The sequence below is a fragment of the Myotis nattereri genome (genome assembly GCF_964212035.1).
Source record: "Myotis nattereri genome assembly, chromosome: 4".
In the NCBI taxonomy this organism is placed as follows: domain Eukaryota; kingdom Metazoa; phylum Chordata; class Mammalia; order Chiroptera; family Vespertilionidae; genus Myotis; species Myotis nattereri.
Genome location: NC_138079.1, coordinates 10,023,149 through 10,167,327, shown reverse-complemented (window position 1 = coordinate 10,167,327; position 144,179 = coordinate 10,023,149). Strand labels below are relative to the sequence as shown.

Below are 144,179 nucleotides of genomic sequence, written 5' to 3'. Positions count from 1 at the left end.
ATATAATAATTGGACACAATATATAAAAGCCATTGTGTTGAGCTCTGTCCAACATGTAGACCTTTATCAGAATTGCTTTTATTTTTCATTTGGCAAAGGTCTCTAAATAAATCAGACCCTCACACTCAACTTTAAACGCAGCTTCCCAAGAAAAATATCTCACTATTTCATCTTTCAGGAAAAAATGCTACACATGAGAATTTTGAAATTCTTTGTATTTCAACAAACTAAACATTTCAAAAGCAAACATTTCATGGGTTTCTCCATTGGAAGGGGAAGTGTACTCTTTTTATAACTGGATGTCGGCATTCCCAGATCTCTCTGAATTTTATGGTGACAAAGAGCACACCTTTTAGGTGTGTGAGTATGCTTCTGCTGGCCCTCTGATCAGTTATGTTCTTGTTGGCTAAGATTGAGAAAGAACAGTTAGATTGGGTGGAAGGAGATGGGTATTTAGAGACGAAGTAACTGAAGAGTGGACCGGCCAGACCAAGCCTACACTGCAAGGTACCTACCCAGTTTGCCTTGGAGCCCTGTCTTCAGCCTGGTCAAACACAGAACCCAGAAGATTGTTATTCCTCTTTCTTATTCCTGGATACCATCGAGGAAGATGCTCTGACCATTTAAAACCCAACAGCCACATACCATCTCCAAAGGAGGAAAAGAAAACACTCAGGTCCCCACATCTCCTAGAGTTAAAAATTTTTGAAATACATATTTTGAGTTCTTCAAAAAAAAGTTTAGTTCTCAAAAACACTGTTTATAATAAATCATATGTCTCTGTTTTTAAATTGTAATCAACTATATGGTGAGAGCAGCTCTTTTATAAAAACTCTAAAATTAAAACAACCACTTAACACTCCAACCTAATGCCTGCAGTAAATCAAATGTCTTCGTTGTTTAGATTTTAGCTGCACAGGTCCATATAAAAAAGGAGTTTTAGCACTATTTATAAGAAGAATTGTCTCTCCAAACCCATCCAACGATTTCTTCATTCTTTAGGTAAAAACTTCAGCAGGAGCTTAAGTGGGGTATAGGCAGGCTACCAATAACTTTTTGTGCCAGAAGTTATATAGCAAGGTCAAATTTTAATGTACACACAAATGTACAGCAGCTTAAAAGAAGCAGTTGTTCAAAAAGGTATCTGATAAATCATTGCCAAGGGGCTGGGAGGTGAGGGAGGGTAGTTGTGTTAAACCACAGCTCTGTCACTAGTATGCTGTGTGACCTTGGACATATTACTTAACCCCTCTGCCTCTCAGCTTCCTCCTATACGATTGCTCTACTACTCACCCTACAGATCCGACTCTTCATAAAACAGTCCATGTGCTCCTTTCCATTCTCCCAAAGAACTCTGTCTCATGAGTCAACAAATCTCTTCTAAGAAGAGCAGAATCCCATGGCTGTTCTTCTATAGACAATGCAGTTCAAGTTCACTATAACACAAGAAATACAAACTAAAACTACACTGATATCCTATTTTTCTCTCATCAGATTGATACATATTTGAAATCTTGATAATATATTTTGCTGGCCAGGCTACACATGAAAAAAAGCCTGGAAGCGATAGGCTCTAGTCAGTAGCAATGAGCAGCATAGCTAGTGCTCCATCTTGTTTGCTAAATACTGTTCCTTACTTAATGAAAACGGAGCTGCTAAAGAAATTGCTGGCTTCAGGGCTGTCTGGGAAAGTAGAATATGAGCCTGAAATATCTTATTAGGTGAAAAAATAAATGCTCAAAAAACTAATGAGAACATATCAAAAGGACACTAGAACCATTTTGAAGGGGTTCCAACTAGCCAAATTCATAATGATTTAGCTGCTATAGTCTATATAGTCTATATAAGGCTAAATAATAAATTATAGTCTATATATGGCTAAATAATAAATTCCAACCTCTTAAATAAAATAGGAATTCATGAGTCAATACTGATAATAAATGGATAAATAGGGGAGTAAAGAGGGTTCTTTCTCACAGTAAAATTCCAACTGATAAATGTGAAAGGAATGGAGGATTTTGAAAGTCAGCACTTGGCAATCATCAAAAGTAATAACTGGTATAGGTAAGAATCATCAATGGTTGATAAATTTTGAGTAGAAGGATATTTGCATGGCCTCAACATGTCTCCTTGATTGCTTATTAGTTTTATGAGAGAAAATAGTAACTGTAAAGTGGAGAAACCATAGGTACCTTGACCAGGTTATCAAAATTGAAATCACCAGTGAAAAGCAGACTGAACCTCATGTACTTCCTGATATGATGGCCTCATGTTGCATTCTGGCTGAGAATGCATAACCTGAATGAAATTGGGATGAAATATTCAGAAAAATCCAAATAATCACACATTCTATAAAATGCTTGGCTCGTTTTCCTCAAGAATGTCAGTGTTCTAAAAGGGGGGGGTGGGGGGGGGAAAGGCTGCCTGTTTGATGTGGCTCAGTGGGAGCGTCAACCTATGAACCAGAAGGTCACAATTCGATTCTCGGTCAGGGTACATGCCCAGGGTGCAGGCTCAATCCTCACTGTGGGGTGTGCAGGAGGCAGCCAATCAATGGTGCTCTCTCATCACTGATGTTTCTCTCTCTCCCTCTCCCTTCCTCCCTGAAATCAATAAAAAAATTTTTTTTTTTAATGCTGAAGAAAAAACTGTCTCAGAATAAAGGAAGCTAAAGGATCACTACAATTAAATACAAGATGTGATCTTACACTGGATCCTCTATTAAAAGGAGGAAAATAGTTTTTAAAGGGCATGATTGGGCAGTGGAAAAAGTTGAAGTATAAACTGCAAATTAAAGTATCATCTCAATGTTTGATTTCCTAAATTTGACATCTGTACTATGCTTATATAAGAGAATATCCTTTTCCTTAGGATATACACAAGAAGATTATGGGAAATAAAAGAACATGATGCTTGTAACCTATTCTCAAATCATTTATGATAAAAAATAAATTATAATATTTTTTAAATGTACAATTTATCACATACTGGAACGGGTAGAGTATGAGATTTAAACACAGACTTTGGTACAAATCCTCTCCTCTCCACTAACAATAACTTTTGACTTCGGGGCAAGTTTTAACTGTTCATAGCCTTAGCTACCTCACTTGTTAAACTGGAGTAAAAGGATTTGTCTTATAGTAGGTTGTGAGTATGAATAACATTATTATGTCTTAACAAGTACCTAGCAAAGTAGAAAATACTGAATAAACCACTAGCTTCCTCTTTCATCCACCTCTTTGTTCTAACTAAATGCTAGGACATTTTAGAAACTCATTAAGTTTTAGGCTGCTAGCATACAATAAAGCAGGTCCAAGTATTGTCATCCAATGAATAGAAGCAGCCTCAAACAGTTAACACCCATGTGGCAATCCAATGTTCTGTGTCACTTTCTGTGTAGAACAGTTTCATGAGGCCTGGACATTCTGTGATGAACTTGGGTGATCTGGATTTGAACACCAGATCCACCACTTACTAACTGTTGACTTTCCAAACCTTGATATTTTCTCGCCTATAAATCATTCATAGTATTACCTTGCATGATTGTTATAAGAACTAGGAAGAATATATGGAAAATACTTAGTTCCAAAAAGGTGACACAGGAAATGGTAGATATTACTATTATGGATATCAATGAATGTCTGCTGATTCAGTTTTACAGTCCCTGACAAAAGTACCTGTTTGTTTGTTTGTTTGTTTGTTTGTTTTCTATCATAAATGAATACATCGATGAGAAGAAAACAGTAGGTTACAGAGCTTATTAGAGTTTTGGTGCTCAATCCTTCACATTTCCTCTTTAAAGTTTCCAATCAAGGGCAGTACAATAGTTGCCCTTATCTGCAGTTTTGTTTTCCTCTGTTTCAGTTATCCACCATCAGCTACATCTGAAAATATCTAAGTCATTCACCTCATTTCATCTCACGCAGGCATTGTATCATCTCACATCATCACATGAAGGGTGAATACAGTACAATATGATAGTTTGAGAGAAACCACATTCCTATAACTTTTATTATAATATACTGTTATAATTGCTGTATTTTATTATTAGTTATTTTTGTTAATCTGTTACTGTGCCTAATTTATAAATTCAACTTTATCATAGGTAGGTATGTATAGGAGAAAAAATCTAGTATACATGGGTTCGGATCAATCACAGATTCAGGCATCCATTGGGGATCTTCAAACAAACCCCCCATGGATAAGGGAGACTACTGTGATTGCTATTCAAGGAAATAACAACCAAGTGGAACTTGCATCCTGATTTATTAATTTCTGGGAGAGAACCCAATAATCTATGATTCCAGAAACTGTGCTGATAAGTAGGGATAAAAAGGTAGCTAGTGAGATAACTAAGAACTAAAGAGAGAGGAAGGATTGGGAACAAAAAACTTCTAATTTCTTTCCTGACTTCAGAGAAAGTGGATAGTAACGGATAAAAATGGAACAATGGCCACTCAGATAAAAGTCATGAAAAATGACCAAATGACTTGGAAGAGCATTCTCCTGAGAAAATGAGAGGGGGGATCTCTGGGGAAGAGTCAGACATCACCAAAGGCTTCAGGGTTTTCAAGACTGGAAAATTTCTTGGCTTCGTTTAGTGGCCTGAACGACCACAGATACCACTCTAAGATGGACTCTCAGTTCCCATGTGTACTTCAGAGGTTCACTTTTCGGAATGGTAAGCAGGAGTCAAGGGCTTTCTGCTAGCTTCTAAAGCACTATTTATAGAGCTACAGTACTGGGCCTACCTCTCGGGTCGATTTTTCCCAGATGGGTTGTGTGGGGACTCAGCCAATAATGTGTGATTTTCCCATCCACTAATCTATTATCGCCCCTTGGTCTGAGGATAAAAGTAATTAAGAAAGTTTACAAAGTAGAAGATCAAATTCCATGGAACATTGAAATCCCTTGAACCAACCATGTAATTATAGGTTCAGAACAACTAAAGAAATCAAATGATTGAAACTGGACCCCAGAATCTTTGAAATATCATGTCCAGAGATATCACTCCTATGGATGCAGACAGTAGCACCATAATAAAGCAAGTCAAGTGTGATAGGAACCCAACGTTGAAATTTTGAAAGTACATCCACTTTCCAAGTGTCAGTATAAACATCAGAATATTGCTGAGTCCCTCTTCCAATCCACACTCAGGAGAGGCCCAAACCCACCAGACTTCTTGGACTGCCCCAATCTCAGCCAGTCTAGAGGAGACTTTAGGAGAACAGACTTTTGCCTTTTTCTACACTATAAAGCTGTTTATTTCAAGCAGTAATGCCAATTAGAAAAATAGCTGGAGCAATATTATGGCATTATCTATTAATATTGTGTCAGTCAGCAGGAGAAGCAAGAATTTTTTGATAGCGTAGGCATGGTTGCATATATTTCTATATAATTGCCTCACCTCTTTCTCCTGGACTTTTTTTTTTTTTTACTTGATCTACATTCCTTCCTTGTACTTCCTTTGGGAAGGTTATATAGTCACTCAACTTGGACATAACTAGCCCAGTTCTTCCAATTACTTCTTTATATTATCATTGTAATATAGAAAGAGGTTTGGAGTCCCATTTAGTTAGGCACATATGTAGGCCTTCCTTGGTAACAACACAACACTTAACAAATAACCTTTTTAAAAAAAATCTTTATTGTTGAAAGTATTACATCTGTCCCCCTATATCCCCCATTGACCTCTTCTAGCCCGCCCCCACCCCACGCCCCAGGCCCCAGGCCTTCACCACACTGTTGTTTGTGTGTATGGGTTATGCACATAAGCATACAAGTTCTTTGATTGATCTTCCCACTCACCCGCTCCTGCCTTCCCTCTGATATTTAAGCATGACAGTCTGTTCCATGCTTCTATATCTCTGGATCTATTCTGTTCATCAGTTTATTCTGTCCATTAGATTCCACTCATTCCATTAGTATGAGTGTGATCATGTGATACTTGTTTTTCCCTGACTGGCTTATTTAGCTTAGCATAAAAAGGATGTTTATGGACACAAAAAGTAGATTAGTGGTTGCTTGGGCAGGAGGGATCCTTACTGGATGAAAATATTGTTAAACTGATTTATGGTCATGTTTAATGTTACTAAAAATCATTGAATTGCATATTTGAAGTGGGTGAATCATGTATATGTAAAATAGACCTCAGTATATGTAAAGCAAAAATAAATAAATAAATAAATAAATAAATAAATAAATAAATAAATAACCTTAAAGCCTTTTTCTCCCAAATATTATAAGCCTTTGGTCAAAACTTTATAAGAGCTGGGTAGTTCTTGCATTATATCTTGAGATGCCGATTGGTATTAAGCTGTTTCTCACTGCCCTGTACTTTTGTTTTGGTTTCTTGGCAAAGGTCTCTTTTCTTAACTTATCCTTATACCTTATGCACTGATTTCTAACATACTATGAGAACTGCTTTTACATTTGATCTTACTCCCTGTCACATGGGACTCTCCCAATACCTTTGATCTGTTCACACTGGACCCTGGGTACACCAGACATTCTGTCCACGTTGGGCCAGTTAGAGAAACTAAAGAAGTTTGAAATCAGAGACAAGCTTCCAGGAGAGACTGGAAAAGGTAGAAACAGGTCATACTGACAAAGCATTGCTAAGCAGGACCGTGATCTAGGTGCCCACTGCTTCACATACTCAAATTAGGCCTCAAGTAAACCACGGTCATCTTTGTTTCCAACCAAGACAGCTGTGTTATCAGAGATTCTAAAGATAAGAATTCCTTGACTTGCTGGACCAAGTGATCATCATTCAAATAATGCTATATAGAACAAAGAAATGTCAGTGTAACAGTCATAAAATTCAGAGCCAAGAGAGGAAAAATTCATGTTAATGAAAAAAAATTGAGCCATCTGAAAAGAAAAGATACAAAAAAGTTACCTTATATGTAATACTTTCAACAAGGAAGATTTTTTTAATAAGAAGATACCTGTTAAGATGTTTAATATAGCTGCTAAGCCATGAAAAATACAACCTTCAGAGGAAGCACATACAAGAAAATAAAAGGAGGCTCTCAGGTTCCAAGTTTCCAGCCAAGATCAGTAAGATAAGTACATGAAATATTATGGCTGTGAAATTTTAACCTTTTAACAGTTCAGCTGAAATATCTTGTGCTAGAAAGTGAATGATTCTGGAGCAGAAAACCTTGGGTCTGCAGCTCATGTATTTGTTCCCACCTATGTACAAGGTGTTGTCAGTTCCCTGGGAAACCATTTACTTTAATTGTCAAATGTTTTCCTGTAGTTCTTTGAGAATATCATCACTACCCATGATTTTCAAGCAGATTTTTTCAAAAATAAAACTGTTCTAAATTCAGTTTTGGTAAAACATACTGCTTTCTAATAGAAATTCTTTCAAGACCTCCACCCTCACCCTTGTAATTCACAGGTTCTCCTTATTCTTCCAGAACTTACTATTCATCAACCCAAAGTCAACAGTAAACAAAATAAGTGAAAGAAAAGTGAAAGCATGGACTACATTAGTGCCTAAGATACTTCCTAGGATGCTAACCATCAAAATCATAACCTCTAGCTTTCTTCCCACAACTCCATTCCACACAAACTTATCCTCAATTATCTCTTTTTTTTTTAAGAGTTAAACAACTTTATTAAGACCAGAAGGGTTAGGAGAAAAGGAAGTAAAGCATAGAGTTTCTCAATATTTACTTAAATGTCGGTATTCCTTCCATTTTACCACGGTGTGCTCGAACTTCTTGCTTGGGTTTAAGACTCTGAGGCGGGAGAACATTGCCATATGTAGGATATTTTTCCAAACATTCGGTTGTTGGGCAAAACATGCCAGAATTTCCGTAAATCCTTGTGGTTCTATGTGGACAATGATGTCACCCGCACATGCAGATCTAACACAGGCACCAGCTCCTCATGCTCTCCACCCGCAGGGTCCCCTGCATGGCGCCTGGGAGCAGCCACGGCCCTAGTTCCAACGCACCTGCCATCATCGTCCAGGCAACGAGGACTCCAGGGAGACCTCCTCCATAATCTCTTATTCTTGAACCAGTTTTCTCTACAAAACCTATGCTATCAGACCCCAGCCCTTATTTGATTCCTTCATCACTCACTATATAGCAAACAGTGTGAAGATCCATTTTATGTTGGTTTTTAAGTTGAAGAAAATAAATCAAGTTTCTATTGTCCATGCCAAGAATTACTGTTGAGTATAACAGAGTTTTCTGTGGGGTGAAAGAAGGTTTAACTGTGTCCAGAAAATTTTCTCATCTATTAATCTCTCTGCCTATACCACAGATCTTTTGTTATTATTCAAAAACACATATGGTAGCAAAGCTTACCCTCAATATTCAACCCGTCTTCCATGCCTCTTCTTTGAGTTCTACCTTTTCAAGCAGGGTCATATCGCACTAACAGAGAATCAGAAAAGAGAAAGCAGGACTTGAGCTCCAGGTGATTCAGGAACACCTCTTCTCCCTGGCAAAATGAGGGCTGAATACCAGAAGAGAAAGCTTGGGTCCTGTGTAACAAACCCATTCTTCTCCCAGTACCCCCAAACCTTGATCTGGCTTAAGTTTTTCATGAAAAAATTGCAGCAACCTGTGATATTGTGATGTATAATAAGAAAAAATATATTTGGTCTTCATCCTTTTTTTTTTCTGGCAAAGAGCTCCTAAAACCCTGGAATTTTCTAAGTGATGAAAGTCATACAGGTGTCTTTCGTTATATTAATGAAGTAGCTTTGGGATCTCCCTTAAAGATGGGGGCAGGTTGCCAAGAGACCCAAGGTATTATAGAGTTAAAACTTGCAGTCCCACCTCCATACCACCACCTCCTGGGAGGGGAGAGGGGCTGGAAGTTGAATCAATTATCAGTGGTCAATCATTACTATGTAAGGAAGCCTCCACAAAACCCCAAAAGGACAGGGTTCAGAGAGCTTCAGGGTTAGTAAGAATTGAGTCAAATTCTTGGACATCCTGCAGGTGTCTGGGATTGCTCGGTGTTGAGCTGGAAGCCCCCATCCACCCTCACCCTACCAAAACCCTGCTGGTTGGAAATTGCATCTCAGAACACCAAAAGGAACCTATACCCTTTATTCTTCTTTTCCCTCTTATAGAAAAAAAGAGAAATTTATAAAACTGAAAGATCCAAAATAAAGGATTTAGTTAAGCTCACTCTAAGAAAAAAAAAACTTTTTTAAGTACAAAAGAGAGATTAACCCTGTCTTGAGGTTAATGTGATGTTGCATGAGCTCACCCAATGGCTTGAGGTTGGATAAATTTTTCCTCATCTCCTGGACCTGTCTTTTTTTCTTATTCCTGGATTGTGTCCTAAATTGTTGCTGTCATAATTAGCTAGCTAATGTTAATAACTAGAGGCCCGATGCACAAATTCATGCACAGGTGGGGGTCCCTCCATCTGGCCGGCGATCGAGGCCTATGATGGGGCAGGGGAGGGGGGGCACCTTGCTGGGGGGAAGGACCCGGGAGGTTGGCTATGGGAGTACACTGACCATCAGGGGCAGCTCCTGCATGAGCATCTGCCCCCTGGTGGTCAGTGCACATCATAGCAACTGGTCAACTGGTCGTTCTGGTCTATCGGTCATAACAGTTGCTTAGGCTTTTATATATATAACTAGAGGCCCAGTGCACAAAAATTTGTGCACTCGGGGGGGAGGGGGGTACCTCAGCCCGGCCTGTGCCCTCTCGCAGTCTGGGACCCCTCAGGAGATAATGACCTGCTGGCTTAGGCCTGCTCCCAGGTGGCAGAGGGCAGGCCCAATCCCTAGGTGCAGCCCCTGGTTGGGCTCAGAGCAGGGCCGACTGGGGAGTTGGGGCACCGCCCCCTGTCATGCACAGAGCAGAGCGGATTGGGAGATTGCGATGCCACCCTCAGTCACACTCAGGGTAGGGCCGATTGGGGGGTTGGGGCACCGCCCCCTGTCACACTCAAGGCAGGGTCAATGGGGAGGTTGTGGCGCCACCCCCTGTCACGCACCGAGCAGGGCCAATCAGGGGGTTGGGGAGCTCCCCCCTGTCACGCACAGAGCAGGGCCGATCAGGGGGTTGGGGCACCACCACTCTCACACTCAGGGCAGGGCCGATGGGGAGGTTATGGCTCTACCCCGTCACACACAGAGCAGGGCCCATGGGGGGAGAGGGGGTTGGGGCGCCGCACCCTGTCACACACAGAGCCGCAGGGCGATCAGGGGGTTTGGGCGCTGCCCCCTGTCATGCTGATCCCGGTGCCAGGAGGCCTCGCAGCTCTGCTGATCCCGGTGCTGGGAGGCATATTACCCTTTTACTATATAGAATAGAGGCCTGGTGCATGAGTGGGGCTGGCTGGTTTGCCCTGAAGGGTGTCCTGGATCAGGGTGGGAGTCCCCACTGGGGTGCCTGGCCAGGCTGGATGAGGGGATGATGGCTGTTTGCAGCTGGTAACACACCCTTCAGGGTGGGGGTCCCCACTGGGGTGCCTGGCCAGCCTGGGTGAGGGACTGAGGGCTGTTTTCAGGCTGGGACTGAAGCTCCCAACTGCTCCTTTTTTTCTTTTTTTCTTTTTTTATTCTGGGCCAGCTTTAGCTCTGGCTCCAACTCTGAGGCCTCAGCTGCTGAAAGAAGGTATCTGGTTTGTTTAGGTTCTTTAATCGAAACTCTGTATCAACTCCAGCTCTGAGATCCCAGCTCGCTGAAAGCTGGTTTCTGGGGTTTTGTTTAGCTTCTATTTTTGTAACTATGTTTCAAACTGCAGGCTCAGAGGCCGGCAAGAGGCGGGGAACGTTGGAGTCCTCCATCACTGAAGCAAGCAAGCCTCATGTTTAGTTTAAGCTGCCTGGCTGCCGGCCACCATCTTGGCTGGCAGTTAATTTGCATATTGTCCTGATTAGCCAATGGGAAGGGAAGCAGTCGTACGTCAATTACCATGTTTCTCTTTTATTAGATAGGATAGGAAGAAAGCAAAGGAGAGGCCAGTCATTACAGACATGGTCATCTGGGCAGCTTTACAAGGAAGCTGCAACTTCACACTCCCCAGGGAACCAGTCCATTCCCTGCAGATCACTGGGGGAAGGAATCGAATAAAAAAGGAAATGGGCACATATGCAGTGAAGTTGGGGTGACACAGGGAAGGTACTTGCCTGTCAGTCTAAGGTGGGAAAAAGATCATTGGCTAGAGGGAGGGTGCTACTGCAAGTGCACAAAATCCTGAAGGGCCAATTGGCTAAGCTCCTAGGTATAATCCCCAAAGAGTTCTCTCTCTCTGGCACACCTGTTTCTCACTTGCTCCATGGCCTGCACTCGCCCCTGCGCTAGCCTACCATGTGGCCTTAACCACCAGCATGGCCCATGGGTACACGGACCCCACACACAACTGACTGCATCTGGGAACACAAGCCAAGCAAGCCAAATGCTGGACTGGACTGTGCTTTAGTATGGAGTGGAGACTCTGGGCAGCGGCCTTAATTCTAGCCCAATTGAGGACAAGGCTAGACTTTTTGCATGGCCAGACAGAGGGAGATGGGGCCTTGGAAGAGAATCCCCTTAATGTTACATCATCAGTAAAGCTTTCCATGATACCTCATCCTTCCCGGAGGGCCTCAGGAAATTCTTTTCCCAGCAGAACCCTAATAACTCCATTTCCACCAGTAACAAGTGGGGACCCAGAGGGCTCTCCACTGAAACAAAGTTAAAATTATATTCTTGCCTATGTTCAGCTGCCACACCTAAACCTCTGTACTAATCCCTATGTGGGACTTCTGAATACCAACCCATTTTCTCCACTCCACAAGGCTACAGCAGACACTGAGTTCTGCCACCTCAATCATGGATTTGCCTATAACCTCTGCTCCTTTTGAACCTCTGAATGTCCACCCCAAACTGTCTTCTCAAAATCAAAAAAAAAAAAAAAGCCCAGCCTGCCCAACCTCTGAGGCTCTAACCTCCAGTGTATCCCTAAGACTCTCCTTAGTCCCTCTACCCTCAGCCTTGCCTTCTTCTGGCCCTCCTCCTCCTCACCTGACAACGTTGACTGCTTACCACCAAGTCCAGATGCTAACTTAGAACATACAATGGAACTCTTCAGCCAATTCTTCAACTTAATAAAAGAAATGATGAGAGGGCTAGGGATAGTTTCCATCGATTCCTACATCAAGCTGATCGGTTCAGACAAGAGTTATAGTCAACATGATTTGAGGACAGAATTGACAGAACTATATTTTTTTGCCAAACAAATTTACCAGTTTGTAAAGTTGTTTTCTTAATGATTCAAGGAGGGTAACTTAGCCACATGTGTCTATACTTGTGAGAATCAGGTTTTAATTATTGTTGCATTTTAAAGTGTCATTTTCACACACCAAAAAAAAATGTTAATTCTGTTTAGGGAATTGGCATTACATAATCACCAAATATTTCACCCTCGTAGATCATTTAAGACAGTTTTTAAATCTTGCTACATTCTTCCACAGTTTTCTACATGCCGATCTTAACATCAAAGGTGAAATTCCTGAATGTGTAAGACTTAGGTCTTTACATTAAGTTTTAGTAAGACCTCTACACAACATCATTAAATCATTTCTTCCTCAGGGTTCACCCCTGGTCATTGACTGTGTGAATAGTGAAATATGTGGTGTTTTTGCAAATGGCACAATACTCCAGTGGAAGACATAATTCCTGGGCCCCTCATTCCATCTGCCTCTGGTTTGTGTCAAGCTGACACGCTGTAGGTCAGTTCACTCATCCTTAATACATTGTTTAAATATACAGTAAGAGCAATATTCATAGAGTGGTATAAATATCATATCCCCAAATTACAACAGTTTTATTTAAATACTTCCATCTTCTACAGAACTCCTGGAGACTTCAATGTTTCCATAGCTTGAGATTAAAACAGACCAATAGAAATGCTCTGAGATGGATGATACAAAAGCCAAATATGACAAGAGACATAAGTGCTTTTCTTTTAAGTCTCCTTTGCAGGCACCATTGCTTTGCAACTTTTGGGGGCATTGCTGGTGAATATATGGATCATTATAAAGGGTAAAGATCTTGTTCTAGAAGCTATTTCTGCCGAAACCGGTTTGGCTCAGTGGATGGAGCGTCAGCCTGTGGACTGAAAGGTCCCAGGTTCGATTCCGGTCAGGGGCATGTGCCTTGGTTGCGGGCACATCCCCAGTGGGAGATGTGCAGGAGGCAGCTGATTGATGTTTCTCTCTCATCGATGTTTCTGACTCTCTATCTCTCTCCCTTCCTCTCTGTAAAAAATCAATAAAATATATTAAAAAAAAAAAAAGAAGCTATTTCTACTTATAAAACCCTTCTCCATCCCCACTGAGGAAATCAGGGGAATGAAAACAAATAGATGTTGTTGTCAGCAATACCAGACTACATTCATCATGAAGGCAACAAAACTAAGATTTAAACCTCTCCGTGTAGCATGAAGCTGCAAAGACTATTAATTTGCTGTGCTGACTTCATACAAGGTGAATTATTATAAACAACCAGAAAGTAATATATATGATTAATTACTAGCCTCACTAGTGAAAAGGACTCCCAATTTCAAGGTCCCTGCTGTCTGCCTTTGCTGGTATTTAGACAATAGGAAGTTGACTCTGGATCGAGGGAGTGCTCTGAAAGGGGAAAAAACAATCTTCATTTTTATCACAAATAATTGCTAAATAAGTGTATAACTTAGCTCAGAAATTATAGAATGATTTTTAAGACTTTTCTTTTAAATGTTTATTGAAAATAACCCCCCAAATCCAGAAAGAATAAGGTGTTTTCTATAATATGAGAATTTCTGAAGCCAATACCTGTACTTCTGTTTCAAAAAATTGCTATAACATTTATCATTATGCATAAAGAAAGAGAGATCTCAGTTGGAGAAAAATGTAACCAAAATCAATATAAATGTGAATCTCAATATTTCATTTAATTATTAGTGCTACATACATCACCCCTTGCTTATGATCATTTAAACAAAGATGCTAAAATAAATAGCTGGATTGAAACAAGGCGTACTAAATAATGTTTTATTTTGACAGGAATGCATGGCATATCTTCACAGATGGTTTCAGTAGATGAAGTTTCCTGACATGAGAAATGGCAACAAAGCCAATAACACCAGGTAATACTGAGTCATAAACCAAAACTCTAGCTGAAAGCTTCAAAGCCCCAAAGAATTACTGGTGAATAACATTTAAATCCATTGATATGAGAAGAATTTCAAGTATTTTTCCAATGCAGAAGTCTGTAGAATAATGAATTCAGTGAATACTTGACTTTTATTGAGAACTTTTTAAAAGAAAACCCATCTCCCGATGGCTCAACAGCAAAATCAACTGAAATTCAATTGTTGTCCAGGGGGCTCCCTTCCTCTGCTTTTTGTAATTGTGGGCAACCTAGACACAACATTTTCCTGAAGTGTAAGCCAAAGCCTCAGATGCCTGCCAGGATTCTATCCTTTCCAATTTACTTTGACGTCCTCAGTTCCTTCCAGAGGAAATGAACATTAGCCTCTTGTGCCTCTCAACTCCTCGGTGATGTCCCATCTGAAAGACCATCGTCAGAAGCCAGCCAGTTCTTCCCTGACCCAGACACATCATGGAAGTACGGTGCTACAGGTGTTTGGCAGATGAACGGAGAGAAGCATCTGCAATTTCCATTGTCATTCTATAACCCTACTGTTTGGTTCTTCAATCATTTTTCCCTTCCTCTTCTTGAATGTAAGCGAATGTTAAAATAATTAATAAAAGAACACATTGTAATTCTTGCCATTTATTGAAATCTGCCAAGTTGATGTGTTGTTTTCGTCATTTTGCGACCTATGCCACACTCTGGTAAGGGCTTACTCCCAGTCTGACATGATGAGCTGGGCCCTCATTCACGAAGGATGAAGAACTTGTGTAACAATCAGTTCCCTTATAAGATGTAACACCCTGTAAGATTTGGCCTGACAGCTTCTGGAAAGCCAGTGAAAGAAAAAAGTTATATTTTTGCTCCTTATGCACCAGTTACCTCTGATACAATTTCCTTAGGAGCTTGCTGGCAGTTCTCGAGGCAAAGGGACTATTTGTTCTTCTGTGGAAATTTTCATAGCCACAGGATAATGGTTTCAAAGGAAGGAACGGGAAATGATGAAATAGCAACAATGCTATTACCCTTTCAAGGAGAAAACTACCAGTATACTTCAACTGGGTGGTCTAATTATTACAAATGAATATGTATTGTTTATTTGTTTGTTGGTAGTATGACTTATCCCAGAAAGAATTTAAAACAGTTTCCAAATAGACTTATGATGCAGCAAGATAAAATAACTTTAAAACACATATGGAAATAAATAAATAGATAAATAAATAAATAAAAGTTCAGAGGATAGAAAATCAGTGGGAAAAAGAAATTCAGTAAATAAAATTCACGTATATCCTTTGTCTTGCTAAAATATGCCACATATTATTACTATTACTAATTGTTGATTAACTATAAATTACTAAATCCACAAGTAACAGAAGCACTGCTTGTAGAATGAGGATATGGGATTGAAAACCTCTAAAAGTTGCTCTTGAAATGAAGGTTGTAGAATTCTTTGTAGGAGAGGCATCAGTGTCACTAACAGGTGGATTTATGTTACATTGGAAGCAAAGATGCATATGCTATGACTGATATGTACTTTTAGTCCCTAAGTTCCTAAATATTAAAGTTAATCTAAGAAAAAAAAAGTTAATCAGAAAGAGTACCTTTGTTATAAGTTTATATTTACCTGTTAAGGACCATGGCTTGAAAATTTCCTACACATGGAAAACATATGCGCCCTTATGTTCATTGCAGCATTATTCACGGTAGCCAAGGCATGGAAATAACCAAAGTGTCCTTTTATAGATGATTAGATAAAGAAGACATTAGATATATGGTACATATATCCAATGGCATACTACTAAGCCATAAGAAAAGACGAAATACTGACATTTGCAACAACATGGATGGACCTGAAGAATATCATGCTAAGTGAAATAGTTAGAAAAAGTTAAGAACCATATGATTTCACTCATACATGGAATATAAAACTAAAAGCAATAAATGAACAAACAAGAAAAACAATCAAACAAAAACTCATGGACACAGACAACAGTATGGTGGTTACCAGGGGGAAGGGGGTAGTAAAGGGAAAAAGGGGTCAAATACATGGTGACGGAAGAAGATATGACTTTGGGTGGTGGGCACACAATGCACTATACAGATGATGTGTCATAGAATTGTACACTTGAAACCTATATAATCTTATTAACCAACTAGGGGCCCGGTGCACGAAATTCGTGCACTGGGTGTGGGGGGAGAGGGGGAAGAGTGTCCCTCAGCCCAGCCTGCCCCCTCTCACATACTGGGAGCCCTCAGGTGTTGACCCCCATCACCCTCCAATCGCCTGATCGGCCCCTTGCCCAGGCCTGATGCCTCCGCCAGAGGTGTCAGGCTTGGACAGGGGACCCCCATCTCCCCCCAATCACTGGCTCTGGACCCCGCCCAGGCCTGAGGCCTCTGACCCAGGAATCATGCCTGGGCAGGGGACCCCCATCTCCCCCCGATCACTGGCTCTGGCCCCCATCCAGGCCTGATGCCTCGGCCAGAGGAGTTGACCCTCATCACCCTCCGATCACCAATCACTGGATCGGCCCCTTGACCAGGCCTGAGGCCTCCGGCAGAGGTGTCAGACCTGGGCAGGGGATCCCCAGATCCCCGTGGTTGCAGGCTCCGCCCCTGCCCAGGCCTAACGCCTCTGGCCTAGGCGTCCGGCTCGGGCAGCGGGGATCCGCAGCTGCAGCGGGGGGCGCCGCGATCGTGGGCTTCGCTTTAGGCCCAGGCAAGGGACCCCTAGCTCCTGGGACTGCCAGCTTCGACCGTGCCCAGCTCCCATCGCTGGCTCCACCCCTACTTCCTGCTATCACTGGCCAGGGCGGCAAAGGCGCCTGATTCTCCGATCATGGCTGGGGGGCAGCCTTTGCCTTGCCCCCCAGCTCTTAGCTCCCCCCTGGGTTTCCGATCACTGTCAGTGGCAGGGGGCTTCTTCCTGCTTTCCCTTTCGCCTCCCTGCATTGTGCCTACATATGCAAATTAGCCGCCATTTTGTTGGCAGTTAACTGCCAATCTTAGTTGGCAGTTCATTTGCATATAGCCCTGATTAGCCAATGAAAACGGTATCGCCGTACGCCAATTACCATTTTTCTCTTTTATTAGTGTAGATGTCATCCTGATGAAGTTAATTTTTTTTAAAGTATTCTCAGTTTGCATCCTAGTATTTCATGACAATCACAGATGAGCAGTGGCACCATCCAACACTTGTAATCTGGACCCAGCTCTCAGTTTCTTGCACACCTGTGGGAGAAAATTCATGACTGGATGAAGCAGTGGGGGGAAATTACTCCTTTTCCAAAATGAGCACTCAACACCCCATGGAGCTGGATGATTTATTACTCTGCACTGTGAAGTTGGCATTAAGGAAACTGACTCACTATTCACGGAAGTCTTCTAGTCGGGAATCCTGTGTGTGATGTGTTCTGACAAGCAGGGTGATTTTTCAGAATCGCTGGTGGCTGTCTTTCACTTTCCCCTGAGTGGCAAAGAGTTTAGAATTGTATTGGCTTCATTCCCATTGCTGCTTTCTTCATTGCCAAACTGGGCATGTACAAAACTGGACATAGGGAGAAGTTTAACTGATTTTACATGCCTGTGGAGGTCTTTTATGCTACTCTATCCGTCACTGACACCGTGGACCTTTCTATACTGGCCAAAACACTGGCAACGTTTTAGGCTAAGGTTAAAATTTTCATCTTAAGGCATTGGTGGTTTGCACTGGCCTTTTTCTGGGCCCCAGTGGGGTGGGGTGTCATCATGCTCCAGTGAACATCAACATGCTGAGCAGTGTCCCTGGAAACAATGCTTCATTTCACAGGGTCGGACTGAGAGTTCCAAAACTGCTTCACAATTGATTCCAGCCCAGAGTTAGACTATGTCACAGAAGATGGCCAAATTCTCTTTGCTATGAATGAAACTCTGGTTATTGGAAGTGAAGAAGTTTGTCTCCAGAACCTCTCACTTTCACTTCCTGAGGCCTCTTTGGTGTGTCAATGACCAGAATAACAATCTACATACAGGCTCTTTCACCCTTATCCAAATTCCCTCATCTATCCCTTGTATCCATGGAAGTAGAAATACCTTGCATCAACCTAGCCAAAGCTACTCAAAACACCAATAACAACAGCAGCAGGTCCTATTTACGGAGGACCCTCTTGTATGCCCGGCACCATACTGGATGTGTGACTGTGTTATTCCATTTGATTTTATCACCCTCATTTTACAGAGGAGGAAATCAGAAGTTAGAGAAATGAAATAATTTGTTCAAGATCACCCAACTAGCAACCTGCTTAAGTTTAACAAGTGTGAGGCTAGTTGAAAATTTCTTTCAACTCCTTGGAGAAATGCACCATATAAATTATAAATTTTTTGAACCTTCTGAAAAATTTTTCCCACACCAACCATGAAATTACGAGGCAACATGACTAATAAAACACAGAAAGCCACATGGACAGCATAAGCATGGTCTCCAGTGCTCTAGACGAGCTGCCAGCCTGGGACTAAGTGTGTGGATCTGTTCTAGCTTGCTATTTGTTAGTCTACACCAGCGATTTGCAACCTTTTTCATCTCATGGCACACATAAAACTAATTACTGAAATTCTGCTGCATCCCAAAAAAAATATATGTTTTGCCTATCTGACAAAAAAAAAAATAGGTTTAATTTTGATTCATTCAAACCAGATGGCTGTTGTTATTGTTTTAAATATACTTTTATTGATTTCAGAGAGGAAGGAAGGAGGAAGAGATAGAAACATCAATGATGAGAGAGAATTATTGATTGGCTCCCTCCTGCACACTCCACATTGGGGATTGAGCCCACAATCTGGGCATGTGCCCGGACTGAGAATCAGACCATGACTTCCTAATTCATAGGTCGATGCTCAACCACTGAGCCATGCCGGCCAGGCTGTTCTCATTTTTTTTCTTTGACAATCGAAGGGGAAAGAGATCAGTGCCCCTGACTAAATAGGCAGGTATTACATGTTTAAAAATTATTGCAGCACACCAGTTGAAAATCTCTGGTCTACACAGATTAAATAATGACCAGCTAAGTTTCAGCGAGCTTCAGGTCTTCCCAGGAAGGTGGGGCCCCTGGGCATAATCCACAGTCATTTGTTCACTCACAATCCACCCAGATATTCAAACCAGCTCAAGCTGCCTGAAAACACCTTGTTTGTTTCAAGGAACCCAGCAAAACTCTCTCCAGCTGAAGGCTTAGCAAAATGCCTACAAGTAATCCAAGGCCTGCGGGTTCATTGGGAGCTAGTTTGAGAGGTCAGAGCTTACACACAAGGGAAAACAAAACATGTGCGAACGTGGCTGAATCTTTCCTTCCAAAGCAGTGCTGGACAACTCATGTAAATATACAAATACGCTGAGCTGTGTTGTGAAAGGAGCCATTTGTTTTACTAACACAAGTTGGTATGGTGCAAGATTTTTCTTGGCAAGTAAACAGAACACAATGAAAAAATTTGTAAACAATGGAGTTTTCTGGCAATTTTTTGAAAACTGAATGGGCAGCCTTTCCAGAAGGTATAAACCTTTCCCTTTTCCTCAATCCCCCATGAGTTACTACTCACATATAATCACTTTAAAAGTCAAAGCAGATGAAGAAATACAGCTCAGTGATCCACGGAGCTCGTTAAAAGGACCATTTGGTCCCTAATGAGCTAACCTGCCAAATGCTCAACTTGGGGACTTACGTAGGCCAAGGCAGCCTGGCCAGAATGAGAAGGCTTTCGATGATGGTCGCATGCTACAGTTCAGGAGGTGAAGAAACCACTCCTGTTCCCGGAATTCCTCTGAAGTGTAGTCATCATCACAGTGACGGAGGTTCGAATACAGAGACTACTTTAATTACCGAATGTTACTACAGAGACCAAATGTTCTGGCATAAACATGGGTTTCATTGGGGAAGTATTGGCTGATGGTCAAAAACACAGAAAAGTTCCCCACAGATAAGGTATGTGGTATTGGCTTAAGACATCTCAGCCTATATATCCTGAGCAGATTCCAGACCAAATGGGTCATGTGTGTCTTCAGCATCCTGTGCATCTTTCTTTCTACTTGGTCATTCAAATGGTTAAACACACTATTTTGGAGTTACTGTCTGACTCATGTCATTATTTAACGTGATCAGAAAGTACATTTACATCATCCACGTGTTAAAGATACAAAGGACTATGAATTAAATCTTTTCTTAGATCAATTTATATCCAAACATTTTTCAGTGAGAACTTTCTACACTTCCTCATACATAATTGTAAAAAACTACACATAACAGATATACATTAGGTTTTGCTATCCAACTCCAATTCCCCTGCCCTAACGCACTGGTTGATAATAGCCCTTCGTTATGATGATAAGGAACTAATTCTGGTATAGTTCTAGATCCTCTTCTCTCTATTCCACACTAGGCTTATTCCACCTGCTTTGTCCTAAGATATATCCTTATTTCAGGGTTTCCGCCATCAAAGTTCATAGATGCTATTTAAGTCTATCTGCTCTCAACCAACTAAGCAATATTGACAGTCTGTTAACCTGTCTATATATTTTATACTTTTCTGCATGCTCATATATTCACATATAAGCACATATACAATATATGTATGTTTATGTGCATAATTTGATATATATACTAATATAGGTGTGGGGAATTTTCTTTGATTTTTAAGAATGAGGCTACATACAAACATACAGACATATTTTTTTCTCGCATAAGAGTATATCATGGAAATCCCTCCACGTATTAATTTAGTTCATTCCTGTAATGGTTGTTTATAAGTTCATAGTACTAGTATTTGCCACAATTTAATTAATCATTCCTCTATTGACAGTGCTGCACTTCGTTGCCTGTCTATAAAGCAGTTCTATCCCATGAGAAGCACAGCACAATGGGATATACGTAAAAGATTACCCTGCATCGCTGGGGTGCGTGAGGCCAACTACAAATAGAACACAAAAGAGAGATTATTCATACACACTTTCTATTCTTCTGCCCTCCCCATTACAATAGTCCCCACCTGATCTCTCTGTTTCCACTCCTGCCCTTCTACGTTCCATTCTTCACACAGCAACCAATGAATTGTGAAGACAATAAATCATCTTATTTCATGACTTTGTTGAGCACTTTCCAACAGTTTCCATTCACACAAAGAATTAAGTCCACAGCCAACCAAGTCCTACATCATCTGGTCCTTGGCAACCTCTCCAACCTCATCACCAGACACTCTCCCCACACTCACCCCACTTGTTGTTCCTTAACTGCACCAGGAACCTTCCAAATACTGACATTTGTCCCTGATGTTATTTATGCCTGTACACTCTTCCCCGGGAGTCCTGGGCTCCCTTCTCCAATTTACCCAAGCCTCTGCTTCAATGTCTTCTCCTCAGGGAAGCCTTTTCCAATTATCTATATAATAAAAGCCTAAGTGAGCATTATGGCAGAAGGAACAAAATGATTGGTTGCTATGATGCGCACTGACCACCAGGGGGCAGAAGCTCAACGCAGGAGCTGCCCCCTGGTGGTCAGTGCACTCCCACAGGGGGAGGGCTGCTCAGACAGAGGCTGGGCTCAAGGCTGGCGAGTGCAGCGGCAGTGATGGGAGCCTCTTCTGCCTCTGCAGAAGGCGCTAAGGAGCAGTGAGCCAAGCAGTAAGGAGCAGCAAGCAGGTGGATGGTAAGGAGGGAGGGGTCCTGGACTGAGAGAGGGTGCAGGCCAGGCTGAGGAACCCAGCCCCCCTCCAGTACATGAATTTCGTGCACCAGGCCTCTAGTCATATAGAAAATAGCCACTTGCCTTACTTTGATATCCCTGCTTGCTAGCTGATATTACATTATGTAATTACATCTTTTCCTCCATTGGAATACAAGCTCCATACCCTGTCCTCCACAGTATCCCCAGGCCTTAGAATAGTGCATAGCATGTAGTAAGTGCTAAATAAATACTTGTTAAAAACAATTAATGAATCAGCACATGAATGAACGCAAAAGGTTAAAGGGGGAACACTATGATATAGATAAAATACCCATAGACTGAGTCTTTTAGGAAGACTGTAGTTGAAGGCATTTTGGTTGTATTGGCTCTGGCATGCATCATGCATTAGTAACTTTTTGTTACTAAATCTTCTCCACAAGCATCGACAGTTAAAATTTCCTCTGAAAGCCGACAATTGGGCAATGGCCCTAAAGATTCATTATGCCACTTGAACTATTGCACACAGTTGCCTGAGCTGCCATTTACTTTCACCCTTTGCGGTCTCCCCAAGCATGAGCGATAGTTATTAGTGGAGGCCCATGACAACACTGGAGAGAAAAACATCCCTACATGTGAAGGGCCTTCTGTTTCCCTTTTGGAAGTGATGTGAAAGGAATGATGGAAAATGGATGCTGACTTGTACTGTTTCTCATTTTCCTTTGAGTAGATATAATTCAATAGATAGATACTCCCATTATCTCCTATTTACACATATGCATTTGAGCTTCAGTCAAAAGAGCTACTTAACTAGTAAGGAACAAACTTTCTATGAAATGGGAAGCAGCTGAAGATTCCACGAAGCAACATACGAGTAGACAGGGCTAGCTCTAACTATCTGCCTTGGACCAGCCTATCTGCTGACTTGCCATGATTTGATTGCTGTCTCTGCTTCCAGGGCCTCCCTTCAGAGGCAGCAAACTGAGCCGGCCTCCTCCACCACAGGCTCTGTGGGTCCCACCCCTTCTGCTGGGAAGACTCATAGAAATTTTCCAGCCGATGGATACAAGTAGGTTCACCAGATGTTGGAGAAACATGGGATTCGCATGAGAACAACCGCCTGTGAATCGCTCCACCGTTTACAAGTGCAGAGGGGCCGGGAGCTGTGCCTTTCCTGGCGTGGGTTGCCTCCATCCCTACCCCTACCTGAGGCATCTTTGGTGATGATATTGATTTAACTTCATCTGAACTAAGATACTGACAGAGAGAGTAAAGTGGAACACATACATTTCCTTTTTAACTTATCAGAGTTATATAGCTTACCATTGTCAGGCAATTTAAAATGATACCTCATTTCATCTTCATGTCAACTCTGTTAGGTCAAAGGTATGATTAACTGGTCAATTGACGTGTCCAAGTCACACAGCCAGAGACTAGCAGACCCAGGAGTGGACCCTAGCAGTGTGACTCCAGGGTCCATGCTTACACCTACGACTGCACTGCCTTGCACACCACTTGCCTCTGAGCAAAATCTCATCCACGACTTTTTTTTTAATCAAAAAAGCTATATGTGAGAACTGTCCGTTTAAAAATGGAATAGCAACCAAAAGCAACCACTGTTTTCTGTTTTAAAGCGTATCTACTACTTTAGCAAAACCCTGCTTGAGGAGGAAACTCTGTATTTGAAGGGGAAAAGAGGGGTAAAGTATCCATACTTAATGCCCTGGCTTGAGGCTCCACCACAACTACTTGCCAATGGTAATTTCACTTCCACTGATCCTTTAAAAGCCTGTTCCAGAAAGAAGTTCGATTTCACAGGAACGCCCACTGATAAGCCTTGTAATCTGTGGCTAATTCTTCTAGGTTGCATTTTCCCCCAATTTGTACAAACAAAATTAGGCTAGGTTTGTGATGTACATGCATTTGAATTGCATGTAATTGACAATATATAAGTTCGGTTTTACTATTATATCTAATATTATTTTGTAGCAATTTTTCAAAACATTCTGTGCTGTGGGGCATTTGTCTCATGGCATGTGATATGAGGCAGGAATTGAAACAGAGATTATGTGATTTGAGAGAGGAAAATGTTAAGGAGAAACTGTTTAGAAAAATGTAAACTAAAAATGATGAGTTCAAGAATATCATCCCCCTAGCTTGCATGTTATAGTTCCTCTCATCCCACAGTCTGTGATTTCAAACAAAACCTGCTCTCTTTATTCCAACTGGGAAAATTTGGCCACAGATGAATCGGTGGAGAGTCTAGGGTGTTGTGACCAGCTTGTGACAGAGGAAGATCTCAGAATTTCCACTAATTTAAAAAAAATATTGTAAGAAATATTTTCTGCCTTATCAAAGCAGCAATAGTCCAAAGCATACTTTTAAAGCAGGTTAGAAGAATGTTCAAAACCTACTTGAGAAAAATTATAAAATTCTCTGAAACTCACAAAAGCAGAACAAATGGAAGACATACCATGTTCTTGAAGAGAACATCACATCATATACATGTCATTTCTCCCTATATTTATTTGTAAAGTATGAAATCCAAATAAACATCGCTCTCAGAAATTTTTTTAAAAACTAGACAAGTATGTTATAAACTTTGGAAGAAGAGCTACAACAGTAAGCATTAATCTTAAAACAAGGGCAATGAGAACAAGCGTCTTACATAAATTAAATATATTTTAAACCCCTATAATTAAAACTGTGTGATATTGGTTCATGAATAAACAGACCAGTGAAATAGAAAATCCAGAAATAGGCCAACATACGTATAAAAATTTAATATATCACAAATAGTCTGGGGAAATGAGTTCTTAATAAGTGTTGTTTGGGGGGAAAACATACCCAGCTCTCACACCAAGTGAGTTAGGGATATAAATGTAAAACAAAAACATAAAAGTACTAGATGAAAGCATGGCTGACTTTCTGCATAAACTGGGAGTGAGGAAACCTTTCCTAACCATGACTGAAACCCCAGAAGCAATAAGGGAAAAGACAGAGAGATTTGAGTTTTACAAATTTAAAAATAATAATACAATTGTCTGCCTTTCCCTGAGGGAGACATTCCAGTACCCCCAATGGATGCCTGAAACCTCAGAGTTATGTTCTTTCCCATCCATGCATGCCTGTGATGAAGTTTAACTTCTAGATGAGGCACGGAAAGAGAGTAACAGTATCTAATACACGTGAATGAGCTGTCTCAGCAAACCAGGGCGGCTTTCTTTTTCCTTCTTCACAATTCAAAGATAGAAGATTGGTTCTTACCGGTTTTTAGCAGCTGCAGCATATAGTTGATTTTCTTTCTTATCAAGCCGAGAACGTTCACCTTGTCACGTGAAGGAAGCACTCACAGCTTGTCTGTGGCTTATGGGAGCGGCCAGCATCACTACTCTGGTGCTCTGGAGTGATTATCAAGTAAAATGAGGGGGACTTGACCGCCAGCACCCAGACGGCAGCGTCTGAGCGCGCACCGTGGCCATGCAGAGGAAGGGATGTCTCGTGGACCAGGAGGACTCGCGAGATTTCATCACGCGACTCAGAACAGCCTATATTTAAAACATATGAGTTGTGTGTGTTTGTTTGTTTGTTTTAATCCTCACTCCAGGATATTTTTCCATTGAATTTTAGAGAGAGAGGGAAAGGCAGAGAGAAACATCGATGAGAGAGAAACACACAATTGGTTGCCTCCTGCATGAGCCCCGACCAGGGCCCAGGCCAGGGAGGAGCCTGCCACCGAGGTACATGCCCTTGACTGGAATCAAACCCGGGACGCTTTGTTCTTCAGGTTGATGCTCCACTGAGCCAAACCGGCTAGGGTCGTTTGAGTTGTTTATCTCTGGAATGTTCCAGCTAATATTTTTGGACCACAGTTGATGGCAGATGACTGAGACCTCCGAAAGTGAAACCATGGGTAAGGAGGATCTACTGTAACTTTTGCATGCCAACACAATCCATAAGCAAAGTAAACCACAACCAATAAACTGGGAAGATTATTTGAAATTTCTATCACAAAGGGTTAACATCTTTTTTTAATATATTTTATTAATTTTTTACAGAGGGGAAGGGAGAGGGATAGAGAGTTAGAAACATCGATGAGAGAGGAACATCGATCAGCTGCCTCCTGCACACTCCCTACTGGGGATGTGCTTGCAACCAAGGTACATGCCCTTGACTGGAATCCAACCTGCGACCCTTGAGTTCACAGGCCAACGCTCTATCCACTGAGCCAAACTGGTTAGGGCAAAGGGTTAACATCTTTAATATAAAAGAAGTATAGCCCTGGCTAGTGTGGCTCAGTTGGTTGAGCATCATCCCATGCACCAAAAGGTGACTGGCCAGACTCCCAGTAGAGCTTGATCCCCTGTAAGGGTGCAGAAGGCAGCATCTCAAATCTATCCTGAGATCTGGGCAACTCTATCCTCCAGTGGTGACAATCAAAAATGTGTCCAGATGCTGCCAAATGTTGTCTGGGAGTGAAATCACCTGCAATTGAGGACCAATGGTTTCAGAAAATGAAATGCAATTGACCTTTGAACATAAGGTCATCTGCTCAATCCACCCATAGTATGAGGAAATGTAAACCAAAACTACAACCTCCCACTCTAGCCGGTTTTGCCCAGTGGATAGAGCATTGGCCCTCAGATTGAAGGGGCCCGGGTTTGATTCCCATCAAGGGCACATACTTCGGTTGCAGGCTTGATCCCTGGCCCCAGGAACCAATCCATGTGTCTCTCTCACATCAATGTTTCTCTCTCTCTGTCTCTCCCCCTCCCTTCCACTCTCTCTAAAAATCAATGGAAAAATATCCTCTGGTAAGGATTAAAAAAAAAACTACAGCATACCATTTACCATGTCTAATATTGAATACAATCTAAAACTTGACTGGAAAAAAAATCTTTTCACAAGGCTATGGGGAAATTGGTACAGAAAGTGTTTAAAGTATGCTACCTTTTATCCCGAAAAGGAGGGAATACAAATGTATATTTGTATGTATTTACATTTTTTAAAGAAACAATAGAATAACAAACTAAAAACTGAAAAGAAAAAAAATTACCAGTGGGGGGTGGGGAGGAGAAGGGAAAGGGTACAGGATGAACGCCAGGCTTACCTACATGTACCTTGTTTTAGGGTTTGATTTTTGACATGTTAATATTTCACATAATTAAGAAACAACAATTCTTTAAAAGCAATCCCCCAAATTTAAAAATAAATAAGCCTAACTGAATATAAAGTTGAAGGCATAACCACGTAGAAAATTATTTCAATATTTTTAAATACAGTATTTGTATTATAGATCAGTAGTGGAATTTATCCTAAGGACACAAAGAAACACAAATAAAACAAACTTCATTTAAATGTCTTATTGTTAGTAGTGATCATATCATTGTTATTTTGAAATTATTATCTATAACTCCAATGCTATATATAACTCCAATATTATATATGTAATATGCAACTCCAGTATTATATATAACTTCAATAATATATATAATACATAACTCCACATTATATATAGTAAATAAATAATATGTTAATGTCATCAGGAGTCAAGATTCAGTGTAAGAGGCATACCTGTAAAATTACAGTGATTAAATAAAAAACTTTTAATCTTATATTTGAATATGAAACATCACAGTATCTTCATGATTTCATTTTCTAGATAAAACGCAGATACCTATTAAGTTTCTCTGACCACTAAAAGGGCTTGGGAACAAATACAACTCAGTTCACATGAGCACACCTAACACTCAGGTCTTCAAACACCACTTGCTGGGCAAGTAATAAACAAAATGAGCTGGATAACTTGTCATGCAGAAATCAAGAGAATGTCCTAAGACTACCGCAGTCATGCTGTAAGGACACAGAAGCTAACTTACCTGAGCTTGCTGGCTGAAGAGGGCTCTCACAGAGCAAAGAAATTCTTAACATTAAAAAAAACTCAATAAATAAATAACACATCAAATATATAAAAGTCCATGAGTTTATCAATACTGAAAACACCCACAATCACCACTTTTTTGTTCACCACTGAACATCTAGAGTACCAACTTATTATTCTGAAATAATAAACTGATAATAAAGGGAAATAATTAACTATCTATCCTTGTTTTTCTGCACAAACTACTTGAGGGCAACAAGATTATTGATGAGGGTAAGAGGAATTGTAACTCTAAAATGGAAGGCATAAGAGAACTATACAGTCATTAATGGCTGCTAACACCATTAGGTAAAGGTTGTTGGGAAGCTTTATAATAGGGATCAAGCTGAAAACCCCTGAACCCACTAATCAGTGTCAACATCATCAAGTGTGAACCAGCTTGACGTCAGATGCCTCCTATGTGAATCAAATAGAAGTACACACAGCCATGAGGGAGTCTCAAAAAAATTAAATTTTAATATAATTGTCTCTAAATTTAACAATGAATTTAGGGGAAGGGTGTGAGATAAAGGAACAATTAAATGATGCCATGAAGATGCAGTCAGCCAAATCCAGAGTGAGGGGCATTCAATAGCACCAATGACTTGGTTTCTTCAACAAAGTAATTCCATTAAGGAAAAAGGGGGAAAAACCTGTTACAGACTGATGAAAATTTGAGACATCAATTAAATACAAATCTAGTCCTTATTTGAATCTTGCTTCCAATAAGCCAACTGGAAAAAAATTGGGAAATTTTTAAATGGCCTTAAATTTTAGATTATATTAAGGAATTGGTGTTATTTTTATTGGGTATAACAATAGTATTGTGATTGTATTTGTAAGCCCTTATCTGTAAGCAATACCTAATGAAGTGCTTATAAATAAAATAATATATAGTCTGGGGTTTTCTCCCAGTGGAAAAGGGAAGCAAGCTGAGGCATGAGGCAGATATCAAATAAAACTGCTGACCATCTGAAGGATGGATATACTGGAGTTCAGTATACTAATTACCTTTGCTTTTATGGGTGTTTGAAAAGTTCCTTCATAAAAAGATTTTTAAAACATTTGATCAAGTTCAAGTATGACACTGTCAATTATCAACAGCTCCTCCCAGAACCTAACTGGTCTTCCCTGATATGTCTAAGAAACATACCTCATGTACTGACACACTCATGTGATCCTCCTTACTCATTGAATGTCCCCATTCTACATCACCTGCAGTCCAAAATATAAGGGATTTAATACATTCCTAAAAAATATCAGACAACGTGCATCAGCTGGTTCCACAAGCTAGTGACATCGCAAAAGCACCTGGTAAGGCCAGCCTGGTTTAGGTAATATTGGGTTCCACTTTGTCGTATGAGAAGGTGTATTTGTCAGGGCCCTTAATGCAGATGTTCCAGAACAAGGACAATATTCAGATCTCAAAGGTAAATGGAAAATGAAACATTCCCAAGATTCATAAACTGGACTTACAACCCCCTTCTGACACCACTGCTTTCTCTATGGACCACATCACAGAAGGATCGCATTAGAAATACAGTACACAGACAGGGTCATGTGATGACTTTGCTGTCCTCTGATGCTGCGGGGCTAGTGGGCTACATGTGCAAGCAGCACTACCAAATAACCCTCAAATGACATCTTAAACCCTTTATGAAATACTTGGTGCTGTAGAAAAAATAAAATTGCGACACTAAGGTTATTTGTAAGAACACTGTTTTACCATATTAAATGATAAAAATTAAACATCCAAAAATATACTGCCATAGAAAACACAGATCTGGGACTCAGGACAGCTGCATTCGAATCCTAGTTCCATCACTCGCCCAAGTGTGTATCCCATGGGCAGGCTGCTTAAGTTCTCTGAGCTTTATCTTCTTCATTTGTCAACTGGGTATGAAAATGACTATTTAACAAGGCTGTTGTAAGGAGTAAAGAAAGTTTACACACACACAAATGTTTAGTAAAATACGTAATGAGGACTAAATAATAAGTATTACAGTTAAACTAGAGGCTCTGTGCACGAGATTTGTGCACAGGTAGGGTCCCTTCCCCCAGCTTCCTGCTGTCGATGCCAGCCAGGGCAGGGCCGGCCAGGGGGAGGGGCGACGGGTGGTTGACTGGCTGGCCCCGCCTCCTGGTCAAACTCCCAGTCAAAATCCCAATCAAGGGAACAATTTTCATATTAGGCTTTTATTATATAGGATATGTATACACATATAGATTTATCCACCATATTTATAAGTTACATATATGCCAAATAATATTCCATTGTCTGGATATACCATAGTTTGCCCACTTACTTGGTTGCTTCCAAGTTTTGATAATTATAAATATACTATAGGCCCAGTGCACGAATTCATGCACATTGAAAGGAAATTAGAAGAAATATGTTAATATTGTTATTGCCTTTTCTCTATAATAGAAGTGTCAACCAAATTCACAATTGACAATGACAGATGGAAACACATGTGCGATTGGCACCAGCGAGAGCTTTATATACATATATATATAGATGAGTTGGATTGACAAAATGTTCTAGTCATTTGAGATGAGAGGCTCTAAAACTACCTTGCTACAAAATTAGAAAAAATCAACAAAGCATTTTAAAGACTACTTCAGATGCATAACAAAACATGAGTACCTTATGAATCACTTAACAATTCTGAATACACATCTCCTCCCTCCCTCTCCCCCATCCTCCCCAATGTGGTAGGAACAGATCTCTAACTCTACATTCAGAGGCCAAGATTGCGTGACTGAAATGCCTTAGGTGAGGAGGACAGTTGGTCAGTGGAAATGCCAGTCCTATTTCCTGCTGCCTCTCAGGAAAAGTCCACGGGTCCATTTGCCACGTCACTTGATTCTGGCTCAGCCTGGTGTACAATTCCTGTGGCTATGCCACCCTGAGTGCTCACCCATTATCTCGTCTCTGAAAGGCATTTACCATTTTCTTTGCAAATACTTGCCCATCCATTCTTTATAGTATAACTTTTCTTTTTCTTGAAACATTTCCTTCTCTTGCTTATGAGACATCACTCCCTCTTCGTTCTTTTCCTACTTCAGGGACTGCTCTTACTCAGTCTCCTTTCCTGATTTCTCCTTATCTTCCCAAACTTTAAATGTTGCAGTATTAAGACCTCTTCTGTTCTCTATCTCTGATTCTGCCAAGTGATCTCAAGTATATGATTAACAGGGAGCTAGTGAGTGTTAGGCATTAAAGACAGGCTACTTGCCTGGGCAGTGTGCTCAGTGGTTGAACACTGACCTAAGAACCAGGAGGTCACGGTTCGATTCCAGGTCAGGGAACATTCCTGGTTACAGGCTAGATCCCCAGTGTGGGGTGTGCAGGAGGCAGTCAATCAATGATTCTCTCATTATTTGTTCTTTCTATCTCCCTCTCCCTTCCTCTCTGAAATGAATAAAAATATTTTTAAATAATAAATTAATAAAGACATACTAGCTCCGAAATGGAATTTTCTGCTTGATGTATGAGAACGTCTTCTAGAAGGTTGTAAGTACATCACATCCTCACTATGAGTTAACATTACTTAATGATGTGTATGTATCATCTTCATCATCTTGTTTATGCTCTGTGGTATATGCTCCATCCTTTACGGCTGGTACGGCTGGGATGGTCAAACACCTAAACAAAATCAGCTACTGCCCTGGTGTCTTTTTTTTTAATTTATATTTATATTTTATATTTATTTCTTTTTAAATATATCTTTATTGATTTCAGAGAGGAAGGGAGAGGGATATAGAGATAGAAACATCAATGAGAGAGAATCATTGATTGGCTGCCTCCTGCATGCCCCCTATTGGGGGGGGATCGAATCCACAACCTAGGCATGTGCCCTTGGCCGAAATTGAACCTGGAACCCTTCAGTCCACAGGCCAACACCCTATCCACTGAGCCAAACCAGCTAGGGCTGCCGTGGTGTCTTAATCTCATCAGTATATGTAACCAGCAGACTAGCTGGACACTTCCATGGACCAGACAGGATCCACTTTATGCCTGGACAGGGCCAGGATGGATATCATCAACGGTTATTTCTCATATTATTTCTATGCTCCCAAGCCCTTTTCTAATGGTCAAATCTTTTTTCTTTCACTATGGAAATCCTTTCATGAAGAAATAGTCAAATCTTTTCAACCAGGAAACAATTTGGTATCTTCAAAGTAATTTTATAAATCTCTAATCTGGTACAGTCCGTATTTATTACACATTTTACCTCTCAGAATACAATGTTATTTCTTTCTTTTTCATATCTTTAGAAGGTCATTCACTGTTCTGGCTATAAATTCACAATACTATGGAAACCTGTTGGAGCAGGAGTGGGTAGGTATATGAGCAGTGGCTGGGTCTAGTGCCGTGGAAGTAGCAGTGTGAGAATTCAGATGCATTGGCTTTCTCCATACGGACCGATAAGCAAAGTTCATCTAGGCAGAAGGAACAGCATGTGCAATGGTGTAGAATCATGAAAAAATAAAACATATTCAGGTACTGAAACTACTTAACTACAGTCTGGGAAGTGATGATTTCAATTTAAAAAGTAGTTTATCAGAGGACACAGCTCCTGCATAAATAACAGAACCCAAAACTCACACCGTAATAAACAGTATGGCATAGAGGTCAAAGACATCAGAATTTGGAGTCAGGTTTGTGCTATTACCTCAGCTTCAAAAATTATTCTTTGTATGACCCAGGGCAAATGACTTAACATCATACACCTTCACTTCCCAACTTGTCAAATGGGAAATAGAACATAATTCTACCTATTTCATAGAGTTATTACGAGGGTTAAATTAGACAGTATCCTTGACCAGTGGTTCTTGACTGTGGGTCATTTGGCCCCCTGGGGACATTTAGTAATGTCTGGAGATATTGTCGATTGTCATGACTCAAGTCGGGGAAAGAGGTTGCTACTGGCAATAGCAGATAAAGGTCAGGGATACTGCCTAATACCCTACAATGCACAGCACAACCCCCCACAACAAGGTTATTTATCAAAGGTGCTGAGCTTGAGAAACTCTAACTTAGCCTAATGCTTAGCTATAAGTGTTCAGTCAAAAAATGCTACCCAGAAAGAGAGGAGGAGGAAGAGGCAGGGGATGGAGGATGGATGCTGCCGGACAAAGGAGATGAGCTCATTGCAGCTACTTCATGTTATGGGGAATGTCAAGCCATCAAGACCTCCTGTCATCGGTGCATCCTCTACTCCCAGAGCCAGCTGTCTTTCTACGTGGACAATTGGTCATAGGGTGCCAAGATGAGAATTACAGAGTAACGGGCCTAGAAGAGCAGTCAAGCACCTGCCCACAATGAAGTTCTTTAACACAAGGAGTCACACCTCCTGGTACCTCTAACACACAGCCACCATCTCCCGTCCCGTAAACAAGTCTCTCAGGCCTGAGAACAAACAATAGCAAGATCTGGTAACTATGGTTGGCAGTTCACTCGATCCACTAGCCTTGATATAGTGAATCATCACAGCTTAGGTCTCATGGGCCAGATCTGTATTTTAAAAAGGATCACAGCACACTGTCCAAACAGTTCTTGCCTATAAAACCTGAGAAGCCCAAATACTTCTGATGCTCCCCCAATCCAAGGGCTAGGAATGGCTGCGACGAGAACGGAGGGCGCCCGATGAGTGCAGGGTTAGCGCCAGCTAACCACACTTTGGCAGAACAAAATACAGAAGCGAGTCTGTGCCCACAGAGGCTTGAGCCACAAACCCAGAAGCAATCTGCATGTATACATGATGTGGAAAGAACTGCTTGTCAGATGTTGGTTTTTCTCAGCCACAGCTTCGCATGCAGTGGTATCATCTTCAAATTATGAAAGACAGTTTGAGTCTTTAACTACCCAGGCGTGAGAGAAACTAATGAAGGAGAATGCCCGATGTTGACAAGTTAATGTCTCAGCAGGGAGGACCAATTAGGAAATGTGTCATCTAGGGTGCTGCCTATACTACCAGCATCCACTCAAACAGCGTCTCTGTTTGAACTGACGTCTTCGGGTAACGGATAGATATTGAGGCTCTGGAGCCAGACAGAACAGGGTTTGAAGACCAGCTCCGCAGTTCATGGGCCGTGTAATATTTTCTCGATGCTAAAAAGAGGATGATAGTAATGGCTATTTCATTGTGAAGATTAAATGTGATATTTCAGAATTCCAACCACCGCACCCAGCGCAGGGTTACTCTTTGTTAAATTGTGCTATTGGTGTCCATCAAAGAAATCACTTACCTTATTTTCACATATCATCTTCTCCATTTGAGAGCAGAGGGCGGAAGTCCTGTCAATCATATCCCATGTAGATAACTGTGGATTGGGGCACAGGGGCACATGTAGAGAGAACTGTAAACTAGAACTGTGACTCATGAATTTATGATTCTTCCTAGACGTGGACATAGCCCTTCTTACGTTTTGATATGTCTTCTCGAACATTTCTCCTTCTATGTTCTTTTTCACATCCATATTGCCACCATTTTGAGAAGAAAAGAATGTTTATTTTGAATCATTTCTTCCTCGTACACTTTTCTTTCTTTGCCATGATATTGGGCAACCATTGTGGCACCTGCAGATATGTGTTGGCAACTGAAGTTCCACTGGGAGAAGTTTGTATCCGTCAGCGCAATGGTTCAATGTCAGTGACTATCATGAGAAAACAAAACCATCTTTTCCTAAAATTCAGAAGAAGCTAAACTACTATCTCAAACACCACACCTCAACTGAACTTTAAGGGAAAGTTTGCTCCTTAAAGAAATGCTTCGGCCCTAGCTGGTTTGGCTCAGTGGCGACAGAGTCAGCCTGTAGACTGAAGGGTCCCAGGTTCAATTCCAGACAAGGCATATGCCGAGGTTGTGGCTCAATCCCCAAGAGGGAACCAATCAATGATTCTCTCTCATCATTGATGTTTCTCTCTCCCTCTCCCTTCCTCTCTGAAATCAATAAATATATATATATATTTTAAAGAAATGCTTGGTAAAATATTAGTCAGTTTCATAGATGAGGCACTGAGGGGAATAGGTTCAAATATTACAGTGAGAGGAAGGCAAGAAGCATGAATTTAATTAAATAGGCATTTCTTGGGACTGATCTGTGACTATGAATGTATCAGAGTTCATTAGTAAGTGAAACCTAATAAGAAATGACATGAAAGTTAACATATTTTTGAAGGCTCAATATGTGCCCGGCACTGTTTTAATCTTTTATATATATATTGTCACAACAATCTTATGAGATGGAAACTATGGCACCCATATATGGCAAGCAAAGAAAAAGGGTTAGAGAGATGTATCAAGATAAGATGGCCAGTAAGTGGCAGACCCGGGGTTTCAAGTCAAATGGTATGAGTCCAAAGCATTCCCTTTGAATTTCCACACTTTAATACCTCTGAATAAAAGTAAGAAAACATTGCCTATCGGACACCATTCAAAATCTATAGAGCAATCCATTTCAGCAAATAACATTATGAAATGAAATGATGGTATCCTCATAAAACAATTTAAATGGCTTTGCTTCCTGCCAAAGACTAATACTGTATTTTAAGGAGAAGAAAGAGATTTGTTAATTCACTGGGCTTACACAGTGACTCTACAAAACATTCAGGATTTGGTAACTGTAATGATCTTAATGAGGTGTTTTTTATTCCAAGTGTCTAACATTTTTACTGGAAAGAAAGATGAAATTTTCTCCAAGTAGTCTAACAACTATAAAGGGCTGTCTTAAAGTCTTCTGATTTTTCATTGCCTTATTCTATTTAATTCACAAATTTCCCTTGCTTCCCCTGAAGTGAATAAAGCATAAATTCAATCTGTTTTCTAATTGGTTCACAAGCACCATCTAGTGAAGAAACAGAATAATTACAGAACAATTCCTACTGGTGATCACGATTTAATCTGTACCAAATACAAGCCTAGACATGCCCCATTGTACCACTGTTCTAAAACAGAATGAGATTTGTTAAATGCAACCAATGTGAACATGGTTAAAAATAGAATGTACTTGAAGTTCTGTTATTGTTTTAAATTTTTAGAAATTGAGAATTAGCTTGCTTTCTTTTTCCCACTCCATTGGCCTTTCTACTACCAATGATTGTGGGTGCACAGAAAGTATTTCATTTATTTTTTTTAAAATATGTTTTTATTGATTTTTAAAGAGAGGAAGGGAGAGGGAGAAAATCATCGACCAGCTGCCTCCTGCATGCCCCCTACTGGGGAACAAGCCCACAACCTGGGCATGTGCCCTGACCAGAAATTGAACCGGTGACCATTTGGTGCACAGAGGACACTCAACCAACTGAGCCATACTGGACAGGGCCACAGACAGCATTTTAAATGGCACATTTCACTGTACCAATATCTAGAGTGTGCGTTTTTTTAATTTGTTTTTCTGTATCAGCCCAAACTCTGCTTTCTTTCTCCTCCTTTTCATTTATCACACTAAATTTTTAAAATATATTCACCTAATCATTGATCAAAGACAATCTCTTCCCTCAAGAAGCGCACAATCTCTGCTGGTGGGAATGCAGACTGGTGCAGCCACTATGGAAGACAGTATGGAGTTTCCTTAAAAAACTGAAAATGGAACTCCCATTTGACCCTGTGATCCCACTTCTAGGAATATATCCCAAGAAACCAGAAACACCAATCAGAAAAGATATATGCACCCCTATGTTCATAGCAGCACAATTCACCATAGCTAAGATCTGGAAACAGCCTAAGTGTCCATCAGTAGATGAATGGATTAGAAAACTGTGGTACATCTACACGATGGAATACTATGCTGCTCTAAAAAGGAAGAAACTCTTACCATTTACAACGTCATGGATGGAACTGGAGAGCATTATGCTAAGTGAAATAAGCCAGTCAATGAAGGAAACATACCACATGATCTCACTCATTCATGGATAATAGAGACCATTATAAACTTTTGAACAATAATAGATACAGAGGCAGAGCTGCCTCAAACAGATTGTCAAACTGCAGCGGGAAGGCCGGGCAGGGTTGGGGGGCAGGAGGTAGGGGGGTAAGAGATCAACTAAAGGACTTGTATGCATGCATATAAGCATAACCAATGGACATAAGACACTGGGGGATAGGGGAGGCTGGGGGACTGTCTAGGGCGGGGGGATAAAATGGACACATATGTAATACCCTTTGTAATACTTTAAGCAATAAAAAATAAATAAATAAAAATTAAAAAAAAGAAAAGCAAAAAAAAAAAAACGCACAATCCAGTAGACATAGACTTTAGGGAAATAAAGTATTACAGGTGTTACAACAGAGCACAGTGTAGAGTAGAATTAGTCCATTCTAAGGGTCAGGAGGAATGGCTACCACTTTGTAATTTCTGTGGAGGGCAAGGGGCACATCTTTTTCTATAGCAGGAGCTCTCCTAGTCAGCCTCCATTTAACCAACCGCTACATTAACCAGAGCTCACCATCCCCTCCCCACGCCCATGGCACACTGGCTACTGAGGCCTACCGGGCTACTCTAAAACATGCGTGAACTTCTGTTCCTACCAGCTGAGTAGAATGCTTAACGAGAGGCAACTGGATTTTGTTCCCAAATACATACATACATGCCAGTTTAAGTTGCAGTTACACAATATTAATTACATAATTTAAGTAAATACTGTATCAGTTGATCAAATATAAGTTCAAAAATCAGTCTCAAATTAAATACAGAAGATTGGAGAGAAATCATAAAAATCTGGAAGGAGTCTGCATTCAGTTTGATTTGAAGATGTTTTTAGATTCTTGCTCTGATTTTTTATTTTTTTTAAACTAGAAATCTTAGCCGATACTTATACGTATGTTTTACGCAAGCAAGACAATGCACAGCGTCGCTAGGATCTCAAACGTTAAAAGGAAGTGGGGGGAAAAAGATGACAAAAGGATTCATTACCAAGAATAATCTTTAAAAGGCATAGAGGTAGAAGAAATGTGCCAAAGAAAGCAAAAGTACAAAATGAGCTCAAGACTGTGGAAAAATAGAACAATAAACTGGGCTCTTTAAATTGTATTTAGGAAAAATGAGCTCATGAGAGGTACAAGTCTTTGGCCTTTGGAAAGCATTGCCATAATAACAAGAAGCAGAGAGAAGGCTGATTTCCTCAAATCCTATTTTCTTTTCTTCTTCGCAGAATGAACTTGATCTGGAAAAGGTAGAAGAGAGGGCTTTATAAAGAACCTCCTAACGCCTCCAAATGTGATTTGTACTTGCAGTTTCCGAGTGCAACTCCAAGATGTGCCTTGAGGTGGCCAAAGCTGTCAGCTCTTTTTGAGGAATCAAGACAAGCAGGAGACATGCTAAAAGAGTGATAGTGACCTTCCAAAAAGGGCAAGAAGTATATATTGCACATGATGGACTAGAAAATATGCTTACCATTCTCAACCTCATTCTGAACAAAGTATTAAAATCACAGGCTACAAACATTTAAAAAGGGAACAGTGTTGGGTGTGAATCATGATTAGTTCATAGGAAACAAGTCCTACCAAAACGAACTCATTTGTTTTTGTATGTTTATTAGGTTAGTCAGTTTCCTATTTCTGTGTATGTTTAGAAGACATTTGACAAAGCTTTTAAAGATACCCTTCTGGACAAAAAGTGAAGAAATTGCTGTTTGTGCCCGAATAACAAAAGATCAGAGTCAGCCTTGGAGAACAGTCTGTAGCGTGGGTTGCCCTGTTTTGTCCTGAGCCCAAAATAATAAGGACATTTTTTTCCTCGATGAATTCAGTAAGGAAATTGATGCCATACTTGCAGGTGACACAAAGTTAGGACTAGTCAACCCATTAGATGGCAGACTCAGTATCTGATCCCAAAGGACAGAACATGGGCCCAAATGAGTCAAGGTTAAAAAAATAATAATAATAATAAAGAAAACTATAGTAAATAAATGGGACAGACATTATCAGCAGTATGTGTGGGGAAAGAGTTGAGGATCTTAATTCTTTTTTTTAATTTTAGGAACAGCATCAAAGAGATAATATGCTCATAGACTGTATTAATTACAGTAGCAGAACCCTAGAGAAGACACATTTTCCATAGTGGCTGGTCAGTGGTGTCAAATGTTATGGAGATGACCAAGAAAGTGAGTTCTGAGGTTTACATCTGGTGATAAGGAGGTCATTGCTGACTTTCAAGAGAGTGATTTCAGCTAAGTAAGTAGGTCAGCATCCAACAACAAAGGCTTTTGAGGAATGTAGAGAGTGTGAGCAAAAATAAACTTACCCATTTGAGACTTTTGATTGGTAAAGAAAAAAAATAGCTTTTAAATAGAGAAGATAAAGTAATATTGAATTAATGTTAAGTTCTCCTGTTTTAGAAAACTTAGATAATTTCATGCAATTAAGAGCAAAAACTATAATTAAAACTCAAGAGCCCTCTGTGTAGTGTCTTTAGAGTAGACTATTGTCCAGCTTCAGCTATGCTCTGCCTCTAATAACAATTCTTTGTATTTTATATTACTTCTATATTTATTATACAAATAAGCATACCAAATAGACTAGCTCTGGAGTAATATAGAAGACCTAGAATATAGAGCAGAATTACTGGGCTAGTAAAAGGACTTTGAGAGGGGTCTAAATTATGAACAATTACAGACAGAAGGGTAATTTTCTGAAAAACCTCAATCAACTCTAGTGTAGAGAAGCAGGGAACCTCTACAGGGAACATGGACCAATGTTAAACAAAGGAGAAAGTCAGACAATGATGAAGAACTCAGATAATAACAAAGAGCAGGATCAGAAATAGAGGCAGGATGGAGATGCTGCCCCAACAAGCCTGGACTACAGACTTTGTAACTGGCTAGTAGAAAGGAGTGGCAATCAACACCAAAACCATGATGTTTACTGGTGCTGGCTTCAGAAACACGAGATTTAGTATTAAAATGAGACTGATTTTTTTTAAATAAATTTTTAATATATTTTTATTGATTTCAGAAAGGAAGGGAGAAGGAAAGAGAGATAGAAACATCAGTGATGAGAGAGAATCATCAATCGGCTGCCTACTGCACACCCCCTCCTGGTGATAGAGCCGGCAACCCTGGCATGTGCCCTTGACTGGGAATGGAACCAGTGATCTCCTGGTTCATAGGTTGACACTCAACTACTGAGCCACACTGGCTGGACCATGATGTGGTTTTGTAGTGGAATTATTTCTAGCTTGTTACATGGATCTGTATGCTTAAGTACAATAAGGTCTATAGCTATGCCATTAAAAAAGAAAAAAAGAGAAGAAACGGAAAACTCAAGAGCAGCCTGCACTTGAAAATGAGTAGTACATCCTAGAATGAAGCACATGACTCTTCTCATGGCACCTCCCCAATATGACAAATTCTGTATTTCTAAAAGGTGAAGAAATCTCTTGGAAAAACTGACTCTGCCAAACACATGCATGAAGTTAAGCAAATGTCAAATTGGTACATTAAGCTGTACTTCTTTGCTTCTTTGTTTAGCAACCCGAAGAGTTCACAAATTACAAGTAGTCCCAACTTACCAAGAAGTTGTTTTTTCTAAAAGTTCATTGGCAAATCAGTTCTGTGACAGCATCGTGTTGTGGTTCAGAGTGGAGGCAGGCTGCCCAGGTTCAAATCCGGACCCCACCACCTACTTAATTAATTGGACTCCAGCTTCCACCGCTATAGAATGAGACACCTACTCAAAGCATTGTTTTGTTGGGATTAATGACATTGAAAGTTCTTAGACTCGTGCCTGGCGTATAGTGAGTATTCAAGCTTGTTGACTATTGTTATCATTAGCACACGTACAGGAGCAGAACACAGTAACTAGGTCCTACAGCAGGGGTATCAGAGGGACTGCAGTTACGGAAAAGGGTGAGAGAGAAATGTGTCCCCAGGGGCTGGGTAAAATGTCTATACCTCCCCCTATGCATAAAGGGAGACTCCTCCCTAGGTTACATTTCCCAAAGTGTTTAGCAAAACACATTTACATTCCAAAGAGCATGTTGAGCAAAAATAAATAAATAAATGTAAATGCTTAATTAAATTTAAAAATTCAGTAATCTGATGACAATGGGGAATGTTGTCTATTATATCCTTTCCTCTTGGAGAGTTACAGTGCATGGTATCAGTCCTGGGATTAAAAAGAGAAAAATACTGCCCTAGCAGGGTGGGCTCAGTGGATAGAGCATCAGCCTGCAGACCTAAGGGTCCCAGGTTCGATTCCAGTCAAGGGCATGTACCTCGGTTGCAGTCTCCTCCCTGACCCGGGCCCTGGCTGGTGTGTGTGCAGGAGGCAGCCAATCGATGTGTTTTTCTCACATTGATATTTCTCTCTGTCTTTCCCTCTCTCTTCCATTCTCTCTAAAAATCAATGGAAAAATATCCTCGGGCAAGGATTACAAAAAAAGAGAGAGAGAAATACTGCTGAATATTATTTAACTCAGCATTTTCTAAACTTTTGTGACCATCAACCCCAACTTCCTCTTACCTGCCATTAGTGCCACATTGTGGGAGGCGCTTCTACAGGTCTGTTGCTTCCCAGATATTCTCAATTAAAGAATGAACAGCAGTTATGCCTAAGGAAATAAAAGTGGAAGCTTTGACTCACAAGCCTCAGAGAATTGTGAAAATGCTACCCATAATTTGAATATTGGTTAAATCATGATTGCTATTCTTGCTCAACCCATCCAAAGTCAGAACAGCAATGTTAAAACAAAACATAAAACTCCAATATTTCCTTTTCTCTGCTCATTGTAGTAAACCCACTATACATAATTTTTCTGTTTAATTTTTATGGACTTTAATGAAGATAAATCTGAGAACTCTAAAGTGCCTTGATGCATTACAGTTCTTCCTTAATAAATCCAAAATTGTTTCATTTTAAAAGAAAGGGAAGCTTTTAACTATTATTGCATGAAAAAAAACAGGTAATATTTATGGCAGCTCAGTGAAGTGTTTACGGTGCATTCTAGTACTCCTGTTAGCTCTTACTAGTTTTCTTGCTTCTGGTAATGTTTTTTATCTATGGGTTAGAATTTAAATGGATCAGATGTAGCAAGGGGGCCCACATTGCTCTAATAAGTCGTTGTTTCAACACAACTCTCTTAGCTTTAATTTCCCTTTTGGAAACATCTCATAGATGTTTTAGAATGCCATGTGTCTTCTTTCCTGCCCACGATGGTAATAAAACAATCGGTCTGGGCACAAAAATTTCTAACATAAGAAGAGAGAATTTAATTATTCAGAATCTCAATTTATTCATTCATTCATTTAACAAATACCTGTTGCACACAGTCCATGTGCTAGAATATATGCTAAGTATTTGAAATACTACAGTAAACAAAAATAGATAAGATCTCTATCCCCTTGGAGCATCTAATCCCAGAGGGTATATATATGATATAATCTATATCATAAAAACCCAGTGATTGTGACGCCATAACAACCAAAGACCGGTCACCAGGAGGCTGTGTGCGCAGTGAGGCGTGCAGGTGGGTGGGGCTGCGCGATTTTGTGTGTTGGGCTTCTAGTTACATATTAAAAAGATTGAAATGAAATTGCTCTGAAGAGGAGATATTTGGTTCTATGAGCACCTACAATAGAAAAATTGACTTAATCAGGGGGACCCAGGACACCTCCCAAGAAAGCATTAATGGGATCAGGAACTGAAGGAAGAACAGTCGTTAAATGGATGACAAAAAAGGGGGAAGCCCACAGGTGGGCAAGAGCCTGGCAAGCAAGGGCCTGGTGCCCATCCCTCTCAGCCATTTCCTGGGAAAGGAAACTGACAAGCTAACCCTGACTTAATGGTGAATGACAAAAAATAATGCCATGTGTCCAGGGATAGTTGCATTTTCATTCTTGAAGATGGAGAATCTTAGCTTGGGAGTGGAGGGGGAGGAGGGGCATTATAATTTAATGTTGAAGCTTTAAGTACTAGGACAGGCTGATAAGGAAGCTATTCTGGAGTAAGCAGGGCTTCCAGGGGCTCCCAACTAATGCTGCCTGGAAGAATGACCTTCCTTGCTCCCATGGGAAAAGGGCAAGTGGAGACAATGGAAAGAAGGAAGAAGGAATCTAAGAAAGAGATGGAACTAAGATAATGCATAGTTGTGTGTTTTTTAATAAAATTAAAAAAAAAAAGATGAAACAAAGTTTGTTATTAATCCTCTGTCATAGCTGGTTTTAGACTTCCTCTACTGTGTAACAAACCGCTCCTAACAACAATTTACTTCTCAGCATTCTGGTTGTTAGGATTCCAGCAAGGCTCGGCGAGGGTTCTCCTGCCCTCGGATGCAGCTACCTTCAGCTGGGAAGTCCAAGACAAACTCTAATCCTACAAGGCTCTCCAGGTTGCCTCTCATGATTGGGTCCAAGCTTCGTTACACAATAGCAACGGGCTCCCAAGAGAAAACTTTCCAAAAGGCCCCGCCCCAATGCCCAGCACTAATCAAGCCTCAGGCTGCATGTCACTTGCTAATGCCCCACTGGCCAGAGCAAATCACAAACCCAGAGTTAAAGAAGGATTGATTCACAGATGCAAGAACAAGAATTCCAAAACGGTGTCTTTTTCCGCATGTGTACATATACTATTGCCACAGCATCATTAAAAAGGTTTAGCCTGCCGAAACCGGTTTGGCTCAGTGGATAGAGCGTCGGCCTGCGGACTGAAAGGTCCCGGGTTCGATTCCGGTCAAGGGCATGTACCTGGGTTGCGGGCACATCCCCAGTAGGAGATGTGCTGGAGGCAGCTGATCGATGTTTCTCTCTCATCGATGTTTCTAACTCTCTATCTCTCTCCCTTCCTCTCTGTAAAAAATCAATAAAATATATTTTAAAAAAAAGGTTTAGCCTTCTCCTTCTATCATATCTGCAAATGTTCTCCACACACACACACACACACACACTCCCTGCCGCAAAGACGACAAATTTTATAGAATCTTTAAGTCCCTCGTGGCATTAAACTGTGCTCTTTAAAAAAAAAACAGAATCATTTATATGGGAGAATCACCAAGTCAGTGTATCACTGGATTCATTTGTAAAAGGGGGTGAAATGGGAGTCACCCAATTTTGCCATTTGTGAGGAGAAATGATTAAAATTATTGAATAAGAGGTTTAATCGCCTGTGACTTCAATGATTCATGCCATCCCAGGTCCTTATCGCAAATGGGCTGTGCTGGAATTCATGACGTGTGATCAGGGAGCTGCGCCAGCTAAGGTTCCATCCAGGAGGCAGGACTGCTGTGAGTGAAAGGAAGAAAGCGAGGCTAGGGATCAGCTTCACAGGACTGCGAGCGCTGGGGAAGAAGGCTGTGGGCTCCGCTATGTGCAGGGACTAGGCCACAGGACTGACACCCCAACATGAAGTGGGGGGGAGCGAAGGCAAGCTGGAACTGTGTCTGTCGCACACTCAGCCACACAGGGGACCTGCAGCAGCCGCTGTCCTTCCCCACGGAGCTGTACACTGCCCAGCCCAGGGTGTGAGAAGCCAAAGACCGAGATCCAGGGGGAGCGGAAGAGCTGGGGTCCCAGCGCGTGGGCAAAGCCAACAGTGGGCCCGAGGTTAGCCAGGGGAGCCCAGGCTCGGGCAGCTTCACCCCACCTTCCGCAGCTCACTCCGGGTCTCCAGGGCTACCCTGAAATCAGACAGGAAGGAAGTTCTGAGAGATGTACCTCCAGCTGAGCTGAGTGGACACAAAACGCCAATCATGTGCTCACCACCTCTGAGAAACTCACCCATCGGGGAATTTTCACATGCTTCTCACCTGGTGGACTGACCTGAGATCCACCCAGAAGCTTGAAGAAAACCTCAGGCTTTAGGAAAACTAAAACGGCTGAGTGGCGGCTGCCCAGTGTCAGTTGACTCTGTTTCCTTGGTAACCTGAGCCTCTGAAATGCAAAGAATAGAGTTCCTCCTTCACTCATGCTCTCAGAAAACTGGGGGAAGGACCAACCTGTGAACGTGACTAGAAATGTTATTTTTTATTTTACTTTTGCTTGAGAGCAGCATGAGAAAAGGAAGACTGGTCAGTACTAAAATTGACAAATGACTATTGAAAGGCATTTTTTGAAATGGGACTTATTCCAAGGGTTATGACCTCAAACCTGCTCCTCACACTAACATTAAAAATGGTAGTCCCATAGCAAGAGAATTTTATTTAAAACATTAAAAACTATTCATTGAACATCAACACTGTGCTACATATTTGAAGAGAAGTACTGCCTTTGAAATTTCTTGATTCGGTGAATTTTCACGTTTTCTCCTGCATTTACGTGTCTGCTTCTGCCTTGTCTGACTGACCATCTCTTGCTCATCTTCCAGAACCCTCCTCTGCAAAGTCTCCCCAGAGTTCCCTACTATTACCCCAGGCAATAATAATCAGTATCCTCTACAAGCTACCGCCATAACTCACAAATTATTCATTCTTGCACTTACACCAAAACAGAACTGTATCACCCTTATATGATCCCATACTATAGTTGAAGGGACCATGTCACAGGTATCTGTTACCTGGAACAGCACATGGCACCCAATGAGTAATGAACGGTTGGGCTTCTCATGGCCACTCCATCATGTATTTTATAGCTTGGGAGACCAAACCGAGACAATGGTGGGGGGAACAGAATTCAAAACATTTCAAGTATAAGTGATTTCTCACATCACCTTATGATCTAAAAATGCTACCATTGGCTTTTTGGTGGCTTCGCATTTGAATTGCAACTCCTCACTCCACATTCCTCCCAAAAATCGCATGCCAACGATTGCTGGTTCCTCACCCCTTGGACATCCCCTATGCCCATTTGGAATCTGAAAAAATTAAGGTGGTTTGGGTTTCACCCATCTCATGAACACTCTCTCTTTCCCCAGGGCCTTGCCCCACCCCACCCCATGGGGAGTGAATGTCCCATGCTCAGCACACTTCACTGTGACGGGGCCCCTCATCACACAGGCTCATGCATTGGGAGCACCTATTATGCTAAGCTCTACCTTATTGCCCACATTCTCCCTTGCAATCAATTCAATTTCATGCTCAGGTAATGGCCTGAAAATATTAAATCATGGCCGTTAGAAACATGTTTATCTTTTTTGTTCCATTTTACTCAGCTTCCTTTATTTCTGTGGGAGAAAAAATATTACTCCAGAGGAGCAAAAAGCTTACGCATAAAATAGGAACCATGACATTTTTTGAAATGACCAAGCACTTGTAATTTAAGAAAGGAATATAATTAATTGGCAGAAAATATGGTTCTTGTTGTTCCATCTGCCACAGGGTAATTATGGGAAGATTGTGATATTTGTTCGTGCTCCAAATTCTCCAGTGAAAAGTACAATTAATAACATATACAGAAATTAGTATTTTTTAATATATATTGCATTAGTACAAAAAAATTAGATGGGCTAGAAACACTAACTTGTGTGCTTAAAAAGACAATAATTATCAAAAGAGCTGTGCTTAGACTTTTTTGTCTTTGTTTCAGATGTGCTCCAACTATGAATGCATGGTTCTTTTCAACTTCTCGCTATAGATTTAATACCAAAGCACTGCTGATAAACTAGTAGAAATTGGACATTAGAGCATTTTATATTCCTCACAGAGAAAGGGGCAAGGAAAAAAAAACCCTTCCCAAAACAACTCAATGTCTCGCTAAATTTTTAAAAATACAGATATCTGAAGCAATTCAGTTAGTCTCAGGAGAATAAATGGCTCTTTCAAATGCTTTGACTAAAAGCATTTGGCTCAATTCATTTCAAGTTACTTAAATAATAGAGCACCTACTACTTTCTTTGTGGAAATAACATTAATATTCTATTCTCACATAAAAACCTTTAAAAAGTTTCATCCTAAGTATAGATAGTGGTAGTGGGATGTTTTATATAGTGAGACTGCCATATCCTCTACCTTATTGCTCTAAACATCCTGTAACTTCTTTTTCCTTTAAGGCCAAAGAAGAATATGAAGATGTCAATGTGCAAAGATAATAACCAATATACACTGGTTACCAGATAGGACAATATACATCTCAAAGGATGCCAGCCTGGACGGGTAAAGACCAAGCACCCGACCACTCCACTTACCCTTTAATGTTGTGTAATTCACCATGCTCTTCACTCCACTTTGCCTCTGAATAAAGATGTGTCTCCAGGAGCAGGATGAGGAGAATGAAACACCCTGAATGAAGGTCAAGTTTCCATCACCCAAGAAAATGGGAGCTCAAGAGAGGAATTAGGTTCAGTTATAGAAAAATCAACTCATATGTTAGCACATTTGAGTTTGTGACCTGGGAGATGAAAATTCATAGCAAACAGCTTTGGCTGTCAGACGGGAAGGTGTCAGATGTCACAGCAGGTGAGAAGGTTGAGCAGGTATGGTCCTGGGAAGCAAAACCAGAAAGGCTGGGGATCTGCTGCAAAGCCATCTCTATTCTGCTTCTAAGTAGAAAAAGCATCCTCAGGATTTAGGCTTTTGTGTTTGTGGCAAAACTGGCAGCAGCTGCTTAAAGAGAGAATGGTGGAATAACCAGCAACTTCGGTAGTGTTACAGACTATGAAGGTGTGGATGTTCCTTCCTATCATTTTGTAAGGGGTTGGCATCCTCCTACTAGAATTTTAACTGGGTTAAAATATATATATTCAAAAAATGGGCAGAAGACCTATGCCGGGAGCCGGTCCATCCTTGCTGTTTCAAAGGACCTGGCATATATGGCATACTGTTCTTAATATGTTTGCTCACCTTCTTGGCACTATGTGTTTTAACCAAGGTATCTGAGAAAGGTGGGAGGGAATAAAACCTCTTAACTAAGTGCCAGGCGGGTAATTAATCACTTTAACTACGAACAATCATGCTTAAGCTACATAATCTTTACTCCCTGGTATGGATATAAGAAACGCCCTAACCTTTGTAATAGAGATTGATAGGATTGAATCAACTGGTATAAATACAGATGTAACAAGACAGCAAGAGACAGAGAGAGAGACAGAACCGAGGCACAGAACCTACACAGAACGTTCTCTAGAGACAGAACTTCGCTGGGGAGAACATGGCAAAAGATCCTGGACAGAAACTGGCCTCAGAACCTAGAGACAGAACCTAGCGAGAGAACATGGCAAAAGATCCTGGACTGAACCTGACTACAGAAATTGGCAAGAGAACCTGACAAGAACCTGGTGACTGAACCTGGCTGGAGAACCTGGAGAACCTAGCAAGAGAACATGGATACAGAACCTGGCTGGAGATCCTAAGCAGAACCTCTCTGGAGATCCAGACCAGAACTTGGCTGGAGATCCTGGCTAGGCTGCTGATCGACTGAGCGCTGTCTCGGTGTCCTTCCCTCTTCGCCGACTCCGTCCACACCTTTGGGGACCCCTGGACCCACTGGGGTTGGACCCCGGCATATGGCGCCCGAACAGGGACCCCTAGGTAAGCCCCACTCTCGGAATGGATAGGACTCCACCGTAGGAAGAGGGTGGATAGTCTTCGCTGACTCCGTCCACACCTTTGGGGACCCCTGGACCTGCTGGGGTTGGACCCCAGCATCTGGCGCCCGAACAGGGACCCCTAGGTAAGCGCCCCGCACTCGGGACGGATAGGACTCCACCGTAGGAAGAGGGTGGAGAACCTAGCAAGAGAACATGGACACAGACCCTGGCTGGAGATCCAGAGCAGAATCTCTCTGGAGATCCAGACCAGAACTTGGCTGGAGATCCTGGCTAGGCTGCTGATCAACTGAACACTGTCTCCGTGTCCTTCCTTCTTCGCCGACTCCGTCCACACCTTTGGGGACCCCTGGAACGCTGGGGTTGGACCCCGGCAGACCTAAATAGACACGTCTCCAAAGTGGACATACTAGTACAAATGGCCAAGAGACATATAAAAAAGATGTTCAATGTCACTAATCATCAGAGAGATGCAAATTAAAATGACAATGAGGTATCACTTCATACCTGTCAAAATGGCTACCATTAATAAATCAACAAACAAGTGCTGGGGAGGATATGGAGATAAGGGAACCCTAATACACTGTTGGTATGAATGCAGACTGGTGCAGCCACTATAGAAAACAGTATGTATGGAGTTTCCTCAAAAAATTAAAAATGGAACTGCCATTTGACCCAGAGATCCCACTTCTGGAATATATCCTAAGAAACCAGAAACACCAATCAGAAAGAATATATGCACCCCTATGTTCATAGCACTGCAATTTACAATAGCTAAGATCTAGAAGTAGTTCAAGTGCCCATTAGTAGATGAGTGGATAAAATAAGTTTGGTACATTTACACAATGGGATACTACGCAGTAGTAAAAAAGAGGATCTCTTTCCCTTTGAGACAGCATGGAGGGACCTGAAGAGTGTCACGCTAAGTGAAATAAAGCAGTCAGAGAAAGACAAGTATCACATGATCTCACTTATATTTGGAATCTAATGAATAAGATAAACTGATTAATAAATAGATCCAAAGACATAGAAGCATAGAACAGACTGCAGAATCTCAGAGGGAAGGAGTTGGGGGTGGGGGTGAAGATTAACCAAAGAGCCTATATATGCATATACTAGTAGGCATAACCCATAGGCACAGACAATAGTGGAGTGAAGGCCTCAGGAGGGGATGAGATTGGGGAGGGAGAGTCAATAGGAAAAAAGGGGGATATCTGTAATACTTTAAACAATAGAGATAAATTTTAAAAAGAGGGGGGAAAAATATATATATATATGTTCAAATAGTTTGGTATAATATGGCTCTTCTCTTCCATGAATGACATCCTTTCCTTCCCTATTTTTAACATGCGTCAAAAAGTGGAAAGTGGATCTTGCTAGCAGCCAGTATCGGAGTTTGTCTCACTCTGCTATTTTCCACTGATGTGTGGACAGGATGTTGTTTAGCACAAGATTAGTACTCATTAACTAGGAACTACTGTTACTATTCCCCACCCATTGAGCTACTAACATGAATGGGGGCAGTCTTTCTATCTTGAATTTTTTGAAAGCTAAGGTAAACTTTCAGTTAGTGATGAGAACTGCCTACACGAGGTCAATGTGGAACACACATAATAATGCATTCCCCTTCCCCCACCCTGAATGGCAACATATTTATGAACATGCCGTTGTGCTTATTTTATCAAAAGGGAGATATGCACTGTAGAAATGTATAATCAACAGTGATTCAAGATGTCAGCAGCACCTTCATGGTATGCCATCATCCAATTACTCATCGTGGGTTCATCTCTAAAATCCACGCTTTGGTGCTGCCTATACAGTGTTCTGGGCAAGATGAATTACAACAAAGACCAAAACCCATGCAGGTACTCTGAACTTCTTACACGTACAGCATCCTCATAGGATTTTCTGCTATAGCCTTTGAACTTTCTATTGGTCTCATTTACAATGATGACTCTAACCACTATAAGACCATGTTTCCAAATTACTACATTTATACCCAACACTAATGAAGCAGTTGTCCCCATTCAGGGTGGACCTGAAATGTGTCTAAATGTCCATGTCCATTTATACCCAATGGGACAAAACCACACAGCTAGCGAGCTACCATTTGCAAGAACAAAATTTTCCATGACTCAGTAAAGCCCTAAAAGCTTTCAAAGGCCTTTTCCAGGAGTAATTTCTGACACATAGTATTCCAGTAAACTTGGAGAGTGTAGTAGTCTCCGCTAATCCAAGAAGGATATGTCCCAGACCTGCAGTGGATGCCTGAAACCACGTATATTACCGAACCTTATATACTGTTTTATCCTATACATGCATACCTTTTCACTCAAAAGAAGGACTTTACACCTTTTCTTTGAAATATTTGAATTGCCAGTGTCACTACTCTTGGGCTCTGGGGCCATTATTAAGAAAAATAAGAGTTACTTGAACACAATGTCAATCTGATAACCACAACATCCACAGTGTGTAAAGTGTGTACACGCTGGACAAAGGGATGATTCACGTTCAGGGGGGACAGAGTGGGACCCGTGAGAATTCAACAACAGGCTACTCAGAACAGCACACAATTTAAAACTGATAAACTGTTTATTTCTAGATTTTTCCATTTAATATTTTCAGACCACAATTGACTGCAAACAACTAAATCCATGGAAAATGAAACTGCAGATAAGGGGGGATGACTATAGTGACAAAAGATCCTATCTAATAAAAGAGGAATATTCAAATTAACTGTCACTCAGCAACAAAGATGGCGACACCCATAGCAGGGTGGGGGGGGATGCTGGCAGCGGCGCCCTGGCGATGTGAGCCCAGAATCCTGCACCACAGCTGCTTGGAGGGTGGGGCCTCTCGCCAGAGGTTGGGGCGTGGGACGCTGGGCTTGCAGTCACCCCCAGCAACAAGCTCAGTGTCCCATGCCCCAGCCGCTCAGAGGGAGGACCTCTGGCCAGAGGCGGGGGCGCAGGATGCTGGCATCATTGCAGGCCAGGCTGAGAGATTTCCCCCCTGCACGAATTTCATGCACCGGGCCTCTAGTTCTAAAGATAAAACCGTGACATTGTTTCATGCCGTGGGGAGAAAATCAGCTCCCTCCTGACATAATAAAGGGGGTTATTTAGTCACACTTCCTCCCAGTTCTCTGGAGTTTTAGATGTGACTGCTCACTTCTCCCTGTGTGTGTGGCAGGGGACCAGACTCGCAGGGTCTGAAGGGAATTAACCAACCACAAGACCTGCTGCCTTCATGTGAGCTCCCTGCTCTTGTGGGAGGTGCACCCCCTCCCTGGGAAAAAGAAGGGGGAACAAGGCTGGCTGACAGCCACTCACTGGCTTTGGAAAAGCAGTTCCTGAGAAGGGCTGGTTTAGACAGAAGTTCCCTGGCTAAATCTAGTTGTCCCCTTATGGGAGAAGCCCCAAGTTCTGCTTTTCCAAACCAAGAAAAAGGAGGATCGAGAACAATGGCCTACTTCAGTGTCTAAACGGTCCCTTCCCATGGGTTGTTGCTATTCCCTACACCACATCCCAGAGCTGCTGTGTGGTCTTCATCTCCCCAAAAGCAACAGGAAGGGGGAAGGAAAAGGTAGATCTTCATATGCCACCTTTACCACAGGGGGACTAGGAGCACCTCGGACTCCCTTCTCTGATCTCTCACTTCCCTTTTCACTTACCTCCACTATGGGGGTCGGGAACGAGCCACCATCATCCCAGGTCACCCGCATACTCCAAATCCACTTCCCCTCCTCAGTTCTCAAAGCCCAAGGCAAGCACTTCTGCTCTGCGCCATCCTATTGCCACATGTGTACTTGCCCCTGAAGTCAGGCGCCTTGCGTGGCTCTGTCACTTTACGTCTCCATGCCTGTCCCTCCGTGTCTTCGCTATTCACAATGACCCCAGCAACCCCGCCCACATACCCGGCTCCCTGAAGGTCTGGCTTGGTCTGTGGGTGAATGTGAACTATCCAGGGGTAAGCCGGACTCCGCATCCTCGCGGCAACCTTTCCATTAGCATTATTCTTCACAAAATAGGCTTCGGAAAGAACTGGAAAGCAAAGTTCAAGGTTGCGATCTTTGGCAAGAATATGAAGTGCAAGTATTTTATACAGAACAATGCTTTGACGTCAACATGACAGAGATGTAGTATCTGCCCATTAGTTAGGGCCCTAGCTTTTCAAGTTCTCCATAATCCTAAACTGGCCTTCCTCTACCTATCCAATATGATTTTCTACTCTTCCCCGCAAAGAAATTATCTACTATGACCTAACTTTTTCCTACCACTATCTTAATCATTATATGTAAGAGTTTCACATATCTAATTGCTGTCTCATCACCTACATCATTCTTTTACCAGCATCCAAAAGATTTCCATCCAGAATTACAGTATACACCATGTTAAATATCTATAACCCCTTAAGTAGTGGGGGAAAAACAAAAACAGTCCAATTCCTTAGCCCAATATGTAACTTCTAAGAGATAAGAGTTTAAGAACAGCAATCTTGAGTGCTTTGAAATTCAAATGTTACCATTTCTGCTGCTTTACTAAATGAACACTTTAAAAGTTTCACTTACAAAAGTATTCTTTCTCTTCATTAATTAACTTAATTCTTCTTTCTTTTCAGAATCTAAAGAGCAGCTGCATTATGCAAGTTGCTGCCACTGGAGTGAAGAGTTTGGGGTTGTTGTTTTTACCATTCTGACCCAATAACATTTGTTGGCAAAGACTTTCCAAAACTGGCAAGAGCTATAAATTAGATATTTGAACTATTCTCCCTAGTTGCACGACAGAGCTATCCAACTTTCCAGTACTAAAATGCTTTCATTCGCAAGACTCATGTCTTCGGGGACTAGAAAATGTGCCTCTAAGTCAGATGAACACATGGGTTATGAGTTATTAATTATACAGAAAAGTCTATGGGATTACATAAATTGAGCTAAACCCTAAAGCTGACTGGTGCATAATACTTCCCATATTTGCTTTGGACGAGAAAACAGCAAAATCTGAAAGTCGGGGTGGTCATGACTCAGATAGAATCCGCAAGGCCAAGGCCCACTTTCCACATCCATTACCACAAATTTAACTGCTATCCCCCCCACTCAGTGAAGGCCTGAGCACCCCCTGCAGGAAGAGATTCTTCCTCTCTCTTAGTCCTTTCTATTCCAATTCCTAGGAAAAAAAGAGTTACAGCATGATAAGATTTATATACCAGAAACTGTCCAAAGTGACATAAATAGGTAGACAGAAGTGTATGTATAATGCATAAAAACTTATACATTGACTTACATACGCTCTTTCCTTAGATGAGCAACTTAAACACAAATTCTCAATTTTACAAGAAAAAATAAACCAGAAAAAATAAAGGACGATTAGTAAGGCCTAAAAGACAAATCTGCAATAGCATTTCACTGCCTAAGTGAAATGCCTATTTTTTGATACCAGACAATAGGGTACAATGGAATAAAAAATGTATTTATATTTGAATATCAAAAAGATATAGTGAACAATACAAGAATAAAATTGTCATTTATTCTCAGTGTGTGACTGATCAGAAAAGGAGGGATGATAAATTGAATGGGTGAAAATTATCTTTGTTGATTTAAGACTTCACTGTAATTAATAATCGAAGACCACCAACCTTTTAGAGTATTGATTTAAGAAATTATGTTTCAAAAAAGTTTCAATATCCTAATCAAAAAGTAAAATAAAACCAACTACATCATAAATTTTCAATTCAATTAACACGAATGACAAAAAATTACTGAGTATCAAAGAATGAGATCACCCTAAATTCTAAAAAGTATTTACTATAAATTATAAAAATAAATTTAAAATCTAAGTATAATTATTTTTTATTTAAACTGAATGCAGAAATTTTCTCAAAAAAAAAAAAAAAAGTCCAAGTCACTGCTTTCCAGGTATATCTACAACTAGAAAAGGAAAAGGGCATACAGATACGATCTACTTGCTTCAAATAGGACTTTAATGATATAATTCAGTCTTAGGGTTACTTATAACCTGAGTCTTATTAACAAATTGCATTTATCCCTCAAAAATTAAAAAGGAATCCTTTCTGCTTTAAGACACGCACGTGTGCAAACACACACACACACACACACACAATCTTAATTGCAAGCACAGCAAAACAGAAATTGATTACCAAACCAACAAATATTGTGAGTTGAAAACTTAATAAACATGAGCATCACAGTAAAAAAATTTCACACCAGTCACTTATTTTTCTGGTTTAGAAATCATTTTTAGGTATTAATAACTGTTTCAAGAAACTCATCACACATTCATCCTCTATAGAGCTTTTGGCAATATAGCAACATCACAAAGGACATATACCCTTTTACTGCAAAAAGACATGATCTTTCCTAGCGCTTAAACAAAGCACTAGTAGCTAAAGGGGGAAAAAACGTGCCACCATTTCTCCCAAATGTGATCAGTTACGTAAGACCTCAAAGCACACTCTGATTTGTGGGTGGAAAAAAAAAAAGGATTTCTTGTGAACCTTAAGACAGATTAATTTCATCTACTTTATAGTAGCAAGTCTTCCCCGGATATTACTAACAAGCAGAGCTATTCAATGTTAGCATTTTGTCGCCAGAGACAATTGCTACATCAATGTGCAAACATAATGAACTCATTTTATTAGGCAAATAGCTGAATTCCATTCAAGTGCACTTAGTACAGTACTACACATTATAAATTGATTGAAATTAAAGAGATCTCCGATTAGAAATGGGGTTTTAAAAAATACAACTAATACTGATTTCACATTATGTTTCATTGGTATCCTAATGAAACATACAAAGCAAATGGCTTAACTGTTTCCAGCAACTCTGGAAGGTTACCTAGTCTTTTAACATATTAAAATAGAAGTGAGAAAATACACCCCTGAAATCTACAATTGAAATTAAAGTCTGAAAAACCAAACCCAATTTGATATGGTTGATTCAGATGACAGTTGAAGGTCAGAGGTCAGCTCCGGAGTTGATGAAAGTTTCAAATTAGTCACATTTGTTGGAAAAACCATTGACGCAGGTGCCTGTAATGTTGACACTGCGTCAGATTTTTCAGATCTGTGTTTTTGGTTAAGTCTTCAAATCCTAGGCTTAATTTCTTAAAACGTTACTGGCTACTGAGCAGGAATTTTAAAAAATCCAAAAGGATTACATTGAAAATGAGGCTGTTCTTTCTCCTTTTATAAAATACTTTTGATTTATAACACCAAAAAGAAATGCACAGAAAGACATGTAGAATTTTTTCAATCCTTTTTTAAATATGCTCTTGAAAAATCTCCCGGCAATTGCTTTGCTTTCTTCAGGGTCTTCCTTCCTGTGCAGGAGCTTTGTTTGCTACAGATGGGCATCGGCTGTCTGTCTACATTGATACTTCCGTTGCCTGTTCCCGTAAGTTCCCCTGCTGCTAGACAGCAGCTTGAAGTTTACTTCTGGTAGGATTCTCGAACTTTCGCCTGCAGTGCATCACAGGTCTTCTTGGCATCGCCGAGCAGCATGGCCGTGTTGGGTTTGTAGAAGATTGGATTGTCCACTGCTGCATAGCCAACGCCCAGGGACCTCTTCATAACAATGACCTAGGAACCGAAGATGAAGGGAGAGAGTGTATGTAACAGCCTGGGCTGGGCGCTAGGCACACAAACATTGCCCTGCCCTCACTCTGAACAGGCATGTGCCACTCTACCAGTTCTTTGGTTCAGAGACTCTTAAAATATACAAGGAGTATTTTTTTAATATATTTTTATTGACCACAGAGAGGGAGAGAGAGATGGAAACATCAATGATGAGAGAATCATTGATTGGCTGCCTCTTGCGCGTCCCTACTGGGGGATGGAGCCCACTACCTGGGCATGTGCTCTGACCTGGAATCAAACCAGTGACCTCCTGGTTCATAGTCAATGCTCAACCACTGAGTCACACCAGCCAGGCACAGGAGTATTTTTAATGCGTATTTACATGGTATTCACGTTAATTTTTAAAATGTGCCCATACTTTTATGCCAGTGAGAGAAAGGGCCATGTGAACAGTAGTTTATATCTGCGTGAGCAGACTGCGACTTGCTTTTGTCCACAACGACTATGCATGACATTTTCTAGTCAGAAAAATACGCATCTTTCTATGACTGGGCTAAAGAGAACAAACACACTGGCTAAGCTTCGACTGCACATTTTAAAATAAGTGTAGTTGAGTGGGGAAATGGTATCAGTCCTGTTCCATCACTTTAAGGGAAAAACATATCGGAAAGTTCTAACACAGTAGCCCAAAGAGCACCCTAGCTGTCACCAGGAGAGGCTAGCAACTAATACTGCGGTCCTACGAGCAGGATGGAAGGGAAGTCCGTCTCTGATGCTGATGTGCTACAGACATTCACAATGACACAGATGACAGCTGGTGCTGTCCTGCTGAATAGCAAGTCAGTTCTTAATGAAAAGAAAAGCCTCCCCATAGTAGGACGTGCCATCTATCCCAGAAGGAAAGTAGTACAAATGCGTTCCCGCTTCAAATAGCATTAGTACAGCAGTGTACTCTGCAAACTTTTGTTTTGTTTTGCTTTGCTTTGCTTTGTTTTGTTAATCCTCACCCAAGGATATTTTTTCCATTGATTTTTAGGGAGAGTGGAAGGGAGGGGAGTGAAGGGGAAGAGGGAAAGAGAGAGCGAGAGAAACATCAATGTGAGAGAGACACATCAACGGGTTGACTCCCGCATGTGCCCAGACTGGGGCAGGGGCCAGAGGTTGAACTTGCAACCCAGGTATGTGCCCTTGACCATGAATTGAGCCTATGACCCCTCAGTGCACAGACCAGCACTCTAACTGCTAAGCCACACTGCCAAGGGCTCTGCAAACTCTCAAATATTAACGACCAATGCAATAATTTCTCATATCCCATGAACCAGTACCTGGCATATCTGCTCACGTACCACAAACACTAAGTTTTAAACTCATGTGTACAGTAAAGAGAAACAAAATGAAAGGGGAAAATGTACATTTTGTAACCAGGGTTCTGAAAATGCAGATCTGACTTAGGGGTAGTAAAGAAACGTGCCCGCAACTGGGCAGAGGACGCCTGGCAAGCGCCCAACTCCCCACGACCTACCAGCCCGCCCTTTAGGAGTGTGTGCGCGTGCACAGCCTGCTTCCTCATGCCACGCTGCTGTCCGATTTCCAAGTCACCTTCCTCCCAGACACCCCATAACGACATACAAACTCCCTTTCGATAACATTAAATGAAAAAATGTGCTCGTCTTCATGTATGACTCACTGTCCCAGAGAGAAGCCATCTGCTCCACGGGACTCAACCTGGAACTCGGCCAGACTCATTCCAAAAGCCCTTGTTCAGCTGCGGTTACAGATTCCGTGAATCCAGCTGCACAATCCCCTCTGGTTCTGCTGTGATCGAGGCATTCACTCAGATTCTCCGGTGGCCACAGAGCACAGAAGCTGCACCAGGAGAACTGGACCCTAATCCTACTCCAACTCCTGGGCCTCCACAAGCCTTCGTCACTTCTCATCAAGTGACCAAGCAAAGCTCTGCGTGTGTGTAACTAGGATGAAGCATGAGCCTGGAACTTACCTGCTTTGACTTCCAGACCTCGAGAACCGGCATGCCTGCAATAATAGAGTTGGGGTCTTCTTGAGCTGCTGAATTGACAGTGTCATTAGCTCCAATGACAAGGACCAAATCAGTGTCTACACCATGAAAGAAAAAAAGAGAAAATATAAAACTCAGGGGAGTCACTTTCACTTCTTTCCAGGAAAATGAGAGTGATCTGGCTTTATAATGATAATAACAAGAGCTAATGTTTGTAAGACCCACGCTGTGCCAGGCACCATACCAAGGGCTTTATCAGAGAGGTTCAGTGACTTAGCCAATGTCACACAGCTAAAAAGCAATAGGCCTGAATCTAACCTGAGCATCCTGGCTGGAGCTTGCATTATTCTGCTTCCCTTCCCCTAATGTGACTTTATATAGTTCTTTCATTATCCCAAAGTGATCTTGCCAATTACGATATTTTAGAATATCTGTGTTCCATTTTCAACGTCTAAGATGACCCCATAAATGCAACTTGCTGTCTAAAAGAAAATGGTCTCTGAGTCTGTACTATATTTAAGCTGTGTCCATAATTCCTGGAACTGGCAGGTTTCACACATAATTTAGCAACAGTGAAATCTGAAAGGAGGCATAAAATGAAAATGGCTAAAATTCCCTCGTTAAGCATTATAATGTGAACGACCTTAGAACTTTGCCAAAATGCCATGTGAATCGAGACATACACACGATTTCATTATTTTTCTCTAACAAACAGTTTGTTTGTTTTTTATGTTAACAGTGGACACTTGCCAGAGAAAACTGGTTTAATTTTAACAAACATGATCTTGGGCCAAATGCCATCAGCACTCAACCAAGACCCATGACAGCCACACAGGACAGCACCTTGTCCAGTGAAGTCTAGTACTTTAAAGGGGACAGAAAAATACTATTCTGATCGTGAGTTGGTACAACTGGAAACCAGTAAACCCTGCAGAAATCAGACACTGAATTATCAACAGCAATTTGATAAATGAGGAACCTGAGCTTGAGTAACTAGTTCAACGTCATGAGAGAGAGAGAGAGAGAGAGAGTCAGGGCCTGGATTCCAAAGCCAGGTGTGTCCCAAGCCCCTGGGCAGCCCCCTCCCTGCATCGCCTCCAGGGCCTGCTCCATCCCTCAGCTCTCCTCCCGGGAGCAGAGTCACCTGTGCTGCTTACAACCCGGGTGAAGCATTCAGCACTGTTCTGTTCATGTCATTGTGGCTGCATCCCCACCAGGAGCAGGTTGCCCCCCATCTGATGAGCAGGTCTCCCGTGATCCCACAGTTTCTGTCCGGGACTGGCATTGCTTTAGTCACTCTAAGAACAAGTCAATGTCACCATCGGCCCCATCGCTTACCTGGGAAGTCCTCGTTGATCTCGTCCATTTCCAACACAATATCATATGGCACCCCAGCTTCAGCCAGCAGCACATTAAGCTGGCCAGGCATCCGGCCTGCAACTGGGTGAATTCCAAACCTAGATGTGAAGCAAACCAACAGCTGGCCTTACTTGATGGGCCAAAATGTACAGAGACCCCAAGATCACCTCCCAATCAGCACAGTTTGTTCTTGGCCCCTCTGCTCCTTCTGGTGCTGCCTCATCTCTGCAGGCAGAAGTCGAATCAGCACCGATATGTGGTCAATTTGCAAATATTGAAGTTGGAGATTGGGTATCTCGGTATACACACACTAGGACTCCCCTCAGAAAAATAAGCATAACGTTAGAGCCTGAATCCTCCAAATACGTCTGAAGTACAATGAACTTCCAACAACATTCCTATGTAGTATCACCTTACATTCAAAAAGCATTCTGCTTTCATTATACTTTTTGACATATCTTGAGTCTTTAAGAAAACATATGTAAGTCAGCATGGAATTAAACATTTGCCATGAAAAATCAACTCTACAGTCAGCTTTTACCTCTATGTTCAAAAGTGGGAGAATAAAATATTGTCCTGTACATGAGTGCGTGGCCTACAGTCTTTCAGGGAGTGATGAAGCATTACTCTACGTCATAGAAGAAACATGACAGGAACACGCTGCAGTGTCCACAAGGCAGAGGAATATACAGATCAGAGCTCCACGCTTTATCAAGGCAAAGGAAACTGAAGCAACAAGCAATTTCTTCCAGCCCCGGCCATAAGGGGATCTTTAAAGTCATGTAACCTAGCCTCTTGCCCAGAGGTTCTCAACCTGTGGGTCGTGACCCCTTTGGGGGTCGAACGACCCTTTAACAGGGGTCGCCTAAGACCATCCTGCATGTCAGATATTTACATTACGATTCATAACAGCAGCAACATTACAGTTATGAAGTAGCAACGAAAATAATTTTATGGTTGGGGGTCACAACATGAGGAACTATATTTAAAGGGCCAGGCCGTAACCGGTTTGGCTCAGTGGATGGAGCGTCGGCCTGAGGACCGAAGGGTCCCGGGTTCGATTCCGGTCAGGGGCATGTGCCTTGGTTGCAGGCACATCCCCAGTGGGAGGTGTGCGGGAGGCGGCTGATCGATGTTTCTCTCTGAATGTTTCTCATCGATGTTTCTAGCTCTCTATCTCTCTCCCTTCCTCTCTGTAAAAAAAAAAAAAAATCAATAAAATATATATTAAAAATAATAATAATAAAGGGCCAGAAGGTTGAGAACTACTGCTCTTGCCCATCGTACTGACCTCTGTCTCCTCAGCATTGGGCACAGTCCCTGACATATAAGAAGAGCTCAATAAAAAGCAAATCCAGGGAAGAAATGCATTTTATAGAATCTTGTGGCAGGGATCCATCCAGTCTCGGCTTAAATACCTTCAGTGACCAGAAACTTACTCCTTCCTAAGGTCTGTTGCATTACTAGACAGTCCTGACAATTACATATAACACATGCACACACTCGTTACAGTAAGCCGGGGAGAACCCCCACCTCGTTGCTCTCCAAGGTCTGTAGCTTTGCCACCTGCAGCCATGAGTCTACTCCCTCTTCCCTATGGGGTCCCTGTCAGCCATCCTAGGGTGCCTACTAAGCAAAACATCCTCGAGTCTTCCAACTACTCAACGATCTGCAGGATGTCCTAGCTCCCTGTTCCGACCTCTGCCAATGCCCAGCTCAAACCGCAGCCCCTCAAAAGAGAACACAATATTGCTGGATGTGATCTAGATGCACAGGGCCCAGCAAGCAAATCACATCCTCAGATCCCCCCACTGATGCAGCCTGAGACTGCATGAGCATCGACAGCCAGCACAGCCCATCGCTGCCTCTGACAAAACGTGTGGTCATTGAAGATGCTGTTACTGTCACAGGAACTGCTGCCAAGCCAGGCCTCCCTCCCCACGCCCAACACGGTCCTGTTAGGAACAGATTAAAGCATAAGAATTGACCCCTCACCAAGCAGACCTGCAAAGAGCTATAAAACGGCCATTTTTATCACCCAGACAACTGACAAATGGTTTTCTACACCTTTAAAACTGATCATGACGAGCCTGGATTATTGGGAGGCTTATCACTGGGGAAAAAGAAAGACATCAAGTGAGGGAGTTCTCTTCACCAGATTCCCCTTTGCATAATCTTCCTTCTGGGACCACTGAATGTTCCTCAATGACCAACTTAGGTTTAAAAAAAACACACAGAAACTCATGCCGAAAGGGAAAAAACAACAACAGTTATCTCTAGATGGTTGTACAACAGATGGTGGCTTTTTTCTTGTGTTTTTAATATTTTTCTATGAGAAATATTAGTCTACATTAACTCCATATAAAATAAATGAACACTCCATGCTTTTATGTTGTGATATCATGTATAAGTGATTTCTCATGTATTATCTCATTCTGGCCCAAACAGTCTCCATCAAGAATTAGAATTTAGGGCAGCTGATTCAGATCTAGTACTTAGTTATAAAAAGTGCGTTTTAGAGCTGCATTCCTTTATCTAAAAGGAATGAGCAAGAACGGATACAAGAGGGGCTGGCGTGTATACTGACATAATGGCTAATATTCACTCTTTACAATGTACTATGTGGTATGCACAACTTTCTTAGGAAAATGGTCACACTGGGATTCAAGAGTCTGAACTTTTAACTACTAAACGATATAGTCAGTCGAGTCAAGCAATTTAAGAGACGATTTTGTTTAGTTAACAGTTCAGGTTAACCAGCTGTGTGATGTTGGGCAAGTCGCTTAATGACTCTCTCTCCATCTCAGTTTCCCCGTAGAGTAGTAACCAGCTGTTATTGTGCCCACAGGATGCCTAAGGCTATGAAAACTCTCAGTGGAAGAGGTCTGAGAAATACCTATTTATCTCTGCTTGAATGGGTGGTCCAAGAATCCAATTTCTAGTGTGCTCTGAGAAAAGCTGAGAGCCAAGAATTGTTCAACAATTCTACAAGCTATAAACAATAAATTAAATATTTGCATGGGCAAGCAGACATAGGAGAAAAAAAAAGTCTCTTAGTATGCAAAGTGCTACAATAATGCACAACATTGACCAGCATCCCTTAAGTGCTGGGGAAGTAGATTTTGAAAAAATTACTAGAGGTGGGAGGTAGAAATGAACTGGATAAAATAAACTATTAATATTTTATGATTCATTTAAAAGGAATTCCTCCCCTCTTCCTTCAGTGGGCTGTCTGCAGTCCGATTTTAATGAGAATAAAATTAAAGACAGTCAACAGTTTACTTCAAACAGTGTTCCCCAACCTCACCGTCTCATCAGCTTTCAAGTTCTCTTTTTTTTTTTTTTTTTTCATTTTTAGAGAGATGGGGAAGGAGAAGGATACAGAGATAGACATATCTAGGAGAGAGAAACATCATCTATCGGCTGCCTCCTGTACACCCGCTACTGGGGATCAAGCCCACAATCCAGGCTTGTCCCCTGACCAGCAATCCATCCTTTAACCTTTCGGTTTCTGGGTCAACACTCAACCCCTGAGCTACACCAACTGGTCAGCTTTTAAGTTCTTCAACCATAGTTTCTCTCCTGTCACTTTGGGGAATGTAACAGTTCAACACTTGAGTAAAAATTTACAATGTTCTCACCAGAACTGGTTTGGCTCAGTGGATAGAGTGTCGGCCTGCGGACTCAAGGGTCCTGGGTTCGATTCTGGTCAAGGGCATGTACCTTGGTTGCGGGCACATCCCCAGTGGGGGGTGTTCAGGAGGCAGCTAATCAATGTTTCTCTCTCATTGATGTTTCTGGCTCTCTATCCCTCTCCCTTCCTCTCTGTAAAAAATCAATAAAATATATTTTAAAAAAAAATTTACAATGTTCTTTAAAAAGAAATATTGCATTTTTTTTACTAAACATTTAAATGTTAATGTCATTCTCTTTTCCATACCAGAGCTTTCAATCACTCCTGAAAACGAAGGAAATTAGGCAAAATACTGACAATTGATGTTCACGCTCCCCTGTAGAAGTGCAAGCTACAGTCAGCACGACAACAGCCATTTTCAAACGGTCGCAGAGAAAACATTTCCAAAGTGTTATGCAGACTCTTGGATTAAGATATCTCTTTAAAACTGTACAGTAGCAATAAAACATTTGAAAAAAATTTCTCCAGGTACCAAAGTATATACTCATTAAATGAGTTATTATTACTAAACTTCAAATCTGAACATGTCATTTTAATAATATAATATTTTAAGCATGAATATAAAAAAATAGACTTGGAGCCAAAACCGGTTTGGCTCGGTGAATAGAGCATCGGCCTGCGGACTGAAGGGTCCCAGGTTCGATTCCGGTCAAGGGCATGTACCTGGGTTGCGGGCACATCCCCAGTGGGGGATGTGCAGGAGGCAGCTGATCGATGTTTCTCTCTCATTGATGTTTCTAACTATCTCTCTCCCTTCCTCTCTGTAAAAAATCAATAAAATATATTTTAAAAAAATAGACTTGGAAAGATGCACATAATAAAATCACCAAAATGGCCCTCACTGGTTTGGCTCAGTGGATAGAGCATCGGCCTGTGAATGGAAGGGTCCCAGGTTTGATTTCAGTCAAGGGTGCATGCCCAGGTTGTGGGCTCGATCCCCAGTATAGGGAGTGCCAGAGGCAGCTGATCAATAATTCTCTCTCACCATTAATGTTTCTCTCTCTTCTTCTCTGAAATCAACAAAAATGTATTTTAAAAAGTAAAATAAATAAATAATAAAATCACCAAAATGTACTCTTAAGCCTGCTTACTGCAATGAATTTGGGAAAGGAAAAGACACGGTGAATGGAGATTTCAAAGGTACTTGACCTTGTGAACAAGACTCTCAGTCTTTATAAAGTTCAGGACTCCAAGCCTTAACCCATCAGGTTCATGGGCAATGACAGCAGCAGTAGGAAAAACACAACATTAAGCTCAGAGAAGGTGGGTCCACATACGTATAATAATTCAAATTTTTAAAAGAGGAAAGGCTGGATTTGTGTAATCCTTGCATGAAGTGAGAAAGAAGGCAGAACACAAAGCCAAATGAATGCACACAAGAGAGTGACTTGGACATGTGGCTTTAAAGGCACGCATGACATGTCAGTATCCATAATAATAAAAGAGTAATATGCTAATTAGACCAGACAGCCAAACAACCTTCCAAACGTCATTCTGGACATCCTTCCGGATGAAGCCGCTATGGCAGGGGCCGAGGCAGAGGTGGTTAGGGGCAATCAGGCAGGCAGGCGAGCAGTTAAGGGCAATCAGGCAGGCATGCAGAGTGATTAGGGGCGATCAGACAGGCAGGCGAGCAGTTAGAGGCAATCAGGCAGGCAGGTGAGTGGTTAGAGGCGATCAGGCAGGCAGGCAGGCTAGCGGTTAGGAGCCAGCGGTCCTGGATTGCGAGAGGGCAGTCGGACATCCCCCAGGGGGTCCCAGATTGTGAGAGGGTGCAGGCTGGGCTGAGGAGGACCTCTCCCCACCCCATGCACAAATTTCATGCACCGGGCCTCTAGTGTAAAAATTAAAAAGTAATTTGAATGTCAAAATAAATAAGGATAGTAATAGGTTATAAACCACTGCAGAACATGAGAATTCATGAGTCAAGACTGATAACAGATCCATAAGTCAAGAAGGAAGGAAGGAAGGAAGGAAGGAAGGAAGGAAGGAAGGAAGGAAGGAAGGGAGGGAGGGAGGGAGGGAGGGAGGGAGGGAAGAAGGGAGGCACACTCTAAGTGGTAGGCCATCAACTGATAAGTGTGGTGGGTTATAAAACCACCATTTTGCAACCATCATAATAAAATTGGTTCAGATAAAAACCATCAGCATGTGTTCAATACAGGGAGTAAAATTTTATGAGGAACAGGACACTTGCAAGGTCTTTTTAAAAATGTTTTTATTTATTTTTTAGAGGGGGAAGAAGGGAGAAGGAGAGAAACATTGGTCAGATGCCTCCTGTACACACCCCAACCAGGGATTAACCCCTAGAGTGCCGGGGAGCACGATTGCGCTCCTCCTGTCTTTCGCCAAAAGTGCCGGGAGCGCTATCAAAGCTTCGAAATGGCGTCCAGTTCTAAGTCTGCTTTTATTAGTGATGGTGATATTGCTAAATATGTCAATGTAATAAAGATTTCCTTAAGTTTTTGAATATGTAACTTCATTTACTTGCAATACATAATTTTTTTTTCCTAAACTGCTGTAAAATCAGTAAAAATGCCTTGGCAACTTTAGCATAGTTCCTAGGATATTGGTTGGCACTCAAAGGGTTAAACCCACAACCTGGGTATATGCCCTGACTGGGAATCGAACTGGCAACCTTTCGATGCATGGGACAACACTCATTAACTAAGCCACACCGGTCAGTCTGCAAGGTCTTAAAGAGAGCTCAAAGCAGTTTGCCTCTATCCCTTATTCTTACCTCAAGAGAAAAAGAAAAAAAAAATTAAGGGCTTTCAGTGTTCTCTCTCAGAGCTATTTTATTGAAATTGTTCCATAATAAGAATGAGTAGTTGTTAGAAATAATAACCATCTATACTTTTTGCTCAATGGGCATTTGAGTAAACAGAGTCCATATTTCTCTTTCTCCCAGCTAATAGTTCCTTGTAAATACTGTACCTAACAAAATACATTACCAAGATTAACAAACCAAATCTCAGCCAAGAAAAACTTAAACTGAAATTGTAATTTCTTATGCACTTCAATGCAGTGTTTGATGTACATGGCTACTAACTCACCATTTTTCTAAATATTGTGTGGGAGAACCAAAGGCCAGAGAATGTCCTCCAACAAAGGCAGAAATCCTATCATTAATTACATTTCAGGGGACTGATGTGTCTTTTTTTTTTTTTACAATGATGGGAAAAAATAATTTTCAAAAGAGCATCTTAAAATCAAAAATGTTAGTTTGGCCCTAGCTGGTTTGGCTCAGTGGATAGAGCATTGGCCTGCGGACTGAAGGGTCCCGGGTTCGATTCCTGTCAAGGGCACATGCCAGGGTTGCGGGCTTGATCCCCAGCAAGGGGCGTGCAGGAGGCAGCTGATCAACGATTCTCTCTCATCATTAATGTTTCTCTCTCTCTCTCTCTCTCTCTCTCTCTCTCTCTCTCTCTCTCCTTTCCTCTCTGAAATCAATAAAAATATATTTTAAAAAAAGAAATGGTGACCATGTCCACTCACCTATCAGAAATGAAAAAAAATATATTTTTAGTTTGAAAAGCTCTTTTCTCTTTACAGAGGTTTAAACATATTATTAATCAGCTAATTTTCATTCAAAGTTAATGCCCATTTGCATTTCAACTGTGTCCATTTCAGGTCAACATTCCAAATTAGCACAGGGTTGCTTTCCCAGATTCACCCACAGGTGGTCTTACCTCCGTTACCGACTAGACCCTACCGACTAGACCCAATGACACAACTAAATAACTAGATTCCGTTCAGGGAGCTGCTGCTCAAAAGCATCAAAAATTCAGGAGAAACACAGAACATCTAACGACTTAGAAAATAACACGCTCTAAGTGAAAAAAGATCAGCTGGCTAGAAAAATGGCAAAACTATTTTCAAGCAGACCAAACCAAACAGAAGTTGACCAAATAGTCCTCATTTTCTTTACACGGAATAAAATGAAATGATCTTCAAATACAAAAGGAAGAATTGGACTTAAAATTTCAGAAAAAACAAACTACTTTCTATTAATTTAAAACAAATGGCCCAATTAGGGGATGCTTCAGGCTTCTTCTCTGTGGATCAGGGACAGGGAAACTCATTAATCTGAGCTAATGCACTCGGAGTCAAGAGTATTTCCCATGCAAATGTGAAGGATGGTTGGTTGGCATTGGACATGATCAAGACAGCTACAGCAGCTAGGACAGCCTTCCAGGTATGGGAGGAGGCAGGGGATCCTCAATGGTCTGAACTACCCATAAGAGAGGAACAGCTTAGGTGGACTCGGGACTTCCAAAATAATGTAAGATATTTCTCTACCCCACTCCTATAGTACTAACTGCCACCAAGGACTCATCTGAGCTCTTCTGCGATGTTCATAGTAGTCTTGAACACCAAAAACTTTCTCTTAATCTCTCAGCCCTCTGATCACCAAGAAGTATTTCTTGCTTCCCCAGGTCCTCTCCTCTTCCCAAACCTGATTGGTGAGACTTAAAGAAAGACTGAGAGTCATACTACATGACACTCAAGGTGTGAATTAGTTTCCTATTGCTGCTGTAACAAATTACCACAAATTTAGTAGCTCACAGCAACACAAATTGATGATGCTCTTACAGTTCTGGAGGTCAGAGTCCAAACTCCATTTCTCTGCACTGAAATCATGGTGCTGGTAGGACTAGGAATCCACTGCTTGCCTTTTCCAGCCTCAGGAGGCTGCCCCCATTCCTTGACTTGTGGCTGCATCACTGTGACCTCTCTTCCCATTGTCACTTCTCTGAGTCTGACCCTAGTGACTACATGGGCCCACCTGAATAATCCAGGATATCTCCCTATCTCAAAATCCTCACCTCAAATCTACAAAAGTTCCTTTTGCCATTTGCCATGGAAGGCAACCCATTCACAGATTTTAAGGATTAGGAGGTGAACATACTTGGGGGTCATTATTCAGTCTGCCACAAACTCCCTTTCCAGTCCTAAAATTCCATGAACTAGAGTTTCTATTTTAGCTGAGTAAACCAATATACACTTTGTGATTTACTTTTGGATTTCGATTTTGTTTGATTCCAATATTTTTGTTTAATTTTAATTTATTTGTTTTTAATACTACCTTTGCTTATCCTTAAATTAACCCACTGGCTATCATCTTTATGCTTTCACTGAGGTGTCATGGACCAAATTAGAAATCAAAAACCTCTAAATGTATGAGTTATTATTGTGATATGTGATTAGCTGCAGACTTCATAAAGATGATGTTTCTTTTGAGCTAGTTGCACAGGGTAAATAACCGCAGAGCTAACCAACATGTTATGCTGAACATCCCAAAGGGCAGATCACTTTATATCTGTTTGTATAATAATTTATTATACTAAACTTTTAAGATGCTAAGATTGGAGACAAACACACGCAAGACTATTGTAACAGAATGCCAATGTTTTGAGAGAAACAACAGAACACGCTACATTTGTAGAAATATGTATGTGCATGCTGATGAGGCAATGGGAGTTTATAACAATTCTGGCCCATGGAACTGGCTGATCTCCAAAGTATGTATTAAAGTTAATTGTATCAGACATCGGTTGGCCAAGACCGGCAATTTCCAGGAACCTACGGCCAAAGCTCATCAATGTCCCATCATCACATGAAGAATATCCAGAATTCTGAACCGCCAAGCCTACTAGCCTCTTGGTTCTTCCCTTTGAACTAGAAAAAAATTATTTTTATTGTGTACATGCTTAACAAAACAGAGCCGGCTGTCCCTGACCACAACAAGATTCTACAGAAGGGAAAGGACTACTAAATGAGATCACAGAGAGATCTTGCAGCCGCCACACTCTTTCCTTATGCAGCTCCTCCTTCCCATGGCTGCACTCTCCAGGCCAAGAGCTCCTCAGTACAGGAACCACGCTCATTTATCAGTACCTGGCACTCGATTCTCGTGCTCAATGAAAGGTGTGCCCAGTAAGGTAGGCTTACTCATAAACTTCCCGCATCTCCTTTTAGAGAAAGAATTTGGGGAGCCCTAGCCGGTTTGGCTCAGTGGATAGAGCGTTGGTCTGCGGACTGAAGGGTCCCAGGTTTGGTTCCGGTCAAGGGCATGTACCTTGGTTGTGGGCACATCCCCAGTAGGAGGTGTGCAGGAGGCAGCTGATCAATGTTTCTAACTCCCTATCCCTCTCCCTTCCTCTCTGTAAAAAATCAATAAAATATATATTTTTTTAAAAAGAATTTGGGGAAGTAGCATAGAGTAGCAGTGAAACACTCTAGAGATCCACGGCCTGGGTTCAAGACATTTGGACAATTAACTTCCGTGTGCCGCCCTTTCCCCATGTGAACAATGGGAGTGATGATAAAACCTCTTCAGGGAAGGACTGTGAGATTTAAGTGAGACAATTAGACCAACCGCCTGGCACACATAAGCCTTCAGTAAATGTAACCTGTAAATTATACTCAAATACATTTTGGTAATTTAAATGTTCATCTGTATCTTTCAAATACATCCACATTTTAATGGTCACTTATATAAAAAGAAACACACATTTTTACATTAAGACAAATGTTGGTTTGATGCCAACATTTTCTAAGTTGGTTTTCTAATTTATAACTTGAAATCCTAGTAAATACCAAGGTAATTCAACAAAAGCCAGAAATTATTTGTACTCACAACTACATCAAAAGACTAGAGAAATGATAGTCAACAGAGACCGAGGCTAACAATAGAGACCGAGGCAAACAATTGTGAACACTAAACTCAGTGGGAATTTGGTCATAACTAATATTAGAACACAGATTTACTTTAATAGAGTCACATTTCAAAAGGCCATCTTCAGCCCTTCCACAGATACGATTAGACAGAATGTTTCCTGCCTAGGCGGTGTGGTTCAGTGATTGAGTGTCAACCTCTGAACCAGGAGGTCATGGGTTCAATTCCCAGTCAGGGCACATGCCCGAGTTGTGGGCTCGACCCCCAGAGTGGGATGTGCAGGAGGCCGTGGATCAATGATTCTCTCTCATCATTGATGTTTCTATCTCTCTCCCCCACTCCCTTCCTCTCTGAAATCAATAAAAATATATTTTTTAAAAAAAGATTCTCCAATCCAACCACTTCCTAAAGTAGGACTTCTTTATTCAGAATTATAGCAAGTAAACGTGTACGAATTGTTGAGTCACAGAACAGGCTGTCGCTCCCCTTTGAGGCCATAGAGTCCCTGGTATGTGCTACACACAACTGTATGTTTGCATGTCCGATGCTCCATTCTGAGCAGGGTCCATTGAAGTAATAAAAAGATTTGTTACTACTTTCAATATTTTTTACTAATTGTGCATTTCACCTGTGAAAAAAATGATGGGATCTGAAAAAGGCAGGTTTCTTTGGTTTATTACATTCCAATCAGAATTTCTGATTGACAGTTACAGGTCACTTATTCGAAGTGCAAGAAAAAGCTATTTTGTAGTAACTGTAGTTTAGAAGAAAACGTTATAAAATGTGAAGCAGGGGACATTAAACGGGACATAAATTATTCCTTGCTGATGGAAAGGCGGGGACCAGCTGGGTGGGGTTAGCCCATCCAATTGAGGAGGAACCTGGTAACGAGTGGAAAAACTTCCTGACGAGGCAGGCCGTGTCGACAGAAACTGATTAATGAGGAAAGCTACAGAATCAACTTTCTGGCGAAGCTTCTTAGGCTAAAGGACAGGCACCCAGCTTTCTAAAATTGTGAAAGTCCCTCCAACCACCAGTGGCCCAGACGAACTCACTCATACGATTCCAAAGGAAAAGAAAATGTTCGTTTAATTTCCTAGTGCTTTCCAACAGCCAGAACGAGAGAACATTATGTACCTTTCTTTTCTTTTCTTTCTTTTTTTTTGAAGGGAAATAAGGGCCGAGCTGCTACTCTGATCTGAAATCTGGTGTTTGTCCGTGGCCTGCCTTTGTCAGGAAGAAAGTCATGAATTTGTTAACGAGCTTACAAATAGGTCTCAGGGGCTCCATTTTTCTGGGACAGAATAATAGGACCTGTTTTATGACAAAGGGCGGCGGTCACATTTCCCATGGGCACATGTGGCCTGTGCCACAGAAGCCACACAAAGAACAAGAAGTCTTCCAAACAGGGTGCAATCGGGCGATCTCGTGCAAACACTGACCGTGTCACAACACGACCCTGTCCACGTGGAGGAGATTACTACAGATTGGGCCCACATCTGGCTCTTCCGTCACCAGAAGGGAAGCAGGACCATGAAGCAATTTTATTTCAAAACAGCCAATTAGGCGATGGAGAATGATATCAGAGAAAACATGAAACATCTCGTTTGCCACGAATGTTCTAGAATACTATATCCTGACACAGTGCAGAGATTTAGTAGAAACGGTACCGAATTTCATCTTTCTGTCAGAAGAAGTACCAGTAATGATGCTGCTGAGTGGCTCCTGAAGGGCAATGCTAGTGAGCAGCCCAAAACGCACACTGTAAGCGAGATACGGAAGAATCTGGACCTGAAATGAGAAGGGGCCTTTTGTTTATGTATGTTTACTTGAACCTTATTGAAGAGAATCAGCTCAGAGAGTTTCTTCTCACTAATACTAGGACTAAGAACCCAAAGTCACCCCGATGGTCAGAGGCCCTGGTTTCATCAGCGGTGAGTTTTTCCCTCAGACCACAAGGGTTTCCAAGGGATGAGTCCAGAATGCACGGCTTTACGAGACACCGAAGTCACAGGCTTCTAACACAGCCATCTGTGCTTCCCTCCACACCCACATGCAGGGGACAGTATGAAGCCTAAGGAAGTCTGGTCAACAGTCAGAACCTGCGAGAAGAGGCCACTTCCTAGGTCAGTGATGGTGAACCTTCTGAGCTCGGCGTGTCAGCATTTTGAAAAACCCTAACTTAACTCTGGTGCTGTGTCACATACAGAAATTTTTTGATATTTGCAATCATAGTAAAACAAAGACTTATATTTTTGATATTTATTTTATATATTTAAATGCCATTTAACGAAGAAAAATCAACCAAAAAAATGAGTTTGCGTGTCAGCTCTGACACGCGTGTCATAGGTTCACCATCACTGTCCTAGGAGCACAACAGACACCTTCGATCTGAGAGGTTCTTGGCGACTCTGCACGTAGGTTGAACTCAGATGTGAATGAAGACACAGACTTGCTTTGGTTTAATTCCCAGTCAGGGCATGTGCCCAGGTTTCGGGCTTGATCCCCAATAGGGGGCATGCAGAAGGCAGCCAATCCATGATTTTCTCTCATCATTGATGTTTCTACCTCTCTCTCCCTCTCCCTTCCTCTCTGAAATCAATAAAAACATTTTTTTAAGAAAATTAAGCAGTGATTAAATTGTAAAAAAAAAAAAAAAAAATATTACAACTCTCCCTAAGAATTATTCATTGGCAACACTATCTCTGCTTTATAATGAAAAGCCGATCATAGCAATGCAAAGACTGGGAAATAACAAGAGATGTCCGTGCTCCTGTAAGATTTTCCATAAAAAGCCTGCAGAAATCAAGCGTGAGCTAGGTGAGCTCCAAAGGTGTTCTGAGCCACTGGGAAGCGACAACACCGTGGCCAGTAAAGAAAGTCTAAGTCGGTGGGCTTTCCCGATGTTCCCAACGAGCCCTGTCCTGGAACGCCTCGGGCCCGCTGCACCTCGGCTCCCGGGGAGCGTGTTCTGGCTACGGCCCAGGAGGGAGACGGCAGTATCTCTGCATCCATCATGGCCCATGAAGTCACACAGACGGGCTGGGTGACAGATGCAATTTTCCTTGGCGCCACTTGGACATCACTCATTGATGACAGTCATATGTCCACACGGGCCCGTTTCCATGAGGGCTGTGTGCGAGTATGTCACCACATCTGGATGCTGGGCGTGAGGGGGTCCTGAGGCTCAGAGCTCCTAAGCCAGCGGCCCGCAGCTGTGCTCCAGGAACCCGTGGGAGCGCCCAGTGATGAAAGGACTGAGGTACCGTGACTGCAAATACAGGTTTCCCCCTTAAAGGGGCGAGGTAACCATGGCAGCAGCCTCCTGTTCAGACAGCCGCCCGCCTCTGTGAAAGGAAGCCAGCATCTATGGATTTGCACAGTCCTAACCTTGTAAAGAAAACATGCCTTTCTCCTGTGAAAAGATGACGACACCCGAGGCAAAGTCAACAAAGTTCCTGTGATCCCCTTTAAATAAATAAGAAATCTTCACACAGAAGCGAGAAAGGAAAACGATGATAATCCACTGTCATCGTGTTAGCAAGAATCCTTCTCTTACGTTTAAAGCAAACGCAAGATTAGCATAACTTGTTACAAAGCCAGTGTGTAGAAAATTCAACCTACTACAGTTTAAAAAAAAAGAAAAACTGTAATACACTCACATATAATTATATATCTCCCATTAATCTTAAATCAAATAATCACTTTTCCCAAGCCGTGTGACAGATGTCATCCCAAAACAGTTTCTATTATGTCCCCGTGGACAAAAATGCAAAATTTTTTTTAATATATTTTATTGATTTTTTACAGAGAGGAAGGGAGAGAGACAGAGAGTTAGAAACATCGATGAGAGAGAAACATCGATCAGCCGCTTCCTGCACATCTCCCGCTGGGGATGTGCCCGCAACCCAGGTACATGCCCTTGACCAGAATCGAACCTGGGACCTTTCAGTCCGCAGGCCGACGCTCTATCCACTGAGCCAAACCGGTTTTGGCAAAAAATGCAAATTTTAATGAGATCAGAAACGAACATCCATTTGTCTTCTCCCTTTTCTTTACAGAGCATTTTTTCCTTCCTCTTATTCTTTTTCTTTCACGTCCTGCCAGCAGTCGTCGATGCTCCCAGCTCTGCACCCACCCCTCTAACACTGGGCTGAGTTCCCAGGACGGCTGGCCACCGTAGGCTGGTCAGTGGGCAAGCAAAGAGCAACATGAAATGAAACATGCCCTTCCCTGAGGATAACGGAGGCCTGGAAGCCATCTTCCTCTGTTTTATTAGATCTGCCGCTCGTCTCCTAAACATCTACATGGTGACAGCAGGCGTTACACTACATGTGATTTTCACAAGCGGACTGAGTACAGAAAAACACTTTCTTTTAGGAAAGTGATTAAAGCTCTGTAACACATCCTTTTCACTGGTAGGTCTGCAAATGCTTTCTGGGGCGACTGTGACCACATGGAAGCAGAGTTTCGTACCCTACGTGAATGTAGGAGTGAGTCACCGAAATGAGACTTCTTATCATAACGACCGGTTGCCAGTTGTTATGACGCGCACTGACCACCAGGGGGCAAACGTTCAACACAGGAAGTACCGCTCAGCCAGAAGCCATGCTCACAGCTGGTGAGTGTGGCTGCGGTGGCAGGAGCCTCTCCCCACTCCCGGCCGCGGCAGGCAGGCGCAGCAGTCTGGGATGAGCGTGGCAGGTCACCAGGCCCCAGCTTGGGCTCCTCCCTGGCCACCTGCCGCTTGGCGCACTGTTATATCCCCCAAGGGGTCCCCGATTGCGAGAGGGCACAGGCCAGGCTGAGGGACCTCCCTATCCCCTACCCCCCACCCCCACCCCATGCACAAATCTGCGCACCGGGCCTCTAGTGTGAAAATAAAGAAACAACGTCAATGACTTTTCTCATCATCAATCTGCAATTCACTGAAGATGATCCTACATGTGGGAACCACTACAGCCCAGGAATGCTGGTCCTACCACAAAGTAATATTTTAACTCTTCACATTTTAAAAAAACACAGACTTTAGATTGCCGGAAAGTAGAGATAGGAGGAAGGAGCGAGAGAAGGAAGGGTGGGGAGAAAGAGAGAAAGATGTGCAGCCGACGCTCAAACAGTTTAGATAACCTCTGGTTTAACCACCTGAGCCCCTTTTACCACTGTGAACAGCTGCAACATTCAGGCCAAAACCTGGACTCTGCACGCAGTCCGGCAGGAACCCTGCCCGGCTCTAGGCATGCTCTTGGGCCTGTTTTCTTAACATCTGCCCCAGACAAGAGTGAAAGACTGGCATCTGCAAGGAACTTTCACTAACAGACAATTTTCCTTAATTATGGCATTAACGCCTCTCTCAAGTCAATGCCACTGCTAGAGGGCGGCTTCCCCGGGACACGGCATTTCCCTTCCTCCCCGAGACATGCAGGGCCCTGCACAGCCTCCCCGTAGCCCAGCTCCAGACTACAGAGCCAGGGTGCACAGGGCAGACACAAAGGGCTACATCCCTTACCTCCCCATTGTTCCATCCCTCACACCCTCCGTCCAGGGCCATGGAAAGATCTGGAAATGCAGTGCTCCGCTCGCCACCCGCCTGCTGCCCTCCCAGGAGCAAAGGCCTCTGTCCAAACGGCAAGTGGCCGCAGCAGTGGTTGCTCTAATGCATATTTCAGAGAGTGGATGGTTTATAACAAGGGGAGCCCCAGCAGTCTTTTCCCCCCTGAGGGGGTGAGCTACATGAGTCCACCGTTAACCAGCCCACAGGTTCCCACCGTGTCTGCCTCTTCGCTGACCTCTCCTTTCAGGCGTGTTTGGTCAAGCAAGGTCACCTCCTTCCCCAAATCCAACCAGAGAGACGGGACTTCTGGTTTTCCCTGTTAATAATTACTCTGGAATCCCATATAATAAAATTTCCCTTTGTCACCTGAACCTATATTTAGGTTTGATGCTATTAGACAGAAACAGCAAAAACTAGGTAGGAAGTTTATGAGAACAGGGGGTTATGAGAACGCAGGGGTTTTGCCACTTAATTTCTTTTTCTAAGATTACATGAGCAAAACTCCACTTTAAGAAACAGTCGTGTCTCACCACTGTGCTCTACACCTGACACTAATAAAATACTGACTGTCCACTGTCATTGAAAATTTTCTTTTTACTTTTTTAAAAAATGTGTTTAAGTCAATTTCTCAGGCGAAGCCCATCAAGTGGTCACCGTTCTGGAAGGGTGCAGATCCAGAACATTCCATTTCCACAGAAAGGTCTACTGCACAGGGTTGGTCTAGACCAGGGAGGGGGAACCTTTATCTGCCAGGGGCTATCTGGATATTTATAACATCATCCTCAGGCCATACAGAATTATCAACTTAAAATTAGCCTGCTGCCCTAGCTGGTTTGCCTCAGCGGATAGAGTGTTGGCCTGCAGACCGAAGGGTCCCCGGTTCGATTCCAGTCAAGGGCATGTGCCCGGATTGCAGGATCCTTCCAGGCCTGGGCCCTAGTCCAGGTGAGTGTTGGAGGCAACCAATCGATGTGTTTCTCTCGCGTCGATATTTCTGTCTGTCTCTCCCTCTCTCTTCCACTCTCTGAAAATCAATGGAAAAATATCCCAGGGTGAGGATTACAAATAATAATAATAATAATAATAATATATACTTTTTAAAACTTAGCCTACTACATTTGGTCAAATATTTAATGAACTTACCCCTAATGCCTTCGCAGGGCCAGGCCAAATGATTTCACGGGCCTTATACACCCACAGGACGGCCGGCCCCCACCCCTGGTGTAGACTTTGACCTGCTCAACTTGGTGTCTGAGCCCATCGCTGGACCAACGCTTCTGTTCCTACCGTTCAAAACCACGGGTAGAGAGACTGGCCCCTCCGGGGGGAACCCCTGTAGTTCGTTATGGAAGAGTTTCTCTGAGCATGGGGAGCAGCAGAAACGGGGGTGGCTGTTCAAGCGCCAAGTTACAGCTACGGAGCAAGTGTTCCTGCCACATAAAGCGAATGGTGAAATCGGCCACCCCACAAAGGGGGGTTGTCTCCAGGTGGTGGGACTATGATTACTTTTTGCTTCTTCCTACTTAGATGTGTTTTTCTGATTTTATTCAATAAGCACGCATTCCTTTCTTGTCAAATAGAAACTGCATGCAAGATGACAACAAAAAGGAAACAGTCATCTACAAGGAAGCCATCAGTGTTGCTTGCACACACACCGCGAGCCGAGCGCAGGACGTACCTGACTTTCTTGCCCTGCTCCGTGAGCATCTTCACCAGGTCGGCGATGGGGTACTGCGCTTTGGCCGCACACAGTCCGTAGCCTGCGGGGAACGCCAAGAACACGGGAGAATGCGGTTTTATTTTGAAATTCCTCTCTGGATGGAAACATTTTTATGCCCCAAAAAAGCAATCCGTGAATAGGACTAAAAATGAAAGCAAGCTTATAATATGGAATTTTTAAAATACTGGCCTAAATTCCAACTTCAAATTCTAATGGTCCCTCCTCAGTCTTGTGCAGGTCTGACACTGCTGGGCACCCCCTCCCACACACACCACCCACACGCTGTGTTCCCGCTGTCTCTCTCTCTGTCTCTGTCTGTCAGTCCCTCACATCTTCCCACCTTTCCACTCCAGCACCACTTCTCAGCAGGTGACACCAGGCCCGCTGTGAGGGAGATGATTCTTTCTGCGGGAATGTCCCAGGCATTCTAGCAAATGTAATGTGCCTGCTCCCACACAGAGCTGACAGCAGCCGCCCTGTCTCTGAGACAACCAAACCCCAACCCAAGTCTCCAATGTCTGCAGAGGATGATGCTGGCCCAGGTGAGAAGGCTTGTACCTGAACACCCAATTATGCTAATGTTTACTTATATCTTAGTATAGAACCCACCAAAAACTACCCACATGTCAAATCAACAGATTTTCTTTACAGAAAATGCCTATGATATAACATGACAGAGTTAAAAGCTTAATCTGAAAATAGTATGTTGCTGTAATACCACAGCATTATCTTCATAGTGAAGAAGAACTAAACTCAGCTTCAGAAAAGAAGGAAACTGCCCAGCCAGTGTGGCTCAATACTTGAGCACTGACTCATGAACCAGGAGGTCACGGTTCAATTCCTGGTCAGGGCACATGCCAGGGTTGCAGACTCGATCCCCAATAGGAGCATGCAGGAAGCAGCCGATCAATGATTCTCTCTCATCACCGATGTTTCTATCTCTCTCTCCCTCTCCCTTCCTCTCTGAAATCAATAAAAACGTATTTTTTAAAAAAGAAACTGAGGCTTGAAGAGATCAAATGGCTTGGTCAATGTTATGTCGATTGTCAGAAGCAAAATTAAACCAAAATGAGACGCAATGACTCCCAGACCAAGCTCTTTCTACTAGGCGACGCAACCTCACCTTGGTGAAAACCACAGGAATCGCAATGATTTTTTAAATATTTGTTTTTAAAAAGAAAAAGATTAACATTTACTAACACTTACTGAGCAGGTTTAAGAGTGAGCTACTTTCATATACTATATCTAACTTAATCCTGACAACGGGCCCAAAGATTATCAACGAGGAATAAACAACCAAGACTTGAAAATGATTCAACATTGGTACAGAATCACTGGAAGACATGGCTAGAACCACGTCATCAATTTATAGAATCGCTACGTGGTCTCCAAAATATTAACACAAGCTGAAAATCCTCAATACCTTTCACTATGTAACAATAGGGTTGCTTCTAAGCTCCCATTATGTTTTCAAAAACAAACAAGTGTCGGTTAGGTGCTTTCCTACTATAGGAAGTTGTTAATGTAATCAATGACAAAGCCCTTTTTTTTGTACCTGGAGTAATAATAATACTGCTAGCTTCTCGAATCATGTCGATGGCATTCTCCAGGTTGATTTCTGTATGTGTGCCAGAAATCTCCATGGGTTTTCCACCAGCTGTTGACGTGGTACCATAGCCTCCAAGAATCACATTCGCCAGGGAGCGATTCATTGCCTGGAAAGCAAAATTACTCGCGGTGAGAGTTTAACCCGCATAACGTTTAGAAAAACTATCTGTATATATGATATTCAGAAATATTCCATAAAGAGGTATATGTGATCATCTAAAACATTTTAGCCGCATAATTTGACCTTGCTTATGAAAATTATTTCAAGAGTTTAAATGAAGATATCTGGGAAACCACATCCTTTTCTCCATAAAATCAAGTACACACGAATATATCTTCAGTAAGAGAGTAAAGTTTGTTAAGGCAATTCATAGAAAGTTACCGGTAACATTAAGAAATTAATGAAAAACTCAGACCTGGTTACTATCACTTGCACATGGATCGAGCAAGTTGTACCTCCACAGTCACGTGTATTTCACAGGAGGACAAGGCAGGCACAGGAATGTGAAATTTTACAAGGTGACCCCAGAGACTCTCAGGTGAGTTTCACTGCCAGCTGCGAGCTGTCCAGAAGCAAGCAGGAGGGAAGGGGCAGGGATGCCTCTCATTTAGAACTCTGCTGCCCTCTGCCGTCAAGAAAGATAAATGTAGATGTTGATAGGGTCTGGCTTTCCAAATCAGCTCTGTGAAGCTATAGTAGAAGTGACTGGACTCATTACTAGACTCCTAAAATATTTCATTTCCAAAAAGATAGATGAGTGAGCTTATACGTTTTTTTTTAGTAAAATAGACACCCATCCGTTTAGCCAGAAAAAAATTATCTTTGGGGGGGGGGGGGGGACAGTAGGAAGGCACTTCTAGTTGCTCCTTTACAATCACCCAACAATGTGCCATTCGAACACCATCACGGAAACATGCCGATAACTGATCGGGTTCTGAAAACAGTTCATGTATGGCCCTCTCAAGGCGGGGCGGTGGAAGAAGCACGGAAAGACAAGAATCCAGATGTTCTGAGGGATCAACTACATTTTAAGACGTCAAATCCCCGTACATGATCAAAGCAGTCATTCCACATAATCACCACAGAATTTCTCACTTCAAAAAAAAAAAAACTCCCAAAAAACTATTAAACCCTATTTTAAGGGTTGTAATAAATGTATCATTGATCCACTGTTTATGCCACTTATAAGCTATATGAGTATCAATCTATTACTTTTTTTCAAAAAGACACTTGATTATTTAAAAGCAAAAAGCACCTGGAGATTTGCAGACAAATAACACATCAGAGAGAAGCACATGACCGCCCATCCAAGGACAGCCCACCAGCTGCCACCTTCGGGGACAGGCCCGTGAGTGGCTGAGGGGACAGAGAAGCAGGGGCAGAGGAGATGGGCAGAGAGCCACACTTGGCAAAGGGCAGCAGGCCAACAACCTAAGTTGCAAAGATGATAGATCAAAATGTCAGAATTTTTCAAATTGTTCTTTTGACCTAAGTTCACTGATGAGTACAACATTCACATTTTACATAGCTCAAAGTCTTGTAAATTTGTCTAAGATTATCCTATATAATAAAAGCCTAATATGCTAAGTGTTGGGTCGTCCGTTCAACCAATCCAAGTATAATATGCTAATGATATGCTAGGGCCACTCAACTGCTCACTATGATGTGCACTGACCACCAGGGGGCAGATACTCCAACCAGTAGATTAACTTGCTGCTGGGGTCCAGCCGATCAGAACTGAGCAAGACAAACCTGACACACCCTGGAGCCCTCCTGCGGTCCCTCCCCGGCTGGCCAACCTCCCGCATCCCTCCCCAGCCGCCATCATGCACCGGTGGGGTTCCTCGGCCTGTCCTGCGCCCTCTCGCAATCCAGAACCCCTCGGGGGATGTCAGAGAGCTGGTTTTGGCCCGATCCTGCAGGCCAGGCTGTGGGGCCCCACTGGTACACAAATTCGTGCACTGGGCCTCTAGTAACATATAAAGCCCAGAATGTTTTCATGTATATTATTAATAGACAAGAAGGGCAGAGAAATATTGAAGTAATGCTTTTACGTTCATAGTCCCCATCTGACATGAAGTTTTAAATGCTGAACACCACTTCCTCTACTTAAATCCAAGGTTTAATGAAAATCTACATAGCCATACCTGAGACTTCCCAAACATTCAATATTTATTGATTTTGATTAATTCTATCTAGTTTTGAATTACAGGATTCTGAAAATAAATGACCAAAAATAGTTTCCACCAAATTTTTGCCCTTAAAAACTGATTCAAAGACCTATTTCAGACATTGAGATATTTCTGTCATAGATAACTTTTTGTTGTTGTTCTTAATCCTCACCCAAGGATAATTTTCCATCAATTTTTAGAGAGAGTGGACGGGAGAGGGAGAGACAGAAACAGCGATGTGAGAGAGACACATTGATTGGTTGCCTCCTGCACACACCCTAACCAGGGCCAGGGAACCTGCAACCAAGGTACGTGCCCTTGACCAGAATCAAACCCAGGGCCCTTCAGTGTGAGGGCTGACACTCTATCCACTGAGCCAAACCAGCTAGGGCCATAGATAACTTTAAAAAAAAAAAAGTCAAACATACAAAAAGACTCCATCCCCTGCATCACACAGTCCTGTGAAGGGACAGAGGACAGAGGAACATGACGCGGAGACAGATGTAGATGATAGAGCCCTTTCATCTTACTGGACTTAGAAGGAACCATTTTTCATTTCCTATAAAACTGAGTGGAGGAGAAGGAAAGAATATCTGAGGACATTTAACTGATGTGGACCCACTTCGGATGGCATCTTAGGGAGGAAAACAGGGAACCACACAGTAGTGTAACAATCAAAGTCTACTTGTTAAACACGTATCCACAATTATATCACCATTAAGCTAATTCCATGTGGTCTCTTAAAAACGAAATATTCTTCATCTCTGAACTTACCATTGCGACATCATATTTTCAACAAATGTTTAGGGTTTAGGGCTTTGTTTTGTTTTGTTTTTTCCCCTTTTGGCTTGCTCAAGTGATTAATGAGACTATCCTGTGACCACTGACCCCAGATTGAAGAGCTCCCAGCTCCAAGACAAAGCATTTGCAACCCTGTCCAAGACTGTGCCTTTTAAGTTATTAAGCCCTATAATGAAAATTGTATGCTACAGTAAAAAGATCCTTAATTCATGTAATTCTAAGCAAAATGTAAGAAGAAAACTCTGAAAACAAAGGTCATAAAATGGACCAAACCAAAGCAATAATAATATATATACCATTGGCTAGCATCTCTCATTTCGATGCTTTGGAGGTGCTAATTAATTGGTTGCAAAGCAAAAAAGAAATTTTTTTAGTTTGGCTTTCATCCACTTAATTTTATTCTATTTTCATTTGGAAAAAAGCAGCAAAATGCAAAAATCAAAAAATTTGGTCTGAAAATGCTGTTCCATTTTCCAAGTAAACGGACTATAAAATCATAAAGAGGTTAATGTCTAACGACATCTGGATATAAAGCACAGCGTTCATTTGCGCTGGTTGTTGGGACACTGTGGACATTTTTCGGTTTTTATAATCCTGGGTGTTGTGTAACCACGACATTAGGCTCAGAAGACACCCAAAAGGATTCTTGTCAGAACAAAATCCAATTTCAGGGGTTGCTAATTAGCCACTCGGGGTGCATTCCATTCCCTCTCGCATAACAAAAGCATTCTGGTCTGGTTTGGACTCGCCTGTCTCCTTCAATAAATAATAAAACAGTGAAGGTAAACATGCTGGTAATAATACTAGATATCGACATTTGATAGTATATCTGCTACTACAGCCTATCTGGAGAGGATTCCAAAATATGAAAAGAGCTAACAAATAAAACATTCTTCTAATAGTTATTTAACAATTCTTGTATTTCTTTGAATGTGCCAGGTGCTAGGTCAGGCTCTATAAACACCAGAGCGAATAATACATGACCTCTTAAAGTACTTTCCCTGTAAAAGGAGAACAGAATTTCCTACCTCCAGAGTTCGGATGGGGAGTAAATGAGCTAATATTTGTACAGCACCCAACGCAGCGCCGGCAACATTGCGCTCTGCCTAACTACGAGCAGATATTTCCTTCTTATTAGTATTATGAACCACTCTGAGCTGCCAGTAGGCACCAGCCACGAAGAAACAATTCCTTATCATGAACAGGCACAGGCTAAGAATTCTTGAAGATGAATGTGAAAAGTCAGAAACCAGGAAAATGTAGAAGTGAAGACCACTTCTGTCTTCAAAACAGAAAACTACGGCAGCCTTGCTTTTTGTCGTCTGTTCTGTAATAAGACAGGGGAGCAGAGGGCTCAGTAAAACGCCTGCTCTACACGTCACCCACCAGGAGAACTTGCAACGCGTCCTCTGTGGAGACCCCTTCATCAATATCAACAGCCACCTTGACCAAGTGATTGTACGTAAAGGCCATGACCAACGATGCACCAGGAGAATGTACTGCAGGAAAAAAAGGCAAAAGCAACTAATAATATGGACTTGGGTATGATATAATACCATCTTAGCAGACACCAAAAATGGTTCGAAAGCCGTGTCATAGAATGCATTCAAACATATGCATGTGAGAAGACTATAACTAGAATATTAAATGTGGACAGTTAGGTGGTAATGTGATTATAGATTATTTTATTTTCTTATTCATCCTTTTCTATTTTCTTTCAAATTTCCCTCAATAAATGCCTTTTATTTTTATATCTGAATAATTTTTAAGATTAAAGCTTCAACCATCCTTGAGCCCAAATGACTACAATTTGCTATTACAGAGCATCAATCTGACCCAGTGTGATACTTGTGGTCACAGACAGCTATAAGAATAGCTTGTCAACCTTATACACAGTACAAGAATAACAAATATCTGCGGTACACTGGCAGTGAATGGCATGCCTGAGGCAGAGGAAATAGAAAGGACGTTAAAAAAGAAAACAGAATAAATAGAGAAAACAGATCAAGAAAAAAGAAAGAGAAAAATGAAGAAAAGGATGATATGACACATAAGTAGACAGAGAAAAGAGGACTTTCAACTCCTGCCTCTTCTTACCTTATTCTAGTAACTGTTACAGAACTGCTACTATCAAAGCTACTGTAGTCCTCTAACCAAAAATAATAAGAAACTAAATGAAGAAGGAAAGGAAATGGAGAGGAAATAAAAGAGGCACAGACAGACAAAATCGGGCAAATAATGCTGATACATTTAAGAAGCTGAAGAAAACCCTGTAAGAAGAAAAGGAAAAAGGCAAAAAGGTACCCATGATGACACTCCGAGATCTAGGTACGAGTCCTCCGTCCTCCGCCCGTACCAGAATGCCCCTGGCTGTGCTAAAATTCCAATCTCTCCTTTAATTTTAAAATCAGTGCTTTGACCAACCATACGTATTCATGAAAATCTGCCGCCCCCTGCTGGTCATTTAAAGTCACCACATGAAGCAAAGCCAAACTAAGGGGGAAAGGTTCATTTTTAGAAAAATTATTTCTAATGTAACTGAATAAATGTTTTGTTCTTCATAAACATTTGGGTTTTTAAAAAAAAAACCTCCAAAGCCTGACATTTTTCAAATAGGAGACACAGAACCTCCCACCTTTCCAAAACTTCCTCAACAACTAGAGGGATTTAATTTCAAAACCTCTTAACTTGGTTTTAAACTTGGGCTAGCAAATCCTTTGTTTTATACTATGACCAAAGAAAACTAATTTTTTATTATAAAAAGACAACTCCAGCATTCAATTAGCAATGAGTTTTTCAATTAAAATATAAAAGAAAATCTCCATTGTCAAATAAGGGTTTTTTAAATAATGTAATAAAAGAATGAAGGTGGGTTAAGTATTCTTTTTCTGAATTATTAATCGGTGTGAAGTTCACATGCTGATTTCACTCAGTTTCATACTTGTCCTTTCACAGTCATTGGAAACGATTATTTAGAGAATAGCCTCTATAATCAGAAAAAGGTTGCTAGTCAAGCCTTTAATTATTTGCAGGATATCTTCTTGCCATCAAGAAGAGAATTAAAAACAAAAAGGAAGCTAGGACGTATTCTTCTTGTTAATTTTCTTTCTTTCCTTTTAAAACAAACAAACCATGCTGACCACAAAACTTCAGGAGGGCACTCTCGCAGATGACCAGTGGGAGTGTCAATTGCAGCCAGCTTTCCCGAAACAGCACGGGAAAGTTCAAAAAGAGCCCGTAAAAATGTGCACACCCTCTCCCTTCTAAGAATCAATCCTAAGACAAAAATCAGAAGTGCCGAAGATGTATTTATACACAAAGAGAAATAAAAATCACACAACCTAACAGGTACAGCATTAGGGGGAAAGTTAAATATATTTTTATATATCCATGTAATCGATTAGTGATGAAGTCCCTTAAAATAACATTGAGAAAGCATTTTTAATAAGAAAATGGCAAGAACACAGTTTGTAAGATTTAAAAAACTAAATGTGAAAGTGTACCTGGTGATTAGACAAGGGAATGCACAGACATGCAATTCACAAAGCAAGAGCAGAAGGAAATAACCCAAAACCTGCAGGAGTTCTTTCAGGCGGAGGGAGTCAGAAGGTTTTTATTTTTTCATTTTCCTAATTATCTACACTGAGTACTTCAAAAGCAGCCTCGCAAGTTGATTCAAATGCTACACACTGGGATTCCTGAGAAAGAGCGTGAAAGCTGAGGTAGTCGTTTTTACCGCAAGTAACAGAAATGACAGAGGCGCCCTCCGGTGCAGAACACCATTCCCGGGGCTGTCGGGCACGTGTCTCTTACCACACACATGATGTAGGACAGGATGGCCCCGGAGGAGCCGATGAGCGCGCCCACGATGGTCAGCAGGTTGTTGTTGAGCAGGAAGCCCTCGGCGCACAGGGCCCAGCCGGAGTAGCTGTTCAGCACCGTGATGACCACGGGCATGTCCGCACCCCCGATGGCAGCCGTCAAGGTCACGCCCTGGGACGATAAGCAAAGCGCGACTCAAAATTAACGCAACACAAATACAGCCTCTGCCCTCGAACAGCTCGGTGCTTCATCATGCCGGTTTTCCAACGACTATCGTTACACACACATTTCAGCCTGGCCGAGTCTCCCACAGATACAGCACATGTAAACACGGAACCACCACCGCCCCCACCAAAGTCCCCCCACCCCTAAAAGGCAGTGATGAAAAGCAGGCAGAAACTGGAGAGGAGTCCTCTCTTGGAAACCAGGGACTGCGCTGAGTGCATTTGCCAGTTTTTATGGCTTTAGCCTAAGGGCAGGCCCTGTCGTGTCAAGTGAAACAGCTAAAACAAAATACAATCCCACAGTCTCGCTCGTTTGAAGATCGGAGGGTAGGGTTTAAGGCGACTAAGGCAGCTGGGGAGTGAGAAAGAAAATTCTGCACAGGAGAGGCTAGAGAAAGAAAGCCCGAATTCTGCGCATGAACTCTGCCCACATCTCTGGCTGGCTCCTGAACTAGGCATGTGCAGGCAGACTCCAAACAATCCTACTGAAGATGAAATAACAATAGATTGTGGAGATGTAAACTGTGCATAGGAAAGAGAGTCAATAATATTGTAGTAACGATGAATGGTGCCAGGTGGGTACTTAAAAAATCGGGGGGAGCACTGTGTGAAGTATATGATTGTCTAACCCAGGGGTGGGCAAACTTTTTGACTCGAGGGCCACAGTGGGTTCTTAAACTGGACCGGAGGGCAGGAACAAAAGCATGGATGGAGTGCTTGTGTGAACTAATATAAATTCAAAGTAAACATCATTCCATAAAAGGGTACGGTCTTTTTTTTTTTTTTAGTTTTATTCATTTCAAGCGGGCCGTAGTTTGCCCACGGCTGGACCCGCTATGCTGTACACCAGAAACTAAGACAAAGTAATACTGAATGTAAACTCCGGTTGGAATTTTTTTTTTTTAAGATTGTAGCTGCCCCCCTGCCAAAGGGGAGCCAGAATTTGAAATTTGGATCCAGCCTGCTGAGCTCCCTACAAAAACGAATAAGGAAATCATTACAACCAATACTCTTTGGAGGAACACAACAGACTCTGAAGTCTCTATCATTCACGATATTCAGGATGCAACCCCAAATCACTAAACTAGAGAGGAAAAGGGATTGTGGAGAGAAAGATTTTTGCTTTTTATTCCCCGTATTCCTATATACTCTGAGTTTGTTACAATATGAGTGTATTCATGTATTGCTAAATTAAGTGAAAACCAATTATATTAGGCCATGAAATATTTCACTCATTCTCATAGAGTCATAGAGTATTTTTAATCAAATTCACCTCTCCTCAAAAGTAACAATTTTTGAAGTTTTACATTTCAATGCACAGGTTTGATTTTGGCACTTTTTTTTTTTTTTACTTCTTCTGCCCTGTTAGATAAAAAAAAAATCAAAACTATTTTTCTTTTGTTCAAAATAAAACAAAAATCCATGCTATGTAAGTCAAAATAAAAATAGATCATCAGTGGTTGTATACAGAATTTTAAGTTACTTAGTGTCCTAAAGGTTCTGTGTTGAAATCACAGCCAAACTCTTTTTTTTTTTAATATATTTTATTGATTTTTTTACAGAGAGGAAGGGAGAGAGATAGAGAGTTAGAAACATCGATGAGAGAGAAACATCGATCAGCTGCCTCCTGCACATCTCCCACTGGAGATGTGCCCACAACCCAGATACATTCCCTTGACCGGAATCGAACCCGGGACCCTTCAGTCCACAGGCCGACGCTCTATCCACTGAGCCAAACCGGTTTCGGCCAAACTCTTAAGATTACATAAAAATTGGTCTCGTTTTGCCCAGCTGGTGTGGCTCAGTGGTTGAACTCAGTGGTCCACCCATGAAATAAGAGGTCACGGTTCAATTCCCGGTCAGAGTATATGCCGGGGTTGCGGGTTCGATCCCCAGCAGGGAGCGTGAAGGAGGCAGCCAATTGAAGATTCTCTCTCATCATTGATGCTTCTATCTCTCTCTCCTTTCTCCATTCCTCTCTCTGAAATCAATAAAAATATTTTTTAAATAAAATACATCTATTCCGTTGGGAGCCTTAAAGAGATAGAACTATAACTAGACTATACTCTGATAAAATACAACGAGTTCCACTCCAACTCTTACCATGATCGCAGAGAGCGCCGACACGGAGCCCAGGCAGAGGATGCCCGTGCTGAAGCTGGGGTCCAGCATGTAGGGGATGATCCCACCCAAGCTGGCCGTCAGCAGGCCCGCGTTGAGCATGTGCCGCCCGGGCAGCAGGAGGGGCGCGGAGTTCAGGATGCCTGGAACCAAGCGCAGGGCAGTCAGAACCGAAGAACCCCTCCCTCACAGTGTCCGTCCTCTAACCCCAAACTACCAAAAGGCAACACTAGAATTAAAACATGGTATTCGAAACATCACTTCCTGTCACCAGATACTGAACCATCAAAGCCAGTTCGAGTTCGTCCTCAAGCAGAAAACTAGGGGAAGCAGGAAACGTATGCCTCCACGCAACTGTCCCCTACTGGCTCCCACCCCACGTCTTCACTCTGGTCACGGAATCCTGAAAAGTCACTTTTCCCGTGGGACCAACACAGAAGCTAAACGTTGTTTTCTTCCTTTAAAACTTCACCACAACGTCCTAGCACACCTGCATTCCTGATTCCACCCACTGAGCCCGGAGCGGAGGGGCTGGTCTGCTAGCTGTTTCTGAGGACGAAGGGCAAGACAGATTGTCTTAGGCGGGAAGTTCTTCCTGTGATGTTTAAGTTCCATGGAAGGTCCCACTTAATTTTAACGAGTTCATTACTGAGAGGCAAGACCAGATTTTTAAATCACAAACTAGTTTCTCTCGAGACTCGTTTTTTCCATGAAAACCCCGGAAGCAGCCTACGTGGGGGGTTTTCTTTACTTCTATTTTCATGTGTGTTTTTAGCAGACGCAAAAGTTGCCAAACTGGAGCCCAGAAACGCGTATTTGTTTTCAAGATAGGTGCTGTATACTCATCACACAAGCGTGTTCAATGAGCTCCCCTCTGTTGGGGAAGCCAAGGATTATGACGATGTCACTTGGTTCACGTGTATCAGCCAATGTCAGTCACTCCCTCTGCGCACATTTCTGTGTCCTGGTTTCCTGCACTAACTGCACGCAGAAGCAACAGCTCCCGAGCCTTGCAAGACTTTATCAGACTTGTAAGGGTCAGTGAAGGGACGCACCTTCATGGAGAGAAAAAAGGCTTATATATTCTGAGTGCTGCACAAACGCTTCACCTAACAGGGTCTACTGTTTAGCTACTTTCTGACATTTTAACGGGCCCTCCTAGCCCCCTGAACAATAGATACTCACCTCCCTGTGGTGCCGACCCACTTACCCTGCAGCTTTCCGTAGGCAATAAGGGAGCCGCTGAAGGTGACTCCGCCGATGTAAGTCCCGAGGTAGGCCACGATCTTGGTGAGGTTTGCCGCTACGTCTGTAGCGAAATGCGGATACTCCACAATGTACTCAGCTACGCAGGTCAGCACCGCCGCCAAGCCCACCAGACTGTGGAAAGCAGCCACTAACTGAGGTAAGTCCGAAATCTGGATGCGTTTGGCAATTGTCAATCCTGTCGGGAAATGCAGGTCAAAGAGAAATTAAAACGGGACAGACCCTGAAGGCGGACCCGCTACAAAGGCCACCCTTAAGGGGCTCCCTCCGTGTCACCAGTAAAGAAGCATCTGCTTCCTCACACGGGCTAGCGGTGCCCTGAGGGGCTGCACAGGCGGTGAGGACGCTGGCTACACACACTCCTGCAAAACGGCACGTTTTCTCAACACACCTAGCCAAGGCCCAGCTCCAGAGCGTCTCCTCCCCGCACAACCTTCAAAGGTGGCCCTGGCCTAGCGCACCCTCAGATTCCTTAAAGCTCCAGTTAAATCCCCTGAAACTCTCCCCGCCGGCACGGATACCCCAAGCCTGGCACACAAGAACCAGCTGGACATGAAGAAGGCCTAGGTTTTCAGGTGGGTGGACAGGGCCAAGTCCAAAGGTAATGAAATGCAAATATCTGGGTAATAAATGTCCAAATCAGGCGATTCTGAAGGAGTTGCACGGTTCTGGCCAGGTGATGTAAAAGCGCTGAGCTCATCCTATCCTATATAATAAAAGGCTAATTGCAAATCGACCAAATGCAGAATGACCAGTCACTATGATGCACACTAACCACCAGGGGGCAGACGCTCAACGCAGAAGCTGGGCTCACAGTGGGTGACCACAGCAGCAATGGCGGAAGCCTCTCCCGCCTCCACAGCAGCGCTAAGGACCCCGAGCGGGGATGTCTGACTGCCAGCTTAGGATATTCCCCAAGGGGTCCCAGACTTCGAGAGGATGCAGGCCGGACTGAGGGATCTCCCACCCCCACCCCAGTGCACAAATGTCATGCACCAGGCCTCTAGTGTCTAAAGGTTTTCCTGCCTGAACCCCCAGCACAGGCACCTTCCTTCAGGGTTTTTCAGTCAGGACAAAATGGGGCCGAAAGCTAATGTACTAATAACTACGTATTTAGCCACCAGCTCCTCAGGATAAAAACATTTGTGTGTATAAATACACACACGACTTTTTACTCCTATCAATGGAACGGAGCACAGAGTTTTCAAATAATAATAAAGTATACAATTCTCTTTAATGTAAATTCCATACAGGCAATTGATTTTCACGGAATGCTTTTGTTGATTTTTGCCAAACTCTGGTGCCTGCAGCCAACCTAGTGTTTGCTGATGCCTTTGTGTGGTTCCCACATGAATGCTGGTTGCTAATTTTGTTAACAGTAACAAACAAGACAAAAGTGAAGCAAGATGCATGTGAGAACTTGGCTCACTGTCAACCGTGTGAGCGACGACTTCGCTGGGTCTGGTAAAGGCTTGCACACACTAGAAGGATGCTGGCCCAGTTTTTGTGCTATTCGCAATATAATGGCTAAGGACACAACACTTTTTTCAGTTGAAGCTGCGTTATCAACATTTTCCCCAGCGCTTTCTCAGGTCTGGATAATCAACAGAACAGTTAAGTGAAACCATGGTCAATGTCCAGCCACCAGAGTGGTCATTAAACATGGAGTTGGGAAGAGATGAACAGTAGCCCATCCATCATTAGACAGTATTTCTACCAGAGACAATAAACACGGACAACCTCAAGAGCCAAATAACAAAATCTGAAAAATTAATTAGAAAAGTATGGATAGCATTATTACCTTTGTTTCTACTACAATTTATCTATTTTCTTTTGGTGAAGAGTCATCACCATCGGTATAATTCTCATTCAAACACAAACGCTAAAACCTGTACAGAGTAAGTACATCAGCCGAGTCAAAAGTGAGAAGTGAGCGTGGGTTTGCGCGAAGGCAGAAGCCCCCAGTGCTTACCAATGGTGCCGCCCAAAGCCATGGCTCCCGACATCTGAGCCAACAATTCCGGGCTCGGGTTCAGGCCTCCAAGGGTGGCTGCCAGGCCTCCAGCCACGCCGATCATGCCCAATGCATTGCCAAGACGAGCAGTTCCCTGGGTGGAAAGGCCGGCCAGGGCACCAACACAGCACAGACCTGAGCCCAGGTACATGATCTTTCCAGAGGAAGAGGGAGAGGGAGAGGAAGGGGGGGGGGGAGGGGAGAGAGAGAGAGAGAGAGAGACAGAGAGAGAGAGAGAGAACATCAAAACTTTTGGTCTATTAACACAGGAAAGACCGCTTGTGAGGAAACGTGATTCTCTAAAAACAACTTTAAATGCAGACAATAGAGAAACCACTATGAGCTCTTCTTTTAATATTTCGGTATATTTTCCTACCCATTAGGGATACTAAATACTCTCCATTGTACTTGCAATTATACCATTCATGTAAATTGGTTTCTTCGGGATTTGATGGTATGCGCAAATGCATATGGAAGTCCCTAAATCTAAATTATGTCATTATGGGGTCTAACCAAATGCGGGAAAGGAGGCGGCCGCTGACGCTGCCTGTGCCAGGGGACCGGGCCACACACTGCATGAATGTTGTAACTCGGTCCCATGAGATCCCCAGGAGGAAAGAATCTTCAGCCTCATTCACAGAAGAGGAAACCAAAGCCTGAAGAGGTTCCACAGTGTTTCCAAGGTCAGCTGATCGGTGAGCAGCAAATCTGGGTCGGACATGGGTCTCTCCGACTCACCGCTCCAACTCTTCTCAAAAAAGAGACTGTGCTCATTCAACAAATGCTACGTGTTGGAAGCAGGGGAAACCAAGGGAGACGTGATCTGCCTGCTGTCCGGGAGGTTGCAATCCAGTGACCGTCATTGCGAAGAAACGGAAAATACCAAGCTCAAAGTTGAGTATTATAATTACATGTAGACCTTTCAAAGTTCAACTAGGTTATTTGCTTTGTTATAGAGTATTCATCTTTAAACTATCTTTTTAAAATTAATTGGCACAACATCTCCTGATAACAAGAGATGATGTACTAGGTTTTAGAGGGGAAAGGAAGAAAAGGACTAATAGTACTTACTAATATACTTTTTCAAATGTATTGCCGATTATTTCATTGCATCCCTACACCAATCCAGCCCGGTGCAAAAAGAGGATGGGCCCTGACCAGTTTGGCTCAGTGGATGGAGTGTTGGCCTGTGGACTGAAGGGTCCCAGGTTCGATTCCAGTCAAGGGCATGTACCTTGGTTGTGGGCACATCACCAGCAGGGGGTGTGCAGGAGGCAGCTGATCAATGTTTCTCTCTCATCAATGTTTCAAACTCTCTACCCCTCTCCCTTCCTCTCTGTAAAACATCAATATCTTTTTTTTTTTAAAAAAAAAAAAAAGAGGATGCTAATAACCTTCTTGACTATTTGTACATGTGGAAAAACTTGGGGACAAACAGGGGGACCCACATTTGCACATTCAGGGAGTGGGTCCACCTGGCTCTAGAATCCAGGGTCCTGATGCTTTATTTGACCAAGATGTTTCTAGAGTTACTGTTGTAGGTGCATGATAAAGTGTGGGTATTGGTAATGAGAATGTTACTCCAATTGAGGGAAAAACAGTGGCAAAAACAGAAACTTTCCAAAGAGCCTCTTACTTGTTCAATGTTATAACCGCTGGAGAGGGCAGCTAAATATCCTCCAACAAAGGTACCAGCAGGGAGCAGATACAGATAGTTGTATTCCGGGGGGTCAGTGGGACGCTTAAACATGTCCAGCATCCTCTGAGTCACCAGAAAGCCACCTTATCAAATAAATATAAAACAGAGAGGTAACCTCATTGAGCAACACCATTGTTTTAACGTGCTACAATTTTTCTATTTTAAGCACCTTTATCATCTATAGATAAATATCATGTTAAGTAACAGACGGTCAAAATTAGATGTTATTTTATTATTCAAGCCAGTTCCATTGAAAGGGGGGGAGGGGAGGACCTAAATTTGCTATCAGGCAGAACCAACTATTTCCGCATGACTACAAGTAACTAGCCATTCAGACGGCGTGGGCATGCAACCCATCAAAGGCAGGGTTTATTTTCTAATAGGTTATCCTGTTTGTTAAAGTCTATAATAAATGATAAGAGAAAAAAATACCACATCAACGGGCACTGGATTTCTTGGACCCATAAAGAATTTTTAGCCCTGGACGGTTTGGCTCAGTGGATAGGGCATCGGCCTGTGGACTCAAGGGTCCCGGGTTCGATTCCGGTCAAGGACATGTACCTTGGTTGCGGGCACATCCCCAGTGGGGAGTGTGCAGGAGGCAGCTGATCAATGTTTCTAACTCTATCCTTCTCCCTTCCTCTCTGTAAAAAAATCAATAAAATATATATTTTTTTAAAAAAAAAGAATTTTTAGCTACAAAATAGCATCAAGTGAGTATCGTGTACAAATTAAGTGCTAAGCATCCAGTTTTTAGAAATAAACGCAGGCTAGGCTAAGGCAAAAGACTAAAATTTTTATCTCAAATTAGACTTATCTAGAGATGTTATGGTGATCATGCTTCATAATTTAATACCCAACTATGCCTTTAATAACTTCCCAGCTAACTTGTATTTGTTCTATTTGTTTTGGGACCTTGAAGTTTTATCAAAAGAGTTTCTAAAACTTACAGACGGGCAAAGTAACTAATTTCCCTCCATAGAGAGCATTTATGAGCTGAGTGAAACACTTTTAATGGACTGTCTATGTTATACTCATTTATATTTGCTTCTCATGTCCCCGTTCCAAATAGCACTGTGGCTTCTGTCACCGCCATTGTACCTGCGATATTGACCGAGGATATGAAGGTAGCAAGAGCAGCGAGGCTCTGAGCCGTGGTGGAAGGGTACAAATGCCCGCCCATCAGCGCCAGCCCACCAACTGCAGTCAACCCTGCAAAGAAAGCATCAAGATGGTAATCAGCCACAGTGACACTGCCAATCAATGTCACAGCGAAGGACATCACAGGCACAGGTTCAGGAAGGAGAAAGTTCTCACACAGCCTTCCCCCTGAGGTACCATTTGGGCAAAGAGTTAACAACACCCCTCCCCCTTTTGCATAAGATTCTGACCTTCCTCTGTCTTTCTATCTCTGTTCCCCTGCCATTGACATAAATCAAAAAGGTCGTTAGACAACGCTGCTATGGTGAAAAGGGACCCCCGGGGATAGGCTGCAACTGAACTGGAAGGAACGGTCCCTGGACTAGAATACGTGATGGTGAAGCCATAGTTTGGTACTTCTTGGAACTGGGCATCATCCCTGCGGAGATCCCGAAAGCTATGCCTATGGCCATGTTATAAGAGATGCCCACAGCGGCCAGGAGGCGTCCAAGCAGGGCAGCTCCCACGTGTGTCCAATGTGGGTCTCGTTCCTCAGATCCAAGCTCTCACTGGGGGCCACAGGGAACAGGCCCTGGGCAGGGTGTGGACTGCGGCAGGGCCCTCTGTGAAGACTCGCCCCCAGGGAGCCGCCGATGCTGCCCTACTGGCCGCTGGGTCCTGCCCCATAAGCTGCAGGTGAACCTGACATCAGGGGTGGCAACTGCAGACTTGCTGGGCTGAACGCTCAGCCAGCTCTAAGAGCCCCAAGAGGAGGCTGCACCACGAGTCTACGGAGCACTGCTTCCCAAATGTTATGGGGGGAGGGGGGGTCCCTTCTTCCATGGCGGTCACCGCCGAAGGAAATGACAGTGGCTGCCCTGTTGGAGATGGAAGCAGCCCAGCCCAGCCCCGTGCCTGTGGGAGCCCAGGCCACCACAACCACAACCCCTGACGCCAAGCCAGACCATTTGCAAACACAGACTTCATAAACCTCCTGCAAAGCACTCTATAAACCCATGCAAACCCGAGGCGGGGGGAAGAGGAACAAACCTGAGATGGCATTCGTCACGGACATCAGTGGCGAGTGGAGGGCAGGCGTCACTCCCCAGACGGTGTGGTAGCCCACAATGCCGGCCAAGCCGAACGTGGTCACCATCTGGGAAAAGGCTAAATTGGGAGCTGAGAGGCCCAAGCCCAGAATCCCGGTGAGACCTGGAGAAGGAGAGGGAAGAGGATGAGCTGACAGCCACTTACCTCAGGAAGATTGAAAGCACATGCACACCCACAGACAAGCAAACACGTGGAACAGCCAGTGCTTTCAATTCCACACCCTTGCCAGTAACGAGCAGATTCCTGAGACGTTTCATGGTTGGGAAGGGGGAGAGAGGAGGGATAGAGGTATTGTGAACAAAGTTCAACTTCCCGGCCACCTACCCCCAAAATAAAATAAACTGTAAAATCTATTCAAATTGTTGAGTCACCTTAAGAGCAATGGGCACATTTCCCTTTGTGGGGCTTGTACCCTGCCCTGTTTTAAGATTCACTGACAATGTCACATGTGTTTAGACAAGTGTTTTTCTTCCCCAGTGACAGGCCTATAGCATTTCCTACTCGGGCAAGACACAACCTTCCTCTGACAGGGCTCCTGTGAGGCCAGGTCTGTCATCTCCGATGTGGCTGAGGGAGAGGGCTTGAAACGCGTAGGAAGGGTTTCACTGCCTCCGGCACCTCCCAGACATGTGGCTTCCACCCACCCCGCTCGGAGTTTTGCAACTGCTCCCGAATCTGCGCTGGACCGCTGGCCGGGCAGGCAGCGCCAGCCGCAGCACCAAGTCAGCAAACAGGATTGTACAAAGACAAGGGAACACGGCCAATTAAATTAAGAATGTGCACAATACAAACAGTCAGCTCTGGACACACATCTTTAATTATCGCCTTTCCTAACAGCAAACATGTGGACGGCTGCTGGGAACAGAAGGAAGGGGGACCCAGTGGTCAGGGAAGGCAGAATGAGAGCAGGCGGCCAGGGAGCTGGCGCTGACTTTTCCTGACGAGGGTCCTTTTTCCCCTGGATGCGAACTATTTCTTTATAAGTGGCACAGACAGAGCATGTAGGCATCGACATTCATTTTACCTTAACTCATTCAATAAGACCGTCGTTTTCATTTTTATTTTCCCACACACATAGAAGATTTCCAGTGCAGAGGGAAAGTTAGATAGGATATTGTCTGGTGCTCCAGTTAATCTTTAGAGAAGCTGCACGGGGCTGTGGTTAAGAATACCTTTCCTCAAGCCAGAGTGCCTGCATCAAATCTTGACTCGGCAGCTTGCTAGCTGTGTGATCTCAGACAAGTTACTTATCCTCTCTGTGCTATAGTATCCTCATCTGTAAAATTATTAGATCTTTGTCCTCATATGGAAAAAGACAGAAATCGGGGGATGAGGACACATTTGTAATACCTTAACTAAAAATAAAAGTAAAATTAAATTAAATTAAAATAAATAAATAAATAAATAAAACCTTTGCACCTAAAAAAAAAAAAAAAAAAGACAGAAATCACATCTGCAGGTTTTCTTACCAACTATTTAATAAACTAATGTGTTTTCTACAATACACGTAATAATGTCAGATGTACAATTTCTATAGTCTGTATAACACAGGAAAAAGAAGAGAAAAGCAGAGAACAAAGAAAGGAGGGGAAATAAAATCAAATTCCTTGAAGTATGCTATTCAAATAGATTCCTAACACATACACAAAAAAAATACTTGTTTTCATTACAAAGGAGGAAGGTCAAGGCAAAGAAAAACAAATACAGGGCCATCCTTTTGTTCCCTGGAATATGTCATTGTCATACCTATTAAAATGCAATAAACTTTAACTTAACATACATAAGAAAAACCTAGAAAAATAAATCATCATATATGCTCATGAATCTCAAACAGAAATGGCAACTTACAATCCTACTGATATACGTACTCTCTGTGTACACTACAATAATCCAGTTTCCTTTTTTTAACAAACAAGTGCAAGTAGGGACACTGCCCATTTACTCACAACGTTCACAACTAGAGGTTCTTTTAATCATTTTGCTGAGATTGGCTCTTTATTCAAGGAGAGTTAACATATTTAGCTTTCAAACATCTGGACTCACATGGGAATTAGGGGAATGCTGAGGCTACAAGAATTCTCTGTGTCTGGTGCTGGTCCTTAATTCTTCAGAGTTGGCTTTTGTTTGGGGTTGGTTTGGGCTCTAAGCAGATCTAAACATTTTTAATTTATTCTATGAGAGAGAAACCAATATAATATCAAATATCCACAAGTCAGACTCAACAATTCATAGCCAGAATGAATATTTATCCTTATGTTATAATAACTCTTTAGTGTTTTCATAAAAATGAATTTAAAAACAAAGACTGGATGTTAAATTGTAAAGAAAAGAGAAAATTGCTTAAAAATTGGATTTTTTTGTACGAGGTGGATAATTTAGAATGTTGGCCAAATGGGTCCCAAGGCTATGCCTGTGTTGCCCACTCTCCCGCGGAAACATCTGGTTCCCCATCACAGTCTGACCCAGCTGTGCTGGCCATCAGAACTGATGTTTTATAAACCGCCAAATAAACAAAGAAACAGCTACATGTATACGCACTTCACGTCAACACGATCTGACGTACACCACTGCGCAATATATTTGACGTAGATAAAAATATGAACAATCATATTTAAAATGTTTTTATAAAAGGAAACGTATTCACCGCCTGTGTATGCTTTCCCACACATTCATTCCAGCATATAGCATGGTGCCTGTTAGCTCCTGGGGTAGCAAATCTACACAATCTCCAACTCCACCGGGTGGGACAGACAGCATGTTTATGGAAAACTGCCTCTACAGGCCCAATTCCTAATGGAATCCAAAGACGGCAAAAGCATTTCACTGGCTACTCCTGACATGACTGTCCAAATTCAGGTCATCAAGACTGCATGCTGGTGAGTGGGAGGACCTCACCTGCGGTGTACGCCGAAGCCGTGGTCATCGTTTTCCTGAAGGGCGTGACTGTCGCTGCTTTTTCAGCTTCCAGCTCAGCCACTGTCTTCGGCTTCTCTGGGGCGCCTTGAGGAATGTTTTTCGGTGTGGGAGCGGGGAAAATCACTTTGCCATCCTAACAGAAATTAGCAAAAAAGCATTTCTTATGTCAATCCAGTGTTTTAAAAATATGTTGAAGGGGGGGGGAAAAACTGTGTGTGTTTTTTTAAATAATTTTAAATAAATTTGTACAGCCCTGGCCGGTGTGCTCAATGCTTCGAGCATCACCAAATGGTTGCGGGTTTCATTTCCGGTAAAGGGCATGTATCTGGGTTGCAGGTTTGATCAGGCCCTGTCCAGGTGTATGCAGGAGGCAACCAATTGCTGTGTCTCTCTCACATCAACGTTCCTCTCTCTCTCTCTTCACCCCCTTCCACTCTCTCTATAAAAAATCAATTAAAAAATATCCTCTTGTAATACTTTAAGCAATAAATTTAAAAAAAAAAATCCTCGGGTGAGGATTAACAACAAAATAAATAAGTAAAAATAAATAAATTCATATGCTAGTAATTTATAAGATCATTCTATCTACACTAATAAAATATAAACATGCAAATTGACCATGCCTTTGCTACGCCTTCAGCCACGCCCACCAGCCAATCAGAGTGGCTATATGCAAATTACTCTGACCAAGATGGCAGTTAATTTGCATATACCAGCTGGGAGCGAAGACTGAAGACAACATGGAAGCGAAGCGCTACAGAAGGGAGCAAAGTAGAGGCAGCGGAGACAGGAACGGAGCCAAGGCTGCGGAGGTGGGAGGCGGGAGGGCAAACCCAGCGGCTGCGGAGGTGGGAGGCGGGAGGGCAAACCCAGCGGCTGCGGAGGTGGGAGGCGGGAGGGCAAACCCAGCGGCAGCGGCTGGGAGCGGGAGGGCAAACCCAGCGGCAGCGGCTGGGGGCGGGAGGGCAAACCCAGCGGCAGCGGCTGGGAGCGGGAGGGCAAACCCAGCGGGAGCGGCTGGGGGCGGGAGGGCAAACCCAGCGGCAGCGGCTGGGGGCGGGAGGGCAAACCCAGCGGCAGCGGCTGGGAGCGGGAGGGCAAACCCAGCGGCAGCGGCTGGGGGCGGGAGGGCAAACCCAGCGGGAGCGACTGAGAGCGGGAGGGCAAACCCAGCGGCAGCGGCTGGGGGCGGGAGGGCAAACCCAGCGGGAGCGGCTGGGAGCGGGAGGGCAAACCCAGCGGGAGCGGCTGGGAGCGGGAGGGCAAACCCAGCGGGAGCGGCTGGGAGCGGGAGGGCAAACCCAGCGGCAGCGGGTTCTGCTCCCTTCTCTGCTTCGCTCCAGCCTCAGGAAGCCCTATTCTTGCAGGAATCTTCTTGCAACGGGCCTCTTGTAAGATATATAAAAGCCTAAGTGACCGTTATGATTGGTCAACAGAACAACCAGTCAACCGATCACTATGATGCACACAGACGCTCAACACAAGAGCTGCCCCAAGGTGGTCAATTCACTCCCACAGCCAACCTCCTGTGGCCCCGGCCGGCCAACCTCCCGCAGTACCTCCCCTTCACCAACCGGCCCCAATCGCCCCAATCAGGACTGGGCAAGACAACCCCAATGGCTCCAATCACCAGCCAGGCCGAGGGACCTCACCTGTGCACAAATTCGTGCACCAGGACTCTATTTATATAAATATATAATGCATGTTTATGTAAATATATGTTTGTGTTACACATACATGCATAGATACATAATTTGTATGTGCATAGAACACACATGAAAGAATACAGATCAAATCCTTAAAAGCAGGTAGGTTTGAGAAACATTTCATTTTCACTTTATTCAATTCTGATTTTTTTTGTTTTGCTTGTTTCCGTTTTTCAAAAGCTATGCATATTTTAGGTGTGTCATGTGTGTATATAAGTCTTTGCAATATTTAAGTCATTCTGCATTTTTAAACAATTTTATTGGCAAAAAAGCAACACATCACAACTTTATTAGAATAGGCCTCAATTCCAAACTAGGATTCTTCCATGGACAGACACCCTAAACCAAGTTTGCAATGAAAACTCAGGAAAGAACAGATATCTATACCCACCTTCATCACAACAGTTCCTCTAATGACGTGGCCCATTGTACCAAAGTCAAAGTCATCTTTCACTTCAAAGTAAAAGTTATCTTTGTCAGGGCTGATGGCCTTCAGGAGTTTGGTGATGTTGTTGGAATACAGGGTGCTGGCTTGCGTGGCCATTCGGCTGGGGAGGTCTGTGTAGCCTATATGAGTAACTCCCTGAATGAACAAAAATGCAGTCAGAAAGGCCTATTCGTATGCTCCCATTCTTTCCAGGACAATTCACAGTCATAGGCAAGGCTACATTTCGAAATTCTGTATCTTTATAAATACGTACACATCCTCACAAACAAATATACATTTCAAAAGGGCCTTTAAACGTGCCTACTTTTTATTTTTAAAATGTTCAGGCTTTGGTTTTTCTAAATACATAACGGAATAAACACTCACACAAATCCCTGGAGATGTGGGAATTGGTTCATAGAAGAGGAAGCTTTGAGCGATACCTTATGAACATACAGTTCTCCTGGCTTCGTGGTTTCAAAGTTTCCACCAGCCTCTGCAGCTAAATCCACAACAACTGAACCTTCCTTCATTGACTCGATCATTTCTCTACTAAATAAAACCGGAGCTTTTTTACCTAATAAAACCAAAGAAAAGAGTACAAATTACATCATAATTTTTTAAAACTATATTCTGAGTATTACAGTCGTCTCTGGGCACTCAGGAACTCGGCATCTGAAATGTAAACTCCTGCAAGAGACCCCTAAAGTCCATGCCACAGGTGAGAGTGGTCAATCTTAAGGAAGCATCGGACGTGAGCTGCAAAGCCAGGGCGGGGATGGAGCCAATCGCTCAGCATGGCAATCCCAGCACTGCTCTTCCCAAAGGGTTTACCTCCAGGACCACTCATGAGAGAGAAACATTTTGCTTGGTTTGTTTTTGTGTTTTTTTTAAAAAAAAAAAAAAAGAAAGGAAGCATAATAATAAGCTATTAAGGAAACTATATGCTCCCAAATTGGACAATTCATGAAAGTCACAAATGTCAAGGAAATATTCGATAGTAATATATGAGTTACAAAACAGAAGCTTCCTAATCATTTTAGCAAACATCACCAGGTATTCCTGCATGTTCTATTAATCTATCCTAGTTTAACACAGGATAGCTCTGAGGAGAGTCAAGACAGTGCCATGGATGCATGGTCTAATGAAGCTGATTTAGGCAGCCCTGTGGTGCACCAACACAACCTCTCTATCTCAGTAGAAAATGACTACAGAGGCTAAGAAGGCTGTGTCCAGAAATGCAGAGATCCTGACCCAAGCTAAAGTCAAGCAGAGTACTTTTTTTTTCATGGGAAACCCCCCCCAAAAAAAAAATCAAATGACCTTTATTATACAAATACATTTATACTTACATGTTGCCTAAAAACAGGTGGTTAAACCCCAAAAGACCCACAAATTTATCTGGTGAGCAAATGGTGACTCAAGCAAAGTACTTTCTATGTGAGCTCCACCCCTGGAACCAGAGGAAAATGTTCTCTGCATAATTAATTACTTGTCTAAGGAACCACAGAAAAAGCCAGGCCAGCAAAAACTTGGGTTTCACAAACCAAAGGCCTTGAGATATTCCTCAATGTACTAATGCCTAGGAAACACATTGGTCAACAGCATATTTTAGCAGATGGAGAAATCCCTAATGAGCTATTTAAAGAAGAAATCTAAAAACAATCTTTTACCTAATAATTAAAGAACATACTTATTTAAAAAATTTTAAGGATTATGTTAATAATTTACCTCTCATAGCAGCAAATTTCCATGTAGCTAAAAGTCAAAATTTTACCACAACTCTATAAGCTATGGAAATTCTCACAAAACAATCTCACACTTGAATGATAGCATAAATAAGAAAATGTATAATATTCTCATATAAATTATACCATGTGTGCCTTCCAATATATGTTAGATGTACATTAGCTACCAAAATCCCTAAAAAATTAATGAGTATTTATTACACATTCTGATTTTACCAGTTAATACAAAATGATTTAATAGTTATCTTTAAAAACAGAAATAATACCGCTTATTTCTCAAGCCATTCAACTTAGCTCAGAACAAGGCTAATTCATAAAAGAGGCTCAATGGTTCAGCCGGCGTGGCTCAGTGGTTGAGTGTCAACCTATGACCAGGAGGTCATGGTTTAATTCCCAATCAGGGCAATCGAACCCAGGCCTGGGTTGTGGGCAAGATCCCCAATAGGGGACATGAAGGAGGCAGCCAATCGATGATTCTCTCTCATCACTGATGTTTCTGTCTCTCTCTCCCTCTCCCTTCCTCTCTGAAATCAATAAAAATATTTTTTTTAAAGAAAGAGCCTCAATGAAATGGTTATCTTCATAAAATTCAGGTAAAACACAGGTCAGCCGTGTTTCTCCTCAGGGAGACCCACGCCAGATCGCCTTCCATGGGTGCTGGCTCCTCACCCTCACGAGTACGTCCAGAGCCTGACAACCTCAGAGACCACCTTCGACATTCCACACAGTCCTTGAGAACATCTGGCTTCCTACTGCAAACGTCGCTGAGCATTTCAGTCCCGAGTACGCTTCACAAGACCAGGGGTCACCAATGGAAGAGAAGGGAATTAGGCTAATAGTCTACAGGCCAGACCCTACAGTGGGTGTTTCCTACATCTAGTCCTCAAGTAACTCTGCAAGGTAGACATTTTTACCCGCTTTCAGAGATGAGGAATCTGAGAGGCACATCCGCTGTTAAGCAGTGGTACCGGGAATCTCAATCTACTCATCTGAGTCAGGATCTGACCCCCAGTGAACAAATGAAATGCGACCAGATAAAATGACAGAGTGGGGAGGAGGAAAAAGGCTGTCGGCTGCTCAGCAAATTCACAGTTCTTATGGGCTGAACTGTGCCCCTGGAAAATTCATGGTTTTGTTTTTAAATTTGTGTGTGTGTGTGTTAATTTAAGTAGAGTTGGATTTTGTTCTAGTAGCCCTGGAAGGCTAATAAAGTGTTCTCTTCTTCCCAAGCACACAGCTAGGCGACAATCCCCAGCTTCCCTCACAGTTAGATTTGGCTGCATGACTAACTCTTAGCAAAAGAAATGTGAGCAGGACCGGTGTGCACCACTGCCAGGGTGATATCCTGCACCTAGAAGGGTTCAGGAATCTGGAGAAGGGGCTGCGACATAAATTAAATAAACTAGATATGAAATATAAATTTGGAATACATGGGAGAGCCAGATGGAGTTTAGCTTTTAGTAACTAAGTTCTCTCTGAACCTCCGGACCCAGGGCTTTTTATTCACGCATTTTTGCCCTAAAGCAAAGCAAATACACATATCAAAGGTAAAGTTTGGTAAGCAGTAAACTGTCAGGTTGTTCATCTGTTTGGCCAGCGGCAGGTAATAACATGTAGATTTGCAGGTGTGGGGAAATGCCCTCAGCTGCCTGGCAGCAGGCAATAATATGTATCTTCAGCCCTGCTGAAGCCTCAAGGTTCACCAACCTTTTGATGAACTTCTTGCATTTATGATCTGTTGGATTTAGCCCCCAGCACGCCACGGCTAGGCCTCCCACACACACTCCTCTGCGTCCCTTTCCTCGGCTGGCTGGAACAGAGACAGCGCCCAGAGTGACCTGCACAGCTTCATGACGGTGATGGCCACACTGTCACGCCTGAATCCCCCAGGGAACCACATGAAGGAGAGCTCCCCACCGATGTGTCAACCATCCACCACTGTGAACTCAGCAAGAAGTACACTTCTAGAATGTCTGTGCCATTACACACTTTGGGGTTAAGTCGTTATGCAGCTAGACCACGCTAACTGCTACTAAGCACAAGAAAGGACGGGGGAAGGCGGATGCAGGAGATGCAGAAATGCCCAGGGTGGGAAATTCTCATTGTTAGCTCTCGCGGGGGCTGCTTCACCTAAGACAGCCTCCGCCTCCCCACCCTCTTCCACCCGGGACTGCCCGCAGGGAGCACAGGGCTTCCCAATGTTGCAACATACTTTTGGACAAATAACAGACCAAACCAGAATACAGTTCTGTAGCGCACATTTTCCTAACAGAACATTTGTTAAATTTAGCCCAGTCTCTCACTAAATGTGCTCAAGCACACTCTAAGAAGACAAGACTGATGAATGGAAACAGAAAACAGCCCATGCTGGCACCCTCCTCTCGATGACAAGTCGCCCTGTGGGTGTTGAAATCTCCCAAGAGGTGCGTAGACAGCCAGTGATTACCAACCCTTGGTAACGATGTTGCAACATGTAAGTATTTCTCTCTGCCCTTCACAATTCTCAAAACCAAGGAAACTTTGTAAATGTAGTATTATCAAATTCTACACAACTATTCTATACAATAATATATTTAAGGAAGAGGAGGATGGTAAATGAATCTGATTAATCAGTAAAAAAAAAAAAAAGTTAGGCCCAGGTGGTGTAGCTCAGTTGGTTAAAGTGTCATCAGGGTACCAAGGTTGTATGTTCAATACCCAGTCAGGGCACATTAAATAAGTGCAACAACAAATCAATGTCTGTCTGTCTGTCTGTCTGTCTCTCTCTCTCTCTCTCTCTCTCTCTCATAATTTTTTTAAGTTAAATAATTCAACTAAGCTGGAAATCACTGCTCTATATAGTTTTGTCCTGGAAGATCTTAATGCTTGCAGAAGAAAGAACAGAGTCATCTGAAAAATAAACCTTTACTTTAGGGCGGGGGTGGGGAACGTCCAGCCTGAGGGCCATACAGGGCCCTGGAAATCATTGGGTCTGGCCCTCCCAAGGCATTAAGGGTGAATGAATTGAATGTTTGACCAAATAGAGCAAGCTAACTGTTAAGTTGGTAATTCTGTATGGCCCACAAAGGATGTTATAAATCTCCAAATGGCCATTGTCAGAAAGAAGGTTCCCCACCCCTGCTTTAAGGGAAAACTTTGCTCAGTCATCAAAACAAAATTATCTTCATGGAATTTCAAAAATGGAGAGTGCATCGCTGTAACCCTTCTCTTGTCTGAAAGAACAAGTTTGAAAAATCAATGTGGAAAGTTCTTCTTTTGTACTATATTTCTACTCCACGTAAACGACATGGCCGCATCACTAGAGAGCCCATGCTGGTTTTCAGGAGAGCTCTCTCAGAGAGCTCCTAAATAGTCCAAGAAATCTTGGGAGTGGGGGAGTTGGAGATATCACAATCCCTGATTTCCAACTATAACACAAAGCTATAATAATCAAAACATGAGGTACTGGCACAAAAACAGATGCATAGATCAACTGAACAGAATAGAGATCCCAACTTATAAGGTCAATTAATCTATAACAAAGGAGGCAAAAATATACAATGGAGAAATAACAATCTCTTCAACAGTGGTGCTGGGAAAAGCGGATACATAAAAAACCATGAAACTAAACCACTATCCCACACCATACACAAAAACAAACTCAAACCAGGCTAAAGACTTAAATGTAAGACCTGCAAATATAAAACTCCTCGAAGAAAACACAGGTAATAAACTATTTGACATCACTCTCAGTAATATCTTTTGGGTGTGTCCCCTCGGGCAGGGGAAACAAAAGCAAAATAAACAAACAGGACTTCATCAAATCAAAAAGCTGTGCACAGTAAAACCATCAACAAAACAAAAACACAACCTCCTGATGGGAGAAGATATTTGCAAGTGACATAGCCAACAGGAATTAATATCCAAATTATATAAGGAATGTGTACAACTCAATAACAAAAAAATAAACAATCCTATCAAAAATGGGCAAAGGAGCCCTGGCCAGGTTGTTCTGTTGGTTGGAGTGTCCTCCCATACTCTGAAAGGTTACGGATTTGATTCCCAGTCAGGGTGAGTACGGGAGGCAACTGATCGATGTCTCTCTCTCTCTCTCTCTCACTCACTCTCTCGCTCTCAAATTAAAAAAAAAAAAATGGGAGAGGATTTTAAAAAAATGGGCAAAGAACACAAAGACAGTTCTCAAAAGAAGATACACAGACAGCCAACAGACATGAGAAGATGCTCAACATCAAGGGAAATTCAAATCAAAACCACTTCACCTACAGAATGGCTGTCATCAATAAATCAACAAACAAGAGTTGGCAAGGATATGGAAAAACAGGAACCCTTGTGCACTGTTGGAGGGACTGCAAATTGGTACAGGCTCTGTGGAAAACATTACGAAGATTCCTAAAAAGGCTAAAAATAGAACTACCTTACAGCTCAGCAAATCCACTCCTGGGTATGTATCGGAGAAAAATGAAAACACTAGCTTCCCAGTCTTCAGTTACCCTCTGCAGTGTTCCTACCCAAAATGGAGCCAACGGAGCATTCTCCATCTTCCCTTGGATAACCCTGGAAAAATAACGGGATTGTACCAACCAAGACCTAAGGAAGGCACCCGGGATCATCAGGGTGGCAACATCTGCTGAGCCACTGTGTGCCAGGCTCTTGAGCTAAGCACATGCCACCACGCCACCACGGGCGACAGCCAACACTCTCGCTGAGCGCACAGGACGCAGCGCAGCTGAGAACCACTGGGATCTGAGGCACCGGCACAGGGCTGTGAATGAAGGAGAAGGAGGGCTTACCACCCAGTGGAAGGTGGCAGAAACCAAATCTCAGATGGAGGAAGGAAGTGTTAACTAACGAGTAGGCTTTCGAGGGGCAGGGCAGAGCCGGACACATTCCCAAGAGAGGGAACGATGTGCAAAAGCCTGAAAGTCCTTGGTCTATTTGAGGAGGTCACCGCGGCCAGCGTGACTGAAATCCGACCCAGAGAGCACTACATGAGCTTAACATGAGGCCCCAAAGCTAAATCAGGCCCAAAAGCTACATAAATACCCTACCCAGCAGTACAGACATGGTAGCAAGGGTTGGGGTGTGGGGGTGACGTGACCCAATCCTGGTCATTTCAGATGCCTTTGCCGAATGCTGCAGGGAACCCGGTGCTCCAAGACACAGTTATCATTATTAAACAAAGCCCCAGGCTTTCCAATAGCTCCGGCTCAATCACACAGCGAGGGCCAGACCTGAGGGGGGAAGGGGCAGCGGGAAAGCTTACGATTGTCAATGAGGTGGCCTTCAGGAAACCTTGACATGGAAGACTGTCTCTGGCAGGTAGACTTGGCCTGTGTCCACAGTACTCCATTCTCACTGGAATTCAGGTGACATCTGCCTACACATGGTCAGTGCCAAAGCACCACGCTTGCTCCTCACCCCTTCCCACTCTCCCCTCCTTAACTCACTGATCAGATCTTCAACCTGATTCAGCCTCTTCCTGGTCAAATAGTCCAAGTCTTTGAAAAGTCTCGCTAACAGGGTTCCAGGACACTAGGAATGCTAAAAATCATCATCATCATCATCATCATCATCATCATCACCTATATATGTAAAAGCCTAAGCACGAATGACCGTTCGACCAGCCGCTATGACAACACACAGACCACCAGGGGGCAGACGCTCAACGCAGGAGCTGCTGCCCCCTGGTGGTCAGTGCGCTTCCACAGCCAACCACCTTTGGTTGGCCAACCTCCTGCAGTTCCTCCCTTGGCCAGTTGGCCCCAACTGGCCCCAATCGCTGGTCAGGCCAAGGGACCTGTGCATGAATTCGTGCACTGGGCCTCTAATAATAATAATAATAATAATAATAATAATAACAACAACAACAATAATAATAAAGCTCTCGTGTCTCCAAAGGTGTAGCAGGAAGATTATGAGCACAGCCTGAGCAAGCCCAGAGCGGGGCTGCCTTACTTTGTAAGTAGTCTCAAAGGTCCAAGAGCTGGACAGGAAGGCTGGGAGCTGTCCTGTGTGCACAGTGTCACAACATGGGACAGCCAGCGAGGCCCTCTCCTGACATCACCTACATCAAGTGAAATTCCAGCCTTTAACCGATTGCCCATCCCACCCCTGGGGTCCAGATGATGGAACGCGTATGTGGTACAAAATCCCAGGCCACACAATAATTAGCTGGCTCCAGAAATATTTCATCCCACATACACCCCACACAAGTACAAGATCCCTGTCTTTTCAAGCCCCCTGACTGATATGCACCCGGGAGAAAGGAAAAGTTCCCAAGTCCATTAGGTTGTAACCCGAAACGACCTGACCGCCTGTGTCCCTCTCAGCATTCTCACCCACCCAGGACTCCAGGACGGCCACGAGGACTTGGTCTAAGGAATCTCAACTCGGAGAACTTCTGACATTTAACTTAATCTCCTCTGGACCCAACTCAAGAAAAGCCTTAGAATAACTTCTGCTCTAAGATCTTTCAGGAGTCAGACATGCCACCAGGGGACCCATGCAAAGGCTCAGGACAAACCTGCAGAGGCACATGCAAGGACACTGCTTTTCAAAGGGCATTTGTGCCTCTACACGATCTTTTCTATCTTTTTTTCTAGTACCCATGCTTCCGGTTTCAGTCCTGGAGGGAGATAAAAGATCGTTAAAAAGATCTTTTTTTTTTTTTTTTGGTTTTCAAAAGAAAAAATAATACCAGAAAGGTCCTTTTCAGACCAGCTTTCTGAGTGTGAGCTCTGGACCAATGCACTGGCCTCTCTGTGCGTTTAATGTGCTGAGGCGATTGTAGCTTCAGAAGAGGAACAGAGTGATAAAACTTCTTCAACAGTCTTCTTCCAGACTTGTTATACTGGGGTAGCTCCATAGGTTAGGGTGGGTGTCGGCCTGCTACTTCAAGGTTGCGGGTTCAATCCCCGGTCAGAGCACATACAAGAAACAATCAATGAACACATAAACAAGTGGAACAATAAATCAATGTTTCTCTCTCTCTCCCTCCCCCTGCTCCCTCTAAAAATCAATAAAAACGTATCCTCAGGTAAGGATTAAAAAAAAAAAAAGACTTGTTATACAATTTGACTTTCTACTAAAGTACACTTACTATAAACTACTTACAAAAAAAATATAAGATATTATGGGGGGCAGGCCCTAAAAGTCAGTATGTGTTTTATATGAGAAGTCTTGTTGCCCTAGCCGGTTTGGCTCAGTGGATAGAGTATCAGCCTGCAGACTGAAAGGTTCCAGGTTCAATTCCAGTCAAAGGCACATGCCTGGGTTGCAGGCTCGATCCCCAGTTGAGGGGAGGAGAGAGGGGTATGCAGGAGGCAGCTGATCAATGATTCTCTCATTGATGTTTCTATCTCTCTCTCCCTCTCCCTTCCTCTCTGAAATCAATAAAAATATATTTTTTTTAAAAAGAAGTCTTGAGTTCTAGCACTCACTTCGAGCTTGATGATCAATAATAATTCTATACACTGTGTCCAAACTATCCTGTTCTTTAGTAAGGTCCAGCTTGAATAGATCTAGCTTCAGGGCCTCGTTTACTCCCTGAACAAATGTTTTAGCACCCTCTGCTGGCCACTTGTCGCATCTAGTCAGCAGCTGCCTTTCAAAGGTCAGATGGCACAGCAAAGCCACCCACCCCTCCCCCAAGCCACCTGTGCAACAGCTGAGCCAGGCGCCACTGCCGCAGAAGGACGAATCCTGAGCACTCTCCTGCACTGCCTGTTCACGAGTCCTGTCCCGCTGGCCGATTTCACAACCACCACCTGGGCCCCTGGCTGACCTGCTCTGCACCTACCTCCAGGCCTCATTTCTACACACACAGACTCTTCAAGGGGCTGAGCCCATAGGGGCCCCCTGCCCGGCTGCTTATCCTGCCATCTCAGGTGGGATGGGGGTGTCTGGAGAGACCACCCCACCTATCAGGTTTCAGCTGGACATACAGAGGACAGAAAGAAGAGCTGGGAGGCACGTATTGCCCCACAAGCGCATGGATATGATCAAATTCTTGCCTTTGGGATTATCATAGCCAGACTTTGGGGGGAAAGGGTGTTAGAAGAGAACTTCTCCTTTCCCGTGACTTCAGGACAAAGCAACTTCTAATTTTCCAGTCCCCTAGAGAAAGCGAGGTTCCATTAATAGGATCTAACACAAGGAATCATAAACCCTATGAGATTTCAGAAAAGAAAAAAATTAGAGTCATCATGGTATTCATTATTCAATAACACGTGGAAAGAACATAAGAAAAGAAGAGCTGCCCAGCGGGCATGACTCAGTGGCTGAGCATCAACCCATGAACCAGGAGGTCAGGGGCTCATGCCCAGGTTGTGGGCTCAATCCCCAGTGAGGGCCTGCAGGAAGCATTGGATTAATTATTCTCTCATCACATCATTGAGAGAATAATATATATATATATATATATATATATATATATATATATATATTCAGATATATATATATATTAAAGAAGAGCTAAGAATATAAAAGGTGGAGAGCTTCTTCACTCCCAAATCTTGCTAGATCAAGTTAGTGTTTATGGAGTAACAAGTGCTTATTAGTTTGACACCATCATCTATTGAGTGAAAACTATTCTTTAGAAGAGGATGTAATACTGGACTAGATAGTACTTCCTGATATCCAAAGAGCATGCAATTTGGTTACAAAGACCAAACATGTCAAAGGACATAATTAAAAGTGACAAAGTGCCCTATCCTTTAGTAAAATATATATACTGGAAGTTACATAAATATACACACAGCCAAAGCTCCCCTGTCTTTCTCTCTCACATATGAAAAAATGATCATCAAAATATTAGTAACAGTCTCATCTCTGGTGGAACTTCCGATCTATACTTTTTTCCTCCCTATTTTCATTACCGTTTGAATTTCCTACAATAAAAAGGTAGCATCTTAACAAAGAGAACAGAAATAAATTAAAAACCAATTTACCAAGGGTATAAACAGAGAAAATTATGTGCAAATATAACTTGTACATAGACTGTGATCTACAAACACAGATTAAAATACACAGAAAAAAGACTGGAAGCAAACAGACCAAATTACTAACGGCCGTTTTTCTCTAGGGCTGTGGTGATTTTGTCTCTCTGCCTCTCACGTGCTTTCTCATTTACTAGAAAGCAAGTCAATCTTTACGTGAAGAAATTCACTCGTTCAACAGTGATCGACCCTCGTCTGAAGAAGTCGTAGTGAAAGGGCTGCGGGGCCAGGGGCCGGACACACCTGGGATGAGGGCGGTGCTGATGAGAATATCCACCTCCTTGCACTGCTGGGCGAACAGCTTCATTTCAGCCTCGATGAACTCCTTGGACATCTCCTTCGCGTACCCGCCTTGGCCCTCGCCCGACTCCTTCAAGTCCACCTCCAAGGGCTCGGCACCCAGAGACTTGAACTGCTCCAAGGCCGCGGCCCTGGCAAACGTTGAGGGAAAGCAGCCGTTATTTTAGGCCCTTAATACAGAACCAAGATCATGCACGCAGACATTTTTTTAAAAGAAAAAATTGTATATATTCAAAAGTGGAGACTTTCTTTTGATGTCTCTGATTGGACTGTTTCAATGTTTTTCTAAAGGGAGTTAATGCTTTTATGATAAATATTTTTTCGAGGGGGGAAAAAAAACTATAGAGAATCCCAACTCCTTAGTCAAATTACAAAAGGAATGTCACTATTACCATCTCCAGTAATCGATTGTCTCTGTGGCTCCATTATCAATGAGGATGGGAGTTCTGACCTACATTGAGATGTGCCTTCATTCAAATCACTCAAGTGGAGGTTTTCATCTGTAAATGTCCTGACTTGTGGGGACTTTCCCCAAATAAATGACTCTTTTACTTAGGCATGTTTTACCGAAGTGATTTTTGTCCATAGTCCTCATTAAATTGTGTTTGAAAAAAAGCAACTTGTAAGTGGTATAAATGGCAAATGTAAAAAGCCAACACATTCAAATTACGTAAAACTACATTCTGTTATTTAAAAAAAAAAAAAAAGAAATGCTGACCAAGCATTGCGCACTGGTTGGAAAACCGGAGCCAACAGATCTCAGCTCTGTGATAGACAGTGTTTAACTCAACAACACCCATCCCACGGTGAATCCCAAACCTCCCTGGTGACAACAATCACTGCAGCTACCTGCTAACAGTTCAAGTTCCCAGGCCGCTTCCCAGGCCCATTAAATTCCAATCTCAGCCCCGGCCGGGTAGCTCAGTTGGTTAGAGCATCATCTCAATATACCAAGGTTGCAGGTTCAATCCTTGGTCAGGGCACATACAAGATCAACCAATGGTTGCATAAATAAGTGGAACAACAAATCGATGATTCTCTCTCTCTCTCTCTCTCTCTCTCTCTCTCTCTCCCCCCACCCCCACCCAGATCAATAAGTAAAATATTTTTTTAGAAAACCTGAGTATGGTGTTAGTTTTCAAGTCTTTTGTTTTATTTTGTTTTTTAAATTATTTCTGCTGAACTGAGTCTCGGTCCTTACATTTTCTACCACTAAGTAATACTTTTTCACTTTGAGTTCACTTTGAAAAACTGGAAATATTTAAAGAGCTTATGGAGCTGTTCTCAACATGCTACTTAAATTTATACTCTAAGGACAGCACAGCATCCACCTGAAACAAGGGTTTTGACCTTGACAGCAGTCACCAGTGAAGCACTCACCTTGTGTCAAATCCTCGAACAATGGCCCCCATGGACTTGGCTGCACCTGCAGAGGCAAGCCCAGCAACGCCACCACCAACTATCAGAATCTAGGACAGAGGGCAGAACCGGAGTGTTTTCAATGAAGTTCATTATCAACGGATTCTGAAAAATCACCCGCTAGTACCTTCAGTGTCTGGTACACAGTCAGCGCTCAATAATAAACCAGGCGGTGCTGGTGGCAGCCATCAGCCCTCACTCAACGTTCTGAACGATAAACAACTCTTTCACTGAAGGTCACGCTTTTTGTTTATTTTTTCCTTTTTACTGAATTTATTGGGTGACGCAGGTTAACATTACACAGGTGTCAGGTGCAAAATTAATTCTGTAAGACATCATCTGCACACTGTATTGTGCGTTCATTGCCCCAAGTCAAGTCTCCTTCCATCATCATCAATGCCCCCTCTATCCTCCTCCCCTTCCGCCCCCCCCCCCCCAAGCCACTGTCGTAAAGTTTATCAAAGGAACACTGCTGGCAAAGGCCAACGACCTTCACTGAAAATAGCCCGACAATCAGCAGCTCAGTGTCAAAGCTACAGCCAGCAAGATCCACAGTATGTGTGCAAAAGGTTAACAGGTTCTTCCCTCTGCGCCAGAGCTTCTCCCACTGACATTCTCAGTGTAGCCAGCATTCTAGCTACCCCTCCCCTCGCCAGTGCTCAGGTCTGACTATGTTCATAAAGTTTCAAAGTAAGTTGCAAAGATGGGTACAACCTCCGGGAGCCTGCTTACTCCAACCCCAATTTGAGCTCAAATGCTTCTGAAAGGAAGAGCAGGTGATCAAGCACCTAATTTTGAGCTAATCTGAATGGATTGTAGCTGAAATATAAAGCAATGTAATCAATCTCCTAACCCTGGGAGGACCCGAGCCAAGGAAACCAAAGAATTCCTCAGAAACTAGAGTCTCCCCTGCCTCCTAAGAAACAAAATAAGAAAAATGTTGTCTGTGGTGTGGAAAGTCCTATTATGCTTCCCAGTCAATGGAAGGTAACTCCTTGTTGCTAGGGAAGGGAAGGGAAGGGGAGGGGAGGGGAGGGAAGGGAAGGGAAGGGAAGGGAGGGGGAGGGGGAGGGGAGGGAGAAGGGAGGGAAGGGAGGGGAGGGGAGGGGAGGGGAGGGGAGGGGAGGGGAGGGGAAGGGAAAGGAAGGGAAGGGAAGGGAAGGGAAGGGAAGGGAGGGGAGGGGAGAAAGAGAGAGAGAGAGAGAGAGAAGCCACCCACAGAAACTGAAGTTTATAAGTTCCTACCCACCCATCATGCCCACTCTTCCCTCCCCCTTTTAAGACTATACTAGTCAACTGTGCTCCAGTGCCCTCCCCCCGGGCAGTGTCTCAAAAGTCCTATGAAAATTGCTCTTATCGGTGATGGTTTGTTGGTTGGGGCGGGGCGGGGGGCGGGGGGGGGGGGGATGGATCTACAGGAAAGGTGACAAAGAGGGACCAGAGGAAACAAACGGCTCTGGGCTCCAAGGCCCGCCCCTCAGCTGTACCCACGGAGCCGCTGATTGTCAGGCCATTGTCAGTGAAGGTCGTTGGCCTTTGAGAGTCATCGCTAAAACAATGACATGAAATAAAATAAGTGAAAATCACAGGAGAGGCCAAGTTAGCCTCAATCGGAAATAACAGAAGACTCCACAATTTAAAAGAGGGAACGGCACTGGAACCAAGCGATGTAGCCTTAGAAAAGGAAAGTATTCTTTCTCTCCAACCTAAACACCTGTCATTCTCTCCTCCCGCCGGTTTAAAGCAATTAACTAGATTTCTCAAAGCTGATATGGCGGGTTTTTTGTTGTTTTTTTGTTTTGCGGTGTGGTTTTGTGTGTGTGTGTTTTCACTCTTCTAGGTCAGTGGTCGGCAAACTCATGAGTCAACAGAGCCAAATATAAACAGTACTTCTTCAAAATAGACTCGCCCAGGCCGAAAACCGACTTCTGCGCATGGGCCACGGAGTTTCAATCGCACTGTACGTGCGCGCCCGCACGTGGTATTTTGTGGAAGAGCCACACTCAAGGGGCCAAAGAGCCGCATGTGGCTCGCGAGCCGCAGTTTGCCGACCACGCTTCTAGGTGATTTACTTTGTGTGAGAACTTCGGGTTTATAATGACAAAGTGCTTTAGAGCAGGAAGCACCCCACAGACAGGCACACACAGCAGGTGGATGACAACAGGTCAGGCCCTGTCTCCTGCACATTATCCTGTCAGGACAATGACCTGCTTATGCTGTCAGCAGTGCTGAGGGGTCACATGGAAGCCACTCTTTCACCCAGCCATGCCCACCTCTCGGCCCCTCTCCTCTGCTCTCGATCTCGATGAAAGAAAGTGCACCCGTGCCCCTGCCAAATATCCCGGTTACACCACCTCCCATCTCCTGTCCTCATGACCCAACATTCGGCAAAAAGTGAGGAAACCAAGACAATCTTTTCAATGAACCAAAATGTCGCAATCATTGGGAAATCGAGAATTTGCGGGGGGAGATAAAGAAAGAATTGGCTGAATGGTATCTTGAAACTGTTTTTAAAAATAGTAATAAATGGACTCCACAGAACAAGTCATCCAAAATCCCTTTAAAAATGCAAGTTAGTGCGGCCAAAGCAGAAAAAGGACTGACTAGAACATCTGGAAACATCAACGTGCTTTTCCTCGAGCCAGCTTAAGCAGCTTGGAGGCTCCGCCATCTATCTGTACCTGCCACAAGTCACCCGTGAGAAGTTAACACGCAACAAACTTGGGAAAATAGCTGTCTTTACAAACTACACATCCCCTCGCCTTTAATTCATTCGTATTATGAAGAAACATCAAAAGTTTTCTCTACCTTAGCTGGAGGGACCTTTCCGGCAGCCGTGATCTGACCAGTAAAAAACCGTCCAAAGTGATTTGCTGCTAGTACAACGGCCTTGTAACTTAAAAAAAGAAAAGAAACAAATGCATGAATAATTCCATAAAATGAGCAATTCCATCATATGAGAGACATGAGCCTCCTATAGCATCATAAGTCACCAATGACATGCTAATCATCAAAGGATGATAGCTAACATTTTATATGGCACTTGCTATGTGTCAAGTGCTGTGTATATACTTACGCCTTTAACCTTCACGACGTCGTATGGATAAGTTATTCTCTTCACTTCACAGGTGAGGAGACTGACACACAGAGATGAAGAGACTGGCCCAAGCCCTCAGCCGGTTTGGCTCAGTAGATAGAGCATCGGCCTGCGGACTGAAGGGTCCCAGGTTTAATTCTGGTCAAGGGCACATGCCCGTGTTGCGGCACAATCCCCAGTGGGGGGCATGCAGGAGGCAGCCGATCAATGATTCTTTCATCATTTACGTCTCTCTCTCCCTCTCCCTTCCTCTCTAAAATAAATTAAAATACTTTTTAAAAAAAGAGAGACTTGCCGAAGGTCCCTCAGCTAGTCACTGGCAGAGCCAGAGTGTAACCCCAGCATCCCGCCCAGGAGGCATATGCTAATCCATGACGCTCCCAGGCCTCTTTCTAACTAACACTGCAGAAAGCCTGTTGTGATAAATTAGACATGAAGGAAAGACAAGAAGGCGCTCACGATGGTTTTCTTTGGGTGCTGGGACAACAGGTATTTCAAACTTTTTGTTTTACTTTATTACAGTGTCCAAAGTTTCTTTGGTGACTGCATCGCATGTATAAGAACAGAGGGAAAACTTTAAAATTAAAAGATTAGATTAGCAATATGCTTGTACATAATAAAATTCCAATTCCAGCCTCAGACCACCAAAAATACCACTTCCCCTGATCTCTACAGGTTGAAAGCATGGGATTTTGAGACAGTCACCTCAGTTCACGTCCAGTTCTACCACCAACATGCTCTGTGACTTTGGGCAACCTTCTTTAATTCACTCATCCTTGATTTCCCCATGTATAAAGCCGGCACAAAAAAACAGCCTCTCCTAGTGTTGTCATGAAGACGAAATAAGATAATGCATACAAAGCACTTACCTACAGCCTGTCACAGTAAGCGCTGGCTAACCATGAGTGTTTTAGCTAAAGAAATACGCTATGCGCCCTAACCGGTTTGGCTCAGTGGATAGAACGTCGGTCTGCGGACTCCAGGGTCCCAGGTTGGATTCCGGTCAAGGGCATGTACCTTGGTTGTGGGCACATACCCAGTGGGGAGTGTGCAGGAGGCAGCTGATCGATGTTTCTCTCTCATCGATGTTTCTAACTCTATCCCTCTCCCTTCCTCTCTGTAAAAAATCAATAAAATATATTTAAAAAAAAAAAAAAGAAATAGGCTATGCAACAAGAACTAGTAAATTATACCATCTTTTATTTAAGAGGATATTTTTATCACATAACACTAATTTCATCTTCATGCCATTTTACACTTTTGCACCATCTCACTCAGTAATAAATACGCTATCTTACTGTTATACAGCTGCTTAATGATAAACTCCACCCGCTAGCTGATAATAAAACCTTTCCTTAATAATATCTTTATAAAATACTTGACATAATAATTGGTGCAAAAGCATGCACTATTTTAGGTTAAATTACATTAAAAGCAGAGAGATTACATGATGTGTTCATCTATTTCTGAATCCAAGTGATGGAAATTTTCAAAAAGCAAACATGACAGAGATTCAAAGACCACTGCAAGAATTTGATTTGGGAATTAATATTTTAAAATATTCAATTGCTATACTGAAAAAAACAAAACAAAAATGAAGCTGATTACACAGAAATGTACAAGAAAATGTTGATGGTAGAAAAAAATGTTAAAAGTGGGCCTGTTTTTGATGAGGAGAATAAAACTCAGAATGACCATCAATGCACTGAGAGAAATGTGTCTTCAGTGTAGTGTAGCCGTGTGTGTGTGTATGTATGTGTATGTGTACCATCTGTGATTTAGACAGAAAATGACTTATCACATGTTGTATGATAAGTATACTAGATGATTCATCTCAAACTATACCCTTGGCATGTATCAACTCAGGACATAGTGATTCTTTAAGTTGTGTTCCATGGGTCCCATAGGCTTAAATTGCAGCCAGCCCACAGTGGGTGGGATAGAGAACAGACATGTTCTGGACCCCAATCATCCCTCAATTCATCTCGGGCCATTCTGCTCTTAGTGGAATTGCTTCTACTGCCTCATAATATTTCATTTGCTCAAAAGATTCTGCCGCTAAAATCCACTGATCTACAGCTACTGGTTTTGATAAAGACCTTGCTCAAATGTACATTTCATATGACAAAGTCAACAGCACCCTTAAAAGTTTACATTGTAGCCTGGTTGGTGTGGCTCGGTGGTTGAGGTCAACCCAGGAACCAAGAGGTCAACAGTTCAATTCCCAGTCAGGGCACATGCCCAGGTTGTGGGCTTGATCCCCAGGCGGCAGGAGGCAGCTGATTGATGATGTCCCTCTCATCGATGTTTCTATCTCTCTAGTCCTCTCCCTTCCTCTCTCTTTCTTTTTTTTTCCCTTCCTCTCTCTCTCTAAAAAAAAAACAACTATTTTTTAAAAGTTTACATTGTACATTTTCTATAAAACATTTAAGTCCCTCATTGCATAGCATAACTCTTCTACAAACTAAATAAATATAACAAAAATTTATTGTGTTACTTGGTATATCATTTATATCACACACAAGAGTGTCTTTAAAACATCTATTTGCCATATTACATGAAGGACAACAAACAGCATGTGTGTTTGTCATTTTTATTTATTGCGTCTCATTTACATCCACAGTGAACGGTTGGAACCCAAAGTAGAATCTGTGGCATATTTGATATGCTACACCTAAGATATAAAATCTAAGAAGACTTTCAGCTCATCTGTCAGAATTTATTCAGGTTATTCTTTTTTTTTTTTTAGGCACTGTTTTTTTAAAACATTTTCATTTGTTGGTGCCTCATTCATATTAGCAAATTGTCACTACTAATAGTTTTCATGCTTAAAATCTAATTCAACTCGTTTCTCAGCTGATTTCATAAGCAGCATCTGACTTCCAGCCAAGTCAGCCAAGTTGTTCACCCTCTCCAGCCAAGTGAGCAACACGCCGCCCTCGGGGAGCTATTCCTGTGCTTCCCCTGGGGCAGGCGTGACTGCGCAAACAGCCAGTCCTCTGGGCCGGATGGGCCCTGGGATCCTTCACACGGCACTGCGGGCAACAGGTGCGCATGCATCAGTGCTCCCAGCACATGAAGTTCATTGCCCTCTTGGCCTCAGAGGTTCGAGGACACAGTTAGCCTTCAGTTATCAACACAGGCTTTGACACCAGATGGAACTTCTTCAAGTGCAGACATTTTCCCTATTCATTAAATACTAGTATTTTATGAATTTATGGAAGTAAAACCTAATTAAAATGGTGAATCTGCTAATGTGTATATATTAGATTGAAACATGAAACTGTCAATATCCAACCACTTTTGACCTATAAAACAGCAATTTATGTTAACTAAGCTGATTGTGGTAATCAGTTCACAGTATATATGTATCGAGTCATTATGTTTATACCTTAAACTTACGCAATGTTATGTGTCAGTTATATCTCAGTAAAGCTGGAAAAAAACAGTAATTTCAACCTAATATATGCAGGTATACACACATATATAAAATGCAGTAAATTCTTCATTAAAATAATCTGACAGTCATTTCCTTTGCTGCAAGAAAATACTACTTGCCTCCTACCCAGTAAGATTACAAAGGAGAGTACAACAGAGTACAGTATGAAGAACCATTTCCTATCTGATGACTGGGAAACAATAAAAAGACTCTTGCCCAGCCAGCGTGGCTCAGCAGGTGAACATCAACCTATGAACCAGGAGGTCACGGTTTGATTCCTGGTCAGGGCATATGCCCAGATGGCGGGCTCGATCCCCAGTGTGGGGCGTGCAAGAGGCAGCCGATCAATAATTCTCTCTCATCATTGACATTTCTATCTCTCTCTCCCTCTCCCTTCCTCTCTGAAATCAATTAAAGATATATATTTATTTTAAAAGTCTTAAAAATAACTGAAGTACACTCTCAAAGGCTGCGCTCTCCAACAATCCTCACGAGTAAAGTCACCCAAGAGAGAAGAGCTACAATGAGCACGTTCTGTAACACCGCCGTCCTGTTGTGCCGCTGAAACAGAGGGGAACCTACCCAGCAATGTTGGCCATGGAGCTCAGCGCGTCATATCCCTGAGCAATCGTGACTCTTGGCACCTGGTCCATCGCCAAAACTGTCGTTTGCCTTTTGGAAAGTTTATCTAGCAAGTCTGGATTTTGGGCTGGATAAATGAAGCTAATCAGAGTTCCCGAAGTCTTTAAAAGGTCGGCTTCATGAATATCTAATGTTGGATTAAGCATGGGGGCCCGCACCTGAGAAAAAAGCCAAATCACCGATTAAAAATGCAAATACCTTTATCATACTTTTAAGAAGACAATTTAAATAACGTGCCAGGATTGAAATAATACTCCAGGAGTGATCTTTCAGCAATAAATGTCTGACTACATTCCCGCGCAAGGTAAGGCACAAGGGATCTATGACATCTACCCTGGACTGAGGAAAGAGCACATGCGACTAAAAATAGTGCCTCGACAGGTGTGATAATGAGCTATGGAGCAGTGGCAAAATATACAGGTTCCACAACCATCCTGTCCTCCCAAAACCTATCTCTCTGACACAACTGAGACATTCGAATAACCAGGAAGTTTGGGCTGTGTATTCAAAGACGCAATTCTTGCTGATTTTGACAAACACAAACATTTGGGGTGCTGAGAAGTTAAGAACATTATAAACTAAAATCTCCTGCTGTATGGATAGATTTATGTCGCCTTAAAATCGCAGGTGAATATTTATAGATGAATGCAATCAAAGCGGTAGCCTTGCTGAACTGGGTTGAAGCAAAAAGCTACAATAAAGTCTGTTCTGTTAAGAAGTAGCAAATCCGTCAATGAATGCACACTCCACATGCCTGCAGGTTCCAAATGTCCACGTTTTAAAGCCAAATTTTTTAAATTCCATTTTACAAGTGTTTTGAAATGTGTTTTATATCCAAGTTTAAAATCAATCTTCAATGAATGTTTAGCTCCCAGTCCACAGCAGTGTTTTCAGGCAGGTAGCACAGAGAAAACGGCGCTGGGAGTAAGTGTTAAAAGGAAATACACCCACCAATACCTGGTCAATATTTTCCTTTCACAGCATTTTGTCTCAATTGACCTATGAGACCCCTTTGTCTGTTATTCCCATTTCGGTTGTTGATCTTGGATGCATATGATTTCGGGTTCTGGACTTTAACTAAGACTCTCTGACAAGGTCTGTCTCTCCTCAGTGAGAATCTATCATATAGATTTAATAAAAATTAGGGGACAATTTTGCATTAATTCTACCGGCCCCTATCGAGTGCTGGGCTGAGACTGTCAGCATCCAAGTGAAGCCAATGGAATGTTTCTTTGAATGTACTTTCAGACCACTGGATCCTCGGGATATTAGCAAGCTTGATCAAAAGAGAAGCACCCAGGTCAAGCAGTTTATTAGGGCTAGGATAGTGTTTCCATATCACAAGATCCCCAGTGCCTTCACATTACAAATCCCTAAAAGGAACACAGCATTTCCAAAACGCATGTGCGCCACACGGAGCCTTTTGTGTGAGACATCTCAAAACGTTACCATCCCTAAAATACACATTGGAATGGGTTACCGTGATTTTTCTATTTTTCCTAAGCTTCTTTACTCTACCAAGTTATGTCACCAAGTATCTGCACAATTTAGCTCCATGTCATATGTTTTACTTCTCATTTTCTATAGAAAAACACACACACACACACACACACACACACACACTTTTGTGTCTTCTGCAAGAACCACTACTTAAGACCCTATCAAGAGAGTGGAGTTTATGTAAAAAAAAAAAAAAAAGAAGTGTGTGTGTGTGTGTGTGTGTGTGTGTGTGTGTGATTGCTGAGAAATTAACAGAAAAAAAAAGCTGATCTTGAAAGTGAGGAGCTTATTTTAACCTGATAATCATGTTCATATAAGCCATACTTTCCTGCCTGCCTTGGTTGCAGAAAGGCTTAGGAATTTAAGTTAATGTTCAACTCTAGTAATCTATCCCTGCTAGACTCATAACACAGCCTCTCTGCCTTTCCCTATATGAGATTTATTGCTCAAGTTCAATCCATTTCTATTACATCCGAGAGCTTTTCTATTAAAGTAGATGGGCTACTCGCCACTCAGCCCCATGCTGCTTTCTCCAGGACAATCCTGCCCTTTCTAAAAATAGCACTGCCGTCAGATAAAACACTTCCTTCCCAAGAGCACTGCACATTCAGTCCCAGGAGGCGCTCCACGACTTCCTTCTATTTCAGTAGCAGTTAGATGCTCACCTGTGCACATTTGGGACATGTATGAACCCTGGGGGGCAAATGTCCCTAGCCAATGTACAACAGAAGATCGTTTTTTCTCTTTTCATGGCCTGATCACACGGCCTGAACATGAATATTCACGACATACAATATTTCTTTGAAAAAAAAAGGCATCGTTTGAAATATGAAAGGCTCTAACAATGGACAGAGACAGTTAATTTTTCCATGCAAAGAGTTTGAAAAGTCCGCATGCCATAATGGGGAGAGGGGGGTTGGAGGATAATTACTTTGACCACCAGATCCGAGGCCAGCACTTCCTTTGTTCCTTGGATCTGGGCACCTGCTGCTCTGTAGTGATCATCGGAGAACTTGGACGCCTCGCCAGCGCCCGATTCCACGACAACATTGAAGCCCTGCTTGACCAAGGCCTGAACGCCTGCAGGAGATAATGCCACTCGCTTCTCATTTTGGAAAATTTCCTTGGGGATTCCAACAGTCAGTTGCTTATATGGAATTCCTACAAAAAAGCCAAAATAATAATAAAAGAACATCTGGTAAACAATGTTTCAATAACAGAGTTCAGAAAATGGATATGGGCAAACTGTTCAAAGTAGACTGTACATACAAGTCACTGTTCAAAATGATGTTCCTGATTCAGAATCTTAACTCTTTGACCTTTTTTTTTTTTTTTTGATAGGTAAGTTTTTATGCTCACTCTCCTGAAAACTCTAGATATTTTATTTAACCAAATGGCTCTCTTCAAGACACATGACTAGCTCAGAACACTCAACATGCTAACTCCACTCTTCAAATTAACCCTCTTGGGTTTACCGTCTCCTTGTCCTTACTTTTACGGAAGGCTGAGGAGTCATGAGCTGTTTTGAAGGACCACCCCCTACTAGACACCCAAAGTCACCTTCCTGGCAATGTGGCCACAGGTAACACCTCACCGATTTCCAGGTTCTGTATCTTGAGACCTGACATTCTCAGCTACAACTCATTAGACAGGGGACCAGCAGCTGGGCCAAAGATAAGAGTCAGACAGGAGAAAACCCAGGAGCCTCTGAGATGACTTAACAGGAGCTTTGCCAGGGCACACTCTATGTTGGCCAGTGACTACCAACCCAAACAGGTTCTCTCTCAGGAAGCTGGAGGGGAGACCCTCAGAAAGGACACAGAGGGCAGAAGAGTGCAGTGGCGGTCAGTGAGCACAGTGTGGGGCACTCTAAGGGAGGTGGGCAAGCAACGGCACTAGGAACAGCAGTAGAGATGCAAGGACAGAAGATGAGTGAGAGCCATGAAATACCACCAGAATACCACCCCACTTCTCCAAGAAGGAGATGAGGGGCTGCCTGGGCTCCCACCCTTCCCAGTCCTTACAGTAAGCCCTCTCCACAAAGTACAACCTGGTGCGATTCTGCTCCTTGCAACCCAAAAGCCTGTGTAATACAGCCTTAAAGCATGTCTACACAGCTCAGACCAGCTTTAGCTAAAGGACATTAGTTTCTTCTGTTGTTTTACTCACAAGTGGGCATAGACAGGTTTTTTTTTGAATAAGAAGGGCTTGCCTCTATATAAAGTTTTACTAAAGTTTAGGAAATCTAGCAACATAAATTCTGATTATATATAATTAAAAAATAAATCCAAGTATCTCTGCAGAGTAACTTAGTGAGATGTTAGAGAGCTTATGTCAACCTAAACATATCTGCATTTGAACAGTCTGAGATCCCACACTGCATAAGCAGTACTAATAGGTAGTAAACTCAAGGCAAATATATGTTGGCTCTTACACTCTACTTGAAGGAGAGAAAAATAATAAAAAACTGGCAAATACTTTGGATTGATCTACTATTCACGTATCTAACAATCTCGGATTATATAGGCCCTATCTACCGTAAGTCAAGGAAGGTATCAAAGACCATTGAAATCACATCAAAAGGACTCAGGAAACAATCTGAGAAGGCCAAATAGGGCATGATTTGAGCATCAGAAAGAATAATAAATAATTGTAACATAGTAAAATGGAACAACAAATAGATGTTTCTCTCTCTGTCTCCCTTCCTCTCTCTCTCTAAAATCAATAAATAAGATTTTCAAAAGAAGAGAAATAGCCTGGCCGGCGTGGCTCAGTAGTTAAGCGTTGACCGGTGAACCAAGAGATCACCAGTTCAATTCCTGGCCAGGACACATGCCAGAGCTTTGGACTGAATCCCCAGTAAGGGCCATGCAAAGGCAGTCAATCGATGTTCTTGTCTCTCTATCCCTCTCTCTTCCTCTCTTTCTAAAAATCAATAAAAACATATTTTTTAAAACAGAGAAATATACATAAAGGTTCTAGTACAAAGCGCAGCAGCCTTTAAAAAAATGAAAAGATAGAATGATAGAATATTCCCAATTTAAAACCCTTGAAATCATGGATTTAAACCCTATCATCAGTCAAATGGCTGCTATAGCATGTGAGTGAAAAACAGGCAGGAAGTTCATGATAGATGGATCACAATGACATCATCTAAGCTCATGGGTTCACCTTCTTGATATAATGTAATAGATGAGACACAGCATCACCTGGGAAGTGTTCTAGCCCAATAAATCAAACCTGACTCTAGTCCGGCCTCTGCCAACTAAACGTTACAGACAATACAAGATGCAGAGAAACTGGTTACATACACCAAGGGAATGCAGTCAGGCAAACCTAGAATGTGAGAAATTCCACAAGCAACAGCTACATTTTCAACAAAGAAAAAGAAAAAGAGAGGAAGGGAACTATAGATCAGGGGTCCTCAAACTTTTTAAACAGGGGGCCAGTTCACTGTCCCTCAGACCGTTGGAGGGCTGAACTATAGTTCAAAAAAAAACTATGAACAAATTCCTATGCACACTGCACATATCTTATTTTGAAGTAAAAAAAACAAAATGGGAACAAATACAATATTTGTATTTGCATGTGGCCCGCGGGCCGTAGTTTGAGGACCCCTGCTGTAGATCAAAAGAGACCTAAGGACACAGCAACTGAAATACAACATATGGACCTTGTCTGGCTCATTATTAGAACAAAGCATCTATTAAAAAAGAAAAGAAATTAAGAAAAAAAGTGAAAAAATTGAGAAAATATGAACGGTGACTGGAATTACTTTTCATGCTTTTCAATGTGATAATAAAATTGTGGCTTTATTAAAGAAAAAAATAAAATGCTTATCTTTTAAAGATAAAAAGTAAATTACCCAGGAAATAGTCCAGAATCAGAAATAAAACAAAAAAAATAAACAAAGTCTTATACATCACGAATACTGAGCTGTTGATGCCCGTGCATTTACTCACAAGGACAACGGTCATGTCCGCAGTGCAATTATCTACTTTTACTTTATATGTGATTGTATCACACCGGATAACCTGGCTTTCTAGGAAACGGTTTTAAAATCCGAAGCCAAAGTTGAGGACTCCCAGGGGCAGGTACCCTGCCAACAGTGACTCGCCGTGTGAGAACAAGGAAAGGCTGTGCTGCCAAACCGGTTTGGCTCAATGGATAGAGCGTCGGCCTACGGACTGAAGGGTCCCAGGTTCGATTCCGGTCAAGGGCATGTACCTTGGTTGTGGGCACATCCCCCGTGGGGGGTGTGCAGGAGGCAGCTGATCTATTTCTCTCATTGATGTTTCTAACTCTCTATCCCTCTCCCTTCTTCTCTGTAAAAAATCAATAAAATATATTTTTTTAAAAAAAAAAAAAAAAAGAAAAGGCTGTGCAATCTATTTTAGGCAGACGTGAGAAGTCCAAAAGCCCTGGAGTTTAGGGGTCAATGCACAACGTCAGTCCTACAAACCTAACTGTAAGAGGGTGTTATTCCACATGGCAAAGACTTCTAGTTGCCCGCCCCCCATACCCATTCTGTTCCTCCACCTTAGAGACAATGCCATTTTTGGTTGAGAATGTCGCCATCTGGGATGCAAGACGAAAGGCCCACGTCTCCCTTGCAGTACACATGGCCACTGGTCTGTGTTCTGGCCAGTGAGGAGTAGCCAGTGCTGGGAAGGTCTTTGGGTACGGTGCTCACAGGGACCTATCTGATTCAGTGTGAAAGGGCCCCCTTTTAACCTTTCCCCCTCCTGGCCTGCACCCCTGAACAGAAGGGGGGCTTTGTACAGCACAAAAAGGCCTCAGCTCTTACCCTGTATGAGCTAGAGAGCTAGTGGCAAATTTTGAGTAGAAGAGGGATATGTTTTCATTTTAAAAAGAGTATTGTCACTGTCGTATACAGAACAGACTGTAGGGGGACAGAGGCAGTAAGCACAGAGGTCATTTAGAAGACTAGTGACAGCTGATGGTGGCTCGGACCAGAATGTAACAGCGGTGGCGGTGAGGAGAGGACAGATTCTCCATATAAGGCAGTGCTGACCTGCACCTACTGGGAGGACCAAGGGAGACGCCAAGGTTTCTAACCCGAGCAACTGAGATGAAGCTGCCATTTACTACATGGAGAAGCGCTGCTACAGATGAAGCAATACACTTAGTTCCTAATACTTGGGCGCAGCTGCGCCTTATATGGTACAATCCTCCAATACTGGCCAGGACAGAGAGAGAGATGTTAGGAGAAGTGGTTACTGTGAACAGTAACTCCCAGGGTTCAATTCCGCTGGTTCGCCCTTTTTCTTTTTCTACTACCTGTTCTTCTCCATTAGTACTGACAACCTGGAACTTCTCCTAAGAAAAGTGCTCATTAGCTCTTTTTATGCAAATTGACTGTCCCCAAGCTCCAGGCTGGAAACTGCATGCTCTGCCTTTTTCCATCCTCGGAGAGCGATGCGCTCCTACGACTTGAAGGCTTGTGCCACACGTGCTGAAGGGAGGCTTTACCTGGTTTTGCGGGGGATTTACACCACAGTGCCTGATGCGTATGAAATGTTCGTAAAAACTCCTTCTTCCCAGGCACAACCTTACAGGACCCCAAGTTGCTAAGTAAAGGGCACGAGCAGGTGGTCACCACTGTTTTCAGGAGGTTGGCCATGTTCAGAGCAGTCCCCAACTTTCTGAAGCCCCAATTTTCTTGAAGGCAAATCACTAAGAGAAAAGAGAATAAAATATTTATGTGCTGAGAAAAACATACTTTGTTTTTTTGAACATCAAAAAAAAAACACATTAAAAATAGACTAATCCAAAGAGCTTGGAATAGAACAGTCCTATGTGGGCATCTACAATGAATTTCTTTGCCAAGTCTTTTACTGACAGAAGGCACTTCAAAGGTTTGTTTCCAATTCAGGTATTTAAGGGTGGAAATCCATTTTCCCACTTAAACTGTTATAAACTCACTATTCGATTCAGAGCCTAGATCACATATGTGTAATTGATTCTTAATGCAGCTGGAAAGTAAAAAAAAAATGTTATAGAGTCCCGTCCCCTCTTACCTGAAAGTTATTTCTAAGTCTGCATGTCCAGCAAAAAAAAATTGTGTATAATCAAAGTTACCCTTGAATTTCCCTTATATTATCTAAAATACTGTGCGGTGCAGGAGTAGCTTGCTTATTTTATTTTTTAAAATATATTTTTATTGATTTCAGAGAGGAAGGGAGAGGGGAAGAGAAATAAAAACATCAAAGATGAGAGAAAATCATTGATCGGCTGCCTCCTGCATGCCCCACATTGGGGATCAAGCCCACAACCCCGGTACGTGCCCTGACCTGGAATCGAACCATGACCTCCTGGTTCATAGGTCAATGCTCAACCACTGACCCACACCGGCTGGGCAGCAGTCACTTGTTTAGGTGCCACACTGCACAGAAAACACAGCATCCTATTCAGTGAGGCAGGATGCTCGTCCTGTGCAAGCCCTCAAACTGAGACTGGATGAATGCAAGGCTCATATCTGCCAGGTGCACATCTCAAGAAAATTAAACATGGGTGGGATATGACTCCAATAAAAAAGAGAAAAATTCCAGTGTGTGCTTGTAGATTAGGGTGTAATAGGAGCTCTTCTGTCGGTGGTCCTCACAAGCGGCCACTTTTTGCCAGCTCTAACCAGGCTGAGGGAAGTGTCATTGACCTTGGCTGCTATTGAACGAGGCTTCGAGGGCTACCTCCGTAGCAGATCCCCAGGGGTTCATGGAAAGCCCCCGTCAACCCGGGATTTCCAATGTCCCCCCATCCTTCTTTTCTTTTCCTTTAAAATTGGGGAGAAGCAGGGACCTGGAACTCTAACGGTCAAGCTCAACTGATTCCACCAACTACCATTTACACTCTGCGCCATCACATGGGACCCCAGGTGCCCAGCACCCAATCCCAGCAGACTCCATAAACATTCTTCCTGCTTCCAGAGGATGGGGGGGGGGGGGGCCAGGGGGCAGGTCTAGCTCATTTTTCATTTCAGAACTGCTGCCACAACTCCCGGAAGCAACTTCTTGCAACATTGAGAATGGAAATCTTCAATCCAAGTGGTGCTGATTCTTAAATGACCTTTCGTTCAACAACCATGTACTGAAGGCTGAGTCTCAGAGGCACAGCCATTAGGAGCATCTGAAGAATCAAAGTGGAACAGGTCATATGCTTGGAGATAAGAAAAACCAACAAGTAAATGACACTCCAAAGCAGAGTAATGCAAGTCCAAAGTTCTTGGAGGGATCAAAGGAAATCATGTCCTCCAACAGGGTTCAAAAAGGAGAAGGGAAAAGCCCTGGCCAGGTAGGTCAGTTGGTTAGAGTGTCATCCCAAAACACCAAGGTTGTAGGTTCGATCCCCAGTCGGGACATATTCAAGAGTCAGCCAATGAATGCATTAATGAGTAGACCAACAAAATCAATAAATGAAACCAATAAATAAAATCTCTCTCTCTAATTGGAAGAGATCAAAGAACTTGTATGTATATATGCATAACCCATGGACACAGACAATAGGGTGGTGAAGGCCTGGGGCGGGCAGGCGGGCTAGAAAGGGCCAATGGGGGGAAAAGGGGACATATGTAATACTTTAAACAATAAAGATTTAATTTAAAAAGAAAATCTCTCTCTAAAATCAATAAATTTTTTTAAAGGAAGGGAAAGGTGTTTGAGATGGAGAGAGTAATGTGAACAAAAAGTTAAGGCAGAGGGAGCATGCAAGATGTGTTCAGACATGTAATCAAAAATGCATAAGAATAATCCTTTGCATTTTAATAGGTTTTATATTTTCAAAGTGTTTCCACATTATTTCATTTCATTCCAGTCCTAAGGCATTCCTGAATCCCATACTCTCCTCATTCACTCATAGGTCACTTCTGGTGTCATTCACGGCTGAGAATGCAGAGCAAATGACTCAAAACACTCATTTATTCAAAACATTCACTGAATCTATGCCGAGAACCAAGGGAGAAACAACAGTATATAAAATATACCTTTTGTCTTGAGGGAGATTTTTCTAGTCCTCTCCTAACCTTCCCTTATTGGGTCACCCTAATCCCCAACAAACTCTGTCCTTTCGGGGCTGACAAGGCCTGCCCAAACCTCATCCTCGAAAACACAAAGCTAGCAATCATAGAGCCCATGCAGGTGCCTAAGTCTGCCACTCACTCACTGTGTGACCTGAATCTGTGCCTCAGTCTGCTCCTCTATAAAAGGAGCACAGCCCTAGCCGGTTTGGCTCAGTGGACAGTGGCGGCCTGCAGACTGAAGGGTCCTCAGTTCGACTCCGGTCAAGGGCGCATGCCGGGGTTCTGGGCTCAATCCCCAGTAGGGGGCATGAAGGAGGCAGCTGATCAATGATTCTCTCTCATCGTTGATGTTTCTATCTCTCTCTCCCTCTCCCTTCCTCTCTGAAATCAATAAAAATATTTTTTAAAAATAAATAAATAAAAGGAGCATAGGAAAGCTCCTTTGTTAGACTCAAGACCAGCCGTGGGTAAACTACGGCCCGTTTGAAATGAATAAAACTAAAAAAAAAAAAAAAAAAAGACCGTACCCTTTTATGTAATGATGTTTACTTTGAATTTATATTAGTTCACACAAACACTCCATCCGTGCTTTTGTTCCGGCCCTCCGGTCCAGTTTAAGAACCCATTGTGGCCCTCGAGTCAAAAAGTTTGCCCACCCCTGCTCTAGACATTTTATGATTAGATGAGATTTTGCAATATTTTAAAGCTGAAGTCCTACTTCGTGGCCTGGAGTCTAGAAGATTTGCCCTGCCTACTTGGAAAATGGTAATTTAATGATAAGCAGATCCCTGGCATCAGTTGTCAATAGGGCCAAAGCCTTCAGAAGTCAATTTCTCCCCAAAACTCCACTTGATTCAAGTTATGAACATGCAGCACAGTGATCAAGAGTAGTTCATTGGCAAGAGCAGTCCCTATCACTAAGCCTAAATCAAATACAAACGACCCTGAAAGATATTCAGAGACTAAATAGCTGAACCACCGTTATCACAGCTGTTACTTGTTACCAAAGATAGTATCCCACCGTAATTGTCACACTTTCCCCTATCTCTGCTTTAAAGCTCGCTGCTGTTTTATTATCCAGGCGCTTCTATGGCTTTCAAGCAACGGGAAAACTTACAACTCAAAATTTTTTTAAAAAGGGGGAGGGGGGTTAGGGTAGCATTCATATGGTCCCCTTCAACATAATCTGTTTGGGTAACTATTGCCCCTAAAATCCTTGAGGTTAAGCACCTGAGAGAGGGGACGACAGAGAGGCTGAGGGTGAACTGGGGATCAGAAGCCCCTCAGTCTACAATATATTGGCTGTGTGGCCTTGGCAATCAGTCACTTAACTTCTCTCCTACCTCATCTTTAAAATGGAAATAATAATAACAGCACCTACCTTATAGGGCTGTTGTGAGAAACGAAAGGCTACACTATCTCTATTGCTAGTTTTATTCCTTGTGGTATTGCCTCTGGCCCAGTGATTTGCACAATACAGAGGAAATCAACAACAGTTTTTGATTGAATGAGTGACTAGCCAGGGCCAGGCAACCTGAAGCGGAGGTATCTATGGAACATGGTCTCCAAGGAGTTTCAGGAAATTTCGTTTGAAAATGATATGCTGTGTAGCCTTGCAGAAAACTAATTCCATCACCAAAGGTAAGCAGCCTAGGTACCTTTGCTGATAAGTAATCCTAAACTGCCCATTCAATAAAAATTTTTAAAAAACAGCCGAAAAGGTTTGCAAGTTACAGGGGAGGGATGGAGAAAGGGGGTGCATTCTTTTAATTTTTAATATATATTTTTATTGTTGATAGTATTATAGATGTCCCCCATTTCCCCCTTTGACCCCACTTGGGGCGCATTTTAAATAAAAGTAGCCACGCAGCCCTGACCGATTTCGCTCAGTGGATAGAGCGTCGGCCTGCGGACTGAAGGGTCTCAGGTTCGATTCCGGTCAAGGGCATGTACCTTGGTTGCGGGCACATCCCCAATAGGGGGTGTCAGGAGGCAACTGATCGATGTTTCTCTCATCATCGATGTTCCTAACTCTCTATCCCTCTCCCTTCCTCTCTGTAAAAAATCAATAAAATATATTTTTAAAAATAAAAGTAGCCACGCAAGCCCCACCTGTCCGAATAGAGCCTGTCCTTACGAGACTCCCTAAAACAGATCTCGGAAGGACTGCCCAGCATCACAGGGCGAATAAAGGACGCCTGCACCCGTAAACAAGTCGTGCCTTTAAAGCGAGACATACCAACCAAGGACGCAGCAGCCTGCAGAGCTCAGAGTGGCAGGCAGCGTGACCTCGCCCAAACCCACCGCTATCGCTACCGCCCCTGCCCGCCACCTAAACTGCCACGGGCTGGCGTGCGCCCGGGACCGCTATTTATAACCTTCGCCCGAAGCCCGTCGGCGCGGGCTGCACAATGTCATTCCGCCCGGAGTTCAAATCCCTCGCCTGCCCCCCGCACCTCTCCCAGCTCCCCGGCCCGGCCCCACTCCCCGCGCGCCAGCGGTCTGTGGGACCCCCTGCAGCCGCCCCGACACACACTCACAACTTTCCCTCGCCACCTCCTACGCCTCCAGCCAGTCACCGACCCCGAGCCCCATCAAGGTTCAAGCACAATCTCGGCATCCAGCTGCCTCCGCTCTCTTGGTGCACCCCTATGGAGAGTCCTCTATGACCTCCCTCCTTCCTCCCATCTGGAAGACCGAAACGACCCCTGCAACCTCCGCCGCGCCCCCAACGCCCCAAGACTTGTGATCTGCACAGCTGCCGCCTCGCCCCTGCTCCCTGCGGGGACCCAGGTCCCGAGTCCACCGAGTCCACCGGCCCCAGCAAAAGATGAGAAAGCAGGCCCTGCAGGCTCGGTTCTTCCTCCCGGCCCCAGCCTCCGGCCAGCGGGCGCCCGGGTCCCAGCCCACCCCGCCCCCTTCTCCTTGACAGGTCTCCTTCCCGGGGGACCCCGATCGTCGTCGCCGCCAGCCCTGCGCGCCGGCCCAGCTGCGCCCCTTCCCCAGCTGCGCCCTGGGCGCACCGCGCCGCCCGCACCCCGCTCACCTCCGCGTGGAGGCCGGGCTTCCGCGGGCGGTGCTCGGGGGACCGCGAGGGGACGCCGCGCTGGCCGACCCGGGCTGGGGCCCCGCGCTGCTGAGCTCCAACCCGGAAGCACAGCCCCAACCCTGCGGAGGCGGCCACGTGACGGCGACGCGGCTACCCCCACCGCCCGCCCCGCGACCCCTCCCCGCCTACCCGCTTCGCGCCCGGCCCCCTCCAGCGGCCCGCCCGCGGTCTGGGCTGCAAAGCGACCTCACCGGCTGCCCGGCAGGAGCGCCCCGGCCAGGTACCTCCAGGGGCCCCGCACCGTCCTCGGTGCAGCCGCAACTCCTTTGTCTCGGCGCCCCGCCGCCCCCCGCCCCGCCTCCGCGCTCTCCCTCGGGCCCTGCTTGTCAATCAAACCTGGAGCCAAACCCGGGCGCTGGAGTTTTCTGGGCTGCACTTGATCTCTCTCCCTGGAGAGCCTCTTACAAAGTGTGATTTCCTCCCTAGCGTCCCACCAGGACACAGAAGAGGATAATGTAACTCCGCTCCCGGTGCCTGCCGTTCCTCCACCTCTCTAGGAAAAAATCAGAATTTCTGTAACCAGAGAGGACCAAAAAGGGAGTGGGAAGGAAGCCAGGGGGCGGGGAAGGGCGGAATGGGGGCGTTTTGTATTTCCTTTCTGGCCAGAGAAGTAGAGTTAAGTTCCTCGGGAAAGATGTGAGGGCCTGAAAATGAACACACATCTTCGCCTTCCACAGGCTGGGCCAGAGGAATCCAGTGCCCTTGGAGGCTGTGTGTCCCCACCAGGCCTCGGCTGGGCTGAGCTGACGCGCTCAAGGACTCCAAAACACCACGACTTAGCTGTTCTCTGCATGCAGGTCTGTTACTTAGTCTGCAGGTGTGTTCTGATTAAAAGTAGGAGGAGGAATGACATATAGAGGATAAAATGGCTCGTTTCCCCTAAAGCTGAATCATCCGGAGGCTTCAGTAAGAGAGGTCTCTGCTTTTCACTTTAATTGGCATATCTAAGATGAGGGGGAAAAAATTATGAATCTTGCCCAGCTGGTGTGGCTCAGAGGTTGATCATCGACCTATGAACCAAGAGGTCGCCAGTTTGATTCCAGGTCAGGGCACAAGCCGGGTTGCAGGCTTGATCCACCCGGGGCCTGCAGGAAGCAGCCAGCCAATGATTCTCTCTCATCATTGATGTTTCTATCTCTCTCTCCCTCTCCCTTCCTCTCTGAAATCAATAAAAATATATTCTAAAAAGTTATGAATCCAAAACATATATTCCATATTCTCAAAAAGAAATAAATCACAGAGAAACCCTTACTTTGAGAACATCTCTTGTGTTTAACTGGCCCAGAGGTCATTCAACTAATGGACTCTCACTGTCATGTCCCTGTGCAACATGGCCTGGTCCTAGGAGAGTTCACACACAGGAAGAGACACAGCCAGGTGTTTTAAAATCATAATGAGCCATGATTAGTGCAACCGGAGGGACAGGTTCCAGATACTGCAGGTACATTGAGTCAGGAATAATGGATAAGGCTTAAAACTAAGATCCTGTCACAAGATATGTAAGACAAAACGTTATGCTACATAATTTAAACACGTACAGTGCTGCATGTCAATTATATCTCAATAAAACTAGGGGAAAAACTAAGCTCTTGTTTTAAAATGCATGTGTGTGTGTGTGTGTGTGTGTGTGTGTGTGTGTGTTAGGGGTTTAATTTTTTTCTCTTCAAAGCTTAAAAGCCAGTGGTTCTCAACAGGACAGTTTTGTCCCAGGGTGTCGGAGACATTTTGGAGGTTACAGCTGTAAAGGGGCGGTATCCAGTGGGCAGAGGCCAGGAATGCTGCCAAACTGTGCATTACACAGGACAGCCCTTTACAACAAAGAAGTATGGCCCCAAACGTCTAGAGTCCTAAGATTGAGCCCTAACCGGTTTGGCTCAGTGGCTCAGTGGATAGAGCGTCAGCCTGTGGACTGAGGGTCCTGGGTTCGATTCCGGTCAAGGGCACATCCCCAGTAGGCGGCGTGCAGGAGGCAGCTGATCGATGTTTCTAACTCTCTATCCCTCTCCTTTCCTCTCTGTAAAAAATCAATAAAGTATATATTTAAAAAAAATAGTTCTAAGATTGAGAAACACTGGCTTAAAAAAATGTTCAGTGGGTTATTTAACTTACTTATCATTATACCATATGAGAACGAATCCAAAGATGACGTACAACTTTTCACTTATTCTGTTAAATAGTAAGCATGTGGTAATTTTTTAAATTCATCCGGCTCATTTGCCCACCATAATTTGGGTGCTATTGCTCCGGGTGAAAGGGTCTGTTTCAGACCTTAAACTCCTGCATAGTCAGTACAATGCATTCCCAAGGAAAATTGGATTAAGTCCCAAAGTTTGTAAGGTAGTTGCTTCTGACTCTCAGCCACTGTCTTGTATAAAATTTTTGCAAAGATTTCATACTCCCAATAGCTTGTGAGGGCTTTGTCCATTTTGATATCTGCTTCCTCCTTCGCTTTCCCAGCCACCAAACAGTCATGCTCACCTAAATGCAAGTTTTCATTACACATTGTTCTAAGATTGGACACTTACATTTTAAATGTACTTCAAAATTAGGGTACACTTCAAAATTTAAACCCTCTGAAATTTAGGAGACTCTGTACCCACAAATGCTTAAAGAGAGTATAACCTATACTTAATATTTAGAGTCCCAATCTATCAAAAGCAACAAAGACAAGGTCTTTAGAACAGTGGTTCTCAACCTTCCTAATGCTGCAACCCTTTCATACAGTTCCTCATGTTGTGGTGACCCCCAACCATAACATTATTTTCGCTGCTACTTCATAACTGTAATGTTGCTACTGTTATGAATCGTAATGTAAATATCTGATATGCAGGATGTATTTTCATTGTTACAAATTGAACATAATTAAAGCATAGTGATTAATCACAAAAACAATATGTAATTATATATGTGTTTTCCGATGGTCTTAGGCGACCCCTGTGAAAGGGTCCTTAGACCCCCAAAGGGTCGCGACCCACAGGTTGAGAACCGCTGCTTTAGAAGCATGTAGTACCCCCTTAGGGTCTGTGGAGATGAGGGTACCAAGGGAAGCAAGGAAGACAGAGCCCCTTCAGAGAGAAAGATGCCGCTGTGAGCACCGAGTCCCCCTATGTACACCTCCCATTCATTTGCCTGGATTAACCTATCACTCCTGTATTTCACTGGAGATGGGACGTTCTCACAGAAGCCTCTCCTGACTACCCAAGATTGAGTGAGGTGCCCTCCCATTAAAGCCCGTTGTGACATAATTATAACATTCAAAGTTCTGTAGTACTATCGCCTGTCTGCTTGCCACACGCAAGCTTCTTGAGCAGCGGTTCTCAACCTGTGGGTCGCGACCCCTTTGGCGGTCGAACGACCCTTTCACAGGGGTTGCCTAAGACCATCCTGCATAGCAGATATTTACATTATGATTCATAACAGTAGCAACATTACAGTTACGAAGTAGCAATGAAAATAATTTTATGGTTGGGGGTCACAACATGAGGAACTGTTTTAAAGGGCCAGAAGGTTGAGAACCACTGTTCTTGAGGATAGACATTTCATCTTATTTACTGATATGCCACCAGCACCTATAAGACTGGCTTTGTTGGGTAGTCAACAAATATCTGCTAGAAGGAAGAAACACATTGTGAGTGTCCTAGAGGTGCTGCAACAGAAAGAAGCTGCTGGCTTTGACCTCATGTCAACAAACAGCATGAATGTACTGTGCCGGAGAGATAGGGAGAGAGAACATGCCAACAGCAAAAGACCAGAACTTGACATTTATACATTAAACATTGATGCTCCTGATTGTCTTTCAAATGCCCATTTTGGACTCTGAAAATAGCATTCCCAGTTATTACATTACCTTGTTGCTGGCCAGCTAGCACTTCAGTTCAATCAGTTAAATTGTGCAATTACTAGAATATTGCCTGTTGTAATTATCCATCCAGAACTTCCTCTCAAATATTCAACTCTTATATCTCATGTTCTGAGCACCACTTTCTTATTTCTAATTCTCTTCTCTCTTTGAACGATGCCCCCACTAATCTATATTAACATGCAAGCTGCTATGATGATTTGGGCAGAGACGAGTGAACAGAATGACCAGGGGAAAAGGAGTAATGGAACAGGAAGGAATAAGGTGTATTTATATGTGTTTGGTTTTTGAAACTTTTTATTTAGAGCTAATTGTAGGCACACATGCAGCTGTAAGAAATAATATGGAGGGATCTCATTTACCCTTCACCCAGTTCTCCCAACATCTTGCATAACTGTAACACACATCCAGAAATTTGATAATATACAACTAAGGTGGGCTGTGTGGGGGTTCTTTCCTGACTTCGTGCAGGAAGGATTTCACAGGATGAATCCGGGTGATTTTTAAAGAACCTGTATGAAAGCTGGGGACAATGAAACAAGAAAGGGCCTAGAATAGAAGAAGCAACAGGAGAAGAAATAAGCCTGGCTGGGCTGCTTTGGCTCACTAAGAAGTCAGAGTTCAGGGGCTTAGCTCAGGATGAGCTGCTGCTCCCAGGTTGTGAGTCTCATGGGATCTCTTAGAGCAGCGGTTCTCAACCTGTGGGTCGCAACCCCTTTGGCGGTCGAACGACCCTTTCACAGGGGTCACCTAAGACCATCCTGCCTATCAGATATTTACATTATGATTCATAACAGTAGCAACATTACAGTTATGAAGTAGCAACGAAAATAATTTTATGGTTGGGTCACAACATGAGGAACTGTATTTAAAGGGTCAGAAGGTTGAGAACCACTGCTTAGAGTTTAGCAAATATGTGCTGTGGAGGGGAAAGGGGAAGGGGAAGGAACCAGCATGCTCCTGGGAGGGAGAGCACTTGCTGGGACCTTCGTTTTGAGGTTTTTGTTTTGTTTTGTTTATGGTTAATCCTCACCCGAGGATATTTTTCCATTGATTTTTAGAGAGAGTGGAAGGGAGGAGAGACAGAAGCGTCGATGTGAGAGAAACACATCAATTGGTTGCCTTCTGCACACAACCCCGACCAGGGCCAGGGAAGCTGCAATATCCACTGAGTTAAACCAGGTAGGGCTATTTTTAAAGGCTGGGAGTTTAGGAGACGTCTTAGTGGAGAATCAATAGGCTACTCATCAGCTTTATGCTGATGTGCCAAAATGAGATTTATGCTCTTAACTTCATCTGTCCTTGGGTCTGGTTGACACAAATGGCACTAGTTGGATGGCTATCCTCTCCCTGATAGGGTGGTTTAAGCTATTTACCTTCTGGTTGGGGAGAAGTGTAAATTATTTACTCTCAAGTGTCCTTGGTTTAAGGAAGATAGGCTTTCCTAGGTGGCTGCAAACTGCATGGCCATTTAACTCTCTGTCTCATTTTCCCTTTACCATTTGCCCTGGCTTACTAACGTGTCTCGGCGATACTGGGGATCCAAAGAAAAGCAGGACGATTGTAGGTGAGTCCTATTACTTTTTAAAATATATTTTTATTGATTTCAGAGAGGGAGAGAGAGATAGAAACATCAGTGATGAGAGAGAATCATTGATGGGCTGCCTCCTGCATGCCCCACACTGAAGATCGAGCCCCAAACCGGGCATGTGCCCTGACTGGGAATCAAACTGCGAAATCCTGGTTCATAAGTCAATGCTCAAACACTGAGCCACGCCGGCTGGGCTAACAAGCCTATTAAGTGCCAAGTAGTATTGGGTTAGAATCTCTAAGTGTAGAGATGAAAAGGTGTCTTCTGCCACCCTGGCAGGGTAGCTCAGTTGGTTAGAGTGTCATCCCAATATGCCAGGGCACATGCAAGAACAGACCAATGAATGTATAAATAAGTGGAACAACAAGTCAATGTGTGTGTAGTGTGTCTCTCATCAATAAATAAAATAAAATAAAAATAAAAGGTGTCGTCCTAGCCAGTTTGACTCGGTGGATAGAGCATCGGACTGCAGACTGAAGGGTCCCAGGTTCGATTCCGATCAAGGGCACATGCATGGGTTGCAGACTCAATCCCCAGTAGGGGGTGTGCAGGAGGCAGGTGATCGATGTTTCTCTCTCATCGATGTTTCTAACTCTCTATCCCTCTCCCTTCCTCTCAGTAAAAAATCAATAAAATATATTTTTTAAAAAATAAAAGGTGTCCTCTGCCCTCAGGCTAGTGTAGTGGAGGAGACAGTTGAATAAACCAAATATTAACGATCCAGCATACAAGTGCCAAGATAGAGTTTTCCCAGAGTGCCACTGCCAGCTGGGGGAGGTCTCCCTGGAGACAGATCTTTCCCATAGTTCACAGCAGGCCTCTCCCCAGATGACAACATATTTTGCAACCTCTCAGAATTGAGTCCTCCTTCTCTCATGTCATCATAAATCCATAAGAAAGGCTTAACTGTGGAGGAGGAGCATTTTTAATGGTTCTTTTCAGAGTCCCAAATGGTGTGTGTGTGTGTGTGTGTGTGTGTGTGTGTGCGCGCGTGTGCGCGGCCTCTTGGCATTTTGCAACACCTAGCACCTGGCAATTAGCCCTAAAACTGTTCCCAGATGAATTTGAGCTCTCAAAATATCTTGGCGCCCTTTTGTTGTAAAATGAGGATGATTGGAATGTCTACTTCAGAGGATATGGGGATTAAATAAAATGATAAAAGTAAAGCTCTTGGAACTGTGACTGCAACATAATAAACAATAAATATTAGCTATTGTTATTATTGTGAAACCAATCCCATTCATGTAATCCCCAAGTTGACCTTTCATACTTATTAGACCTACAGTTACATCAGAATAAACAGGGAAACAGTTACATCAGAATAAAAAGAATAACATCTTAATCACCTAACTTATCAACAAAATGAGCCTGTAAAGATGCAGATAAAAATCTCAGGTGGAGCCCTGACCAGTTTGGCTCAGTGGATAGAGTGTCGGGCTGCGGAGTGAAGGATCCCAGGTTCAATTCCAGTCAAGGCCCGCAACCTTGGTTGCGGGCACATCCCCAGTAGGGGGTGTGCAGGAGGCAGCTGTTCAATGTTTCTCTCTCATTGATGTTTCTGACCCTCTACCCTCTCCCTTCCTCTCTGTAAAAAATCAATTATATATATTTTTAAATCTCAGGTGGACAAAAGGTGCTATCACAAAAGTTTTAAGGGAACAAAGGGGTGATGAGTGCAAACAAAAGCCTGGACAGAATTGGGGCATTACTTCCTTGGAGCATGCAGCATAACTCACTCTCACTGTTTTCAAGTGAAGAGAGAATACACCACTTTGGCATATTGATTATTTTGAGTTAAAGTTACTTAAGAAACAGCCAGTAGAAGGACATTCTAACCCTCCTTTGCCCCCTGAAAGCAGGAAATAAATCTCCACCTGAAGGTCCCCTCCCTGGACCAAGAGGTTCGAAGCATCCTTATCACCAGAAAAAGGGAATTAAGGTTGAGAAGGCTTTGTAAGCAAGAATTATTACGTCCTCACCAATCTGCTACCTCAAGCCCAAACCTCTTTATTTTGCCAATTCTTCACAAGTGTATTGTCTTCTTGTCTAAAAGGTATAAAAGCTGCCTCCTTTGGTCACTTCAGGGAGTTTCCTATTTTTATAGGCTCCTGTCCATACAAAATTAAATTTGTTTTTCTTTTGCTGATCTGTGTTAGTCAACTTAGTTATCAGACTAGCCAAACAACCTAGAAGGGGAGAAGGGACAAGTTTTCTGTCCCTACATGAGCATACAGTTTGTGGGTCTTTCCTATATAATAAAAAAGTCCAGCCCAGCAGGTGTGGCTCAGTGGTTGAGCAACTATGAACCAGGAGGTCATAGTTCGATGGATTCCCCCTCTGGCCACATGACTGGGTTTTGGGCTCAAGCCCCAGTAGGGGATATATAGGAATGGGTTGCTCAATGATTCTCATCATTGATGTTTCTCTTTCTCCCTCTGAAATGAATAAAATATATATATTTTAAAGTCCAGCAAGAAGTGACTGACAGAGGAAACCAGTGAAAGATGGCAGCATAGGTAAACGCCTGTACTCGCTGCCTCCCACACCCACATTAAAACTACAACTAAAATACAGAACAACCATCATCCAGAACCGCGGGGAAGCTGGCTGAATGGAAGCCCTACAACTAGAGAGGTAAAGAGGATAGCACACTGAGGCTGGTAGGAGGTGCAGGGCGTGGAACAGGATGGTCCGGCACCCACATGGGCCGCTTTTTTAATTGGGAGGGAGATCGTCTCTGCGGAGGAGCAAGGGGTCCCAGCACCACACCAGAAGCCCAGCCCAGGGTCCCAGAGGTGGGGAAAGAAGTCCCTGCGGGCAGTAAGAACTACGGGCTGTAAAAACCAGTGCGGATTGGGGCTCAGTGACACACAGGCTGCTGGAGAACTGGCTGTCCCTCTTAAAAGGCCGGCTCCATGAACTGAACTTACAAGGTCCTGCTTCCTCTGAGCTCCAGCACCAGGGCAAGGCGTTGGGGGACACAGACCCATATGAGGAGGAACTGGATTGTCTGGCATCAAGGGAGGAACTTGGGGTCAGCTTTCTCCTAGACAGAGGTAGCTCGCAGGGATCATTGTTTCTATGCGGGGACCACCCTGGTCGCAGAGCTGACTGAGAGCCATTTGTTTGCTCCACCCTGATGATTCCCTAAGACCCCACCTCATCCAATTTACAATCCCAGCCAAGCTGTGTGCAGTGGCTTTTGCATATGAATGGCCTTTCCTTGCTGAGGGTAAATCTCTCAAACAAGCTGCAGCTGGGTAAGGGAGCCCCAAACCTATCAATAAAAGGCCCAAGACCCAGCACCAGCACCAGCACCAGCACCAGCACCAGCCGGCCTTGCTTCAAAGCTGGGCCTCATCTGGGCACTTCCAAACCTGATACAAAGAGGAGGAATCTGCAAATCTTTCTGGAGCTCCTGCTGGGTAGCCCCAGGCAATGGCTGACTTTGCACCTTCCTGGAGACCCCAGTGGTCAGTGTCAGACCATACCAGATTACAACTCTACACATCCATAAGTGATATACTCAAGGGGCAGACTCAATGAGCACCAAAGCCCACTGAAGCAAGTCCTGCTCCATAGGGGTGTCTCCTGCATAGCAGCTCTACCACTGTAGTTGCAGCTGGTCCTCACAGCCAATTGGCCTGGAGGACAATTCCTCCCAGTGACACCAACAACAATCAAGGCTCAACTACAAGACTGTGTTCATAGTCCCTAAAGGGATGCACCTAGAGCTCCCAGCTCAGATGACTGGGAGGTTGGGCCACTGGGCCCTATAGAATACCTACTACACAAGGCCACTCTACCAACTCAAGGAGACATAGCAGCTCTACCCAATAAATAGAAACAGACAGAGGGAAGCAGCCGAAATGCAGAGACAAAGAAACATGTCACAAATGAAAGAAATGGAAGAAAGCAAACTACTGAATATAGAGTTCAAAACCATGGTTATAAGGCTACTCAAGAATCTTCTAGAGGAGAGAACCAAGATGGCGGCATAGGTAAACACTGGAGTTTGCTGCCTCAAACAACCACTTCAAAAATACAACTAAAAGACGGAACAGACATCACCCAGAACCACAGGAAAGCTGGCTGAGGGGAAATTCTTCAACTAGAAGGAAAGAGAACAGCATACTGAGGCTCAGAGGAGGCGCAGTGCGGAAAATACAAAGGTGCGGAGGTGCGTGCGGAGTGGGCTGGTGGCTGAGGGCGCAGTTGTCGTTTTCAATCGGGAGGGAGGCTTAGGCTCTGAGCTCCAGTTCTGGGCGAGTCTCTAGGGACCCAGACTCAAACGGGAGAAGCGGGACTGTCTGGCATCGGTCGGCACGCGAGGGCAGCTTTCTCTCCGAGGTTTGCAGCGGTTGCTGGGACTCTGAGAGGCAGAGCCTCTGGGGACGGGACTGAGAGCAGCCATAACTGCTCCCTCCGCCCACCCTGTTGATCCCGTGCGACCCGCCCCACCCAAGCCCTGCACAGGGCCATTTGCCAGATAGCCTCAGGCAAAGGCTAGATTAGCACCGCCCTAGAGGACAGAAGTTCTCCCACTGCAGACACAGCTGATTCTCATAGCCAGTTGGCCTGGAGGTCAAATCCCCCCAGTATCAACTACAACAATCAAGGCTTAACTACAACAAGACTGCGCACAAAGACCACTAGGGGGTGCACCAAGAAAGCATAAAAAATGCGGAGACAAAGAAACAGGACAAAATTGTCCCTGGAGGATATAGAGTTCAGAACCACACTTTTAAGGGCTCTCAAGAACTGTCTACATAAACTTAATGAGATCTACACGAAATCTAATGAGACCCTCAATGCTATGTTAAAGAACCAACTAGAAACTAAGCATACACCAACTGAAATAAAGAATATTATACAGACTCCCAACAGCAGACCAGAGGAGCGCAAGAATCAAGTCAAAGGTTTGAAATGCGAAGAAGCAAAAAACACCCAACCGGAAAAGCAAAATGAAAAAAGAATCTGAAAATACGAAGATAGTGTAAGGAGCCTCTGGGACAGCTTCAAGCATACCAACATCAGAATTATAGGGGTGCCAGAAGATGAGAGAGAGCAAGATATTGAAAACCTATTTGAAGAAATACTGACAGAAAACTTCCCCTACCGGGTGAAAGAAATAGACTTACAACTCCAGGAAGCGAAGAGAACCCCAAACAAAAGGAATCCAAAGAGGACCACACCAAGACACATCATAATTAAAACGCCAAGAGCAAAAGACAAAGAGAGAATCTTAAAAGCAGCAAGAGAAAAATAGTCAGTTACCTACAAGGGAATACCCATATGACTGTCAGCGGATTTCTCAACAGAAACTTTGCATGGCAGAAGGGTGTGGCAAGAAATATTCAAAGTGATGAATACCAAGAACCTACAACCAAGATTACTTTATCCAGCAAAGCTATCATTCAGAATTGAAGGTCAGATAAAGAGCTTCACAGATAAGGAAAAGCTAAAGGAGTTCATCACCACCAAACCAGTATTATATGAAATGCTGAAAGGTATTCTTTAAGAAGAGGAAGAGGAAGAAAAAGGTAAAGATACAAATTATGAACAACAAATATGCATCTATCAACAAGTGAATCTAAGAATCAAGTGAATGAATAATCTGATGAACAGAATGAACTGTTGATTATAATAGAATCAGGGACATAGAAAGGGAATGGACTGACTATTCTTGGGGGGGAAAGGGGTGTGGGAGATGCGGGAAGAGAGTGGACAAAAATCGTGCACCTATGGATGAGGACAGTGGGTGGGGAGTGAGGGCAGAGGGTGGGGTGGGAACTGGAAGGAGGGGAGTTATGGGGGGGAAAAAAGAGGAACAAATGTAATAATCTGAACAATAAAGATTTAATTATATATATAAAAAAAAGAATCTTCTAGAAACCTCCAAAAAAAAAAAAAATGGAAAAGGACCAGTCAGAAATTAAGCATACATTGACTAAAATAAAGAATAATATACAGGAATTCAACAGTAGAGTATAGGATTCTAAGAATCAAATCAATGATTTGAAATATGAGGAAGCAAAAAAAAAACAACAACACCCAACCAGAAGAAAAACCCAACCAGAAGAGCAAAAAGAAAAAAGAATCCAAAAATATGAAGATAGTGTAAGGAGCCTCTGGGACAATTGCAAGTGTACCAATAATTACATTATGGGGGTGCCAGAAGAAGAGAGAGAACGAGATATTGAAAACCTACTTGAAAAATAATGACAGAAAACTTCCCCCACCTGGTGAAAGAAATAGACTTACAAGTCCAGGAAGCACAGAGAGTCCCAAACAAGAGGACACCAAAGAGGACCACACCAAGACACATCATAATTAAAATGCCAAGGGCTAAAGACAAAGAAAGAATCTTAAAAGCAGCAAGAGAAAAGCAGTTAGTTACCTACAAGGGAATGCCCATACAACTGTCAACTGATTACTCAACAGAAACTATGCAGGCCAGAAGGGAGTGGCAAGAAATAGTCGAAGTGATGAATAGCAAGGACCTACAACCAAGATTACTCTACCCAGCAAAGCTATCATTTAGAACTGAAGGTCAGATAAAGAGCTTCATGGACAAGAAAAAGCTAAAGGAGTTCATCACCACCAAACCAGGATTATATGGAATGTTGAAGGGTATTCTTTAAGAAGAGGAAGAAAAAG

At 43.0% G+C, this 144,179-nt stretch overlaps 2 protein-coding genes across 2 annotated transcripts; both read right to left on the bottom strand.

Moving 5' to 3' along the window:
- Window positions 1-7,682: 7,682 nt before the first annotated feature.
- Window positions 7,683-7,976, bottom strand: LOC308518102 (stabilizer of axonemal microtubules 1-like; the record flags this gene model as incomplete). Its single annotated transcript, XM_081089674.1, is given in 3 exon segments — window positions 7,683-7,862; window positions 7,866-7,880; window positions 7,884-7,976. Coding segments are annotated over 3 exon segments (288 nt in total).
- A 46,789-nt stretch (window positions 7,977-54,765) lies between these two features.
- Window positions 54,766-126,968, bottom strand: NNT (nicotinamide nucleotide transhydrogenase). Its single transcript, XM_081089004.1, has 21 exons — window positions 126,419-126,968; window positions 121,857-122,086; window positions 119,366-119,583; window positions 115,056-115,143; window positions 112,209-112,297; window positions 110,772-110,959; window positions 100,228-100,361; window positions 99,749-99,940; window positions 97,631-97,784; window positions 94,676-94,837; window positions 93,587-93,697; window positions 92,423-92,568; window positions 90,745-90,940; window positions 88,717-88,950; window positions 87,489-87,649; window positions 85,153-85,332; window positions 78,314-78,473; window positions 76,717-76,798; window positions 59,088-59,206; window positions 57,732-57,847; window positions 54,766-55,735 (listed from the first exon to the last, which is right to left on the bottom strand). Exons 1-21 carry the CDS (start codon window positions 126,699-126,701, stop codon window positions 55,586-55,588), a joined length of 3,393 nt encoding a protein of 1,130 aa, XP_080945130.1. The 5' UTR covers window positions 126,702-126,968; the 3' UTR covers window positions 54,766-55,585.
- Between the last annotated feature and the right edge of the window lie 17,211 nt (window positions 126,969-144,179).

What these genes read in the sequence shown, in the direction of transcription:
- NNT (XM_081089004.1), bottom strand. Translation starts at nt 126,701, where the DNA reads ATGTGTTTTTTTTTTGATGTTCAAAAAAACAAAGTATGTTTTTCTCAG. An exon ending in TCCATGGCCAACATTGCTGG is followed by an intron (nt 115,144 to 119,365) that starts GTAGGTTCCCCT and finishes TCTTTTTTTAAG; the next exon opens with TTACAAGGCCGTTGTACTAG. An exon ending in TGCCTACGGAAAGCTGCAGG is followed by an intron (nt 87,650 to 88,716) that starts GTAAGTGGGTCG and finishes GCTTGGTTCCAG; the next exon opens with GCATCCTGAACTCCGCGCCC.